The 144,179-nt window shown below is 35.6% G+C and overlaps 9 protein-coding genes and 1 pseudogene across 10 annotated transcripts; 6 read left to right on the forward strand and 4 right to left on the reverse strand.

The window, feature by feature from the left end:
* Positions 1-843: 843 nt before the first annotated feature.
* Positions 844-2,925, forward strand: LOC132544577 (acetylcholinesterase-like). Its single transcript, XM_060208195.1, has 2 exons — positions 844-2,390; positions 2,748-2,925. Exons 1-2 carry the CDS (start codon positions 844-846, stop codon positions 2,923-2,925), a joined length of 1,725 nt encoding a protein of 574 aa, XP_060064178.1.
* A 2,970-nt stretch (positions 2,926-5,895) lies between these two features.
* On the reverse strand, positions 5,896-10,996 carry LOC132544610 (interferon-induced protein 44-like). Its single transcript, XM_060208232.1, has 6 exons — positions 10,465-10,996; positions 9,592-9,689; positions 8,949-9,146; positions 7,069-7,215; positions 6,396-6,567; positions 5,896-6,206 (listed from the first exon to the last, which is right to left on the reverse strand). Exons 1-6 carry the CDS (start codon positions 10,994-10,996, stop codon positions 5,896-5,898), a joined length of 1,458 nt encoding a protein of 485 aa, XP_060064215.1.
* Positions 10,997-20,274: 9,278 nt separating this feature from the next.
* Positions 20,275-21,808, reverse strand: LOC132544578 (uncharacterized; annotated as a pseudogene).
* Positions 21,809-27,687: 5,879 nt separating this feature from the next.
* On the forward strand, positions 27,688-32,483 carry LOC132544579 (uncharacterized). Its single transcript, XM_060208197.1, has 6 exons — positions 27,688-27,861; positions 30,465-30,575; positions 30,811-30,910; positions 31,444-31,532; positions 31,834-31,944; positions 32,307-32,483. Exons 1-6 carry the CDS (start codon positions 27,688-27,690, stop codon positions 32,481-32,483), a joined length of 762 nt encoding a protein of 253 aa, XP_060064180.1.
* A 3,450-nt stretch (positions 32,484-35,933) lies between these two features.
* Positions 35,934-65,764, forward strand: LOC132544551 (transmembrane channel-like protein 7). Of its 2 annotated transcripts, none has more exons than XM_060208163.1 (18): positions 35,934-36,257; positions 45,061-45,175; positions 45,815-46,153; positions 50,915-50,966; positions 51,962-52,043; positions 52,956-53,221; positions 53,457-53,608; positions 54,565-54,709; positions 58,900-59,061; positions 59,497-59,657; positions 60,149-60,299; positions 60,585-60,682; positions 61,103-61,216; positions 61,534-61,609; positions 61,907-62,034; positions 62,807-62,974; positions 63,375-63,453; positions 63,878-65,764. In XM_060208163.1, exons 2-18 carry the CDS (start codon positions 45,087-45,089, stop codon positions 63,995-63,997), a joined length of 2,382 nt encoding a protein of 793 aa, XP_060064146.1. In that variant the 5' UTR covers positions 35,934-36,257; positions 45,061-45,086; the 3' UTR covers positions 63,998-65,764. The 2 variants fall into 2 exon arrangements, with proteins under 2 accessions (XP_060064146.1, XP_060064145.1); XM_060208162.1 differs by lacking the exon at positions 35,934-36,257 and adding an exon at positions 42,694-42,769.
* Positions 65,765-66,796: 1,032 nt separating this feature from the next.
* LOC132544580 (carboxylesterase 3B-like) lies at positions 66,797-69,309 on the reverse strand. Its single transcript, XM_060208198.1, has 2 exons — positions 67,748-69,309; positions 66,797-67,037 (listed from the first exon to the last, which is right to left on the reverse strand). The coding sequence occupies exons 1-2, from the start codon at positions 69,307-69,309 to the stop codon at positions 66,797-66,799; spliced, it is 1,803 nt and encodes a 600-aa protein (XP_060064181.1).
* A 6,114-nt stretch (positions 69,310-75,423) lies between these two features.
* LOC132544581 (putative nuclease HARBI1) lies at positions 75,424-78,656 on the forward strand. Its single transcript, XM_060208199.1, has 4 exons — positions 75,424-75,823; positions 77,361-77,473; positions 77,710-77,821; positions 78,280-78,656. Exons 1-4 carry the CDS (start codon positions 75,424-75,426, stop codon positions 78,654-78,656), a joined length of 1,002 nt encoding a protein of 333 aa, XP_060064182.1.
* Positions 78,657-79,588: 932 nt separating this feature from the next.
* Positions 79,589-95,687, reverse strand: LOC132544582 (uncharacterized). Its single transcript, XM_060208200.1, has 6 exons — positions 95,649-95,687; positions 94,406-94,620; positions 93,223-93,704; positions 92,074-92,750; positions 91,782-91,785; positions 79,589-79,830 (listed from the first exon to the last, which is right to left on the reverse strand). Exons 1-6 carry the CDS (start codon positions 95,685-95,687, stop codon positions 79,589-79,591), a joined length of 1,659 nt encoding a protein of 552 aa, XP_060064183.1.
* LOC132544613 (phosphatidylinositol N-acetylglucosaminyltransferase subunit Q-like) lies at positions 94,565-105,036 on the forward strand. Its single transcript, XM_060208236.1, has 10 exons — positions 94,565-94,635; positions 96,333-96,879; positions 97,484-97,612; positions 98,542-98,662; positions 100,339-100,465; positions 101,095-101,248; positions 101,668-101,860; positions 102,527-102,641; positions 103,576-103,640; positions 104,162-105,036. The coding sequence occupies exons 2-10, from the start codon at positions 96,344-96,346 to the stop codon at positions 104,327-104,329; spliced, it is 1,608 nt and encodes a 535-aa protein (XP_060064219.1). The 5' UTR covers positions 94,565-94,635; positions 96,333-96,343; the 3' UTR covers positions 104,330-105,036.
* A 12,644-nt stretch (positions 105,037-117,680) lies between these two features.
* On the forward strand, positions 117,681-140,381 carry LOC132544611 (activating transcription factor 7-interacting protein 1-like). The gene is made up of 11 exons (XM_060208233.1): positions 117,681-117,751; positions 124,215-124,289; positions 126,113-126,781; positions 127,645-128,873; positions 130,098-130,310; positions 130,461-130,505; positions 131,337-131,573; positions 131,808-132,662; positions 134,134-134,251; positions 134,748-134,866; positions 137,245-140,381. The coding sequence occupies exons 2-11, from the start codon at positions 124,232-124,234 to the stop codon at positions 137,404-137,406; spliced, it is 3,705 nt and encodes a 1,234-aa protein (XP_060064216.1). The 5' UTR covers positions 117,681-117,751; positions 124,215-124,231; the 3' UTR covers positions 137,407-140,381.
* The last annotated feature ends 3,798 nt before the right edge of the window (positions 140,382-144,179 follow it).

Below are 144,179 nucleotides of genomic sequence, written 5' to 3' on the forward strand. Positions count from 1 at the left end.
GAATTGGGATAAGTTAGCTTATCGCATTTATAAAAATCATTTTAATGAATTAGAGGGCTAGTGAACTTCCCCATCCAGATTTTGATATTTTTATTACTTATTATATTTAGAAGGACAAAATTAATTTTGGCGCCTTTGTAGCTTATTCTAGATTTGTATTGAAAAGTGTCATTTCCTTGTAAAGAGTTCTATCTATATTAATAGAGATATCTATATTTCTTCTTTCTCTCTCAGATGAAAGAATTTGTTTAATATCTTCTGTATACATCGAAAGCATCTTTTTAGGAAAATATCTGTACCTAAACCACAACCAATTAACATATTTTTAGCTAGTGTCAACGAAAAATAAGCAACTGCTAACCTTTCCATATACACTCATTCATTTTCCCTTGCTTTTTTGACGAGATCAAAGTTCGTCGTTCAACTTGAAAATTGGGCAATTCAAAGAAAATATGTACTTGAAAGTATCTGTATTTATTAGTTCTGCTTTTCAATTTTATCCCTTCTTTTTAGTTAATTATACCTCAAATACTTACTATTTACGTCTCTGTTTCAATGTTAAATCTATTTGAAGGTGGTTGATCTTACTTCAAGTATTTCTGGAAATTCTCAAATGTATTAAATGCGCCCCTATACGATTAATTTAAACATCCACTTAACCAGATTTTCCTTAATGAAAGTAACAAACAAAAATTCAACTTAGGAAGAATTTATAATATGCGATGCCGTATATGAATGTTACTGGGAAAAGCCATTCCGTTTGGTGCATACAGAATAACGACTATTTCGACTTTAACAAGTCTGTTATACAAGTAACTAAGACTTTGCATTTCAGTTGGTGAAATGGAGTGGTGTGCGTTAATTCTGTCGCTTCTGCTGGCATCCTGTTGCTCTTTGATCAACTGCCAGAGATATAGAATAATTAATTCTGCATCTGGACCAGTCCGTGGGATTGCTGCGCAGAATCGAGGTGAGGTGGTTTATCAGTTCCGAAAAATTCCTTTTGCAAAACCTCCTGTTGGTACTCTGAGATTACGGAAACCTGTTCCATTCGGCAGATGGACCAATGTTTTAGATGGCACTTCCTTTGGACCGTCCTGCTATCAGAAGGCTGAGTCTATTTCACCTTCTTTACCGAATACGGAAATGTCGGAGGATTGTCTGCATTTGAATATATACACACCAATCAACGCCTCTCCGAATAATACCAAAAGTGTAATGATCTGGATACACGGTGGGGGTTATTTAGAAGGCCAGTCATTTTATTATGACGCATTCAACCTTGTAACTAAAGGGGATGTTATAGTGGTTACTGTTAACTACAGATTAGGTTTACTTGGATTCTTCAGTACAATGGATGACGCTTCGCGCGGTAACTATGGATTGTGGGATCAAAGGCTCGCAATGCAATGGGTTAAGGCCAATATCGAAGCTTTTGGTGGAAATCCCAATTCTATCACAATCTTTGGTGAATCTGCCGGCGCGTTTAGTGTGGGATTACATGCTCTTTTACCACAAAACCAAGGTCTATTCCAACGGGTAATTGCCGAGAGTGGAACAGGCAATTCACCTTTTGCATTAAACATAGAGCCGGAAGTACATGCAAGGAGATATGGCATCGGTCTCAATTGTCTGAATGAAAACGATATTAATTTTGATTCTGAAATGTTACTTAAATGCATCAGAGGAAAAAGTGCACAAGAAATCATACAAACTCAAAACAGCCTCGACATTATTAACTACGCTAACGCTACCCTTACCATACCCAACGCCCCTGTAGTTGATGGAGAATTGATCATACACCATCCCAGCGCCATAATAGCCAATACCTCGTCGACAGAATCAAGTTTCTTCCGCTCTCTTGATGTTATTATCGGTACTACTGATTCGGAAGGGTCCCTTATTAACGATGAATTCATGAATTACCTTGAAAAACAGTACAATTTTAATTATTCGCGTTCAATACCTACGATCGTGTTGTGTAATTCCTATGCGCGGATGATTGCAAAGGATTTCTTTAATAACAATACCGACGTTTCCGAGGCTATATGTAAGAAATATAGCAGCACAGATGAAATTGAGCAGAGCAGAAATATCGTCAACATGTACTCCGATTTTTCTATGATTGCTCCGGCATTAAGATCTCTAGACTGCCATTCTGCTCCTGGACTAACAATGGGTCGAAACACTTATCAGTATTTGTTCACCAGGCAATATCCATTTAAATTGTACCCCCAACCCACCTGGTTCAAAGGGGCTTGGCATGCTGCAGAACTTCCATATCTTTTCGGGCCGTCAATTATATGGTCAGTATCGAATCCCATCTCTTTTTCCGATGAAATGTTGTCAGAGAAGATGATTAGATACTGGACAAATTTTGCCAAAAATGGGTATGTATTATGCAATTTCTGCATCTGTAATTTATACATTACATTTTTAGTTTATCGCTTTAACAATGCAATATACAATATCACTTTTAAGTATATTTGATTTAACATTAAAACAATTATCTGGTGTAGAAATCGAGAGAAACACAATAAACAGTGAAATGTATCTATATATCTTATTTAGATTTAGATTTTTTATTCCCTTACTTGTACCAATAATATGGTCTTTTCCACATGAAGTCTATCAAACTTAAAATACCTAAAAGTTGCTTGTAGTAGTTCATGTCACATTGTCTTTGTCATTAGCCATCGTTTCAAATGTGTATTATCTACTGTTCCTCTCTCGTTTTTCTTTGTTAGCTCACCAAACGGCCCGCATGTCCCCTACTGGCCTAGATACGACTCAGTGGGCAGACTTTATCAGTACCTGAATTTCAACATAGCTCCGGCATACAATTTGAACCCGGAGAGAATACAGTTTTGGAACCAGTATCTGCCATCACTGGACAGGACAAGAGCAAACGTAGTGTTAGGATAACGCGAATCGTTTTCACAGATATTAAGATACGGATCTTGTTACTGCTTTGCTGTGTACGTAGAAATGAATTGGAAAATATGTATGCTGTAAACATCCAAACGTAAAGAATTTTTATCCTCATCAATGAATTAGGTATCCGATAACACTGAGTAAAAAATTTTATCTTATCCGAAGGGGAAAATCCAGTAATTCAAATAGCCGATTCATCGAACGATCAAAAAAGAACATTGTAACGTTATTGTAGAGGGCAATGTAAATGTATCGTTTCGTAAGATATTGGCAATGGTGAATTAACGATTGATAAAGTATTTGCTATATAAATCAATGTACAGATATTTAAATGTAAAATTATGATTTTTAAATATAATGTGTCATTTGAGAATGTGACATCATCTACATGGATTGACAAGATAAAGATAAAGGCGCTCACTCTTCTGGTACAACTTGTCTAATTTTCCGTTTCGGTTTTTTGTAAGGTTTTCATCTATTTTTCCTTTTGCTCAGTTTTTCATCGTCTCAACGTTTTGCTCTTCCTGCGAAGAAGTTTCTAATCACTGCGGAAAACATCACTATTCGTTAAGATCTATCCACATGGAATTATTTACCTCAATGAATTCATTTACCTGTTTATGGAAATTTAAACATAATTGTGACACAGACTCATCAAACGGCTTGTTATCTATCCACCATCTCTTTTAAATGTATTGTTTATATTGTTAGGATTCTTACAAAATACATTTAAAGTAATTGAAAATCATTTAGCTATGTTAAATAAGGACTGTAACAATACCTCCGTGAAAATAGTTACACTTACTAATATTTCCTGGAGCGATGTGATTGTTAACATCTTTATACTCGTGTAAAAGGAATGTTGTGTTTTCACTTTCACTGAAGCAGATATATAAAAAAAAAACACAGAGTTTGGCATTAGTCCTAACTGTGCTTTTATTGCATGGCAAAACTAAATTGCATTCAAGTGCTAATGTATTGAATATAATAGAAGATATCTATTGTAATCTCTTAAAGATATGCTAGTAACAAAAATAATTCTGCATATCTAATTTGAGAATCCAGTGCTTCTCAAGAAATAGCAAACTTCTATTGTCAAAATCAAAGATTACACCCTGCCTGCCATTCCGTTTTTCTGATCAATTCCAAAATTAAGAGGGCACAAATAGGCGCAATGGAAAGCCTACAATAGCATTTGAAAAATATCCATCCATTATAAAACCGGACATAAGTTTCCGTTTAATATGTAATTTTATGAAAATCAGTCATGTGATAAAAAAGATCTAAAATTCATTTCAATTAATCAAATTCTCTCTTAAAAGTTTCTTAGACTCGTTATATGAATTATGCGTCAAATGGAAACGATTAAAGATCGTTTTTATCACAAGATTTTTCAGGCAATTAGGAGATCTTCGTCAAACTTGAAGTCTTTACTTATGGTCTCCATACCTACTGACCTTCTGGAAATTTGTGACGCCATCTAATTGTCTAAAGCATTTCAAATATACATGGAATGCGCAAAAATATGACAGGAATATTCACTGAATAACAAGTAAATCATACGATGCTTGAAAGTAGAAATGAAGATAAGGATTTGTTCTGTTAGTTATGCAGATAAGCCAAACACTGAACATCTCTTCCTGAAAATATGGACCTCGTTTGTATTAATATAGAACGCTTTTATTTTCTTAATAAAACTATGATAAAGTGAAGTGCACTGAGCCAGCTAATTTCCTTTCTGTGAATCTATTTCACTGTCTTCCGACATTGAGCAGGGTTCACTCTATATTTTTATCAAAAATTGGATATGAATAATACAAATACTGTTTCAAGTATGTGATATATTTATATATATATATTCGCCAAGCTTGGATGTGGTCAAATATCACAAAAAGATATATTTTTCCACTGAAAGGTGTTCTAAAATCAATTGAAATCCAGAAATGTGCAACTATAATAAGCTGCTTTATGTAGATTCACGAAGGGGAGGTTTACCTTTAGAGCAGAATGTTATGTTCAATAAAACAAGAGTTTCTGTATTATATAAGTGAATAAGAATATATATGGGTTGAATGCTCTTTCTAGAGGAAAATCTCTTTCAGTGCACAAGCATTTTATTCGTAAAAGTACGCTAAATGTGTAATGAACTAAGGCATATTTTTATTAACATATGGGCGTGGCTTTATCAACTTCAAAACAGTGAAGGGGCTTTGTGAAAAAGATGAAAAATCTCCAACTAAAGACACTGGAGAGCAAAACATGAATATCCTTAATATGTCATTTACTTGGTGCATTTTGTATAAGATGGTACACTACACATATTTCTGTTTGACGATGTCAAGTTTTAATGAAACGTGCTATTTTGAAACAGGACAGTCGACTTTGCTAGCTTTACATTGTTTTATTTTTTCTTCAAGCAAAACATAATCTAATCAGATACGAATTATGATTAAGCACATCATTCAAACAACCACCTTTTCTTTATTCTGTCTTAATGTTGATTCCTTGTAACTGTTTTATGAATCTTGGATCCGTGTCTATCTTCCTTCTTTGTCTGATGTTCTTATCTTGTGTGCGCTGCTTTTAATCTCAGCATGTAAATATGGGGCATGAATCTTGTCGTAAACATTATAGAGTTACCTCCCCTCTTAAAACAAAGTCATTCGTATGTGTCAGTCTTATTTGTTTATCAATTTTCATTAACATTTTAATACAACGTATCAATTTGTCCTCAATGATAATACTGTGTATCGATTAATACAATTACACCTGGCGTACATATAGAGGAGATTATATCAATAGTAACATCTTGGAAGTCATTAAAATAATAAACTCTGCATAGGATGGTAAACTTGTAACATATGGTAGTAAGCAGACATTTTTATTCAGTATTGACAATACATTTCCAATGGTTATAAGATCAGTATTGATACATGTCTGGCACTGATCGTTAGTAAAATCTCACTCAGCCATCCTTACTATTGAAGGCTTTTCAGCCTCGATTTCGTCCAATCTGTTATGAAGGGAATCGTCAACAAAGTTGAGAATTCGCCTGAGGCTACGGAGAGACAAGATGTTGATGTTTTGGTCGAGGTCTGCCTCACGATGGTAATTTTTGACAGGAAGAACTTGTGATTGGGGCAATCCCATCATCATTGAAACTCTTTCTACACATTCTTTCACTGCACTGCTGAAGAAAACTTTGCTGATGTCTTCAGATGTCTTCTGACAGATCCTGTCAATGTTAGTCAACAAAACAGCCTGTGGTACCACTGTAAAGAACAAAACCTTCAATTTCACATCGTATCAGATTCAGTTTGTGGCTATGCTTGTTGCTTATATTTTATTCATGTTGACAAAATACAGCTACTGAAAAAGTATATGATGCAGATGTGTGAGGTATATGCATCTGTGATACATATTGATAAAGGAAAAGAATAAAATAAAAATCAATTGTTTACATCTCTGATTCATCGATGTCTGCATTGCTTTTATTTGCTCAATCACTTTCTCCGACATGACGTCAACCGTGCTAGAGTCCAGGACAAACGCCACACAGTGGATTTTATTTGACAGCGTAGGATTCTTCACGAACCCGATGCTGTCGGGAGATAGTGGAACGGCAGAGTTGAACTGTAAATTGTCAAAGTACATTACTATGAACATATGTATTAAGTCATTTATATAATCATATGTTATTGGTGAACCGTTCGCAAGTTGCGAAAATATACTACAGTTCATATCTGTTTAATGCAATTAAGATTTTACATGTAAGTGTACAGTCACAGTTAAACGTAGTCTACGAGAAACAATCATTGTATAAATTAGATTTAAAGATTGTTTACGATATTTGTCATGCATATATTTGCAAGTACAGATATGTATATTTTTGTGAACTTGTCTTAACCGTGCTATAAAGTTTGGATATATTCTAACTCATTTAACCAAAGCTGACGTCATGAATATACGCATGACAGCAAGAGGTCAACAAAGTTTGCATGACTTCGAATAACCTCGTTAAGTTAAAAAAAACACCTAAATGAATATTTGAAAAATACCAAGAGAAATTGAATCCCCTCTTCTGTTATTTCCTGACCAATTAAGATATGTATTGAAAAATGCATTGTCATTTACCTTATACTTTTCAGGCACATGGCCATCCAGTAAAAAGCCAATCTCTTGGTCAGTAAGGCCTTGATCCTCTTCTAACCCTCGTGTGTCACATAAACGGAAGTTAAGGGGTTTACCACCAGGCCCGTCCCTGACTTGGTACAACCGGAACTTTAATATAGCCAAGTTCTATCAATTACATTCCATACATAGATACATTTGTATCAAAGATGATCCTACAATGGATATATAGACCGCAGAAATCAATTTGCGAAGTCGTCATCATCTTTATGTAGCACAGACCTTTTTTTTCGAATGCCATATCAATATATTGAAAAGTTCAATAAGTTAATTATGGCAAGAATGCTGATGTGAGATTTTATTCCTCACTGAATTTTTGTCCGAAATATATCTCGAATCTGTTTCCTGATAAAGAAGGTTGATTTCGCGCCGAACTAGATATTTAAATGCTGGTTATCAAGTCAAATAGAGCTAATAGCTCCATTTTAACATAAGCATATAACATTGCACAATATTCAAGTGATTAAATTGTAGGCTATGCAAAAGGCAAATTTTGTATAAAGACCATAAATTGATCAAATAAGCTACATTCCTCAAAATTTCTATGTATTATGAAATGAACTTGTATGCCGTCAACGGACAAGATATTTTAATGGGTAATGAATCAAGATACCACCAATAAAATTTCACACACTTGCTTTTCCGCATCCCAATACGTGTGCATATACATAAAGTTTCATTAATTGATTTCGAATTACTATGTATTTACGACAACAATTCAGGGATTTAATCTACGAAGATTGATTAACTACTTTACATTGTGGTTAGATAATGTACATCTATTATCAGTCACCATGCTATCTAACAACAACAAAATATTCATACTAGAAATACACAATCACTCACAAATATGTTATATCTACATGTATATTAAGTTACATTATCCCCAATTGGTAAATTTTTGTCTTTTGGTGAAAGAGAAATCATGAACAGGTGGCGGTAGTGTCAGTATAACGTGATGAAATGTAATGTTAAATTACAATTTCAAGACTTGCCAGATGGTAGTGTCGTGTAATCACATTTAATGTCCATGTTCAGGTCAATAGTGTTACCCGTTAGTCTTGGTCTCATCTGTGTTTGTAATTGTTAATATGTATGTCAAGCGTCTGGCTGAATAGAATGTTGTTGTTACTAGACATGGTGTTTTTTTGTATGTGACAGGTAGTACAATGAACTCATACAACCACTTAAATAATCTTAACTTTCATGAACCTCGTCTTCATATATAATAGTGCATGTTGCGAGGACACACCATTACGCCAACTCTACCACAAAAATGCAAAGCAAAATGGACTGTGTACTTCCCTACAATCCATTTTTATCAATGTGTAATGTTGCAATAAGCTTTTCATGGCCAGATGCATGTATTGTGCAATGGTGACTTAATACTGTTCTGGCGAATTTTGCCATTATATGTTGGACCGTGTTCGCACCGTTTTTTTACACTTAGATCTGAATGAGAAACAAAGGAATGTCACATTTAATATGTCCCATTCTATGATATACGACAGTGTTATTGGAATTTAGAACTCTGCAATATGTCGAGTGAGGAATATGGATAATAACTTTTTCCTATTCGGAGTTTCGCCAATGTAAATAAAGAGCGGCAACTTTGTTACAATATCTTGAGCTGACGTTATTGAGACGTTTTAGAACCGTTAATCGGATTTGTAACACAAAAAAAATTGACTATACTTTAAGATATGAAATTTGGTGAAAGTAACGAGCACAAGGCTCTACCGATGGAAGTTTGGAAAGTTATGTGTAGAAAAGGAGGACGGAATCAGTCAAGATCAAAGATTTCAATCATACTTTATACTCACGGAAGTTGTCAAACTGTGTTCTGCACTTCCAGCGTTAGCTTGAACACTTATGTGTCCACGGTATATGGAGTTAATGGTGTTGAAGAAGCTGGACTTTCCAGCCCCAACCTGCCCGACCAAGAGAATGTTTGCCTGCTTGAGGTTCAATCCGGCTAATGGTTTATAAGTGGCCACTTTTTCTTTTAACATCTCCTCGTGCTAGATATGATATAATCAAAAGCGTTTTACTGCTGAAAGGTTTTTAACGTCAAAATAATAAAGACGATCCAGTCCATCTTTTCGACAATTTTGTTAAAATTTCATATTGAATAAGAGCCACATAGGTCTAATTGGTCGCCTTAACTGAGATGTCACTATTTCCGTTTGTCTTAAGTAAAAAGGAGTAGGTAAACCAAATAACTTTATTATATTAAAATTTCGGAAATAGAAATAAAAAAAACATTTTGAATGTGCGAGTACTAACTACTAAACAGATAATTGATTTATAATGTTTTCGATTTCGTCTGAGACAAATTGCCATGAAATGTTCCTGTATAATTTTATTTAACCAGTTTAACGGATAAAACACTATCGTAATTGCTTCCCAAAACTACATCTACTGTTTCCAATTGTCTTATTTTGGATTATCTACAACTATACCTACTTTAGAACTCCAGTCGATGTTTGGTATCCACGGCCTTTCCATCACCCGATTTGACTCTAGTAGCAAGTCCTCTTGTCGTTGTTCCTCCAAGGTTTTCTCTGTAGATAATGCAATGGATGGAAAGAAGCATAAGTGTTTACCATATTTAAACATGCAAATAAAATGTACGTCAAAATAGGGAATTTTGAATTGATGTGGTGAAAAAGGAATTATATGGATATCAGAGACCAGTAAGTTATTTTCAGGAGCCATTACAAAATAAATTAAAAGCAAAACGTTGTTATAAGAAAACGAAAACAAATTGGTGACCAGATGGTGTTTGCAAATACTATTCCACCTCGGGTCACATGCCTTTCCAATATGGTCCAATTAGAGTGATCAACAAAAGCGAATAATACTTCCACAAAATTGAAACATAAGCAAGCAAAGTATTACTGAAGATGGCAAAATCTTCGAGCAATAACGATGAATTAATAAAACAGCATCCGTCTGGTTTATGATTATAAATGTCCTGTCAACAGCGATGGTCTTTTCAGGACGGTTTCCTGGTATATGCAAGGTGACTTCATGTATTGAGTGCGTGTGGTTTGAGGAGGCTGCAATATCATCATGTAAGCCTCCTTTTAATAGTTCGGAAGTGAACCACAGTGAAGCATACTTAATTTTTTGACAGAAATATTATTAAAAGTGTTTCTTCCATTCCCATCTCACCGAAAATCTTTTTGTCTGTAAATACGCAAGAATTAATACACTCATCTGATGCAGTAATTTTCAGTAAATCGTGACAATTGATTTGCAGTAGCGCTAGTATCACAAATTAGAAATAAAACTTACATAAAAGAAAACATTTGTAAAATTATAGAAAAAGTCTACCTTGAACACTGTACACCTTCAGTTCCAGGACATTTTGATGACCATTCATTACAGTGTTGTAATCTTGTCCCAGCATGTCGTATGTGTTACCAAGATTTACTTTTCCATTCAACGGGAAATAATTACCGGATTTGTCCACATTTCCATCGAAGCAATGTAAGTCATGTCCATTTCCAAAAGTTGGCCCACAAGATTCTTTATTATACATGGCATTTGTTCCATTATTTTTGGTTGGAAACTTCATTGGATTTTCTTTACCATTGTACTCCAGTTTAAAGAGAAATGCATGAGCATCGTCGACATATGTGATATTGGAAGTCCAGTTTTCAGCGGTATACCCCCCGTACACCGATTTGTCAGTATTGTACAGGACGGTGACAGTTGGCCCTTTATTATTACAGTAATTATGAAATGTGTTGGCATTACATCCGTCTCTACTGATCTTGTACAGTAGTATGAACTTGTGTCTTTTCGTTGGGTCGATCCATTTGGATAGTTGATTCCTGTGGGTCTGTGTTAACTTCGTCGCCATTTACTTAACTACCAACAAATAAATCAAACAATACAATTCATGATAACTGAGACTTTTGTAAAACAAATTATTGTGTCCTTGTATTACATGTTTGTCTCTTCCTCAAAATACGTATACTGACGAATAAAACTAAGGAACTAGCAGAATCAATTATGAACATTGTTTCAATATTGGCCTAATGTTCATTAATCGAATACAAACTACGCAAATCCGTACCCTGGTAATTGTCCGGTATTTTTGAAAACTAATATAAAAGCATGCATGCTTATAATACTATTAGTAACATTGTATGCACATAAAACCATCTTATATGGAAGGGTTCTATATTTCTATTGTTATCTCAGTATTTTTCTTATCTTAAACTTTCTGTTTACAAATGTTTGAAAATATTATTTTAAATTATCTCTATTTCATTCTTCAATTTCATATCTCAAACATTTTTTCAACTTTCACGTTTCAATTTTCTATTCCAAACTTACAACCTTTTTGCAAGGACATAACTATAAAACACTTCAAGTAAATACCAACACGTCAACATAATCATAATCCAAACACAAATTCCATAAAACTACGGCAAGATATGAACAAAAGAAAGTCTCCTGGAAAAGGACAAATCTGGCATCGCATATATTGTTATTGTAAAATTGTCATTTTTTAAAATTGCCAAAAACACAATAACGGTTCATTCTATAGCATTCGTGCAAATTATATCATTTGTAGGTAACCTACAGGGCTAACTTTTTACCCAAGCAGTTAATACAAAATCTGTCTTATACAAAGTTTGCTGTGGGATGTAGGTGAGAGAGAGAGGGAGAGAGAGAGAGGGAGAGAGAGTGGACAATTTTGTCCCCAAGAGCACTTCAAATCTTGTAGTTTTTTAAGCATGGATATAGAAATAACTGATAACTTAATGGAGGAGTCCTCGCCTAGTATAATAATGACTTCCTTAGTAGGTTCCAAGGGTACAGGGCCTATTAATGAGATACAGAGTGTCCCTCGGATTGTCCTCATGGATGTCACTAATTTTACAAAAAAAAAACCGCTGAGCTGACAGCACTTTAAAAATTAGGACACTGCAGCAAAATTACAGCGGTAAAAACTAACCTATAAAACTGGTTGTTGCAGAAAGTAGCGCAACCTTGATTGTTTAACTATCACAGGAAGAACATAATCCGACAGTTAACCAGGTGAATTGGATAGGCATTTAGATATCTGTTCAGAGTGTATAAATACATGTTTTTTCTTCTCAATTTTGTCGATCTTACAAACGACAAGTTTGTTCAAAGCCATTGTTTAAGCCAGTCTATCATACAAATAAACTTCGTGACCTATAGTTACAAGCCAATCACACTAAGCATGATGATACCAATGAAAAAATACTTAATTCAGTTCTTGGCTGTTCTTTTATTGATCAGTTTTCTTTCATACATAACCGAAAGTACAACACAGGAATTTCCACTGTGTTACAAAGAACTTAACCTCGTTATCATATGTTTACTCGAGACATGCGCACAACTAAACTAAGTTAGATTACAAAGGCGACATGGAATGTGCATCTGTTTTTTACCTCCTAAGTAACCAATGTCAACAAGAATCACAACAACAAAGATCGCGCTGGTAAGACAGTTCCTGAGTAAATATTTCAGTGTTTTCCTCAAGCGAGAGTGGCGATTAGAAATTAACAAAGCACGGATCAAGTCCAGAGGAATTACCAAATCAGAATTAAAACAGCACACCCCTCAGATTTATGCCTATCTACATAACCAATTGAACCAACCAGTCGTACAAATTCCGTAAGATTACGAATACATCTTGTGACAAGATCTGTATAATTGTATGAAACCTTGCTCAAAAAGAAACGCATGGGTGTTGATGTTGCACTATACAAAACAATTAAAAACAATAAACACAACAAAAACTAAGATTCTATTTGTCATCGCCTCCAATAAATGTCCTCCGCGTGTACCTCACCTTGATACCTGGTTATTATAAGCCTATTGACAATAGTTCTGCAGAACGCGGTTACCGTACCTTATGATGGGCCACGACGTGACCTAGAAATAGAACGGCATTAACATGTTCAAAAATAATCCGACAGTTTACCAGGTAGATTGGATAGGCATTAAGATATCTGTTCAGAGTGTATAAATACATGTTTTCTTCTTCTCAATTTTGTCGATCTTACAGACGACATATTTGTTCAAAGCCATTGCTTATGCCAATCTATCATACCAATTAGTTTGATGACATACGGTTACAAGCCAATCACACTAAGCATGATGATACCAATAAAAAATACTTAATTCAGTATAATTACCTTCTAAATCTTCTTGGCTGTTCTTTTATTAATCAGCTTTCTTTGTTACATAACCGAAAGTACAACACAGGAATTTCCACTGTGTTACAAAGACCTTAGCCTCGTTATCATATGTTTACTCGAGACATGCGCATAACTAAACTAAGGTAGATTACAAAGACGACATTGAATGTGCATCTGGTTTTTCCTAATAAGTATTCAATGTCAACAAGAATGACACCAACAAAGATCGTGCTGGTAAGACAGTTCCTGAGTAAATATATCAGTGTTTTCCTCAAGCGAGAGTGGCGATTAGAAATTAACAAAGCACGGATCAAGTCCAGAGGAATTACCAAATCAGAATTAAAACAGCACACCCCTCAGATTTATGCCTATCTACATAACCAATTGAACCAACCAGTCGTACAAATTCCGTAAGATTACGAATACATCTTGTGACAAGATCTGTATAATTGTATGAAACCTTGCTCAAAAAGAAACGCATGGGTGTTGATGTTGCACTATACAAAACAATTAAAAACAATAAACACAACAAAAACTAAGATTCTATTTGTCATCGCCTCCAATAAATGTCCTCCGCGTGTACCTCACCTTGATACCTGGTTATTATAAGCCTATTGACAATAGTTCTGCAGAACGCAGTTACCGTACCTTATGATGGGCCACGACGTGACCTAGAAATAGAACGGCATTAACATGTTCAAAAATAATCCGACAGTTTACCAGGTAGATTGGATAGGCATTAAGATATCTGTTCAGAGTGTATAAATACATGTTTTCTTCTTCTCAATTTTGTCGATCTTACAGACGACATGTTTGTTCAAAGCCATTGCTTATGCCAATCTATCATACCAATTAGTTTGATGACATACGGTTACAAGCCAATCACACTAAGCATGATGATACCAATGAAAAAATACTTAATTCAGTATAATTACCTTCTAAATCTTCTTGGCTGTTCTTTTATTAATCAGCTTTCTTTGTTACATAACCGAAAGTACAACACAGGAATTTCCACTGTGTTACAAAGACCTTAGCCTCGTTATCATATGTTTACTCGAGACATGCGCATAACTAAACTAAGGTAGATTACAAAGACGACATTGAATGTGCATCTGGTTTTTCCTAATAAGTATTCAATGTCAACAAGAATGACACCAACAAAGATCGTGCTGGTAAGACAGTTCCTGAGTAAATATATCAGTGTTTTCCTCAAGCGAGAGTGGCGATTAGAAATTAACAAAGCACGGATCAAGTCCAGAGGAATTACCAAATCAGAATTAAAACAGCACACCCCTCAGATTTATGCCTATCTACATAACCAATTGAACCAACCAGTCGTACAAATTCCGTAAGATTACGAATACATCTTGTGACAAGATCTGTATAATTGTATGAAACCTTGCTCAAAAAGAAACGCATGGGTGTTGATGTTGCACTATACAAAACAATTAAAAACAATAAACACAACAAAAACTAAGATTCTATTTGTCATCGCCTCCAATAAATGTCCTCCGCGTGTACCTCACCTTGATACCTGGTTATTATAAGCCTATTGACAATAGTTCTGCAGAACGCAGTTACCGTACCTTATGATGGGCCACGACGTGACCTAGAAATAGAACGGCATTAACATGTTCAAAAATAATCCGACAGTTTACCAGGTAGATTGGATAGGCATTAAGATATCTGTTCAGAGTGTATAAATACATGTTTTCTTCTTCTCAATTTTGTCGATCTTACAGACGACATGTTTGTTCAAAGCCATTGCTTATGCCAATCTATCATACCAATTAGTTTGATGACATACGGTTACAAGCCAATCACACTAAGCATGATGATACCAATGAAAAAATACTTAATTCAGTATAATTACCTTCTAAATCTTCTTGGCTGTTCTTTTATTAATCAGCTTTCTTTGTTACATAACCGAAAGTACAACACAGGAATTTCCACTGTGTTACAAAGAACTTAACCTCGTTATCATATGTTTACTCGAGACATGCGCATAACTAAACTAAGGTAGATTACAAAGACGACATTGAATGTGCATCTGGTTTTTCCTAATAAGTATTCAATGTCAACAAGAATGACACCAACAAAGATCGTGCTGGTAAGACAGTTCCTGAGTAAATATATCAGTGTTTTCCTCAAGCGAGAGTGGCGATTAGAAATTAACAAAGCACGGATCAAGTCCAGAGGAATTACCAAATCAGAATTAAAACAGCACACCCCTCAGATTTATGCCTATCTACATAACCAATTGAACCAACCAGTCGTACAAATTCCGTAAGATTTCAAATACATCTTGTGACAAGACCCATATGACTTGTATGAAACCTTCAGAAACGTTCGGAAATTTTCGCCTTTTTCTCACCCAACCTGTTTCTTTTTTACCTTGTGAAATTATTATCCATATCTTCGTCGAGTTTGGTAGTAAGATCTTAAACCAGACTAGTAGCACACCTATGGGAACTTTGTCCCATTGTTAGGTGGTTTGTTTTTGTTTTCAAACCAGGCTGAATTGATAGAAGAGCTTATCAAAACAGGCGAGAAAAAAGTTTCAATGTCGTTTAATTTCATTTTCATATATTGAATATATTATATATTGATGATGACTTTTTAAATACCAAGAAATGTATTGACCACGTCCTTATATACTAGATAAGTAGGCCGATACTATTTTCAGATAACTTTATTATCCAAAATGATGGAGGTCTGAAACATACAAAAAGTAACATTGTAAATAAAATCAACTATCTGTTGGTAAGACATAAGTAATAGACTAACAAGTAAATACATAATCCTCTATATACCAATCGGAACTTCAACATCAGTCGCATATCTTTCACTTCAACGAAACCAATACAGACCTTTTTTAAAATAGCTATTTAAGTGCGATTATTTCAATTTCCCTATCGTGACTTTTCCATTTCTGGATAGAAACAACCCTGCACCACCAATCTTTGTTTTTTACATATCGAAGTTGATTAGATATTCAAGGGCCTTGATCCTGTTATGACGATTTTCGTGCTAGAATTAATCATCAACTGAATGACCATTCTCAGCTCACATCTGCTGTCAAGCTTATCGCTATACCATCATGACAGAGAGTGACGAAGTACAGTAACTTTTGGAAATCAAAATGCTGACGGAAAAACTCGTGACACAGGTTTTTTTTTTACAATTTTCACAGTGGTGAACGCTGAACTAAATGTCGAGAGTGAAAAGGTGTCAAGAGGTACTCAGAGGAAAGATCAGACCTCCAAATTTAGTATATATTTATTAACTATTCTGTCAATAAATCTGTTTGTATTTTATTCATTCATAGGTCCTGCGATAATGTCGACCGATAGTGGGAGATATCTTATGAATTTCAACAGCAGTCGATGTTCTGTCTGTTATTTATTTTTCCCAACAATTTTTTCAACCAGTTCAACTGACACAACATTTAACATTTCATTATCTAGAGTTAAGTTGGATAACTTCAAATAGAGTTTTGGAATGAAGGAGGCTTTGAATCTAAATAGCATAACTGGAAGACCCTGTGTTTTTATCTTTCATCAATCAATATGCCAGCTTTGCTTTAGTTGAAACTCACCTCAGCTAAGTCACTGTTATTGTTAAAATAATGGAGTTTTAATTCTTATTGCAGTAGCATACAAAACACTATATTTTAGAGGGTTTGCTGTATTATGTAAAAACTCTACATAAAGGCAAAATTATTTCAATTGAGAATACCGAAACTCAGTGGGTTAGTTTTGTTATCGTCATAAAACCTGTTCTTGTTTATATGTCTTACTTAAATTCCCCAATTAACCTGATTTACACACGTTCGTCAGATTATGACATCTTACAAAGATAGAGACCATATCATCAATGGTGATGTGATAAACTGCGGTAAGTTAAACGCTCGTACCAAGCAGAGTAGGATTTTATTGTAGATGATGATTCTACATATATCCCTCGAGATAGATACTTTAAAATTACATGTAGATGGCGGAGAGATCCAGGTGTTAGTTTTAGAGTCAGAGACATCTTAGATATATGTATCAGCAACTAAAAAATTGCTGAGAACTAGGTGATATATTAAGTAATCACAGAGGCTACAATCCAAACGCAGTAAGTTTTTTGATTCATTATTGTTCCGAGAGGGTCTGAATCATATATTTCATCTTATTATTGTTATTTGTATTCTTTATAATGTTTAATCCTAAAGACAACACACACGAACCCATTATTAATTTGAAAATAGATACATATGAGAAGTGGATTCTGCTTTTTCAAAATGCCTAACTCTCCTGATATTACAAATCTATTATTTGCATTCGGTGTACTACATATAAACTCTTGTGATTCAATTCAAGATGCATCAAATGATCTTGTCAATATTATTCAACGTGTAGTAAAGGCATGATTAAAAACTAAAACAAAAATATAACTAATGAAAAAAGTATTTATATAATATCAATACTATGTATATGTGATGACTTTGGCGACTAACCAACAGCTTAACCGTGTACATATTGACTAAAATAGGTGAGCTGACAACAGGAGGTTTACTTGCCGAAATATGTGCTATCAAATTCCAGTGTTCTCTGTTCGTTAAGACCGCCGTTTTGCTTAAAATACTACAACATGCACTAGATCATATGTGCGTTTGAAAGAGTCGGTATTGCAAAATAAACGACTTGGAATTACTCGAAGAATTTATCGACTACTTTTTCCTAGAGTAGCAAGTGAAAAAAAATAACACTTTTGTAGACTTGCGCAAATGAAAAGAGAGAACACAAATCATCTGATAAAACTGACAAATCATAAAGCCCGGTGTCATATCATAGTTGTATCCCCGATCAGAAAAGGACCCGGGGATCGTTTTTCACCCATAAGAAAAGGATCCCCTCTATAGCATTTTGATCCCCCTTGTGAATTTTATTTTAAACTTTATAGATTTATGAATAAAATGAGATATGATAGGTAACTGTGTTTGGGACTTGGTCACTGATACCTGGGTTACCTGTACAGGTGTGGTTACATAACACCTGTTGATTCAAGGCTGAAGAGGTCAAGCTCCAGATTACCCTGTACAGGTAGTGATTGACAGCGGCTTAAATGATGACTGCATACATAATTACTCTATATATAACCTGTTCCAAATATACTTCATGGAAAATAAGTTTATGGATTCAATGGAGAATTTTTATATACATGTATGCATGTAGACTTTTGCATATATATGTGTAAAGGGGAAAAAACTGTTGACCTAAAAGGATATAATTTGATGAAAGAGAGATTTTAGGGTCAATAATGATAAACAGAAAGAGACGTACAATAAGAAAGTAGTATTTTGAAATTGAAAAGGAGAAAATTAGTTACAATTAATTTCGAAGTTATAAATACAAAGTTTTCAAACAATATACAATTCTGAACATGTATGCAGAGTGGGAAATTTACACTTAGTGATGCATATATAATTAGTTTACTCTAACATATTTATAAAACTTTGAGGTGAATATATATTTATATATAAGAAACCATTGTATAACTTCTGAGGTAAAAAGGAAATAATTATACAAAAATATAATAATGTACACTAAGACCCTTTTTTAATAATCAAGTCACTTACGGGAAAGAAAAAATGATACCAAATAGAGGGGTGGGAGGTGTAGTGGAGAGGAGGGTCATTGTTACAGATAAAATAACAATCAGAGATATATAGGGGAGTATGATGAGATATAAAGGGGGATCAATATATGATAGCCATCAGAATAGTATCTAGTGGGGTATGATGAGATATAAAGGGCGACCAATATAAAAGATATGAACATTAGACAAGGGTCAGTCAGTTATAGATAAACCTACATTAGAAAGGTGTCAAAGAGATGTCAGTCATTTATCGAGATATCTACATTAGACTGGTGTCGGTCACTTATCGAGATGTCTACATTAGAAAGGTGTTAATAAAAGAGATGTCCACATTAGACAGGTGTCAGTCAGTTATAGATATGTCAAGATTAGACAGGTGTCAGTCAGTTATAGATATGTCAAGATTAGACAGGTGTCAGTCACGTATGGAGATGTGCACATTAGACAGGTGTCAGTCACTTATGGAGATGTCCACATAAGAAAGGTCTCAGTCACTTATGAAGATGTCCACATTAGACAGGTGTCAGTCATATTAAATCATTTTAAGTCAGATAATGTGATTTGGTCCAGAAAACAAAAACAAATCTCTATCCCCAAACACAACCAATGAATGTGGCATGTAAAAATAATTTGAATTAATCTTAATACATGTGGCATTCTCAATACTGTTAAATTCTGATGGTCAATATCACTGTCTTGTAACACTGGGTCAATAAAACTGGTTCCAATAAGCACCCCTCCTTACTTTTCAAATTTCTAACTGCCCTAGGCGAACATTAGGTCGAATACAGTACATTTACAGTATTCATGGCTAGGTTAGGGAATAGAGAAAACAAAACAAAAAATGTCATTTGAATTACTGTTTTATTTCATTCTTTTAAATTAATAAATAATAAATATTTCTTTATTGTTGAATGTGACAGAGAAAAAATGAGGGGATCAAACAGAGTGATATATACAACTGCGTTGCCATTAGATTTACTTTAAACATACATGATTTGCAGTAATCACTTTTTAACCATTTTGCAACTGAAAGCATAGCACTAAATAATGATTATTAATTTTTCTATGTATTACTTTAATAGCAATTATTTTGCATGCGCTAATTAGAATGCATTAGAATATGTACGTACGGTATTTCGCCCATTCATTCAGTATCATCAGCATAATATAATACAAAAAGGAAGTTTATATATAGATATTTGGAAAATGTTATCAATGTGTTCTATTAATAACAAGAACTGTCATTTGAATTTGGAATCCACTTGTTTGGTTCATTTTCACACACATAAGATGCAACTGCATGTGAGAGAAGTTACTCGATTGCAAGTCTTCTGTAGGTAGATACAGGAGATTGGCGCATGACGGTGGGTGGTTTCTCTTTGACAATGGCATCTGCATTCTATGGGAAAAAAGACATTAAGGATCATATTCCTCCTTTTTAAAACCTGAAGTTAGTGAAAGAAGTTCTTTCTAATATCAAGGAAATTACAGGTTAATGTATCTGAACTTAGAAGTTTTAACCATCATCTATTTACCATTATCTAATGGGTTTGTGTAAATTTTATTCATGCGATCATTATTTTATCCTATTTTATGCATAGATTACAACATAATGACTACAGATGTATTATAAGTTCGCCAAAATCTGAAATGTACCCTGAAATTTTTCTTAAATGAGGCATAAATCCATGAAAAGTTTCCCATTTCCCACTGTACAGAGAGGAAACTTGGCAATACATAGGTCTGGTCACTGGTGAGCAATCCCAGATAAGCATGGATAACCTATCAGGTTATCAGGCTGATAAAAAAAGCTTAAGAGGCACCAATACAATTGTAAACTGTTAACCTATCATTTTCTTCTTCAGTACTGCATAACAGAACTCTTAGTTACACAATAAATATGCAAAAAAGTTTTGAGAAATATTAGTTTAAAAACCTGACAAATGACTAATTCAGATCAATCGCTTATCAAGTCGTTTGTTTTCTCACGTATTTTCATAATGTCATAGCATTAAGGAAGGGAGTGGGAACATCTTTGTTTTGAGGACACAAGTCATATTTGATCAATCGATTCTGCCACTTTCAGTGATGAATTTTGCAATACACATATTTTGTACTGTATTAATATTGTTCTAAAATATGAATGACCAAATGACAATCAACTGCATTAATTATTATTAATTTGATCAGATTCACATTACTACCGAATCATCCTGTAGAACGTTTTAAGAAGCTTCACAGAAAATTAAAATAAAGTTACCTGCTCATTCAACCGATTTTTTATGCAGCAGGGTTTTTACATCTCCAGGGTGCAATGTCACACTTCCAACGGATACTTTCTGTCTAGGAATGGTCAGAGTCCCATTGGGCTGACATGAGAAAGGAACTTCCTTCAGTGTTTCAAATAGTGACTCACAGTCAATTCCCTCTCTATACATCACTGTCAATAGAGCAGATGCAAGCATGGTGTCATTGGAAGAGTGAGAATCCTTAAACTGCGTTGATGATTGCATTTCAGACAAATACCAGTTCCGTAGAAGGTCACCACATTCTTTTAAGTCATCTTCATAGTCTCGCTGGGCTTTTAAGAAGAACGATAATGTTGGTGAATCTCGTACAGCTTAAGTCATACATCTTGGATTCCTTGGTAGAGGCATTTCAAGTTCCTTGCATCGTGAAATGATGTCATTAAGTCCTTCTTTAGGCATTTCCTCAAAGAATTTTTGAAGCTTGATGCTACCTTCTTGGACTTTTTGTCGCTGTGTGTAGCTGTGTTGATGGAAATTTTCTTTGATGTCGTGTTGCTGTTTCGGACCATTGATGTTCTTGTCTTTGTCGATTTGCATCGTATTAGGCTTGAATTTCCTAGGTTGTAATGAGTTGCTTCTGCAAGTCTCTGTTGTTTTGTTCTTTTCTTCATCTTTCTGTGCTTCTTTTTCTTTGTGTACTGTTAGTGGAAAGTACTTTTTTCAATAATTTGATGTTAACCTTTGTTATCTTGCCTTGAAGACAAAAATACCCTTTGTCAACACTCTGAGTAACCCTGTATGGGCCAGTCCAATGATATTGTGCCCACATAACATTGTATTTGCATATATGCGAAGTCACTTATTTGACAATATTTGATTACTTTCATGGTGTATCAATCACCCCGGCTGCAGATAATACCATTACTGCCTAATATAGCTAAATGATCTTGAGTTAATCCATTCATAACTGTTTTTTTATTCTACCCGGTCTTGTCCTTCAAGCTCTGTTTTACTATATAAATTTGTATCACCTCTCCAAGAATGCACTATATTGAATGCAACGTGCACACTACACTGCAATGAACATCTTTTTTCTCTTATGGCGCATTCAGCACGCTTCACACGCAACATTAGAATTGACAGTAATGCTGAGATAGTTGTTTGGAGACTCATGTGCCGATTTAAGATTTATACGAAACCTGATATTGGCAAAAATAAAGTCATCGTAGTACCCTTTGGTTTATTTTTCTCAATTTCTTTCAATGACAGGATCATGTATATTGTCAGACAAATAAAACCATGGCTTGCATTTCATCTATCATTTGTGCGAGATATCGGGCATTTGTCATAATGTTTAGAATTCAACCCTTGTATACTTTCAATAGTGTAATGTACTTTGGAGGTAAGGTATTCAAACATACTATTGGCATCTTGTGAGAGCAACTTATAAGCTTTTCTTGGCGTATTTGTTGCTATACTTCTATAATTAATCAAAGATCTTTGTACAACAGGTAACTAAGAATCTGTGAAGTCCTTAAGTGTCACTTTTAGGTATACTGATTGTGTTTTTGTTTATTTGGAAAAGCCATATATTTGGTTTATACCCAGCAAAATCGGAAATTAAGGGCTCTACAGACTCTTCTTCACTAGCCGCTTATCTCAACCCTTTCTTACAACGAGGCCAATAAAGAAAGACTTGCCAGCTAATAGATAAACTCAACACGGTGTTTCGAGTGATGCAGGTTGACGGAAAATATGGATATACCATAAAACATTATATCTCATTGTATAAATTGATGGACGTGTTTGATGCTCATTAGTATACCCGGCTGTTCCGTTGAAGCTTGTTCTTCTTTACATTACTTACTTGTATTGACCAGAATCAACATAGTGAATGGCGTCGATGATGCACAAGACTTTTTCAGAACACACGGTCTTTTTGTATCTTTTCAGAATTCTTCGTGTAAATCTTTCTTTTGTTCGTATTTCACCCTTGTTTCTTCTATTTCAAGCTTATTTGTTCTCACGGTAAGGAGTACTTCTAATTAATAAACTCTGGAATAGCTCTTTGACATATCATTTCTCCATAATAGACGGTTCATCCTTTATATCAGTACCTGAAATCTCTTGACTCGTCATGGATATAATTCTTCTCTGTGAGACGTTATCCATTATTTCAATAAGGCTGTTTTGATTGGTCGAGAGTGGATGGAGGATTTTTCCTGCATTCGCTACGATGTTACGGTGCACACTAGCATCACTACAGGTTAGCAACCCACCCTGTACGTCTCTGACGCCTGTCCAGATTTTGATTTGTGGAAATATGAATCCCGAAATGCGTATAGACCTGTTCTGAACTTTTAACTTTCATTTAACAATGCTAGCTTGGGGTACTTCTTAACGGTATTAGCGTAGCACGATGGGTAAAAACGTATTCGTTAGAGGCGAAAAGCGACGTGACTGTTAGAAATGGTTATTGATGTAACGAAAAGTTTTTGTCATTGAAAAAAACATATTGTCCTCGGCGTAACATCAACAACCGCAATACTTAACTAGATGGTTGAAGTATGTTTAACAAATGGAAGAGTTCGCAGTAACATAGACATGATCAATAAAAAATTTTGGTTCTCCGGCAAAATTTCCCGTCAAACATTTTCTACTGCGGTTACGAATCGATTGCGCAAGTGTATCAATCGTATACGACGGTCATCCCTGGCGGTCGTTTTACGGGGTCGGCCGCTTCGGGGACGATCGGATGTTGACCCAGTTTGGTTTAAACGACTTACCAACTGGCAAATTGTCTTAACACTGCAAAAAAATGCCGTGTAACTCCCCAGCCTGGATCATGCCTACAGCCCTTTCTCGCTGTACTTGTGACAGCCGGGGCGTAATGATAAAGTTGATAGATAGCAAGATTCGGTGATTTCTAAGTCCTAAGGATCTAAGGAACAGTTGTCAGTTTGAATGTTTATGAAATTCAAGCGAAGATACAAGTTAGTCGCAGAAAACCTCGTGCAGCTCTTTTGCTAATACAGACTTTCACGCTTGAATGATTTTGGTAACCCCCTTGGATTTTGTAATGTAAAACATTGCCATTTTCTAATATTGTACAAACGTCATTTTGTTTTCACTCATTTACAGGTATTCGCCAAGGAAACATGTTAACCTTTCTTTTTTTGTTGAGTATATATACAAACTTAATTCGTGGAGTTACCCTCTTAGCAAGTGCTTGTTCAAACAGGTCTAGGTTTCAAGGTTGTCAGACAGGAATGTCTTTATCTGCTCCCTTCTTTACCTTTCTCACAAGATCACCCGATCACTCTCATACAATTTCTTATCACATTCGTTCTCACAAAAAGTTCCTTTACCTCGCCCTGTACAAAATAAATAGTCACAATTATTAAAATGATATCCTCTTCTTGTCCTTATCCATATCTTTATATTTAAAAGTAATCCGGGTAATGATGACAAGTTGACATATAAAACTCGTTAGAAGTATTTTCAGATAGTAAATGCTAACATCATGCAAGCTTTACATGACATTTCAATCCGTATCTCGTACAATAAAACAAGCTTGGTCCATACGTAAGTTAAAGTTATACTTAAATATTTCAAGCATTACTCTATTTAGCATTGTTCCTGTGACTATATTTAAATGGAAAACACGGTAAAAGGAATTTGGCACAGCACAACAGTGACGCAACTGACACAATTGTGACTTACTTGTGTGTCCATTACAGTACCACCGCTCAACATTTCAGTGTGCGCAAATGCTTAGTGGCCAATTTTAGTTATCATCAATATCGCCAGATTCGTCTGTTCTATGTTGTCGCGTCTTGTTTTTATTGTATTATAGTATCGATGTCAAGTCTTCCGATGCATTCGTGAGCAAATCATGTCTTAAAGAACTGGCATTTTTCAATTCTGGTATCTATTGTACAGCAATTGAGCTTTCATTGCACTAGAATAAAAGAGAATGACGCATGTAATGTGAAAGATCCTCTCCCAACTGAAAGAACCAGGGTACAGCTTGCAAAGACTACGCAATACTAATCGACTACATATACCTGTTTTGGGGTGAGACAACTATATCACATACAGGTAACACCAGGGGTCGCTGGTTTACTCCTTTGCTCTCGAAATAGTGCATATATAGATAAAGGATAAAGAAACGCAGAAGTAGAATTTGATGTCGTGATTCGGTGGTAAAACTCATCTGTCTAGTTCTTTGTTGCATGCTGAAAATTTGGTAAAGCTGAAGGTAGGTAATAACCTGATTTAAAATCCTAATATTCATAAAATATTTTTCTAAATAATGATAGACTGTATATGTTGCAAAATATTCCCCTTAAAGATAATTTCAAGCTATATCCACTCCTGTATATAATTGATGACCTTTTCTTAATAAAATTATGAATATTTAGTCGTCAGATCTGTATTAATGCAACACTACCAAATAAAGATGACAACATTCTCAGTAATTATTGATGTAAATTTAAGTGTCTGAACAAATTTTGACAATTCTCAATAAAACTTCGTCGCATATCTTTCATTTTCATGAAATGATTTTAACAAAGAATTATAATAAGATTTTCTAAGAAGCAATTAGCATTCAAAACTGTTATCATAAAGTCATTTATGAGCCATTTTAGCATAGACCAGCTTTCAGTTTGCGTTCATGGGAAGCATGAATGCCAACTGAATAAAAATAAATGTAATTAGACTCCATTGAAAATATCGTCATTGAAAGCATTATTAGACCCTACTGTATATTATATTACATTAAATACTAAATTGAAAGGTTACAAAGATGTCTTTAACGTTGTATTCAAGTTTTTGGTGGGTTTTTTTTATAAAGTAACCCTCACTCTTTTTTTTTCATTTTATTGTAATTGTTAACAAAAGGATACACACACACACACATATATATATATATATTTATACAATTGGCATTCTAATAATGGTCTTTTTCAACTATACGTGTGCTTGTTGTTTAATTAGCACAAAGGATAGCAGAGCAATTTGTGGACATTGGTTCAGTTATAGAGTGCTAAGCACGATGACATCCAGTAAAGATATGATTACAATATAAGCAGACTTCATTACACTTACTGCACACTACAGAGATAGTTTGCCTAAACATACGCGTACAAATGCAAATGTGAACTCAACACATCCATCAAATCGAGAACCGTACATGACACCAGGTGTCAATATCTGAACACCTCAAGTACAAATGACTTCCGGCATCTAACGTGTTTTACTAACGCCAACCTCTTCAGTGTGACCTGACTATACAATCATCAGAGACATCAAATTGGAGACTCTCATCCGATATGTATTGTCATGAGAACACTAAGGACCTGCAGTGTTGATACAACAAAACACGGACAGCTAATGTAAATGTTGCTTGTTTTTAAGGGGGGTGTATGTTGATATATTTTCGAGTATAAAATAAAATCACAAAATTTTGAAAACTACGTTAATAAGGAAAACGTGGTATCCGGGTGATATTTCGATAAACGTTATTTTAAATGGAGACGTAAGGCTAAGTTCAGCTGAAAACTCGCTTTTAGCTAGAGCTGTTCAAAAATTTATTTATTCATCTGAACGATTTGGCTAGTTATCCCCACATTTTTTTTCTTTGTACTATATACCCCTTTCTTCCCTCCTTACCTACACTCCTTCCTTCTCTTCAGTCCTTCCCTTATGTTTCAATCAAAAATTATTATTATATATATATTGTTACATTGCTTGTTGTTTAAGTATTGTTGTATAAACTATGTAATGGAGAGGGCTTTATAAGTTGGTAAAACTTGTGTCCAATCCTATTGTACGAACTTTCTGCAATAAAATAATTATTAAATCATTAAGGAAAACGTCTGAGAAACAATACGTTTTTTTGTAAAAACCACAATAACTATAGTCACCTTAGAAAATATTTTATCACTGAACATCCAGGTTTCAACAGAATGCTGAAATTACAAATTTGATACAGAACAATAAATCGGCTTCTTCTCCTGTTAACTCCAGTTTCAGTCGAAGATCAAATACATATTAATGCTGATATGTTTTATAAAGCATTTAGAACATATAATTATACATATAACTAGTTTCATGAAAGTAACTCCGAAATTAAAGCGAGTCATTTTCATGTCTCAGAGCTTTTGAAAAAGGATTATATACATAACTGGTTTCATGTACGTAAGATTTGTATTTATCACATCAACTGCACAAAAAGTTGGTCAGTTTCAATTCATGCTATGTGACGCCTTTTATTTTGTATCAAAAATATTACATACACATATAATACATTCAGGATGTGACAGCTCGGGGATTTTTTTATGTTTGTTTTACCAACGTGTTTTACTAATTTATATTCTCTCTTTGTATTTGTCCAAATGTGTTCACACTGACGTATGCCATGATTTACATAAAGTTACCAAATAATACCCAACAGAATTTCTCCTGTTGTCATGGCAAACACGACTGAAGTCCCTGTTGTGGACATGACAGGGTACGGACTTGACGTGGTAAACGAGGACGAGGTGGACACAGAAACTGTCCGTTCTGTAGCCGACGCCATATGTGGAGCATTGAGGGACGTCGGATTTTGCTATATAAAAAATCATGGCATTCCCCAATCCCTGGTACTTGTTGTGGGTATTATCATATAGAATACACTCCGAGTTGTTGTGGGTATTATCATATAGAATAATAGGTACTCCGAGTTGTTAAAACAGTAACATTTAATATTGTTATATTGTTCAGTTTTAACCATATCGTTGGCAATTCAAGGTATAATAATAAGAAACTTAAAACCATAGCCGAGTTGTTGTGGGTATTATCATATAGAATAGGGTATTATCATATAGAATAGGCTCCGAGTTGTTGTGGGTATTATCATATAGAATACACTCCGAGTTGTTGTGGGTATTATCATATAGAATAGGCTCCGAGTTGTTGTGGGTATTATCATATAGAATAGGCTCCGAGTTGTTGTGGGTATTATCATATAGAATAGGCTCCGAGTTGTTGTGGGTATTATCATATAGAATAGGCTCCGAGTTGTTGTGGGTATTATCATATAGAATAGGCTCCGAGTTGTTGTGGGTATTATCGTTTAGAATATGCTCCGAGTTGTTGTGGGTATTATCGTATAGAATAGGCTCCGAGTTGTTGTGGGTATTATCATATAGAATAGGCTCCGAGTTGTTGTGGGTATTATCATATAGAATAGGCTCCGAGTTGTTGTGGGTATTATCATATAGAATACACTCCGAGTTGTTGTGGGTATTATCATATAGAATAGGCTCCGAGTTGTTGTGGGTATTATCATATAGAATACACTCCGAGTTGTTGTGGGTATTATCATATAGAATACACTCCGAGTTGTTGTGGGTAGAATAAACTCCGAGTTGTGGGTATTATCATATAGAATACACTCCGAGTTGTTGTGGGTATTATCATATATTATCATATAGAATAGGCTCCGAGTTGTTGTGGGTATTATCATATAGAATAGGCTCCGAGTTGTTGTGGGTATTATCATATAGAATAGGCTCCGAGTTGTTGTGGGTATTATCATATAGAATACACTCCGAGTTGTTGTGGGTATTATCATATAGAATAGGCTCCGAGTTGTTGTGGGTATTATCATATAGAATACACTCCGAGTTGTTGTGGGTATTATCATATAGAATAGGCTCCGAGTTGTTGTGGGTATTATCATATAGAATAGGCTCCGAGTTGTTGTGGGTATTATCATATAGAGTTGTTGTGGGTATTATCATATAGAATAGGCTCCGAGTTGTTGTGGGTATTATCATATAGAATAGGCTCCGAGTTGTTGTGGGTATTATCATATAGAATAGGCTCCGAGTTGTTGTGGGTATTATCATATAGAATACACTCCGAGTTGTTGTGGGTATTATCATATAGAATACACTCCGAGTTGTTGTGGGTATTATCGTATAGAATAGGCTCCGAGTTGTTGTGGGTATTATCATATAGAATAGGCTCCGAGTTGTTGTGGGTATTATCATATAGAATAGGCTCCGAGTTGTTGTGGGTATTATCGTATAGAATAGGCTCCGAGTTGTTGTGGGTATTATCATATAGAATACACTCCGAGTTGTTGTGGGTATTATCATATAGAATACACTCCGAGTTGTTGTGGGTATTATCATATAGAATAGGCTCCGAGTTGTTGTGGGTATTATCATATAGAATACACTCCGAGTTGTTGTGGGTATTATCGTATAGAATAGGCTCCGAGTTGTTGTGGGTATAATCTTGTAGAATAAACTCCGAGTTGTGGGTATTATCATATAGAATATGTTCCGAGTTGTTGTGAGTATTATCATATAGAATAGGCTCCGAGTTGTTGTGGGTATTATCATATAGAATATGCTCCGAGTTGTTGTGGGTATTATCATATAGAATACTCTCCGAGTTGTTGTGGGTATTATCATATAGAATAGGCTCCGAGTTGTTGTGGGTATTATCATATAGAACAATAAGGAAGGATTTAACACCATGCCAGCAGAAAACGTTACGGTCAGTATGATTTGCGATTTGCGAATTAAATGTGAAAGGAACATGTTATATACGGATTTTGCAAGAATTTTGAATACAGAGTCTTACATTCTAAATTTTATCAATCATAAATTACTTGTTCTTCCGTGTGTCACAAAATAACCTAATACGTGCGGTTAAGTTTTGCTTTTCGGGCGACAAAACAACTGTCGCCAGCTTAACCCGGTTAAACGTTGATGTCATACAGCGTGTAACAAGATAAACTAATTAAAGGAAAGTACAGTCTGTGGTTTCAGTGAACCTTTATTTCATATATACTGCCTCAGTGATACAAAACTTAATCATTTCAAGAAAAAATGACAATGCCGCCTTTTGTTTAAACCATGTGACATTACATATTCACGGCCTGATTTCCCAAACTCAGTGACTGTAGCAGACTCTCACCAATATAAAAAAAATACTAATTCAATATTGACCAAAAAGATGATTTATCTGAAATGTGTGAAAACGAATTAAAACCAAATAACTGCCAGCTATCGGTTTAACATCGACAGACGAGTGTTTACATTTTTTTTCTTTAATGACCGAACGAGGTGTAGATAAATTGGAGCCATATCATATTATAACACTAAGAAACGTCACTAGTAATAAAAGGTATGTAGAAAATTCATGAAAACAAATATTTCAAATTCCGTTTTATTCATTTTTAATATAGCTGTGGCCTGACGTTGAGAACTTTGAATCAAGCGTGAAAGAGGTGTACACGCAATCTCATAAGCTGGCTTTAAGGATACTGGACCTGATGTCAATTGGATTAAAGTTAGATGTGAGTAAAAAACAATATGAAATGTAGTCTGTTATAACTTGATCTAAAACTTCATAACAGACGTGTAAATTTCTTGGAAATATTACTAAACTGAATACTTTTCAACATTCGATTAGCAGTATTTTTACTGAGAAATTAAACACGAAGTCATCAAAATGGGTGCGTCTTACATAATATACCGCAATATTAACATAAATAGCACTTTATTGGTTAACAATAGTATTTCTTCTTGCAGGATAAACGATTCCTCAGAAATTGTCACAAACTGATAAGCAAAAAGGGAAATAGCACACTTATGAGGAACAACTTTTACCCACCAATAACGTTAGATAAGGGTAAGTAGGGGAATCCGCGTTGAATAACTCACCGAAACCGCTAGATAGAGGTAAGTTGAGGGTCCGAGTTTAGTTACACACCATTACTGTTACATAAAGATAAGTTGAAGTCCCAGATTAAATTACCCAACAATATTGTTAAATAGAAGATAAGTCCATGTTAAATATCCGACCTATACTGGTAGGTAAAGGGTAATTATAAATTACCCGTCATACCGTTAGATAAAAGGTCATGTTAGATGACCCCCTATACCGGTAGGTGAAGGTAATTATGAATTACCCGTCATACCGTTCAATAAAAAGTCATGTTAGATGACCCTCTATACTGGTAGGTGAAGGTAATTATAAATTACCCGTCATACCGTTAGATAAAAGGTCATGTTAGAACAAAGCACGTCTTTATTAAATATCGTATTATTTCCCATGTATTGGTATATATAGAAATATCTTGCTTTAAGGCTTAAATATCCTTAAGTTTTCTATTGCGAAATTTTTTAATTAATCTACCACAGGATATTCTTTTGAATTTACAGAGGTTAAACCAAAACAGGCACGGTTTGGAGAACACTCTGACTATGGCTCCTTAACCCTTCTTTATCAGGATGGTGTAGGTGGTCTAGAGGTAAGATTTCAACAATGTCTGTTATAATTATTCATGAAACTTTGTCGTGGAGAAAGAATTATCGCTTCTTAACAACAATATTTAATCACTATAAGGCTCCTGTTGGTATTGCACGATTTTTATTCCCACTTAAATCAGTGCAATCAGACCTATTGCAAAATTTTTATAAAGATAAACTTCAATCAGATTTTCTTTCATTATGTTCAATTATATATACGTAATCTATTTTTTCCAAATTCAACTTTTTTAAAAATTGGATTCCTTTGAAAACGCCGTTATCAGGTTAACATGCTATCTCCAGATCAGAACTCTTCAGGGTGAGTACGTTCCAGTTGTCCCTATTCCCGACACAGTGCTCATCAATATTGGGGACCTAATGCAGAGATGGACTTCTGACACACTAATGGCCACAGTAAGTTCTGACCATTTTATACTTCATATCCATACTATACCAACAGTACAGTGATCATACCATGCATTTCTGATAATCACATATCATCTTAGTGAATAATGAAAATGTGCATTTTATTGACACAAGTCTTATTTCAGTAACTTGAAATTAAAACATATACGTGACTTTTCACAACAGATAAGTAGCATGTCCGATATGTTATGCTTGTCTCGTTTGAAGATCCAAACAGCAAAACAAGTTAATTACTTTTAGCATATATTAACTTAACGCCAAGGAACATAGAAGAAAAACTAAAAACATGTTATCTACTTACCACACCATTAAACTCTCTCATTATTTCGAAAATATATTGAATGTTACAGAAACATCGAGTGTTAATTCCAGATGACGAGACGAAAAGGAGAGAATTTCGTCAATCCACAGCATTCTTTATTCTGCCAGATGAGGAAGTGATGATTGATTGTCTCGACAAATCCAATAAATACGATCCCGTCTCGAGCAAAGACTATCTCGCAATGATGCTAAAGCCAATATACTAAAAAATGTCGCGACAACTTCAAGAGACAAGATTCTTCCCCGTGTGAAGAACATCTCTAATCTGGTCGTCCCAAAAAATCACTGATTTTGTTAATTTAGATCAGTTCCAGTTTGAAAACGGAAACGTTGACGCGAGCACTTGACCACTTTTGAAATGTAGCTAGTGTACAAGATATTTCATGGACCTTAAGACCATAGTTTGCGCAAAAAGTGAATATCGCCTTAATTCAGTCTCTCAGTATCATCTGTGTGGTAGAGTGTAATTCATTTGGCACTAATGCCACTAACAAGTGTTTTATGTTCTAAACTACTCTTTCATCCTAACGTCTCACCATTAATAATGCCTCACTTTCTTCCTATCGTAGATCTCTCCCTTGATAATGTCTCATTTTATTCCTAACGTCTCTCCCTTGATAATGCCCCACTTTCTTTCTAACGTCTCTCCCTTGATAATGCCTCACTTTCTTCCTAATGTCTCCTCCTTGATAGTGCCTCACTTTCTTTCTAACGTCTCTCCCTTGATTATGCCTAACTTTCTTTCTAACGTCTCTCCCTTGATAATGCCTCACTTTCTTTCTAACGTCTCTCCCTTGATAATGCCCCACTTTCTTTCTAACGTCTCTCCCTTGATAATGCCTCACTTTCTTCCTAACGTCTCACCCTTGATAATGCCTCACTTTCTCCCTAACGTCTCACCCTTGATAATGCCTCGCTTTCTTTCTATCTCCCTTGATAATGCCTCACTTTCTCCCTAACGTCTCTCCCTTGATAATGCCTCACTTTCTTCCTAACGTCTCCTCCTTGATAGTGCCTCACTTTCTTTCTAACGTCTCTCCCTTGATAATGCCTCACTTTCTTTCTAACGACTCTCTAGGGCGTAAGAATGGTACTCTTTGTCCCCATTGCGTGATCGTAAGAGGCGAGCTTCTCCATACTTAAGCTTGTACTCTTCTGAGGTTTGACATCAGTAGGGCATAAGTCAATATTAAATTAATCCCAATGTAATAACTTGGACTTTAGCGTTTTTTTTTATATACTTTGTTATCTGAAAAAGATACGCTTTGAAAATAACAAGAAAAAAAGTTCCATAAACCTGATCATGATCTTATTGGATCGTGCATTGGATGACGAATACAATGCTCATATGAAATATGTACCGCCTATAAGTGAGCTCTAGTTGATAAACAAGAGGCACATCTTTAATTGCCTAATTCATAGCTTCACTGAAGCGTGTCTGTTTTAGCTTAAATTTTGCAAGATTTTAACAAGACACATGCCGGTATTAAGATATTGTCGAATAATTTGCTTATAACTCAACTACTGTCAGAAAGGAAGTAATACTTCCAATTTTCTACTCATTAAAATTGGTTTTCAGTCATGCTCGTGTATGTGAGTGTAGTTACACAGTATGCGTACAAAAAGCCCACCAGTACGGAGGAGGAAATTCTGTTTTCACCTTCTGACATCACGGCAATTTATTACATAACATCCTGTTTCAGGTATAACATATACTACTACTGAAGTGTGATTTTAGGTGTGAAAATGGCACTGAGTGCGTGACCATTATGACGTCATCATTGCCGGCTCACCGTCAAAATAGAAGTTTCGTGGCTACTCGAAGTAAGTACGCTGTCGATAATGCAAAATTCATTAGTTTCAATAGGCCAGCTGTTATCGGCATCAGACTGACAAATCCATACACAATGTAAATATAAGCACCGAACTGTCGTGGTACGGCATTTATGATAAAGACATGGTTTGCTTGTGTTTAGCTAAAAGCAGTGTCATTTATAACGACTATAAATGCGACATCACGACAATTTAATACTTACTCAAATATTTGTGTCTTTTTCAGCTGCGACTCTTCATTCAAGGGAGAAAATTACATTATATTTAATGCAAATTACCTCCCCTCCACCATGCTTACAAACCTTCATACATCATCTCGGAGTCTATTAAAAGAAATTAAGTAAAGATATATATACTTTGCACTTTTTGAAAGTCGAATAAAATGGCATCGATGAGAAGACCGGTACTTTAAAATAAGAGTTCCTAAAGATATGGAGCGAATATCAGCTGGATTGTAAACAGGAACTAAACAATTAGGGGTTGATTACATGTACGAAAGGTTTGTAATGTTCATCCAGAGATATCAAAATTATTATAATTACTGTTATTTTCGCAAGAATGTTTGATAATGGTTAAACAATTCAGCTAACGGAAATTACAAAAATAATAATAACCAACAGTGTTACATAATTACTCATTAATCAACATTCATTACACCAGGATTTCTACTGTTCCATGTGTAATATGACCTAGCAGAACCTGATTGGCTAAACGTTCCCATTTTTTCACTGCAACGTCACATATTAAGTAATGTCTTAGCGTCCCATGCTTTGTGACGTCACCAAAGAAGGGGGTATCGGATGAGAATATCGTCTATTTGGTTTCATTTCATGACATTTAAACTCGCCAAGAATTTTATTAGAGCTATAGGTCTTAGATACTTATGTATAACTGGAGGAAATAAAGGAAGTAATGATAGGACGCTAGCAGCTTCGGTGTGTAACCCCGGTTCCCTTTTCGAGAACGAGCTATTACTTGGGTTCCGGAACGCGTTGATCTGCATGTATTCCCTTTATGTCATTTCAAGATTCTCCGTTTAAAACTAGAAAGGAATGTTGACGGAGGATAGGTTCATGTATGATGTCCCTGTACACACGTTACATTGAAGTCCATGAACGGGTCGCTTATATGATTTCGGCATCCAACGCTAGCAAAAGTACACGACACAGGACCGGAGCCTTGTTACGTAAATCAAATTTGCTGTCGTCAGAAATGTTGCCCATGTAACTGTACATTACAACTATACCAGTCAGTCTCTCTGAAAATAAATTGTGACCAGTACATGTAGGTCTGTTAGTCGAGTACTGGAAAACAAACTGAATTTTGTTTCTAGATCTGCTGTTTGGTTATTAAATGGTCTTTGGTTATGTTGATAAAACATACCGACTGCAAGAGAATTTTCATTTTGAATACATGATGTAGGCTCGAAGCTAATCTGCGCTTTTGATATGACAACCAATACTGTTTTTTCGCTTTTGACATCGTGTCTTCAGCTCAATAGCCACACGCTATAAATGATGTTCGTATGTCTTATTACACGGACTTGTATTTCTCAACTTATGTGTACTTAATGGTTATTTAGAGGTTTTCATGCTAGAAATGTGACCACATAATCTGTCAAATCTACGGCTCTGGTTGAAATACAAGAAGTCTGTGTTTGTTAAGTGTAACACTAGTCAAGTTCATCATGCCAAGTGTCTAAAAATAGAACTTTTCTCAGTTTTTCAATGACTGGTTTGAATATGATAACAATAGACCCACCCAGGCCTTTATAAAAAGACGCATACCCACTCCTTCTGAAAGTAGCTAGGTACACACATATACATGTAAACAGGGTTTGTGTCTGAGGCGTACAGGGTTCTCCACCAGGTAGAAACCCATTGAGAACTCATTAGGACCGGGTGTGTTAAAAGCAGCTCACATGTGCATAGTGTACACACATACGTGTACAGCATATATACAGTACTTCTACATATTGACACGCCAGTGTACAACACAGGCCTTTGGCTCTAGACCTATTACTTGTGAGATGTTCTCATTCGGTGGGACTTATTCATCATACTGTTTGAAAATTAATTTTATGAATCAGGATATGGTGGTTCCCGAATAAATTACCTGTGGAGTTTTTCCTGTTAAAATATTCACAGGTGAGTGGTATACCATTAAACTGTATAATGTACTCGGTAAGTTTAGTTGATATATACATGTAGTTAAACTTAAAATATATCAAGGTAAAAATGATATGATGGAAAGTGTACTATTCAAACATATGTATCTATATTATAATCTAAATGTATATATATATATAGCTTCAGATGTATACATGTAATTGACACATTCCAACAAGCAGCGAATGTGATTATATGACAGTCTAAGTAGAATTCTGATCATCACATAGGATTACATATTTATATTTTGAATCAGAGTACTCATTAGGAACTTGAAATCATTAGATGTTCAGTATTTCACTGGGTTTTTTTATAAATATTATCCAACATGGTGTCAAACATTGATTAACATGCTGCTTTAGAGGGCTGGGTGAACAGTGAGTATTGATAATTATTATGCAAACAGCTGTACAGAGGAGACAAATTTGTGACAATGAAACTTGATATGTGATGAAATATATCACCATATATATCCTTTATAGAGTATAGAAGGGACTTCAGGTTATCATACTACATAAAATATACATTAGAAATTATTATCGAGGTATCCTTCTGGGCCCTAGAAGATGAACTTCTCCTTATCTACACTGAATGGACCTTGGTTCTTGTTTTAATTATTTAATTAGAAATTATTGTTAAAATAGACCATATAAATCCATGATTGTCGCAATCAGGTGAAAACAGTCAAATTCACACCTGTATAGTATTGTCAACCTTTGTATTTAGATATCCAATGGGTATTCAATTTCATATCTAGACTGCCTCAGTATTTTTGTCATTATCTATATCACACCATACAGTAACCAGTTTTCAGCCAATGATTTCCACCCACAATGCGAAAAGATCAATCTCTGACATCCAAATTTTCTTTAATGTATTAACATGTACCATATAATTGAGTCTGTGTTGTGAATGTGTACAAATGGAATATTCCTTTATTTGAACCCAATGTCATGCATCACAGTTAGTCAACTTCACAAATATAAATTGACGCCTAAGATTTTTAAATTCTTTCATTGCAGAACAAGTCGACATTCATTCAGGAAAGAATATCCAGTTTTTAAGAAAACTGTATGTTTAATATATATATATACACATATAGTATATCTTACATGGGAATGTCTGAAATACATTATTTATCCTATAGTTAAGATAAGATATTTAGTAAAGGTTTAGATATACATGTATTTAAAGAAATGCCATATTTTTAATGAGATATCTTATGTGTTTAAAAGATATGTATAAAATATTTTAAATATCCTGAAATATACCTCATTAAATATGAGGCTATCTTGTATAATTTCAACATTTTTCTTTAAAATTATAAATGACAACTTCATAAAGCTGCAATTCTCAGTACTATTTACTGTTTGTGTTTGGCAGCTCTCAGGATTCAGAGTGTCATGAAAAAGGAAGGGTAGTTTAAGCTAATTGCATATACATGCGTTGAGTTAAACAATTACTACCTAATTATCGTTCATTCTGTTAAACATGCAGTTCAACATGTTAGATATTGAAAACAAACAAACTTTAACTCTCAGAAATTGAGCTGTAGATTTAGTTGTTCTCTGGGTTAAGATTTTTTCATAACTTTTTAAGACACAGACAACAACTAGAACACTATTTACCTGAACTAATAGCTTTGCACATTGAAAGTCATTAAAGTATAAAGCAATTTAGTAGCAATTTACTTGAAGAAAAAACTTAGAACCTGTCTAACCACTATGCCATCAAGGACAGGTTTCTGTATGTGTTTGTATAGTCTAAGATTATAAAGGCCAGTTTCTTTTTTAACTTTTGTAGTCTTGGACCTGTCTAACCACTGGATATAAGTACAGGACTGGACCAATCAGTGTGTAGTCTGGAACCTATCTAATATTGTGAAGTACAGGACCTGTCTGATTTTTATACAGTCTAGGACCTGTCTAACCATTGTGTTGTTTGGGACCTGTTTAACCGTTGTGTTGTTTGGGACCTACCTTACCATTGTATACTACAGGACCTGTCTGATTTTTATACAGTCTAGGACCTGTCTAAATGTTGTGTTGTTTGGGACCTACCTTACCATTGTTACCATTGTATAGGACCTGTCTAACAGGACCTGTCTGATTTTTTATACCTCTCTAACTGTTGTGTTGTTTGGGACCTACCTTACCATTGTATACTACAGGACCTGTCTGATTTTTATACAGTCTAGGACCTGTCTAACCATTGTGTTGTTTGGGACCTACCTTACCATTGTATACTACAGGACCTGTCTGATTTTTATACAGTCTAGGACCTGTCTAACTATTGTGTTGTTTGGGACCTACCTTACCATTGTATCCTACAGAACGTGTCTGATTTTTATACAGTCTAGGACCTCTCTAACTGTTGTGTTGTTTGGGACCTACCTTACCATTGTATACTACAGGACCTGTCTGATTTTTATACTGTCTAGGACCTGTCTAACCATTGTGTTGTTTGGGACCTACCTTACCATTGTATACTACAGAACGTGTCTGATTTTTATACAGTCTGGGACCTGTCTAACTGTTGTGTTGTTTGGGACCTACCTTACCATTGTATACTACAGGACCTGTCTGATTTTTATATGGTCTAGGACCTGTCTAACCATTGTGTTGTTTGGGACCTATCTCAGAACTGTATAATTTGTAGCTGCAGATTAATATAGAAGGTGAGTGGCTGGCAGTGTGATGGATTATTGATTGGTAGAAATACACTGCAGCACTCTGTACCTATATAGTGTACCCAGTGTATTTGTTCATAGGATCTCTAATCTATAATGAACTGAAGAGATATTGTTTCAACATATCTCAAGGAAGTTGGTGGGATGTGGGGTTGTGGGTTTTGTTTGGGGGGTGTCTCTTGTCTCGCCATCATCAGCATGCATGATCAGGCTAACAGCATTTCATATAACAGTCAATGTCAGTGTAGATCATTTTTAGAAATCAATGTTAGCTGCATCTTTGATTTTTTTAAAGATTTAAACATATACATGATATATACAATATACAAGTATCACTGTACAAAAAAGTACATACCTGGTACATATATTTCCATACATTATCTTTCAATATGTAAGAAAGTAAAAAAAAGGAATATTGGAATCAATTAAAAAAAAAAATTGCCAGTGCAATACTGAATGTATGCTTTATGACTTGTTGACATCTGAATTCTTGTTGTGACATCTGACCTTAATGGTAGTCATTTTGTCGCCTATCTGACCTTAATGGTAGTCATTTAATTGCCTATCTGACCTTAATGGTAGTCATTTGGTTGCCTATCTGACCTTAAGGGTAGTCATTTTGTTGCCTATCTAACCTTAAGGGTAGTCATTTTGTTGCCTATCTGACCTTAAGGGTAGTCATTTTGTTGGGTAGTCATTTTGTTGCCTATCTGACCTTAAGGGTAGTCATTTTGTTGCCTATCTAACCTTAATGGTAGTCATTTTGTTGCCTATCTGACCTTAAGGGTAGTCATTTGGTTGCCTATCTGACCTCAATGGTAGTCATTTTGTTGCCTATCTGACCTTAAGGGTAGTCATTTTGTTGCCTATCTAACCTTAATGGTAGTCATTTTGTTGCCTATCTGACCTTAAGGGTAGTCATTTGGTTGCCTATCTGACCTCAATGGTAGTCATTTTGTTGCCTATCTAACCTTAAGGGTAGTCATTTTGTTGCCTATCTGACCTTAATGGTAGTCATTTTGTTGCCTATATGACCTTAATGGTAGTCATTTTGTTGCCTATCTGACCTTAATGGTAGTCATTTTGTTGCCTATCTGACCATAAGGGTAGTCATTTGGTTGCCTATCTGACCTTAATGGTAGTCATTTTGTTGCCTATCTAACCTTAAGGGTAGTCATTTTGTTGCCTATCTGACCTTAATGGTAGTCATTTTGTTGCCTATATGACCTTAATGGTAGTCATTTTGTTGCCTAGGTTAAATTAGTTTGAATTTATCAAATGAATGAAATAACTCAACTGCATGTTGATTGATGAAGTACAGAATTATGTACTTCTCAATCCTGTTTGTAATTTACTGATACTGTATGGTAGAGACATGTAACCTCTGGTTTATTTGACTGTCTATGGTAGAGACATATAAGCTCTGGTTTATTTGACTGTCTATGGTAGAGACATATAAGCTCTGGTTTATTTGACAGTGTATGGTAGAGACATGTAACCTTTGGTTTATTTGACTGTCTATGGTAGAGACATATAAGCTCTGGTTTATTTGACTGTCTATGGTAGAGACATATAAGCTCTGGTTTATTTGACTGTCTATGGTAGAGACATATAAGCTCTGGTTTATTTGACTGTCTATGGTAGAGACATATAAGCTCTGGTTTATTTGACTGTCTATGGTAGAGACATATAAGCTCTGGTTTATTTGACTGTCTATGGTAGAGACATATAAGCTCTGGTTTATTTGACTGTCTATGGTAGAGACATATAAGCTTTGGTTTATTTGACTGTCTATGGTAGAGACATATAAGCTCTGGTTTATTTGACTGTCTATGGTAGAGACATATAAGCTCTGGTTTATTTGACTGTCTATGGTAGAGACATATAAGCTCTGGTTTATTTGACTGTCTATGGTAGAGACATGTAACCTCTGGTTTATTTGACTGTCTATGGTAGAGACATGTAACCTCTGGTTTATTTGACTGTCTATGGTAGAGACATATAAGCTCTTGCATCAATGGATTTATGTTAAAAAGTTACAATTTTTAGTTGCTCTGACAGATATGACTGGTTTTTCATTCACATGAATGTGAGAATACACAGATTTTATTTAATACTTGTGTATTTTTATATATTAGAGGGAACTGATGGCGAGTTGATGGTGTCACAGGTGGGGAAGTAATCAATATTTGTATATAAAATCTCCAAAACAGCATGCACTGGTTGTCTAGGGAACTTTGGTGAAGGCCTACGATGTTTGTAAACAAGTGACTTGGCAGCTATGGGTGAGTTTCTAGTCTAGACTAGGTGTAGTTTGAATATAGATAAACTATAAGTACCATTTACAAGTAAAGAACAAAAAGTGTATAAGGTATTGTACAATTGGTGTTACAGTATAACTGATACAGAGATGCATATCACTGACTTTTAAGATGTTACTTTGAATTCATTTCAAAGGAGTTAAAAAAAAAAAAAAAAGTGTTTTCATGTCATTTGAAACAGTTTTTTGTATGTTATCGAATATACCAATCTGAATTTCAGAATGTTTAAGAAGTGAGCAGAGTTAGTCGGTATCGTTTGCCTGTATCAATTAAATGAAATGACATATCATATACTGGACATAAAATTGTAGATTAGAGCATTTTCCAAGATTTTTGAAATGCTAAGTTTAAAGATGATTAGGAAAACACTAATACCTGTCAAGGAATGATAGACCACTTGACCAATAACCATTTGATTGAATACATCAGACTATAATGAGTGATGATAAGGAACTGCCTGTAGTATCATAGCTACAGAGAAAAAAACCTACTTTGAGGAATCACAAATAACACAGTAAGAGAAACTATAAAATAAATTGTTACAATTGACCACATACATGTACAACCTGCAAAGGCAAACCACATATAGCCTTAAATTCTTAGATGGGCAAAAGATTGGCAAAACTATAAGAAAACTTGGATGGGGAAAACATTCAACCATCCACAGGTACTGGCCTTGTCTGCCAATACATCCATTATAAGTACCTTAAACCACATACATGTACAATCTCTCAAGAGGAACCACAAATAACCTGCTGAGAAGAACTACACACAACTTGCCTAATGGAACCACTGCAACCTGGTAGAGGGACAACACACAACATGCCAAGAAGAAACACATACAACCTGCATAGAGAACCACATATATTTTGTCTAGAGTACCACATAACCTGTCAGGAGGTTCAAATACAATTTATACACAGGAACCACATCCAACCTGTAAACATGAACTACATATATCCTCTATGGAGGAACCACATCCAACCTGTAAACATGAACTACATATATCCTCTATGGAGGAACCACATATAACCTGTCCAGAATAACCATATACAGCCTGTATTTAGAACAATAATACAAACTGTATGAAGGACTAGTCATACAACCTGTCTAGAGACCATTACAAATAATTAATGTACAAAGTATGTACCAGTCTAAAGAGTCAAACCACACATAAATAAAACAAATAAGAGAATAATAGAATTGGATACTTTCATCTCAGTCTGAAATGGGGCTGTGGTCATGTAATAGTCAGGGTTTATATACATACTGTCAAATTATGTTTAATAGTGTAATAAGATGCATTTAAGTACATTAATGTAGCTTTAACTACTTGAAAATCTGTTCACTTGATCGGCCAGCCATAGCTTGTGTGTATTAACAGTGTGTGTATATATAGGTCATGAAATAGTAAACAATGGCTGACAGAGGAACTTGGGAGCCGGGAGAGAAATGTCCCTTGATACTTGATTCCAGTCCAGGTTGTATAGACACTATTATATCTGGTTGATATGACACATGGATACGTATGATTCAACTTTTATGATAAATTAGCGATTTATATATATACACTTATGTACTGCTGACATAAGACTATGATATAGTAGTACACCTGTCAACATGCACCTGTACCATCCAGTCCACTATAACATCAGTACGTATTGATGATATACTAGACTGTATTTTTGCTTGTGTTGTTTATGTTCCAGATACAGGTGCCTGTGGCTTGTCCCAGTGGTCAAACTAGTAAACGTAGTTAATAAAAGCCTTTAGACTGACAGATTAGGGTTATTTTCTATATGACACCAAAATATTTATATTTACAGCAATTCATAGGTACAAGGTACATATAGATCCATCGATAAACCGTGGTTTATTGCCCATAATATTTGAATTTATGGCCAAAGATCTGGGATGACTTTAATTGAGTAAATATAATACATAACCATAGGCCTGTCATTACTCATCATATATATATATATATGTATCGTTCTTCAATGATCACCCCTACCACACCTGTAATGTTGTATAACATTGATGATCACCCCTACCACACCTGTAATGTTGTATAACATTGATGATCACCCCTACCACACCTGTAATGATGTATAACATTGATGATCACCCCTACCACACCTGAAATGTTGTATAACATTGATGATCACCCCTATCACACCTGTAATGATGTATAACATTGATGATCACCCCTACCACACCTGTAATGTTGTATAACATTGATGATCACCCCTACCACACCTGTAATGATGTATAGAATTGATGATCACCCCTACCACACCTGTAATGATGTATAACATTGATGATCACCCCTACCACACCTGTAATGTTGTATAACATTGATGATCACCCCTACCACACCTGTAATGATGTATAGAATTGATGATCACCCCTACCACACCTGTAATGTTGTATAACATTGATGATCACTCCTACCACACCTGTAATGATGTATAGAATTGATGATCACCCCTACAACACCTGTAATGTTGTATAACATTGATGATCACCCCTACCACACCTGTAATGATGTATAACATTGATGATCACCCCTACCACACCTGTAATGATGTATAACATTGATGATCACCCCTACCACACCTGAAATGTTGTATAACATTGATGATCACCCCTACCACACCTGTAATGTTGTATAACATTGATGATCACTCCTACCACACCTGTAATGTTGTATAACATTGATGATCACCCCTACCACACCTGTAATGATGTATAACATTGATGATCACTCCTACCACACCTGTAATGTTGTATAACATTGATGATCACCCCTACAACACCTGTAATGTTGTATAACATTGATGATCACCCCTACAACACCTGTAATGTTGTATAACATTGATGATCACCCCTACCACACCTGAAATGTTGTATAACATTGATGATCACCCCTACCACACCTGAAATGTTGTATAACATTGATGATCACCCCTACCACACCTGTAATGTTGTATAACATTGATGATCACCCCTACAACACCTGTAATGTTGTATAACATTGATGATCACCCCTACAACACCTGTAATGTTGTATAACATTGATGATTACCCCTACCACACCTGTAATGTTGTATAACATTGATGATCACCCCTACCACACCTGTAATAATGTATAGAATTGATGATCACCCCTACCACACCTGTAATGTTGTATAACATTGATGATCACCCCTACCACACCTGTAATGTTGTATAACATTGATGATCACCCCTACCACACCTGAAATGTTGTATAACATTGATGATCACCCCTACCACACCTGTAATGTTGTATAACATTGATGATCACCCCTACCACACCTGTAATGTTGTATAACATTGATGATCACCCCTACCACACCTGTAATGTTGTATAACACCCCTACCACACCTGTAATGTTGTATAACATTGATGATCACCCCTACCACACCTGTAATAATGTATAGAATTGATGATCACCCCTACCACACCTGAAATGTTGTATAACATTGATGATCACCCCTACCACACCTGTAATAATGTATAGAATTGATGATCACCCCTACCACACCTGAAATGTTGTATAACATTGATGATCACCCCTACCACACCTGAAATGTTGTATAACATTGATGATCACCCCTACCACACCTGTAATGATGTACTACATTAACATCACATATTCCACACCAGTAATGATATTTCATTATGATTACCCAAATTAGCTCTGCCTTGTTTGAATTTGTTTGATGTATGTTTTTGTTTCAATGATTTTAGAATCTCCTGGTCACACACAGGGAAACATGGAGAGGGGACAAGACTTTACAGGAGTAGCTATGGAACCTGTCTTTAATATTAATCTTGAACATGATGCAGGTGGCAGTCAATACAGGTAATCATTAGTGTGGTGAAAGTTTCTTGTAGGCATAGGATAGCAGGTTATATGGAACCTGAGCAATTTCAAAAGTGAACTGCTGAGATTGAATGAGAATTTAGTAATCTGAGTTTAGAACAACTACAGGGCAGATGGTGGTTAATGAAAAGTTAAAACAAGCAATGTATTTTGGTTTAGAAACTGTACAATTAGTCTGATCAGGAACTCTGATTAGCAGAATACAGAAGGGATAACTAATAGAACAAAAGTCATGAGTGCATGACCAATAGAACTTGGTGACATTGAAAAAGGTAAATTACTGATATGACATGAAATTTTGAATAAGAACCAATTTTTCCTTGCTACATTGTCTAGTGGAAGGAACTGATTCCATCTTCAAAAGTAGTGCAAGGGTTATATATTAAGAATAAGTAAAATAACAAAAGCATTGTTCTTCCTTATTATTCTATACAAAAATTTTGTAAATTCATGTGAAATAGCTATTTGGTCTCCCTATGGACTGACAAATAATTAGGACAGCCTAACTCGTGTAGGAAAGGTTAAGTTTAGCTCTGTGTTTGATAATTATGAAACACTGCTTCATTGTTCAAATGATAACCACATTAGTATTTAAAAGTGGCATTGCTACCATTTTAGGTCGGACCATGGAGAATTTGGCAATGAAATGAGGCATCAAAAAACACGTAACTCTAGTAGTGATGGAGGAGCTACATTGGTTCGGAGAAGACGAAAATCTTCGCGTCTTCGAGGAGAAGATGGTCAATATGAAGATTGGGATGAGGAGGAATCAGACTTGTTGCCAAGCTTACGATACCAACAGCGTTCTCGTACAAAATCCTTGAAACAACGACATAAAGAACTGCAAAATGAGCATGAACAATTTCATAATAATAGACCACAGACACTACGAGAACGCTACACCGAGATGAAGGAACGAGAAGAAGTGACAGCTGGCAACTTGGCCAGCTTGATGAGGTAACTTTTTATAATTGCAATATGTCTAGCTTGATGAGACCCTGTTAACATGTGGTCTAAATGTAGAAGTAAGAGTAAATATCAATAAAAATATGTCTGTTAACTAGATCTGAAGAAAGGGGTTTTAAACCTAAGACGCGATGGAGCATTCTTTAGGCACATGGGTTGGGATATAACCTAGTTATATAGGTTAACTTAAATGAAATTTTTTGAACTGGCTGTCTTGTTTAGAGATGATACACATCATTAGATGTTAACTAGATCTGAAGAAAGGGGTTTTAAACCTAAGACGCGATATTCTTTAGGCACATGGGTTGGGATATAACCTAGTTATATAGGTTAACTTAAATGAAATTTTTTGAACTGGCTGTCTTGTTTAGAGATGATACACATCATTAGATGTTAACTAGATCTGAAGAAAGGGGTTTTAAACCTAAGACGCGATGGAGCATTCTTTAGGCACATGGGTTGGGATATAACCTAGTTATATAGGTTAACTTAAATGAAATTTTTTGAACTGGCTGTCTTGTTTAGAGATGATACACATCATTAGAGTGTTAAGATAAGGAAACAGTTAACATGAATAAATTAAATTCCTAGCTAGAAAATTTGTTAAATTGTGTTAAAATGGCAAACACTATGTTAATCAATGGTTAACCTGATATTTTGTGTAGTTTATGAGATCACATATACAATAGAGCACCAGGTAAAATGTGTACTTCCTGCTCCAATGGATTGATGATCTCAAACGAAACAAAATGTAAAGTTAATGGTTATATTAACAATATCTTCAACATTCAAAAAGTCAGATATAGTATTTTTTAATGTGACATTAATCTATGCAAAACAGCCATTCATAAAAGCCATTGACTGATAGCTAAACAAATCCCATCCATTTTCTCCTTGACAACAAAAGTAAAAAGTTCCTGCAATAATTTTGTTCACCTAAAATATTCATAGTTATTAGAATATTTTCATAATTGATTTAGTAGGTAATAGGGTAAATCAATTAATATTTATATGAAATTGTGGTATTTACATGAGACAAAACACTTTAGATTAGTAAAATATATTGATGACTGAGGACATTTCAAAATGGTACACCCAATGGTGGGAAATACAGATTTGGTGAACTGGGTCACATTCTACACTCAAGTTAATGGAAAATAAACAGAATTTCTGACACCTAGGTTATAAATATAGAAACAGGAGCAATTCTAATTATATGATGATTGAAAACTTAAGCTATCACTGCTGAAGAAATTGTCAGTTAGGCACGGTAACCTTACCCTTGTACATTAAAGTATAGCCAGCTGATGTACACAGTAAAACTGTTACATTGTTTTACTAGCATCATTTGTCTGACTAGCCCAATAAGTTATTAACCCATTACAAAGCAATGCTCCATCTAATTTTATTTTCAGGTAGTTGATATCAGCACCCTGTTTCAGTCTCTGTGCAGACTTAGATAGATATTAGATGTACCCATTTAAAGATCGGTATCCATGCTACTGTAATATCACTGCTGTTACAGATAGTAGGATGAGAAGCTAATATCTATAGATTTTGTTGTATTTGTGCATGCTGCCTGTCACATTACAGAAAAACTAACATGTGTATGATTTGATTGCATTTTTTGCCCTAACAGAGAAAGAAACCAGTAAGTAGTTTCCATGTTAAAAGGACAAGTACTTTTAAAGATTAATTATTATACAGAATAATAACTTTGTTGGCAACAGTAAGACTCTGGGATCTATGTTTAGCTAACATATAACCCTGTCTTTGGAATTCATGTCTGCTAACACTATTTATATAACAGTACTGTCAGTTAGTCTGTGGAATCCATGTCTGATAATAATGTGTATAATGTGAGCTAAAGAGTCTGGAATTCTTATATATCTAGACTGCTAGCATGCTTAACTAAAATATTCCTGAACTCACATTAAATCTTAATTGCCAATATAAAACCACCATATTTCCTGAATTTATATTAAAGAAACACATTTGGTACAAATCCCTTCAAAATTAACCAACATAATCTAAGGTATTTTCATTTCTCTGTTTCTTTTGTTTCAACATTATCATTATGTATAATCATTGATTTAGAATAGATTGATGTCTAAGTCCATGATTTTTTTCCTTGTTAATTTGGAAAATTAAAATTATCAGTTAAAACCTAATATTGGTACTCTTCACAATTTGATTGGACAAGGCTTACTATACTGCTTGTATTTATCATTGATCATGTCATGTCTAACTTCATTTAACTTTATGAAGGAGATTTTAATGAAATAAGGACTCTAACCTTAATTAATTAACTCGGTAGACTATTACATGTGTTTTCTTCTGTTCCTGCCTAGAGACTAATTCTATATATAGATTATATGTCATTTGCAAACATTCCCTTGAATATTTGAAGAATATTGAAAATTTCATCTCAGATCTGTTTGACAACAGTTTTTAGGCTAAACGTACTCAGTACGCATATCCTATTGCTACAGCCTTTCAGACAAAATTTATTATCTCTTGGTAACCTAGTAAGCATCTCAGTATATGGTATTTACACATTGATGTTTGACTTCAGAGCCAGACGAGGTACAGAATTATTGAGGTAAACCTGCACAAACCAGACTATAATGGGTTTTATGTATACTGTACATTTCTACTTCCTTGTTATCAGTAGGTTTACATCATATAACAAATCTACGGAGCAATAATACACATTTTAGTGATTATTGGTGCCACATGATCATTTCTATAAACCATGACTCCAGAGACATTATCTTAGAAACTGCCATTCTGTCATATCTGTAAACTAGAAAGTGTTTGGCAGTCTGCCACCTGATCACTTCAATAAATCATACAACACTTGGCCAGAAACCTCCTCTTCATATCTTCAAACCATAAGACATTTGAATCCATATCTTGACTTCATTTCTGTACACCAAAAGTCATTTGAATAAATGTCTTTTCATTTCTGTACACCATAAGATATTTGAATACATGCCTTGTCTTCATTTTTTTTAACCTTAAGACATTTGAATAGATGTCTTGTCTTCATTTCTCTTAACCTTAAGACATTTGAATAAATGTCTTTTCATTTCTGTACACCATAAGACATTTGAATAGATGTCTTTTCATTTCTCTTAACCTTAAGACATTTGAATAGATGTCTTGTCTTCATTTCTCTTAACCTTAAGACATTTATTATTTCTAAATTATGCTAGTCTTTATGATGGACAGTTGTTATGAATGGTTGATAATACCAGAACAGTTAATACAGACGATATACTGAGACACTAGTGTTACTTCCTGATACATGTAGATCATGAACTTTATAAACAAACAAGTCTGGACCAACTGGTCAAACCAGTAAACAAAATTAGCCCAGACGTTTACATCCTAAGTTTGTAAATATTCTTTCCTCAATTATCATTTTTACATATTACTTACAAGATTAAACACTTAAAATTATACTTATTTATCTGTTGGAGATGCATGGCTTTTGTATGATATCTGCTCCGCAGTAATTATAATCAGCAATTTACTGGATGGAGAGAGTTTAGTACAGCAGATTAGGGTTGTAATTGTAAAATACATCATTGTAGCATAAACATCCTGGATTGTAGTTATATACTCTGTACATTGTGGGGATTTGAATTTGTTTTTTATGCAGCTACTGAATATGTTTCAATGTCATTCTGATGTGAAATAATCATTCTTTGATCTCATTCTTAAAAGGGTTCAGAGTTCAGACAATGATGAAATTACATATAATCTCAACCAAATTTGTCACCTATTTAGATATCAAAGTTAAAGTCAAAATTACACTTACTTTCAAAGCACTGACAATGTTTTAGCAAAAGTCCTTCAATATGTCCTGAAGCATTTTCATGAATGCCTTACATTTTGTAGAGATCATACCAAAGCCATGAAGGATCAACATTTATTGAAAATAAAAATCAAAGTGTATTTGATTGACTATATATGTAAACAATGACAATAAGATGAAAAAAAAACAGATTAAATGGTCATCACTCTTTAATGTAAATTAGAGTTCATTTGTCAATTAACCTAAATAGCATGCATTTAAATCTTCCTCCAGTCACATTACACTCAGTATGGTTTTTTGGTTGCATTGAGTAGTTTGATCAAATTTTAAAAAGTGAAAGTCCTGTTTCAGAATGTTAATGACTTGGCAGAGGAGTTCAATTGAGTAAAAGAAGTTAGATATACAAATGTATCTCAAAGTCACCATTTATGATATATCATGTATGTGCACATACAATGTAGTTAATAACATATTAAGGTAAATAGTAGGGTACAGGTTCCTTTACAGGGGAGAATTGTAAGTATTGATGGTAACTAACTTTTTGCCAGTTAAATATTGTAAAATCATATATTTTCATGGGGCTTAAATTTTGTATTTTTTTTTTTGTAAAAACATAATTTTGTTGACAATTGATTTCTAATGTCGTATTTAAGTTGTACTCACAAAATTGTCTTAAGTGGTAAAATAATAAGCATTCTTAATTGTTGATAATTTTAGGGACATATGATTTTCATGGATTCAGATTTACCCACAAAATCAACAAAAACAAAACCCCTCAAAAGGTAATGGTTTTACAGTATGCTTGATGTAACAGATAAAAAAATGAACATGTGGGCCTGTTGGATATATAACAGATTTGTGTCAGTAATTTTGCTGATAGGTGTATCTCAATAAAAATATTAATTAAGTTTCATCTTTTTGTCTCCCAGAGACTCCACGCTTACCAGAATGAATCGGTTACACGTGGGCACAGAATCCAAGGTAGATATATACTCAACCCTCACAAGGACAAACCACTAATACCTTATGCAGATCTCTAAAATCTTGCACATACCCGCGAATGCAGTGTCTAGAAATAGTATTCCTTTGATTTCTATGTAAATATTTCAACAAAGTTTGCTCATGCATGCAGTTGTAGGATCTGATTTGTGGTTCACACAGTGCTTGAAACACTTGAGTCTATATTTGTCCTGAAGTGGAAGGTTAAAATTTCAGCTCAAACTTTTTATACCTCATCACGTGTAGAGGAAAAGTATTTATTTATGTCTGCCAGTCTATTTGACAATCTGAATGACTTGTTGAATTTTATCTCAAGTTACATCATGTAGTTTAAACATTGTATAGTAAATATTCTAATACATTTATGTTAGAAATGCAGGCCATCACACTGATTTTGACGACACATCTTCTAAAGCAATTTACCTATAATGAAATAATGAAACTTTCTATTTGATATGCAATGATCAATCTACATGTAAGTCCCGAGTCTTGTACTCCAAGAATTTTGTTGGCACTCAATGTTTTTTCTGGAAATACTTCAGTTTTACATTGCGAGACCCATTCTTTTTAGCAATAAAGTTGAAAAGGACTCGTTTAATGAATTGTAAATTTGTCACTGGATATGTACATTTTTGTTCAGTGGATTTGGTAAAAATTTACCTGAGCTTTTAGCACCATTTATTTTTTCTAAAATTACAAGTGAGGATGATATGTTTGTTAAATAATTTACGTTAATTGACTGGCAATGTGATAGTAAATCTTTCATTGTGGTGATATTAATTTTGTATATAACTTTCTCTTTGAAAAAACATTAATATATATGTATATATATATATATATATGTAAGTTTTGGGTTTGAAGGTTAAGGCAAAGCAATTACTGAAAATCTGCATGTAAGTAATTTGTATAGCAAATCTGTGTGTAAGTGTCTGGTGATTTTATATTATATGCTATTGAATATCAATACTTTGTTGTAGACATGGTTTAGATTGAAACAGAGAAGTAAAGATGTCATGCAGTACTTCACTATATGGCTGAGTGTATTCAAAGAAATTGAAGGTCTGTGTTGACTTCTTATCTAAATATGCAAATATCAATATTTAGAAGTCTGTTAATGTTGTATTCAATAACCAAGAGATATTTGTGATTACATAATAAATTTACTTGTAAACCTGTACCTGTATAAGTGCTGTCAACAACATCAGCGTTATGATTTATTATAATGTACTGAGTAAGTTCAAGTTGTTTTGTCAGATATTTTTACAACTCTACATGGCATCACAAATGAAGCCATATCAGTTATTTCTTTTTTTTATCATTCAGTGTAAGTTTTTTTTTTAATGTTTTGTTAATAGGCTAATTATAGCATTTGTATACCCTACAAACTTGTCTTCTGTTGATTGATAAGGTACTATTTAACAATTAATAAAAAAAGAATTAGCATGGCTATGATTAATATAGAACTCTCCTGGAATGGAGGTTTGTATTGTAGTAAGCTAGCATTCATCCATGAGAAGTTATTATAGAGATTAACTATCAGAGATCATATTATTACATAAGACATCAGCATCATTGGAAAAAAAGCATTAGACTTGTATTTCAAATAACATTAAATTTGCGTATCCAAAATTACTCTGGCTTAATTATTCAAGAATATTTTGCATTTAAATTTCAGTTTTATAAAGATAACGAGATATCTAGAAGTCCTCAATCAATATTGGTTACTTTGAAAATGGGGTTGTTTGCTAATTTTTCTTGGAGCAATCTTGGGCCATGGGTTCTTAATTAAAAAGATATACAGCTCTCATAGATACCAACAGTTGGACACAGTTGGAAATTTTGAATTTGCAAAAATGGATAAAATTTGCTTGGGAATACTATAATAGAAGGTATGTCATTCCAGGGAAGGGTCAACAGCTATTATAAATATCAGCATATGACAGAAATAACAGATACTTTTCTTATTTTCAGGCTCATATGGGACAGCAATCATGACATACTTTCGATTCATAAAGTGGCTGATGTTTCTCAACTTTTACATCATGATTATAATGTTTGGAGTGATCACGGTGCCATACTTAGCCCTGGGGCCTTACGAGTTTCAGGAATCTGTGAGTTCCGATGTGGGCGGATACCTGGAATCTGTTAACTGTACATTGGATTACATTGACTATAATATCAACTACACAGAGTCAGAATCCACATTTGAGAAAGTTCTTGACGTTCTACAGGGAACAGTAAGTTTTCACAATTTATTCATATATATATAGGCAACAGTAAGTTTACATCTAAATCTGATGTATGTTTGGTTGTTTTAGTTTTATTTTGATATTGTTGATCAAATTAAGATATTACAATCAAAGTTTATAGATGATATTTTGTCTTAAGCTGAAAGTGGCAGCTGAAATTTGTAGCCTTTGTGGTAATACACACTTGCTGTGTCTCTAACTTGTGCTCGTTTTCGCTGTGTAGGGTTGGATGGAGAGGAAGCTGTTGTTTTATGGGGTGTACTTCAACAAGACTTACACTTCTGGGGAGGATACACATGTTTACAACATGAGCCTTGCCTATCTACTGGCTGTGGGGGCCAGCTTTGTCATCAGTTTCATCTTACTTGTCAAAAAGTGAGTATGATCATCTGGTAAATATGTTATATTAAGGTCAGATGCTTTTTTGTTGCCTATGAATACATCACTCATGTCTATCACCATGACAACCAAGATTCAATTTCCTGATCAAACATAAAATCTTATATGATCTTCTTCACTTAAGTTTCAAGTGTAAAACATGAAATCATATCCCCCCCCCAACCCCTAATTTGCCCTTTCAACACTTTTATTTGGGAGCACTAAGAATGTTTCTGTAAAGTAAATAATTGTAATAGGCAAATATGTATATTTATCAGCTGTCTGTTATTTTGATTGCACTGCAATACCTCAGTTGGTAGCTTGTTGGCTCACATAACATCAGGTGAAGACCTGAGTTGCGTGGTTTGATGCCCCTGACAGGAAAATGAGAGCTAGACCAGTCTGTGCTGTCTCTGTCATGTCCATAGGCATGACATTTTACCCACACGTTCTTGATGGCAGGCCTCCCATAACTTGTTCAGTTAGGTAGTCACCAACTACATTATGAAGACCCCCATCTCCGATAACACTGGCTGTTTATAGGGCAATACATTGAACAAAAATTCGAAGGATTAAAGTTGAAATTGTCAATTTCACAGAATCACATAATTTCTTAACATTTCTCAAATTCTTGAATTCATTTGCAGGTTGTTTTTTTCTTCAGATATCACATTTAAATTCAAACAACATATGGAGGCAAAATAGAAAAAAAATCATTCAAAAACCTTTTGAGAGGAAATGCACAACTGGTTACATATATCATGCCTTAGTGATTTATATTCTTAAAGTAAAGAAGTACTTTGACACTGGAACATGGAAAATTATTTCAACATTATTTTGCTTTGTCAAAATCTTAGTTTAAGTTTTCTATACTAATTGTAAATGTCTGTCTATTGTATGATAATGGTAGATATGTGCATAACCTATCACTGATCGTTGTGTTTCTATGATAGTTCTGCAAAAAATGTAAAGGTGACCCTTGGGATAGAGAAGACTGTGGCTCAGTACAGTAACAAAGTATTTGCTGGTTGGGATTATTGTATAAAGGAAGACCGCGGCGCCAACACCAAACGAGCCAACATTAAAACTGATTTAAAGGTAGAAGTTTATTGCTAATGGTCAAAACAGGCCATTTTTTTAGTTGGTTTAGATTATACATGATAATCAATAAGCGAAAAGATGTAAAATAAGTGGTTTGATGTATACAACTTAGATATCACAATGTTTCGTCTCTGCGTATTTCAAACCTGATATTACACTTCATAACAAGTGAATGACTTGAAATTGAGGCTAGACTGTCAAATAGCGTCTTACGTGTACTGAATATGAAATGCATTTACAAGCCCTCTACTTACACTACCTGCATGTCTACATCCAATGCTACCACACTACCTGCATGTCTACATCCAATGCTACCACACTACCTGCATGTCTACATTCAATACTACCACACTACCTGCATGTCTACATCCAATGCTACCACACTACCTGCATGTCTACATCCAATGCTACCACACTACCTCCATGTCTACATCCAATGCTACCACACTACCTCCATGTCTACATCCAATGCTACCACACTACCTGCATGTCTACATCCAATGCTACCACACTACCTGCATGTCTACATCCAATGCTACCACACTACCTGCATGTCTACATCCAATGCTACCACACTACCTGCATGTCTACATCCAATGCTACCACACTACCTGCATGTCTACATCCAATGTTACCACACTACCTGCATGTCTACATCCAATGCTACCACACTACCTGCATGTCTACATCCAATGCTACCACACTACCTGCATGTCTACATCCAATGCTACCACACTACCTGCATGTCTACATCCAATGCTACCACACTACCTGCATGTCTACATCCAATGCTACCACACTACCTGCATGTCTACATTCAATGCTACCACACTACCTGCATGTCTACATCCAATGCTACCACACTACCTGCATCGCTACAGCCAATGCTACCACACTACCTGCATGTCTACATCCAATGCTACCACACTACCTGCATGTCTGCATCCAATGCTACCACACTACCTGCATGTCTGCATCCAATGTTACCACACTACCTGCATGTCTACATCCAATGCTACCACACTACCTGCATGTCTACATCCAATGCTACCACACTACCTGCATGTCTACATCCAATGCTACCACACTACCTGCATGTCTACATCCAATGCTACCACACTACCTGCATGTCTACATCCAATGCTACCACACTACCTGCATGTCTACATCCAATGCTACCACACTACCACACAATGCTACCACACTGCATGTCTACATCCAATGCTACCACACTACCTGCATGTCTACATCCAATGCTACCACACTACCTGCATGTCTACATCCAATGCTACCACACTACCTGCATGTCTACATCCAATGCTACCACACTACCTGCATGTCTACATCCAATGCTACCACACTACCTGCATGTCTACATCCAATGCTACCACACTACCTGCATGTCTACATCCAATGCTACCACACTACCTGCATGTCTACATCCAATGCTACCACACTACCTGCATGTCTACATCCAATGCTACCACACTACCTGCATGTCTACATCCAATGCTACCACACTACCTGCATGTCTACATCCAATGCTACCACACTACCTGCATGTCTACATCCAATGCTACCACACTACCTGCATGTCTACATCCAATGCTACCACACTACCTGCATGTCTACATCCAATGCTACCACACTACCTGCATGTCTACATCCAATGCTACCACACTACCTGCATGTCTACATCCAATGCTACCACACTACCTGCATGTCTACATCCAATGCTACCACACTACCTGCATGTCTACATCCAATGCTACCACACTACCTGCATGTCTACATCCAATGCTACCACACTACCTGCATGTCTACATCCAATGCTACCACACTACCTGCATGTCTACATCCAATGCTACCACACTACCTGCATGTCTACATCCAATGCTACCACACTACCTGCATGTCTACATCCAATGCTACCACACTACCTGCATGTCTACATCCAATGCTACCACACTACCTGCATGTCTACATCCAATGCTACCACACTACCTGCATGTCTACATCCAATGCTACCACACTACCTCCATGTCTACATCCAATGCTACCACACTACCTGCATGTCTACATCCAATGCTACCACACTACCTGCATGTCTACATCGAATGCTACCACACTACCTGCATGTCTACATCCAATGCTACCACACTACCTGCATGTCTACATTACCACACTACCTGCATGTTACCACACTACCTCCATGTCTACATCCAATGCTACCACACTACCTGCATGTCTACATCCAATGCTACCACACTACCTGCATGTCTACATCCAATGCTACCACACTACCTGCATGTCTACATCCAATGCTACCACACTACCTGCATGTCTACATCCAATGCTACCACACTACCTGCATGTCTACATCCAATGCTACCACACTACCTGCATGTCTACATCCAATGCTACCACACTACCTCCATGTCTACATTCAATGCTACCACACTACCTCCATGTCTACATCCAATGCTACCACACTACCTGCATGTCTACATTCAATGCTACCACACTACCTGCATGTCTACATCCAATGCTACCACACTACCTGCATGTCTACATCCAATGCTACCACACTACCTGCATGTCTACATCCAATGCTACCACACTACCTCCATGTCTACATTCAATGCTACCACACTACCTCCATGTCTACATCCAATGCTACCACACTACCTCCATGTCTACATTCAATGTTACCACACTACCTGCATGTCTACATCCAATGCTACCACACTACCTGCATGTCTACATTCAATGCTACCACACTACCTGCATGTCTACATCCAATGCTACCACACTACCTGCATGTCTATATCCAATGCTACCACACTACCTCCATGTCTACATCCAATGCTACCACACTACCTCCATGTCTACATCCAATGCTACCACACTACCTGCATGTCTATATCCAATGCTACCACACTAGCTCCATGTCTACATCCAATGCTACCACACTACCTCCATGTCTGCATTCAATGCTACCACACTAGCTCCATCTCTACATCCAATGATACCACACTAGCTCCATGTCTACATTCAATGTTACCACACTACCTCCATGTCTACATCCAATGCTACCACACTACCTGCATCTCTACATTCAATGCTACCACACTACCTGCTGTCTACATCAATGTTCTACATCCAATGCTACCACACTACCTGCATGTCTACATTCAATGTTACCACACTACCTGCATGTCTACATCCAATGCTACCACACTACCTGCATGTCTACATCCAATGCTACCACACTACCTGCATGTCTACATCGAATGCTACCACACTACCTGCATGTCTACATCCAATGCTACCACACTACCTGCATGTCTACATCCAATGCTACCACACTACCTGCATGTCTACCACACATCCAATGCTACCACACTACCTGCATGTGTCTACATCCATGCTACCACACTACCTCTACATCCAATGCTACCACACTACCTGCATGTCTACATCCAATGCTACCACACTACCTGCATGTCTACATCCAATGCTACCACACTACCTCCATGTCTACATCCAATGCTACCACACTACCTCCATGTCTGCATTCAATGCTACCACACTAGCTCCATCTCTACATCCAATGATACCACACTAGCTCCATGTCTACATCCAATGCTACCACACTACCTGCATGTCTACATCCAATGCTACCACACTACCTCCATGTCTACATCCAATGCTACCACACTACCTCCATGTCTACATCCAATGCTACCCACACATGCTACCACACCTGCATGTCTACATCCTGCATGTCTACATCCAATGCTATCTCTACATCCAATGATACCACACTAGCTCCATGTCTACATCCAATGCTACCACACATTAGTAAATCAATCTCTGTATTCCTAGTAATTACCTGTACATAAGCAGTTGTTTTGTTTTATAACTCTAATCTTCATGCCAATGTGTTTCTTTACCTATAAATACCACTTCGTACTAAGAAATGTACCACACATGAACATACACAGGTAAATATTGTTTGTGTACTCAGAAATACCACTTTCATACCCAGAAATATACTTTACATAAACATTCACAGGTAAAGATTGTTCATCCTTAGTGAATTTTGACAGTATAGAGTTGATTTACGATATCAGCTTTTACCATTGCATAATATTTATTATATTTTGAGTATTTTGTCCTTAAAGGCTGACCTCCTGGAGCAGAGACTTAAACTTAAGCTATCCAAGCAGACAATGAAGGATAAGTGTCAACTATATACCATTCGTGTGGCGATCAACATCCTCGTGCTTGCTCTCCTAGGGGGTGCCTGCTACCTCATTGCCTTCACCACAGAGAAGATGTTGGATGTAAGTATCATACAACACCCTCTAATTATGTTTCCTCACAAGTATAACACCTGTATGACTTTTATACAAATCACTTTCTATTTAAGCAACCCATATTGTTTTGTATCCTGAACAACCCATATCTCCTATAATTCCTCAGTCCAACCCAACCTTTCTATATTTCCTTAGACAATCACCAATTTCAAGGTTTTGTTACAGAAATGAACCTCACCTTCTAGTGTTCCCCAAGGTGAACCCACCCTCCTATGCTTCCTGGGATGATTCCCATCTGCCTTTGTTTTCAGAAAGGAAACCATCAACACCTATCTCTCCTGTTGTTTTATCAGTCATTGACCACAAATGATAATTTTTGTGATATATTGCTATTTATGAAGGGAATATAATGAATATCATTGTGACAAGGTAAGATTGAATTCGTTAATTTATGTGTTTCAGTTGTTGAAGAATGACCTGTCGGACATCCTTGCTCTCTTTGTACAATATGTGCCTTATATTACCATCACAGCACTCAACCTCCTCCTGCCACTTGTCTTTCAAAAACTAGCTCAGTTTGAACGTTATTTCCACGAAAATGAGATTAAAATTACTTTGACAAGGTGAGATATTGCTACAAGGACATCCTACCTTAATGATTTAGAATGTGTATGCTCCTGTCGACAATGATAAAAAGATGTTTTGATTAATATACATTGAATTGATGATGCATTTGAAAAAAGAAATCGTTTACATGAAAAGATGTCACTCTTGTTATTCTGGCTTAAGTTTACTTACTGATATAGCAGTTAATATACACATAGCATACATCTTACCACTGTACTTGTAAAAGCCTAGTGCTTGATTCAAGATAAAAATGAACAAGAATGTAAGTGAAATGGATCAAGAGCTTAATCCAGGTGTTTTTCAAAATGTTTCTAGTGGCATTAGAGTTTCTGAACTTGATGTGGTTGCCTTCTGAGGACTAAATTAGAGTGTTGGTTGTCTGATTTTGCTTTTTGCTTCATATTACATAATTTCTCTAGACCCTAGATAAGGGAGATAACTGAAATTACGTGAAATGAGATATGTATACCGAAGAAAAACATTTCAGATCAATATTACTACGACTGGCATCCCCAATTGTTCTGATAGCAATTCTGTACCAGCAGCTTATTGGGGAGGGAGAGGAGGAGGATCTTGGACGTTGTGGTAATACTCGATGGTCGAGTACATCAGGGGGGACCGTCAAAGGCAACGTCAAGGTAAATGACTTCAGATCAGCACTATTAACAAGGAAAACTGCTGGGTTCTTGCTTTTGAAAAGACATTTTTTTATGGCTGAAGTCTTTTGATGATATCTCATACAGATTTATGTTTAGGCATTATTCCTAATATAGCTATAGTTATCCAAGAAAATGATGAATGTTTCTAAGTAACATCCATTTTATGTAATACTACACAATAAAGAAAATTTCTCCAAAAGGTTTGTAGGGACACACTTGACTGATATACATTTATAAGTGAATTATGTTTACTTGTGTTTGAAGTGCTGGGAGACATACGTCGGACAACAGATCTACAAACTGGTATTGTTGGATCTGATCGTGGAGACAGGCATTGTACTGTTTGTACACCTGCCACGCAGGTGAGAATTTACTGATATGATAACCTTCCTTACACACAATCACTGCAACAAAATGCCCACTTTGGCAAAATCTGAATCTAAACTCAAAACTAATAAATTGGGGCAAAATGTATCAGGTTTACAACCAGAATGAATCTTGTAGGTAAACTGTTAACTGTCAGAAAATTTAAGAAGTAAGAGTGATCTGTGGTTAGGTGATCTCCACGGAATAAACCAAATTATTTATAGCATAACACTTTGCAGTTATTTCAAAAACTAGAAATTGCTGTAAGCTCCAATGCAAAGTTCTATTGTTGAAATTTTTGAAGTCATTTTGAAATTAAAACTGTATCTAACAGATTATCACATGTATATTTTTTTAATCAAAACATTGTTGTATATTGCCCCATATTGTATGGTCTTTATTTATCTACTTTCCAGATTGGTATTCAATCGATTTAGTTCAAGAAGCAAGCTTATCAAACTGATTGGAGCTCAAGAGTTCAGTGTACCTATCAATGTAGTAGATATCATTTATAGTCAAATTCTCTGCTGGTGAGTAAGTGTATCACCTGTACACCTAGTGTAAATGTTGTTATTTTCTACGGTTTCAATTTTTTGCTATTGTTGAAGATTGAATATGATCACAAAAAATGATACCTTGAAATATGGAATTATTGGAGTCTTTTTCACATTTCCATTAAACAGATTATTGTCTATTTGACAATTGTGTGGCCTTCAATCATATGTGGACACTCCCTTCAGATAACCACTAACCTGTTGCAATTAAGACAACATTTTTTCAAAAATTATTACTCATTTATAGACTGTACTTAGTCAAGATATTGTATCGTGTGAGCACTCTGTTACAGGCTGGGTTTGTTCTTCAGTCCCATCATTCCGTTTATGACATTTGTCAAGTGCTTCCTTTTCTTCTATGTCAGAAAGGTATGACACCTTGCAGATTTATTAATTGTAAAACAATTACTGATGTATACTCTTAAGACTCTCTCATTCGTTAACTGTTTACATGTATTTTTACCTGATCAGAAGGGTATATCTATATGCAGATATATGATAAAAGATATAATCACTTAGCTGTTATGAAAATGAAAAGTAATGGATTGATTAAATATTATTTATTATTGTTTCATTGTAACAGTTTAAGCAATATTTGAATGTAAAACATTAAGAATGCAGCAGCAAAATGTCCTGGTTTAGATTAAATGTTTGTTTCTGTTACAGTTTTCCTTGTCAAACAGTCGTATAGAAGACCGTCCATTTAGGACGTCACGCTCCAACTCTCTGTTTATGACTGTATTGCTGCTGTCATTTATACTGGCTGCACTTCCCATCGGCTACATGATTGGAACGTAAGTAGTTTTTCCCTAAACAGGACAGATTGTCTTGCATGGGGAAACAGTATTACCTGTTGATTAATATTTGTATAATACAGATACCTTATTCGCATGGTGCCAATTGCAACTGAGCATATAGTATTGTACAGCATCCATCATTTATTGTTCGTCCATTATAATTTTACATACAACAACTTTTTTTAGGAACCTTGAAGCACCTGGGTCCTGATATTTGACTAGTAGGTACCTGAAATAGAGTGCTATAAAGATATTTCTTATATGAATAACCTTAATCTTCTTTCAAGTTCAGAGTCAACCAAAATAATAATTCTTAAGATGTCTTCTGAATATATTAACCAACAATCCCACATGATCATATTTGGCAAGTAAGATACCAGGTGATAGGTTATCAAATTCATTCAAATAAATTAGCTGTACCAACTGTCAAGTTCAAAGTTCAGGCTTTTACACATATACTTCTAAAGAATTCAGAGGCCAAGGTTCATGGATCGTTATATGATGGAAAGAGGAGGTTTTGCCTCCAGTTGCTTTAAGTAACTTTTTCAACTATATGTTTTTAAATATAAAGCTGCTGAACATGTGACCAGTAAAAACCCAATGAGCCTTGTTGAAAATTATTGTTATCTTTGATAAAAATAGGTATAGTTATTAAAGTAGGTCGATATCCTACAAACTTAGATAACAGACAAAGCATGCAAGAAACTCCTGCTATATAGAATTATCAATAAAACACTGCTTTATCTGGGTAATGATTTTCTTCCTATAGCATCTCTCCAAGTCAGAGTTGTGGGCCTTTCCGTGTGTATAACTCCACAGAGAGTGTCATGTTTGATACTATTTCAAACACTGTACAACAATGGCCACCAGTAGCCAAGGAGATTTTCTACTTTGTGGGTACAGCAGGTTTCCTGGTCCCTGTGATCATTGTTATGTGGTAAGTAGCAAAATTTGCTGACAGAGTGGTTTATGAAAAGGGGGAGTTTTGTAATGGACAAATATTCTCATGATACCTGTATATGATTTGATTTTGCTTTCCATTGGAGACAACTATATTTTATCAAATATTTAGTCTTAAATAGATCAGTTGAATTCTCATAGATTCTTTTAATTTGTCCATCACACCCAGGTGTTGTGTCACTGTTATGTACTGCTTTGTAAACTATACACACATACTATATATGTATCAGTTTGCTCTGCCTGTATCTTAACAAATAAGAAATGCAATGAAATATCAAATAGCTTTATATGATGGATATTATGCTTGTCTTACTTTCAACATTTCATCTCCAAATTGTTTCTCTAGATAATTTAATATTTTCTTTTTTTTAAACTAGTCTACTAATGTATTACTACTGGCTTCTTGGGTCAGGCTACAAAAGGACAGAAAAACTACTTCAACAACAATTAGTACTGGTAAGTTGTCTCCACATCTAACACAAAAAATATATATCATGAGCTGTGAAATAATGTGTGTTACATGACTGATGTATATATGGGGGACATTTACAGATCTTAATGGTTTCATTTTCGTTGTTCCAACATAGCAATTTCAGTACCATGTCTGATGCAAACAAAACAGGTGATTGCAGTTTTCATAAATTATCATTAAATGATAAACTTCCCTGATAGGAACTGAAATATTAAATGTCACACACCATTTCATTGTCTATGATCAGTTGCTACAACAGTGTTAAGTAACTATGTTTATGTATTTTTGGCTAGATGCATCAGAAGTATTTCATCATTAGATTTTGTGTATTGATAAATTTGATCTTTATTATCATAGGAAAGTTTTGCGGAAAGCTTATGAATATTCATACAAGATCTTTGTTTGCAGGAGGGTCGAGATAAAAACTACCTCCTGGGACGAGTGAAGGAGTACAAATTGCTGCGACCGAGAGAAGACTCAGAGGATGTGTTTGATTTTAGGCAGGCTGATGTTCTAGCAGGCACATAATAATTATAATCCCTACTTACTCTAGGGATCTCAAATATACTCAGGGTGGGGTCAAGTCTACAATTTGTTATACCTAAAAGTGATCATTCCTGCCTTGCTGTAATGTTGGAGGATCCGTCTAAAGGTTTAGAGTTGCAGCACAGGTATTTCATGTGGTTTTTATATCGTTACATGTAGACTTTACATAAGGAGACATTTATTTCTTTATACAAACATGTTAAGTTATGTTCTCAGTGAAGATTCAATTTTTAATACTGCATGCATTTATAGAAAAAAGATTAGCTGAAGGAAGATTTATGTTATAACCAAACAAAAAGGTATCCAGATAGTGTATTATACTTTTAACTGTACATAATAGTAGTTGTAAAGACCAATAAATTATTGAATTTGATGTTATCAACGAATCTTCATCAGCTGATTTTGTCATGTCTGCCTGATGTCATAATCTGCGTGAATTATGAAAACTGCCAGATATTTGTGTACTGTTGATCAGTATTTATGAAATAAAAAAAATTAGTTTTGGATCTAGTAAAGATAATGTTTAAATGTAAATACATATAACAGTACAACAGACTTGACTGTATGGTCAGTATCAATGAGGATCCTTTAAAACACTACTGTTGATTTGTGAAGGGCTATGGCTAGATAAGATAGTTAGAGGTTGGCAAGACCAGATATCTATTTCAATCTATCACCTGAAAAGTTTATTATTTGTGATATCACTTTTATTGACCTGGAAAGGCTAATTGTATAAAACAACATATATACCTGATTACTTTGATCATGCTCCTGATGAAATTAGGATAATATCATATCAGAAAGTGTTTGTATGTCTAGTTTTACTGTCTGTTGTACCTGTTTGACACAATTTTGTATGGTATTACTTTAACATTTCTTGTTATTTCAACAGAATTTATGTTTTCATTATAAAGGTATTTTAATCATGTATTGTAATTTTACTATAATCTGGATATGCTTGCTTTTCTGTTGATTTTTGTTTTTTCCAAAGAACTATTTTTCAATCAAAGAACTAAGTGTTCAGTGCTGCTGACAATTTCAATAACAATCTATAATGTAATAAAAATCAAATTATGCACAATTTACTTGATTATATATAAGACTACATTATGTATATGTAATAAAAATAATTAATTTGTGTAGATCTGTTGGACTTCCCATTCTGTATGTATTGTTATATATATCTATAGAATTATATATGAAATTGAAGCATCTGACACATCAATCTTTAAACGGAATATCATCAGATTTTGAGTTTGAAGCATCTGACTCATCAATCTTTATACAGAATATCATCAGATTTTGAATTCTTTAAGATATATCTTCATGTGCTGTTTATTGTTGCTTGTTTTTTCATTGTGTTGGACCTTTTGTTCACAAGTACAACTTACTTACAATTTTCTACAAAGCATAAATACTATCATGTCTTCCTCTCCATAGAATAAATGTCTTTCAATTTTATACCTGAGTTCTGGAATTTGTTTCCCCAGAACAGAATTGTTCAGATAAAAATGTCTTTTAATGTTGTTATGTTATTTTATTACAATTACACATGGATTTGATGTACTGTACCTATCTCTTTTGTACTATTGGCATCACTCAACAATCCTGCTGTCAAGACATTTGGTATCATCATAAATTAGTGATCTACGACAACACTAATTGATAACTATTAATTAATTACAGTCCAGTGCATCAAATGATTAGTAGTAATAAGGATATATTAAAGATATCAATAAAATTATTTTTATAAAAGTGATATTATGTTCTTGATTAAATTTTGGGTTTGTTTTCATTTATTACACAAATGACAATCACATGTGTAGAAACTCATGGTATCACTGCATTACAGCAATGGTAATTCTGATGTAATACAGTTGTATACATACATTGAAATACACCTGTATAGACCTCTCAGTGTAGTACACCTGTATAGACCTCTCAGTGTAGTTCACCTGTATAGAAACTCTCAGTGTAGTACACCTGTATAGAAACACTCAGTGTAGTACACCTGTACAGAAACTCTCAGTGTAGTACACCTGTATAGACCTCTCAGTGTAGTACACCTGTATAGACCTCTCAGTGTAGTACACCTGTATAGACCTCTCAGTGTAGTACACCTGTATAGAAACTCTCAGTGTAGTACACCTGTATAGAAACTCTCAGTGTAGTACACCTGTATAGAAACTCTCAGTGTAGTACACCTGTATAGACCTCTCAGTGTAGTACACCTGTATAGAAACTCTCAGTGTAGTACACCTGTATAGAAACTCTCAAGTGTAGTACACCTGTATAGAAACTCTCAGTGTAGTACACCTGTATAGAAACTCTCAGTGTAGTACACCTGTATAGAAACTCTCTCACTGTAGTACACCTGTATAGAAACTCTCAGTGTAGTACACCTGTATAGAAACTCTCAGTGTAGTACACCTGTATAGAAACTCTCCGTGTAGTACACCTGTATAGAAACTCTGTGTAGTACACCTGTATAGAAACTCTCAGTGTAGTACACCTGTATAGACCTCTCAGTGTAGTACACCTGTATAGAAACTCTCAATGTAGTACACCTGTATAGACCTCTCAGTGTAGTACACCTGTATAGAAACTCTCAATGTAGTACACCTGAAAATAATATCTCATTGTAATATCACTTGGTTAAAATTTCCAACGGAGTACACCTGTACTGAATTTCTTGTATGATGTGGTAAAATACATACTTTCAAGTTCATCGTTCGCATACAGCGGATGTGAAGACAAGCTACAGAATGTTGAGCCAGTTCCCTATAATGATAAAGTGATTAAAACGATCCACACCCAATAGTGTACAGAAATGAATGGATGTGGAGCAGAGTTAGTTTCGTCAGAAGCACTTTTTATTTTGTTGGGAATCTCCTCCAGTAGGAATTTCATCCGGTCCTGGAACAGGTTTTCTCCTTGTGTCGTTTCATACTTGATGTCTATATATTTACGGTCGTTATAACTGTATTCAGGCCAAAACACCAAGTCGGCTTCATTTGGGTTCCTAAACAAAAACGGAACATTGAGAAATACGAAATGTAGTTATCATACAACAAATTATATTGAAAATCGTGTATATATTCTTATGCAATATAAATATGCTTAAATAAAATTACAGCAGGTGCACACAGGTGAGCAGACTTCCGAGGTTACAAAATATACAGAAACAGAAAGAGGCTAATTAATTAAAGGTGGCGTACAAAAGAAACGGGAACAGTCCTTCCTACCCATGAAATTGATTATCGGATCGGATCTATCAAGGTATCTAGGGATCATATTGAAAAGAGAAGTGAAATGAGTCTTTTGTTGCTGTAATATATATCCCGTTTTCTGTACTATTTGACCTTCCCTCGTGGTATAGTCATTATAATTTGTCATGATCTAGTTGTTTGATCACCATTCACATCTTTTTGATATAGTAACATATCCCGTCTAAGTTTTCAAGCAAGAATTACAGAATATCCAAAGATCTACTGCGACTGAGTTTCCAATGCTCCAGGCCAACTGAGTTTTTAATTATATACTCTGATTTTAAAATGATCTACCTCTTCTGAGCTTCCAATGATCTTAGCCTCTATGTACCTATGAGCTTTCCCCCAATGATCTAGTCTGTTATAGGTTTTTTAAATATCTACCTCGTCTTATTTTCCGATGGTCTACCAAGTTTTACGCTTTGATTACTATATCTGTTCTATTCAATCTCATATTACCTACCCTGTTTTAGCAAAGTTGACGAAGTACGAGTTGAATGTGTCTGTTAAGGCCCTGGCCTGGGCCGTTGCTCTACAGGCAGGCTTTTGGTTTGAGGGACCGAACTGGTACCCGGTTTCCTCTGCGTGGCCAGCGCCCAACATCCAATAAGGTTTACCAAACAGGGTTGGTGAATCTGTCACTTGAGAAAAAACATATTGATATGTTTTGCCTAATCCTTGTCCTTGACTGTGGAAATTGAGAATTTGGACTGTCGGGGCCACAAAGCAGGAGTCTCCATATAGATTGAGAATGTTCCTGCTCCGCTGAGCTATATCATTGGTACTGTATCTCTGACAGACCATGTCCGATATGTCGGAGCCTGCCTGGAACACGTCTCTAGCTACAGCTGGAGCCATCACATCACAGAGTAATGCTGATGGATACCCGTCACTCGTGTTAAACTGCATGCTCTCTTCGTACGAGTAAAATGTGAATGTTCCAACTGACCCTTCATTGTCCGTGTTACCTGCTATCAAGTCAATCGATGTGAAAAAGGCAGATTCAGCGGAGTTGGGGTCGCTTAAACTGTCCATGGGTTTCAAGCGGAAGAGCTGCCCGTCCACGACTGGATAGAGTTGCGAACCTATTGAGAAGTAGCCGTAGTATTGAACATTCATAGTTGAGTAGAGGGAGGCCTGCAACAACAGATCAGCCGAAATATGTTGAAGGCAGTCTGTCACAACATTACTGTTTATGGTGGAATTTAAGGTCGGTATACATCCAACATCTGACATGATCTGTCTCGCAATTCGGATGGGATCCAGCGATATCGATATGAGGCTTGTTGCAGATCCACTTTGAGCAATAACTCTGTGGAATAAACCCCGATTACTTGGGACACTTGCCAGTAAAGAGACAGATATTGCACCTGCGGACCCTCCAAATATAGTGACGTTGTCAGGATCCCCGCCAAAAGCCGCGATGTTTGCCTGTACCCACTTCAAAGCCTCAATCATATCCCATATTCCGTAGTTACCAGGTAGGATACGGTCCCCCGTGCTCAGGAAGCCGAAGACACCCAAACGGTAATTGATGTTTACCCCAATGACGTCTTTCATTGCGAAGTAGGAGGAGTCATATGCAGTCCCTTGTCCTCTTATGTAAGAGCCTCCGTGAATCATAAACATGACAGGCTTCTTATCTGCTGAAGAGATTGGATAGGTCGTATAGATGTTCAGCTGCAAACAATCTTCTGACATCATCTTGTTTTCCAACCCCTCCCACAAAAATGCACCTCCTAACGACTTTTCTTGCACACATGACGGTCCGAATGCCGTACCATTGAGAACGCCTTGCCACGGCTCTATGGGAACCGGCTTCTTAAACCTCAACTTCCCGGTTGGAGGTTTGGCGTACGGAATGTTGCGGAATTGCGCAATGTCTTGACCGAGAACGGTATTAACCAACCCCATTATGGAACCGGAAGGAGTGTTGATGACAGTGGTAGACTGGCTTGATACACACAGAACTATTTCCATGACAACAGTCAGTCGTGTCGAGACGTAGAAGTGCGTGGCCCTCATTATGATTCCTAAAATATAGAAACAGTACAAAAGAATTTGATATTGTTTTGCGTCAGATTCTTGAAATGTCGACGAAATTATGACAACGAAAATATAATCTGACAAACACGAAGCGGTAGTTGAAAATTATATCTTTTACGTGCACAGTCAAAAAACTATTATGTGTTTTTATAAAAAGGTTCGTTTATTGACCAAGTTTCACTGTTCTCCAATCACTGAAATGACTCCTTCCCACAGATCTCGTCCCGCATACTGACTTAGTGATTTTTCAAGATTTCTTAAAACTTTGGACCATTGGGCCCATCAGAACGATACCTTCAGTATTAGTTTAATACAGGGCGTAGGTCAACTTGTCATTTTCATTTAAGAAAGGTTAATGACAGGTACACATTGTATTTCCAGTGGACCGGTTGTTTCATGTCAATTTGCTGACAGATCCAACACCTTTTAATTTGTGGAATGTGAAATAGTCATTTAAAGCACCTAAATATTTAGGCTCCGCCGCTTACCCCTCTAGAAATGAGTGATATATTCTGTCGCTCGTTTGAACAAGGCGATTTATATATTCATTGAACCCGTTATTAAAGAACAGTGTAAATATAATAATACATCGACATGCACAAGTAGGGTAGGCACAAATCACAAACGCACATAGTGTTTTCTTTATCTTTAAGAAATGCCAACTTTCATCGAATACATGTTAAAACATTTAGTCCCTAAATAAATCGCCCACAGATGAGAGAAGACAGGATCGTTAGATAGTTCGTTATATTCAGATTTTGTTTTATAAACAACTTTTATCAGTGCGTAAAACTAAATTAAATTCATCAATAATTTATCATATTGATATTGAAATGAGAATGCATGAAAAGAATCTCTATCTAGGAATGGACATACCTATCTCTGTTCAGTACTATTAACTGTATCCTCTTCACGTCTTATAGGTGTTGATCATATCGCGGCCATATTGATTTACAGTTCCTCATAACTTAAGATATACAAACCGGTTTACCTGCACGGTTAAGCGAGTCAAGAGAACCGCCTTCAATCTCAATATTGAATTACTTGAACAAACGTTTGAACTTTTCGTAAGGGGATTATTCGTCACAAATTCAGGGTGTCTGATTCTGTCCGTACGATAAGTGTGGTTTCATATTAAGGCAACGGATTCAGTTTATGTGAATAATAGTGTATTTTTACAATAAAAATAAAACGTTACATAGGATCCATGTAATTTGACTATACGGTTAATTATATAGACATAATAACAGAATCGTCGCCGCTGTAATACAAAATGTATCTTTTTTAAATTAGCATTTCTCTCGCATGAACCATCAATAACCTATTTCACTGTAGCGTACCCATTGAAAATTTAATAAAATTTCTCTCACATTAACCACCACCCATAACCTATTTCACTGTAGAATACCCATTGAAAATTTAACAGTAATTCTCTCACATGAACCATCCATAACTTATTTCACTGTAGCGTACCAGTTGAAAATAAATGTAAGTGGTACTTGAGTGTTTTGTGACATTGTACACTGTTTGCATTAAATGAGGAATCAGGCCTCTGTGTGTAATGACAATTAGATAACATGGTATCGCTTTGTATAACTCCATATGCCATGTCTAGGTTTATGTCGCTTACAATGTTATGTAAGGTATGATATAACTTCACTTGTCATAGATAAGTGACATTCGACACAATACAAATTTAAATGTCATGTATTATTTTTTAAATGAAATATATTATTCATGTAATATACAAGTTTTACACGGCATGACGTGTCATAGATAATTTTAAATCACCATAAGTGTCATTTTGTGCATTTAATTGATATTAATCGTTTGTTACAAAAACTGACGTCATGTGATCTGATACAATCTCGTATGTCATGTAACGTTTACATATCTACAACCAACAAGCCTTAAATGTAAGATACAACTCTATATGTTGTATACAGTGTCATACAACTGAACCTTCAATTTGATTTTATTTAATCACATGGCTTCCAACTGATTCATGCTCTCTTGTGTCACACACGGAGCTTTATTTGGATATCAGTCACCACTTACCTGATACTTTGTCTACAGGAGGGTCGGTCACGTCTCCATCTAAAAGTTGATAATACCCCTGAGGTAAACAGTGTTATACTAACATACTGGGTGATTGATAGTTGTGTACATAAATGTTGTATAGACCTGTTCACCACAGCCCAGCTGTATATGTAACACACACGGAAAAGTGTGTTACTTGAGGAACACTTGGACTTTTCATTCGTATTAAATGGTACTAATGCGCCTTCTAGGCTTAAAAATTTGGTCCTTAGAGTTTAACAAGGACAGTTGTTTGATGCAGTTTAGTTCAAGGTTTGACTCTACTGTGTCTTACTTCAAATTGTATTAAATGTGCTAGTCACTTGTGTGTCTTTTGTACAATCCTCTAACAGCCGGAATGCGTACAAATGATACACATGGAATAGTTCTAACAGCCGAGATTCGTAAAGATAACACACATGGAATAGTTCTAACAGTCGAGATTCGTAAAGATAACACACATGGAATAGTTCTAACAACCTAATTCGTACAGATGACACACATGGAACAGTTCTAACAGCCGAGATTGGTACAAATGGCTCACATGGAACAGTTCAAACAACATAATTCGTACAGATGACACACATGGAACAGTTCTAACAGCCGAGATTCGTACAGATGACAAACATGGAACAGTTCTAACAACCTAATTCGTACAGATGACACACATGGAACAGTTCTAACAGCCGAATTCGTACAGATGACACACATGGAACAGTTCTAACAGCCAGAATGCATACAGATGACACACATGGAACAGTTCAAATAACCTAATTCGTACAGATAACACACATGGAACAGTTCAAACAACCTAATTCGTACAGATGACACACATGGAACAGTTCTAACAGCCGAGATTCGTACAGATGACACACATGGAACAGTTCTAACAGCCGAGATTGGTACAAATGGCTCACATGGAACAGTTCAAACAACCTAATTCGTACAGATGACACACATGGAACAGTTCAAACAACCTAATTCGTACAGATGACACACATGGAACAGTTCAAACAGCCGAGATTCGTACAGATGACACACATGGAATAGTTCAAACAGCCGAATTCGTACAGATGACACACATGGAACAGTTCTAACAGCCGAGATTCGTACAGATGGCATACATGGAACAGTTCAAACAACATAATTCGTACAGATGACACACATGGAATAGTTCTAACAACCTAATTCGTACAGATGACACACATGGAACAGTTCTAACAGTCGAGATTCCTACAAATGGCATACATGGAATAGTTCAAACAGCCGAGATTCGTACAGATGACACACATGGAACAGTTCTAACAACATAATTCGTACAGATGACACACATGGAACAGTTCAAACAACCTAATTCGTACAGATGGCACACATGGAACAGTTCAAACAACCGAGATTCGTACAGATGACATACATGGAACAGTTCAAACAACATAATTCGTACAGATGACACACATGGAATAGTTCAAACAGCCGAGATTCGTACAGATGACACACATGGAACAGTTCTAACAGCCGAGATTCGTACAGATGACACACATGGAACAGTTCAAACAGCCGAGATTCGTCGCATACATGGAATAGACACACATGGAACACATGGAACAGTTCAAACAACCTAATTCATACAGCCTAATTCGTACAGATGACACACATGGAACAGTTCTAACAACCTAATTCGTACAGATGGCACACATGGAACAGTTCTAACAACCTAATTCGTACAGATGACACACATGGAACAGTTCTAACAGCCGAGATTCGTACAGATGACACACATGGAACAGTTCTAACAGCCAGAATGCATACAGATGACACACATGGAATAGTTCAAACAACATAATTCATACAGATGACACACATGGAACAGTTCAAACAACCTAATTCGTACAGATGACACACATGGAACAGTTCAAACAGCCGAGATTCGTACAGATGACACACATGGAACAGTTCAAACAACCTAATTCGTACAGATGACACACATGGAACAGTTCAAACAACCTAATTCGTACAGATGACACACATGGAACAGTTCTAACAGCCGAGATTCGTACAGATGACACACATGGAACAGTTCAAACAACGTAATTCAAACAGATGACACACATGGAACAGTTCAAACAACCTAATTCATACAGATGACACAAATGGAACAGTTCTAGCATTAGATGCATGAAAATGTACGTGCAGTACACATGGAACAGATGACTACAGTTCTAACAGGCGAGATACGTATATGTGGCACAAATGGAACGATACACTTCTAACAACTGAGGCACGTATATGTGGTACACAATGAACAGTAAAGTCAACCAGTAAATGTATGTACATGTAGCACACCAGTGCCATTACTGTTCTCCCTCATACCTTGCACACAGGGAACAGAATAGGAAATGTAGTATCCTTAACGAGGCCTGACAGAGGCGTGAATAACGGTATCCTCTTAAAAAGTACTTCCAAAATGTCTTCTGCGTCTATTTTTTTATCTCATATTTTACTGCTCCGACAAAATAATTCAACAGATAGGTTTCGGGAAAAACATGTTGTGTTCCGATATGATCAGGGTCACTACTGTTTGTATCCTTACATGACAGTTTTACTTCAACTATAGAAATGACAGATTGGCAAACATTCTGGGTGATTATGGAAGAAGCCTTGTGACCTGGGCTTTGTAGGTGATCTTGCACCGTTTTCTTCACAAACTCAACTGATATAAGAGAGGACTACTACACAAGCAGGTACTCTATTGCAAAGACAGGCCAGGGGTGTCATGACAGCTGACTACAGATCGTAAAGTATCCTCAAAACCTAGGAAGCACCGCCGTAATTCGGACAGATGTGTATGAAGTACATGTGAAGATTACCCGTACTGAGAATAAGTACTAAAATTCAAAATTGATTCAATGTTTCGTGTGGAATAGATGTATTATCATGGTAAAGATGTTAATTTACGACTGTCAGAGTAACCCGATACTGATTGGCCACCAACAACAGGGCTAGAAGTCACAGCAAGACCAGACTCTAAGATACAATGGATTAAGGTGTGTGGAAGAGGGCCACATGTTTGGTTCCATAAACAGCAAAAGGATGCTTACAATTGAAATAATGTAATGGGACCCTGTAATATGTTGTTGTTTCAACGCCAGTCGTCTATTTGCATACCCTACAATACCAGCATTGACAATAGTTGGAAATTTAGAAAGCAGCTCACTTAGAAAACTCATCCTCCAACCACCCCGTCTTGTATCGATTGCATATACTCAATTTAAGACAACACTCATTATATCTTTACTTTGTTTAGTCTTAAAGTTGTGGTCATATTGTGTCTATTCCATTTTGCTTTATTCTCTCCAGTTTGATGTCAATCATGCACAATGATAGGCACGTGCTCAATAAATTTCTGATCAACAGATCTATGTAGACCTTAAAAGTTTCCATCTTCCAGATGTCAACTTGTGAAAATTTCCTTTATCTATCATGTCTTTCCAAGACGCTTTGACCAACAGAATGACATACTTTTCTAGGTTTTTCGTCAGTTGCCTTAATCTGAACTGTAACATCTACTGCCAATGTCCATGATATATAGCGGTTAAGTTAGTCATCTACGTTTGCCGACACAAGCTAATTTTCATCCCCATATTAGATTAGCCCTCCCTGCTCATGGACGAAATGTGTGAAAATTAAATGGGCAAAATTTTCCCAGTATACATTATATACATCTTAGCAACTCCTTAACTAATGCCCTATTAATGGATCTGGCCCCGCTTGTATAAAACTACTTAAGTACTGAGATTTCCTTAACTTTGAGGATTTCCTCAAATAAATTGAGATTCCTCAAAATTGCTTGCTGAAACCTTCCTCAACTCAAACAATCTGAGTTTTCCTCAAATCCTGAGATTTTCCTTAAGTTCACTTGTATAAAACCGAAAGCTGTAGTTTTCCTCAAATAAATTTGAGATTTTCCTCAATTTTTTGAGGGAGCCACATAGCAACCTCAAAGTTAACTTTAAAATGGCTACCATTTCAAGACTGAGACGCAGAAGACGAAAACGGATATTCCTACCGCGTGTAAGCATTGAAGATCTGTCCGATGAAGATATATTTTCGAGGTATCGTTTTTCGTACGATACGTTTTTATATATCGTCGATCTTATAAAGGCAAAAATTTCAAGACCAACGAACAGAAACTATTCACTATCTCCTTTAGAACAGGTGCTTTTAACACTCCGGTTTCTGTCAACTGGTGCTTTTTTCCGGCTCATTGGGGACTCTGTTGGAATTTCGGAAAGCCAGGTATCCAGAACAGTATTCTCCGTCTGCTCGGCAATTTCCAGTTTGGCCAGACAATTCATTCACATGCCAGTGGGACAAGAAGCAATAAGGATAAAATCTGAGTTTTTCAGGATCGCAGGTAAACAATTTACGTCTGTTCACAATTTTGGTGACGACAACATCCGGTAGTGTGTAAAACAGGACTCGGAAGTCCGGCTACGATCATGCGGAATGAAGTAAGCATAATATTTTCCATAGCGACTGATACAGTAATATCACATTAACACACTTCTAAACGGTTTAGAGTTTTATTTTCAAATCTCTTTGAAGATTTTATGAAAGAACAGTTATAATAAAACTCGCACAACAATACATTTCCTTGTTCTATTTATTCTATTATTCATTTTAAATCATTACTTCTGAGTAACTTACAGGATATATTTGATGAAAATACACTGTTTAATTCTCCAGAAATCAACTGAAAAACTGAAACATAATTTTTTATTAGTATTATTTACTTTTGTTTTTAGGAAATTATGACTAGAATTAAAGAGAAATCTACAGTTCCAGGAGCAAAATTGTTACAATGTCACTCACAATATATATACGGAAGAGTGGTTGAGGGATACTGCCATTCATCACTGTAGCCCTCCACCTCTAGGTCACGTGTTCAAGGCTCACATGGGGCAGTTAAAACAATGATAGACTAATTAATGTTGAAAGGTTTTGAATAATGGCACAATACATTTTTTTAGTATTTACCGATGTATTATGCAATGAAGTTTTTATTGTGAAAAACAAGATTAGGTTAATGTCTCATTTACTTAAAATTTTACTTTTGAATACACCCTTACACTGGGTATTAAAGTGTTACAAACTTTACAATATATATTAAATACAGTACAATACCAGAAATTATAGAACTGTATTGTAATACACCTTAAATACCTAAACAGACAGGTACATGTACAATAACCATTGTATGACAATGCTTACTTAACATTACTAACATCAGTTGTGTATTACCAGCTTATGACCTGCCAACAGCATATGATATTGCAAGTACTGTACAGAAACTGAGTATGTCTTCCCTTATGAAAATTGAAAAGGTATAAATATAAGCACTGAAATATAAGTATTGAAATATGCACATATATATAAGCATTGGACTGCCCCCGGTCGGCATTCATGGGATATGAATGCCAACCGGACACAGACAAACTCAACACGAGGCGCTAAATGCACTTTATTGAACCCACCCCTATCCTGCAGGCACCCACATAACCACAAACACCAACCAACCACAGCCCAATGTATGTATATACACTCATCATAATATATATTTAGATTATAATTATTACTCCGACGTTTATTTGCCAGAAATAAATAAAAATAAATACTGATACATTATTTAAGAACACTGTACACAATATCTGTATCATGACAAGTTCAGAGTGCCATTTTGAGTTTGTAAATCAAGGCATACATGTATTTTGCACACATGATACCCTATACGGTACATTCAAGAACTACACATTTATGTAAACAATAAATCATAATATACACTTTATACATTTTGTATGTCATCATTTATGCACACTGTATAGAAATATTGTCAATATTTCATTTTCTCTTTATATACATATACATTGATTTATTATTATCAAATATTTCAGGATTCCCTAATGTACTCAGCTGTATAGATGGCACTTTTATAAAGATCCAAGCACCACATCAGAACGAAGCTGATTTTGTAAACAGGAAAGGCTACCACTCACTAAATGTTCAGGTACAGGTGGATAACAAATTTCAAATTAACACTATTCTTTGAAAGAAAATATGCTATAAGAAAGTATCGTATAAAATAAAAGGCCTTTAAGCCAAATGTTCATCTTAGTACAACCATCTAAAATCATAACTAGGGAAAGAGAATGATTCTGTTTTTCTATTTGATTGGGTCCCATATGTGTTTTCAATGCTTTTTCAATGCAGATTATTAATCAAAACAATGCCAATGCTTTTCAGATGGCATGCGACTCCAAATACAGGATCACAAATGTTGTGGCAAACTGGCCAGGATCAGTTCATGATGCTAGAATCTTCAGAGGGTCAAATATCTGTTTTAAATTTGAAAATGGTAAGTAAATAGAAATGCACAAACAATTCTACAATTCTTATAGATTATATATTTTGACTGAAAAACCATCCTTGATGTCCACATATTTCAGACCGAGTTTATCAAGAACTTGGTTTGCGAGTGCTAGGCAGTTTAATCTTGGCCTTAGTGTTGGAGTACATATCTGTGCTCTTTACACAACATGATTTGAATTATAGAATTTTGCGCTCCAGCATGGTCATTCAGAATCTTTACTGTTGATACTGTGATGTCATTCTATTCCCCTTTTTCCTACTGGTAATAACCTTGTTTAGACCCATCAGATATTTTACATTTTTCTGTACTGGCATAAATTAACAGGTAAGATGACAGAATATTTAACTCAGCCATTTTTAAACATGTTCATAGTACCTCAATTAACATGTTAGGATCTCAATTCAAGTTTATTTAGAGATACATAATTATGTTTTGCATTACAGGCAATTACGATGGAATTTTACTTGGAGACTCTGGATACCCTTGCATGACATTTTTAATGACCCCTTACAGCCATCCATCTACACCATCACACACAAAATATAATGATGCTTTGTGCAAGACCAGGGTAAAAATTGAACAGACATTTGGAATCTTGAAAAGGAAGTTTGCTTGTCTGTCACTTGGCTTACGAGTTGAGCCTATAAAGGCTGCCACAATAACATTAGCTGTTTTGCACAATATTGGGATTGCCAGGAATGATATTGTAGGTCTTCTTGAAAATTATGAGGAAAGTGACAGTAATGGCTTAGACAGTACTACCACTGATGGCAATGGTAATGCTATGCGAGACCATATCAGGATAACATTTTCCCAGTGAATTTGTACTTTCAGATGTATTTTAGTATTATGAGTGTATACATGTCATTATAGTTGTGTATAGAAGAAACATCTAGGATAACTAGAGTACGAACACTCATTATGTTCAGCTCTTAAATTAAGCCCAGCTGGAAGGTTAATACTGATAAGTTATCATACACTTACTTGTTTCATTTTGATAGTTTTGATTCATACCATGATAAAGTATTCACAAGGAAAAGCATTTCACTTTAAATGAAGTGATTTCATATCACCAATTTTTGTTTCAAAAAGTTACTGAGAATTATGTCGCTGTTAAGAGACAGAAAATGTGACCTTGCTTTTGAACCCACCGAGTCTGATCTTGTGACCTTGACCTGCAGTCAGGTGTCTTCTGTTTTTATTCTATTCAATTTTGCTTCAAATTTCTTACAAAAAAATTACCTGGGACCAAATGTACATTCCAAAGATTCAAGAGCAATCTTAGTGCCCCACATTGTTTGGTATTCATTTGATCTTTTAAAGTTGGAGCCCTTCCTTTCTTTTCTCTTTATAATGTAAAATTTGAAAAATTCCTCTTAAGAAATAGTAATACTGGCAATAATCAAATTAAAAGAGCAAGCCAGAGAAATGTGGTAACTTATATCAAATCTGAGAATGATCGACCATGAACGTCTCAAGAGATAGCAATCGATAACAAATTTTTATTAGTCAAATCCAAGATGACTGCCTGTCAGCCACTTCTTTTTTCAGATAAGCCTCAAAATCAAAGGGGCACAACTAGGCAACAATAGGACCCTACATATAAAATATCTGAATATGAACCATCAAGTAAATCTGAAGAAACAGAGATGACAAAAATGTTTAGGAGCACATAGACAAACAATAAATACCAGACCACAGACGAAGGGCAATTTGAATGAAAATAGAACCGGTTGCCATGAAGAAAAAGATTTAAGACTCTTGATGAAGATCATACAGTTGAATGGTCTCAAACTGGCTTTTAATAATAGCTTGCTGTTCTTTGGCATTTTCTATCTTTATTCTAGTTTTCTCTTTCTTCATGGCAAGCAGTTCTATCTCCATTTTCACTCTTTTTATTTCCAATTGTAACAATTCTTCCTCAAGGTCATCTTGTCTTGCTCTCTTCATCCTCTTCAAACTTGAAAATTTGGCTGTCGTAGGAGTAGAGGAACCTGTGAAGTTATCAATTGATATATTATATCTGTTATTACCAAAAAAGACATCCCAGAATGACACTGGACAATTTGATGATGGCGGGCTTATTAAATCAGATCTTACATTGTTATTATAATCTATTACTTTTGTATAAGATTCAATGAACTTATAAAACTCTAGACTAGACATTTGTCTATTTGAGAAAAATGACTTACTGACATTGTGATCTATTGAAACCTGGTCTGGCTTGTGTTATCCAGTATGCTCTTATTGGTAATATTTTACTAAAAACAACACAATATTGAAAATAAAAACATTTCAAACACACGTGTGTACTTGTTTTAATTTGCAACAAACACAAATTTCACCATAAAAGATCACAGATCATTTTGACATTGTAAATAGAATAACAGAAAAGAAATGTAAGTTGACAAATTGTTAAAAGTCAAACAATCAAAACAGTTGAATTCTATCAACAATGTATCTTTATAGTAAAGATAATTGTGAATATGATAATAATTTTGACAAATTGTTAAAAGTCAAACAATCAAAACAGTTGAATTCTATCAACAATGTATCTTTATAGTAAAGATAATTGTGAATATGATAATAATTTTGACAAATTGTTAAAAGTCAAACAATCAAAACAGTTGAATTCTATCAACAATGCATCTTTATAGCAAAGATAATTGTGAATATGATAATTTTTTAAAAAAGAGCGGCCAATTATATGCATATTTCAATATTTTCAAAGTTACAGTATTCCCATCAACTAAGCAATGACCCACTTATTGAAATAGCAAAATACACTTATATCTAACAATATATTATGCACAAACACCATATGTTGAAAGTTAATGTAAAAAAAAAGGAATGAATGAAAAAAACAATTTATAAAATTGTATACCACTACAAAATGTAATAATGGAATTCTATTGAAGGGAATGTTTATCTACATAAACCCATTTGATTGTTAATAACATTATATATATCAAACAAACACCGATAACGATACAAGTACATCATATTAATCTATCCCCTGGCACCCCACAAAAAAAAAATCTGTTGTTTACATGTTTACTACATTATTGATCTATGGACCCTTAATTTTTTCATTAATAAATTCAATATTGTGCATAATAAAGATGCCATTTGGCAATAATATTCATTCTTATGGTAATTCTATGTAAATGAAGTATTTTACATTAAAGTTACTATCACAAAGAAGCATTCTCTTTCTATGAGTACTGAATAACACTGATAATGTAATTTATATCAAGAAGCCTATCCAACCTTAACCAATAATCAATTATGGATTTTAACCAATAACCTATCACTAATGTTTATATAGTTGCATAAATATAGGTGAAGAAGTAAAGTATCTATACTTTTTGATTAAATTTATAAATTTCTATTCAGACAAGAATTATGTGAACAATTGTAATTGTGCGTTACACCTGCCCATTTAGTGTGGTAATATTTAAGCAAAATGCAAACAATACAAAACTTAATGCCCACCAAACCCACTAACCTTACTCCCCTCACACAAAAAGTAGAAAAAAGCAAAATCCAATGCTGATTCCAATTAATTATATGTAAGCACCATCAAAATGTTAACATTGTCTTTCAATAATGATTCATTATAAAACATGAAATGAATTATTTGTAAATTCTTCATTTTGTCAAAACTCACCCAGATACAACATTTTACCCAAAACATTTCACTCTTCCTAAGGTGGGAGAGGAAACCTTGTCTAATTTTCAAAGTACTTGTTGTGAAATAACTAAAAACTAAATCTGAAGTAAAAAGAACAAGCCATAAAGAATGTGCAGACATCTCTCAAAATCTTAAGTTTTTGTCCCCCAAAAATTCATCTAATCTATTTTGTGAATCCAGATGTTTTGTGACTGTATCACAGATTTGATTGGAAAAGCACTTGTACCTTATGAGAAAACAGAACTAAACACAAATCTGTATGATTTAGCTTCTAAGCATCCTGATGACTGTAAAACCTGGCAGGTATTTTGTAAATGATGGATGTGTGGAGGTTTAGCTATTTACCAACTTTGGTTTTAGCTGGCTTAGTTCATGAGCAACCAGTTTTAATGCTAAACTTTAAAGTGAAATGTTGACGCTGCCTCTGTGGCCATTGTCACCAATAGAGTAGTAATATCATACCCTCACTTTGGTAACTTTTCACTGCAAACTAGACAAGAGTGTGGGAAATAGCTGAAATCAGAACTAAATCACTAAATCACCAACTCATACCCTCTAAAGTTACTGACCATGTGTACCAATGTTTTATTAATACCAGTCAAGAAGATGTCTTTAAGGACATCATTGGACTTGATTAAATCACGATCAAAATAATAACTTTGTGAGATGTTGTCAGACAATGATTCTTTCACCCGGGGAATTATCTAATATATAATAAACAATTTCAATTAATTAGACAAAACTATGCTGTCATAAATAAATATTGCTATATGTACTTGAAGAATGAATTTTTCATTAAAGGGGCATAACTCAGAAATATCCCACCTGCATTTGGAATGAGTTCTGTCTTTGTGGCAGAACTACACATATATATATACATCTAATATATATATACATCTAACACAAATTATGATTGATGCTATATAAAGCTTTGTTTACACCCCAACTTGATCTCGTAACAAGTGTCACAACATTAAGAAAGATACTATAATATATGCCTGCGTACAGAATCTATGAAGAATAAGGTCACATGGTCATCTTCATTTCATAGAGAACCTACCATATATAGTTATTTTAAATTTTTAAATCAAGATCACTAAATGTTTTATTTGTTGAAATGCAATTCAATTGTTTTGAAAGTAAATAGTGAAAATATAGTCGTTTTAAAATAACAAGCTTTTTAATAAATAGTGAACAACACCATGTAGTAAAAAATATTGAAAACAAATACCATATTCAACACTTAATAAACAGTGAAAGGGATTTCATCAGAATCAGGAGAGTAAGATTAATGTAAATAGGTACAGAAACCTATAAATTGAAAAACAAGACATACACAGGCATTATAACTAAATAGATTAGATGGGTTGAAATAAGAAAAAAATCAAGATCAGAAGGGTCTTAAAGACATTTACCTCAAATATGTTTCTTGAAAATCAAATTTTATAGAATATTAACCACATGTAATTCCAAAATCTTTCTGCATTGTTGACAGGGTTCATCTCTTTTCTTTCAGACCTCTAATAAAGACTAATCTTAAATGTTATAAGAACATCAATCAATGCAAAACTAAAACCCATGTAAAACCTTGTATAAGGTAGCATTAACAGTAACAGCATCAGTTGTACATGTATACTAAATACAAAAATAATCTATGTATATTCTTAAATAGCAAAATAAATCAAATATAATCAACATTTCTTAATTTGCAATCACTAAAAGTACATTTTTTATGAAAGCCTCATTACAAATGTCTTCAATACGGCCTAACAAGTAGTTTCTGTTTTTTTCTAATTGGCATCTTACAGTAAGAAAACTCGTTGGCTATTACTTGACAGGTGCCTCACTTTTAGAAAATTTTTGATTTGTTTCCTCCATTAGAAGTCTTATTCTACAATGAATGCCTCATCCTGAGAAGACTTCCATTATAACAGATCACACTGTTATTTTATATAAGATGCCTTCCCTGTAAGTGAAGCTAGACCTTAAGAGCATGGTGCCTCACAGTGAGAAGACTTTCCCAATATCTGATACCTTAAAAGAACTCTTTTCCAAAAATTGATTAGAACACTACTGCCTTTTCACACATCAGAAATGATAAATATTATTCCTCACACAGTTCTAATATGTATTTCCTCGTATATAGAAGAGTTTCCAAATAACTGTTGCCTCAACCACAGAAGATTTTCCTGATAACTGTTGCCTCACCTCACCCATAGACAATTATCCTGATAACAGTTGCCTCACCCATAGACAATTATCCTGATAACTGTTGCCTCACCTTACCCATAGACAATTATCCTGATAACTGTTGCCTCACCTCACCCATAGACAATTATCCTGATAAAAGTTGCCTCACCCATAGACAATTATCCTGATAACTGTTGCCTCACCCATAGACAATTATCCTGATAACTGTTGCCTCACCTCACCCATAGACAATTATCCTGATAACTGTTGCCTCACCTCACCCATAGACAATTATCCTGATAACTGTTGCATCACTCATAGACAATTATCCTGATAACTGTTGTCTCACCCATAGACAATTATCCTGATAACTGTTGCCTCACCCATAGACAATTATCTTGATAACAGTTGTCTCACTCATAGACAATTGTCCTGATAACTGTAGCCTCATCTCACCCATAGACAATTATCCTGATAACAGTTGTCTCACTCATAGACAATTGTCCTGATAACTGTAGCCTCATCTCACCCATAGACAATTATCCTGATAACTGTTGCCTCACCTCACCCATAGACAATTATCCTGATAACTGATGCCTCACCCATAGACAATTATCCTGATAACTGATGCCTCACCCATAGACAATTATCCTGATAACTGTTGCCTAACCCATAAACAAATTTCCTGGTAACTGTTGCCTCACTCATAGACAATTGTCCTGATAAATGTAGCCTCATCTCACCCATAGACAATTATCCTGATAACAGTTGCCTCACTCATAGACAATATTGTCCTGATAACTGTAGCCTCATTTCACCCATAGACAATTATCCTGATAACAGTTGCCTCACTCATAGACAATTGTCCTGATAAATGTAGCCTCATTTCACCCATAGACAATTATCCTGATAACAGTTGTCTCACTCATAGACAATTGTCCTGATAACTGTTGCCTCATCTCACCCATAGACAATTATCCTGATAACAGTTGTCTCACCCATAGACAATTATCCTGATAACTGTTGCCTCATCTCACCCATAGACAATTATCCTGATAACTGATGCCTCACCCGTAGACAATTATCCTGATAACTGATGCCTCACCCGTAGACAATTATCCTGATAACTGATGCCTAACCCATAGACAATTATCCTGATAACTGATGCCTCACCCATAGACAATTATCCTGATAACTGTTGCCTCACCCATAGACAATTATCCAGATAACTGTTGCCTCACCCATAGACAATTATCTTGATAAGTTGCCTCACTCATAGACAATTTATACTGGTAACTGTCGCCTCATCTATAGAAGATTTTCCAGATAACTGTTGCCTCACCAATAGACAATTATCCTGATAACTGATGACTCACCCATAGACAATTATCCTGATTACTGTTGCCTCACCTCTCCCATAGACAATCATTCTGATAACTGTTGCCTAACCTCTCCCATAGAGAATCATTCTGATAACTGTTGCCTCATCCATTGACAATTATCCTGATAACTGTTGCCTCACCTCTCCCATAGAGAATTTTCGTGATAACTGTTGCCTCACCTCATCCATAGTCAATTATCCTGATAACTGTTGCCTCACCCATAGACAATTATCTTGATAACTGTTGCCTCACCTAACCCATAAACAAATTTCTTGATAACTGTTGCCTCACCCATAAACAAATTTCTTGATAACTGTTGCCTCACCTCACCCATAAACAAATTTCTTGATAACTGTTGCCTCACCTCACCCATAGACAATTATCCTGATAACTGTTGTCTCACCCATAGACAATTATCCAGATAACTGTTGCCTCACCCATAGACAATTATCCTGATAACTGTTGTCTCACCCATAGACAATTATCCAGATAACTGTTGCCTCACCCATAGACAATTATCTTGATAACAGTTGCCTCACTCATAGACAATTTATCCTGGTAACTGTTGCCTCATCTATTGAAGATTTTCCAGATAACTGTTGCCTCACCCATAGACAATTATCCTGATAACTGTTGCCTCACCAATAGACAATTATCCTGATAACTGTAGCCTCACCAATAGACAATTATCCTGATAACTGATGACTCACCCATAGACAATTATCCTGATAACTGTTGCCTCACCTCTCCCATAGACAATCATTCTGATAACTGTTGCCTCACCCATAGACAATTATCCTGATAACCGTTGCCTCACCCATAGACAATTATCCTGATAACCGTTGCCTCACCCATAGACAATTATCCTGATAACTGATGACTCATCCATAGACAATTATCCTGATTACTATTGCCTCACCTCTCCCATAGAGAATCATTCTGATAACTGTTGCCTAACCTCTCCCATAGAGAATCATTCTGATAACTGTTGCCTCACCCATTGACAATTATCCTGATAACTGTTGCCTCACCTCTCCCATAGACAATCATCCTGATAACTGTTGACTCACCTCTCCCATAGAGAATTTTCGTGATAACTGTTGCCTCACCTCACCCATAGTCAATTATCCTGATAACTGTTGCCTCACCTCTCCCATAGACAATCATTCTGATAACTGTTGCCTAACCTCTCCCATAGAGAATCATTCTGATAACGTAATATAAATCATACACCTGACCTTAAAATGTAACCATGTCCATTGTTGTGATCTAAGATCCCATGCACAGAAGCTAAGATCAAATGATTTTTCAGACACACACTTCATACATTAAGTTTCAAATTTGACCTCAGTATATCATCAAGACGATGCTTGCCTTCATACCATAATATTAGTAATAAAGTCAGTAGAACATTATATCACCGAGCTGAGTGAAAGTATTTAACAACAGTCACACAAACCAATTAATTTACATTAATGTTCATTAATTCTATCTTTGCATTTACACATTCAATATAATGTGTAACTATGCAATATGAAAACGAACAACTACATCACACAAACACACCTGAGATTCAAAAAATTATTGAAATTAAAATAGTAACATAACACATGTAAATCCCATATTATTAAAAAACTGTAACAGTTTTACTGTTAGTACAGAGATAAAGTGTTTGTGTTGCAGCGTGACAAAGTAGATAAAGTGCTTGTGTTGTCTGGTGAGGATAGAGCATTTGTGTTGTCAGTTAACTGTAGGCACAGTGTTTATGTTGTCTGGTGACAATATAGATAGTGTTTGTGTTGTCAGTTAACTGTAGGCACAGTGTGTATGTTGTCTGGTGACTGTAGGCACAGTGTTTATGTTGTCTGGTGACTGTAGGCACAGTGTTTATGTTGTCAGGTGACTGTAGGCACAGTGTTTATGTTGTCTGGTGACTGTAGGCACAGTGTTTATGTTGTCAGGTGACTGTAGGCACAGTGTTTATGTTGTCAGGTGACTGTAGGCACAGTGTTTATGTTGTCAGGTGACTGTAGGCACAGTGTTTATGTTGTCAGTTGACTGTAGGCACAGTGTTTATGTTGTCAGGTGACTGTAGGCACAGTGTTAATGTTGTCAGTTGACTGTAGGCCCAGTGTTTATGTTGTCAGTTGACTGTAGACACAGTGTTTATGTTGTCAGATGAGTGTAGGCCCAGTGTTTATGTTGTCAGTTGACTGTAGACACAGTGTTTATGTTGTCAGGTGACTGTAGACCCAGTGTTTATGTTGTCAGTTGACTGTAGACACAGTGTTTATGTTGTCAGGTGACTGTAGACACAGTGTTTATGTTGTCAGGTGACTGTAGGCACGGTGCTTATGTTGTCAGGTGACAATATAGATAGTGTTTGTGTTGTCAGGTGACTGTAGGCCCAGTGTTTATGTTGTCAGTTGACTGTAGACACAGTGTTTATGTTGTCAGGTGACTGAAGGCCCAGTGTTTATGTTGTCAGTTGACTGTAGACACAGTGTTTATGTTGTCAGGTGACTGAGGCACAGTGTTTATGTTTTCAGGTGACTGTAGGCACAGTGTTTGTGTTGTCTGGTGACAATATAGATAATGTTTGTGTTGTCAGTTGACTGTAGACACAGTGTTTATGTTGTCAGGTGACTGTAGACACAGTGTTTATGTTGTCAGGTGACTGTAGGCCCAGTGTTTATGTTGTCAGTTGACTGTAGACACAGTGTTTATGTTGTCAGGTGACTGTAGACACAGTGTTTATGTTGTCAGGTGACTGTAGGCCCAGTGTTTATGTTGTCAGGTGACTGTAGACACAGTGTTTATGTTGTCAGTTGACTGTAGACACAGTATTTATGTTGTCAGGTCACCATATAGATAGTGTTTGTGTTGTCAGTTAACTGTAGGCACAGTGTGTATGTTGTCTAGTGACTGTAGGCACAGTGTTTATGTTGTCTGGTGACTGTAGGCACAGTGTTTATGTTGTCAGGTGACTGTAGGCACAGTGTTTATGTTGTCAGGTGACTGTAGGCACAGTGTTTATGTTGTCAGGTGACTGTAGGCACAGTGTTTATGTTGTCAGTTGACTGTAGGCACAGTGTTTATGTTGTCAGGTGACTGTAGGCACAGTGTTAATGTTGTCAGTTGAATGTAGGCCCAGTGTTTATGTTGTCAGTTGACTGTAGACACAGTGTTTATGTTGTCAGGTGACTGTAGGCCCAGTGTTTATGTTGTCAGTTGACTGTAGACACAGTGTTTATGTTGTCAGGTGACTGTAGGCACAGTGTTTATGTTGTCAGGTGACTGTAGGCACAGTGTTTATGTTGTCAGGTGACTGTAGGCACAGTGTTTATGTTGTCAGTTGACTGTAGGCACAGTGTTTATGTAGTCAGGTGACTGTAGGCACAGTGTTTATGTTGTCAGTTGACTGTAGGCCCAGTGTTGATGTTGTCAGTTGACTGTAGACACAGTGTTTATGTTGTCAGGTGACTGTAGACACAGTGTTTATGTTGTCAGTTGACTGTAGACACAGTATTTATGTTGTCAGGTCACCATATAGATAGTGTTTGTGTTGTCAGTTAACTGTAGGCACAGTGTGTATGTTGTTTGGTGACTGTAGGCACAGTGTTTATGTTGTCTGGTGACTGTAGGCACAGTGTTTATGTTGTCAGGTGACTGTAGGCACAGTGTTTATGTTGTCAGGTGACTGTAGGCACAGTGTTTATGTTGTCAGGTGACTGTAGGCACAGTGTTTATGTTGTCAGTTGACTGTAGGCACAGTGTTTATGTTGTCAGGTGACTGTAGGCACAGTGTTAATGTTGTCAGTTGAATGTAGGCCCAGTGTTTATGTTGTCAGTTGACTGTAGACACAGTGTTTATGTTGTCAGGTGACTGTAGGCCCAGTGTTTATGTTGTCAGTTGACTGTAGACACAGTGTTTATGTTGTCAGGTGACTGTAGACCCAGTGTTTATGTTGTCAGTTGACTGTAGACACAGTGTTTATGTTGTCAGGTGACTGTAGACACAGTGTTTATGTTGTCAGGTGACTGTAGGCACGGTGTTTATGTTGTCAGGTGACAATATAGATAGTGTTTGTGTTGTCAGGTGACTGTAGGCCCAGTGTTTATGTTGTCAGTTGACTGTAGACACAGTGTTTATGTTGTCAGGTGACTGTAGGCCCAGTGTTTATGTTGACAGTTGACTGTAGACACAGTGTATATGTTGTCAGGTGACTGAGGCACAGTGTTTATGTTTTCAGGTGACTGTAGGCACAGTGTTTGTGTTGTCTGGTGACAATATAGATAGTGTTTGTGTTGTCAGGTGACTGTAGGCACGGTGTTTATGTTGTCAGTTGACTGTAGACACAGTGTTTATGTTGTCAGGTGACGATATAGATAGTGTTTATGTTGTCAGTTGACTGTAGACACAGTGTTTATGTTGTCAGGTGACTGTAGACACAGTGTTTATGTTGTCAGGTGACTGTAGGCCCAGTGTTTATGTTGTCAGGTGACTGTAGACACAGTGTTTATGTTGTCAGTTGACTGTAGACACAGTGTTTATGTTGTCAGGTGACTGTAGGCCCAGTGTTTATGTTGTCAGGTGACTGTAGACACAGTGTTTATGTTATCAGTTGACTGTAGACACAGTATTTATGTTGTCAGGTCACCATATAGATAGCGTTTGTGTTGTCAGTTGACAACATAGATACAGTGTTTGTGTTGTCAGGTGACAATATCAAGACAGTGTTTATGTTGTCAGGTCACCGTATAGATAGGGTGTTCTTTTTGTGTATAAATATGGACAAATGAAGTTCCAAATCAATAGTGTTTTCAGGCCTAGTAGCCATCTTCAGGTTACATAGCCATTTTGAACTTCATTTGGCATGTTAATGTTTTGTAGTTTTATATAAATTATAGACAAAGTGTTTCTATTTTGGAATTATATACATGTTTATATAGGGATACAATTTGTATGGTAATGTGAATATATCAATACATTGTTCATACAGACATACCTCAATTTACGATTTAAGTTAAAGAAAAAAATCCCTTTTACATCCTTAAGATATATATATAACAACAAAAAGATACATGTGATATGTATATGTTGACTTTTACATATATATTTTTAAAAGAAGAAATACAATTACACATATATAAATATATATATATAGAAGGTAGTATGATGACCAAAAATTGGTAAGCTCCATTCTCAGTCCAAAGCAACATTTTACCATATAGTAAAGAAGTAAGAGAATAACAAGAGATCCTGGTACCCACCATTAGTCTGTCTTCTTCCTTCTTTTCTCTACTTTCTTATTTCCTCTTTATGATATGAAATTTGTGAGTTCTTCTTAAGAAATAGCAATAATAATCTTTTACTGGCAAAGTAAAGATGGCCATTGGTTAGCCATTTTGTTTTGCTGACAAGTCCCAAAATATAAAACAAACAACTAGGGACCATGGGAAACCAACATATGAAATCCGAGAAAGATTCATCCAGTATTTTTTTTTTTTTTAAATGATGAGTAGGAAATTGTGATAACTCACTTTCCTTACTAAAATCCAAGAATTGGTGATATTGCAAAATGTTTAAAGAAGAAGGGTGGACTGATGATGGAAATACACAGAAAATAGATACACAGTGATTCACACAGCCCACAATCATCAAACATTGGGCTATACCTAACAACTCTTAACAATGAAACACCAAGTAAATTAAGTATGACTGTGTTAATCAGTAAATTTTCAAAGTGGTATTGACATATACTCATTGGTAACTCATAAGAACCACATAAAGTTCCTCTATTTTTGAACAAAAAAAAACAAAAAAGGGGACCTGATTTGGTTTCACCATACAGCATGACTATTTAAAACAATACCTGAATGACTATGATGTTATGTCTAATACATATAAGCAGCATATATAACTACAACTTGCATATCATATCTGAATAATATACTCTTGAGCATGTTTTGTTGGCAATGCCCCTTATAATTGAATGTGATGTCATAATACAGGCAATGATGTTACATCATGAACTGAATTGTTGACAACAAAATGGCTGTCCATATTATAACATCACATCCTGTCTAAATGTAACCTATCCGTGCTATGTGAAAAGAAGTTTTTTTATATGATTTTATGAAACTCGTCACAGAAGTTTTTATTTTTGTGAGCCTTGTGGTGGATTATAAAAGGATCTAAAATTGAGACTACATAGAAATTTTGTAAAACTGTTGCCATATAGGCCTCACCTACAGATTGTCAGTGGAGGATGAAACATAGACTCACTGAAATTATTCCTGCTAAATAGTGGTATTCATATAGAAATGTAATTGTATGTCTGTGCACCAATCACAGCATTGTCAAACTGAACACTCGAATGTTCCTGTGAGAGGGTTAACATTTGCAATAGGAAGAAAATTGGGAAAGTTAATTTTTGGAGTACAAATCACAGCCTGGTTTTCCACAAAATAATTTTGTCAATATAACATTAAAATATATCAATTATTCATATCTCCAAGTCCATGCATGTCTGTCATTCAACAGAAACACAACTTGATCGCATTAAACGTTTTGTAAAGGTTAGTGATACACTGGAATGGACAGAAAAATCTAGCCCACTGTCTCTGGATATGAAGTGTGTGTGATTTTTCAATCTCCTGAGATGCAGTCATATACCTAACTGAAATATCCAAGATATATTCATCTATGCAATACAATAACGAAAGAGGAGGGATGAAAAAAAATATGACCAAATTCCATAAAAACAGTTTTAGAGTTAAAACAAGGTAATGTTGCTTCAATAAAATAAGGATATGTAACTTCAATGAAAACATTACCATGAAAATGTTCATTATTACTAAAAGGTCAGCACCAATAGATGTAGAAATGAAATGTTTTCTTTTCAGTTTTTTACACATTGATGCCATACCCAGTTGTATTTCTGATGCATGACTAGTTGTCAGCTTACTGAAGAAGGCCTTGAAGAATCTGTTGTTGAACCATGGTCAGAGTATTCCTCTTTTATAGGATGCAGTTTAGGGCTTAGTGCTTCTTTTAAATATTGAATGTTTCCATTCCCATTGATTTTTCCATTAGCAAGTTCTTTGAAATCTTCAGCAGTTGATACACTGATGACTTTGTGTAGTGCTCCGCCCATACTTACTCGTTGTTTGCCTTCCCTGTATTTAGTATACAGATACATTATACTTCCCATGGTGTTGATTGTGATTCCAATGTATGTTGACATGTTGTGACTGATACCGCCAAATGTAAACATCCCAAACACTGTCTGCGTCAGAGCTTTCACCCCACCAACAACACTTGTAGTTAATGCTGACGTTAAACTTGTACATAAAAACAGCGAGTAGTTTAGCATACACCCTATACTTATAGTCACAAAAAACAGCATCATGAAGGATATGTTCTTGGCTTGGTCATATTGCATCACCTCATTAAACTCACCACTGAAAACACTGTATGCAGCAAGGAAAGGTAGAGTGTTGAAGCTGTTGAGCTGTAGGGTTTCAACAGTACTCAAGTCCTTTTCTGTGACTTTCTGAACAAGCAGCAGGTACAGTGAGTGGGTCAAATTACTTAAGGCACCACAAGTGTATGCATACACAGTAAACTTCAGGTCACCATAGCCTACAAAATCAACTTCAGTGTTAGTCATGATAAATATGTCAGTTCTGAATACATATTAAATGTGTTACCAAGCCTAATTCCATGAAGGTTATGTAAACTAAAATATCTGTCACATATAAATGACCCATACCTATGCAAATGATAATCTGTTCTGGTGCAAATCTAGATGTTATATTACTAATGGGTAAATATGAACCAGATCTACTGAGAGATTCTCAAAATATAAAACAGGACAAACAGACTTCACATACATTTAACACTAAACCCTGCCCATAAAATAGCATGGGCATAAAAATGTTGAGAGCACATGTACACATTTATATAACATTCATATTATGAACATAAGTACACAGGTGGATGTAAGTAGACATGTGGTAAAAAAAAAACAAAACTAGTGCATCATAGATTTTTCCAATTCTAAATATGAAATACATTGAATGCCAGTTTAAACTGCAATGCTTAAGTCACTTACTTGCTATAACACATCCTCCAGTGATGAGGAGTACTGCAGCAATGGTAGGTCTGGAAGGGAAGCCCTTTTTCAAAATCAGCACAGAAAGAAACATTGTTGCCAATGGTACACATCGTTTTAACACTCCATACATTGCAACATTCATATAACCCAGAGCATTGAGTCCCAAAATGGAATTCACACCATAAAACAAAGCTGGAAGAGAAAACATCTTACCACGTTGCAGTGTGTATTTAGGTAATTGTATCAGGTTTAAAATGCTGAGAAGTTCTAAGACACAGATTGTGAAAAGCATTTGCATGACCATGATGAAGACAGGAAAGTCAAATTCAAATGTGGTCATTAATGTTTTATTTATGAATGCCATAGAGACGGAGCAAGTGCCATATAAGAATGCTGCAGCGGTGCCTTTGAATGTAGAGCTTAGATCTTGATAGTTTGACAGTTCTGTAGGACATGACATCTTGGTAGAGTTTAGATGTCTGAAATAGAAATAAGAGAGAATTAAAAATTGAATGGTTGTCCATGGTAACACTTTTTTTTTTAAATTGGACTATGCTCACTCTCAATTCATGTATTAAGTGTTGAAAGTCAGGTGAGGTCTCTGACTTTAGCTGTACTGATTAATCATAAATATGAACATACTATCTGCTAATAACCTGTCATTAACAGAGTATACATCTCTATCATACATAAAATGATAATCAAAATCTACAAACATGCCCGCTATTGAGGCCAATGATTCTGATAATCAATTAACTAATAGTTAATCATTCAAACATGAGCCATAAATGTATGCAGACGGAAATAAAATAAAATTTCAGACGGTATATAACAATTATTGTGAAGTATTGCTTTGTAGAGTGGAGAATGAATGAATAACTTAGTGTCACTAAGTAAGTATGTACATATATCGTCAACATATATACAATGTAAATGTGATGTATCGATCCCAATGTATAGACAGTGATCGATACAATGCACCTGTCAGTCTGATTTGCCTGTCGGTGTTTAAGTTGTTCAGAGAAGAACGATTCCTCGCAGAGAACAAATTACGTAGTAATGATTTGTGAAACAAGTACAAACTTTGATGAACATACTGTACTCAAACAACACGAATTAAGACAGCTATTCGTCTGAACACCGCTTAAACTAACATCTTTAGTGATCATATTGTTTTTACCTGGAAACGTGGATATTACTCGCGATCGTCTCACTTCTTTCAAACGCTTTATAAATATGGAACGCTTTCAAACGCAAGTACACGGAGTACAAAACACTTTTAGGACTACGACTTTGATTTTTCGGAATACCTTTTATGCGTAACTCCTCGGGCTGTACCCGGTAATTCAGGCGTGGGATACGAGATGAGTTGTCAGAAGAGCTTGGAAATATAGTCTAATGCATGTAGATGTAAGACATTACTTTGAAATAATGCAGTGAACACATATAACGTAATTTGCTCCAATGCTCTGTTACTTTTCAGAGTTGAATACCGAAGAGTATTTTACCCACACAAGTCGAAAAATTGGGTATTCGAAAGATTACTACGTGTAGTTCGAGTCCCAGTTGGGAATGACATTTTCATTACTCCTTTCCATTACATCTATACTGGCTGTAAAGTAGGAAATTATCACTTTGGAATGCCGCTGAGACTCATAGAAATCAGCAAAAATGAGACCGTGTATTTTTCATGTACTGAGTAAATAGACAAAATAGTATCATGAAATTTAATTACCAATTAGATACTTTAACAGAACAACCTGTCACGACAGGCCACAATCTAGATCCAATTTCTGTAGATATGAGTGTAGCCATATGATTTTGCCATGTTGGCTTGATCTTGGCCAAATCAGAACTAGCTTGCATCAGGGACGTGTATAACATATATATGTCCCTGCTTACATCAAGGGAAATGCTAAAGTTTCCAGATATTTCTTACTTCATGATCAGTATTTAAAAAGCAGTTTTGGGATCTATTAATATAATCAAAATAATGTTCAACATATAACATAAACAATAAGCTGAATACATTAATGTAGATTAAAATGTATCATGTATTTTTCTTTGATGATCCTTTGAAACACCTATTAACTCTTGACTTTAAAGGGCTGTTATTAGATATTTAGATGAATACTGAGGTTGGCGACAGTGAAGTAAAATGTACATATAATGAAACTGATCTGTTACAGATATTTTTTATTGTGAAAACTGGCAATGTTTTCATTTCATAATACGACCTCTTTATTTATGGAATGTAAGTTCTTATAACACAACCAGCAGAAGATAAGCAAAATGACCATTGTGGATACGTCACAGTGAGTCAGTACTAAACAAGGATGAGGGGGTCACAGACTCTCGCACATCTATGGCTACATGTTAAACAGAGTGTATTCGTAGCTGAATTGACTATTGTACATCGTTACCTTCTTGTGTATTTTTATGCCTCGCAAGATTGGGGGCATATTGTTTGTGTGCTGGTTGTCTGTTGTCAACAGTAACTTGGCCCATAACTATTGCACCGTAAGAAGCAGGGCTTTCATATTTGGCATGTGTGTTCCTTGTGACAAGACCTTTGACCTGCATTTGAAAGTTAAAAGTCATTACCATAATGAGGACATAAGTGTTTCACAATGTGTGCACGTAATTAACACATGCTTTACACAGTACAGTTTTAATGTCGCGTCTAAGAATTTTATTGCAACTAATGGCATAGTGTTTCATAAACTCATCTTGTTTGGTCTATAATCTGTCTATGATCATACAGATTTTTTTTTTTATCTTGGTGTACATAGGATTATAGTACAGCTGAAAAAGTTGGTTGATTCCTTACTATCTTGTGCACTACGTACGTCAGTGCTAGTATGCTCCATACTGGTCATTTGTCTGATGAAGGTGACTATGTAGTCATTGAAATTTTATGCTCTAATCTTCTGCTGGTTGTGTTAGAAGATCTTCTTTTTGATTGACATTACCAACCTGAAGAAAATGTTTTAAAAAAGGACCTATTTATTTGGACCAAAATTTCTCAGGATTACTGATATATAGTAAGTATGGTAACCTGTTTATTCATAACCAACGATATTGAATTTCTTCATTTTTTTTGACAGGAAAATCAAACATGACAGACCAGAAGGACATTTGGAAAGTCTTTGTTCCATACCAGATTCTTATGTCTCCCAAAGGTCAGCTTTGTGGGAAGCTTAATGAACAGTTGAAACTTGTTTATATATCAGGGATATGGGAAGCATCAGAATCAACCAATGCAGATATCATTGGTCGATGGGAACCATCATATACATCAGCAAATGATCAAAAGAAGACCAAAGAGTATGTTGTGTATTTAAACAAGTCCTTGTCTGGACAGCTGCAATGTGATGTTGTGATTGGAAAGAGTCCAGTGGTTTGTAGTTGCATCATCTATAGTCCTGAGGACCTTGTAAAATCCTATTTTATAACAAGTAGAGAGATCATTGCAGACCGAGGAACATTAAGGACAGGCACAATACAAACTCTTATAAATTACATACAGGAATTTCCACAGAACATGAAATCAGCCTGCAAAGAAAATTGGATATCACTAACCAATGTATTGATCAGAGGTCTAATATGGATTTTTGGACTATTCCGTTTTGTTAAGCTAGTCTTTGATAACAGGTACTTGTATATTTTTTTCTGGTACTTGTATAACCTTATTTCTTATCTAGATCTATTAAGTTACCTGTTACATTCTGTAAATATGACAAATGTAAAAATCAATATCTGTTTATTGCAACAAGTTGTGCTTTTTCTCGTCTATCGATGTGTGCAGTATGATATAATGTTTTAAAACACATATGAAGAACACATATATTTTACATCTGTATTACATGACAAAATTTATGACATCAAAATGGAACAAAAGTGTGATGATATAAAAATATTGGCATTATGATGGCCTTTGGTTTGGTCAAAAACCTAGCAAAATATCTTATAAATCAATGATGATATCAGATGATGCTAAAGAACACTCCATCTATAGGGTTGTGAAATTTGAACTTTGTAGACCCTCATTGGCCTTTATCAAAATAAAATCTTACTAAATGTAGTCGTGTTGTAAGTCCTGATACTGTATCATGGTAGCTATATATGTAAAAGTATGCATGAATGATACAAGGTTTAGGAATGATGGTGACAGTGCTCAATGTTAAATTTTTGACCACTATTATCTGTTACTTGTAACCATGTATTTTATTTGTATGTGTTGATATTGGCTTTGTAGGATTATTCAACGGTATGGCATTGTGCAGCAAGTCCTGAACACACCAGCCTTTGTTCACCATCTGTCTATTCGCTGTAAACTGAATGAACAGGTGACACAAGAGAAATCCACTAGACTTCAACACTTCAGGTACACAAATAGTGCAAATAAAGTATGAACTATAAACAGTACTGCATAAATTCACGTTACAATACAAACTACCAAGTCTATTACTTCATACAACACAAGAATAACATCCATACCACAACACCTCAGGAACATGCAAACAGTAGGAAATTTTGACCTAAGTTAGTCAGAAGTATCCTTGGAGGAATCAAAATCAGTTTTGTATGAAAGTGGGTCTGAACCCTGGGGCCTGAGGGAAGGAAACGTGATGTAGAATTGGAGAAATAGAGGTAACACTTTAAAATCCTGCCTTTGTAGGAATGAAGGGATTGTAATCAAATTTTATCTTAACATCATTCAGTGGAGGAGTTTCAATTTTGTTTAAAAAAATCAGAAATGATGGTATAACTGCATGGTGTTGAAGGATAGGGCCCAATAGGAGAAACTGGGGTAAAATCTTCAAAATTCTCCTTCTGTAGTCCTGTAGTCAAAAGGGGAAATACAGATAAGCATTTAAAATCCTATTCCTTCAGCCTGGATGTTACAATTCAATTGTGACCTAACCAAGTGAGCAACGCAGGCTCTATGGCCGTCATCTATAGTCATTGAGCTTAAAAACATTCTTGGTTTATTGTCATATAACATCATTTCTGGTGCTGCTTTATGTATAAAGGTTTTCTGATTGTTGATGGCTTTGAATTTTGATCAATTTGGATGTTCCTGCGATGGAGTATCAGTATTTGAAAATCAAATAGATGTTGCTATTGTAAAAGAAAGGTTGAAAGAATAGACCGGTAACACATGCTAATCAGCATTTAGTAACTGAAGTAACTCTTGTATTTAGCATGATTAAATTTAAAGCACAAAATTCATGGGAAGCATAGTTCTGTAATAGGTTTCTTCCCTACAATGATTTATACAAATCAATAATGTGTTATACTGTTTTGCTACAGGTGTATGGATGCTCTCAGTAGGCAGATGGTTGACACTGTGCTTGGTGTAGCTGTGATGTATTTTCTGATGCAAAGTAATATCACTGATATCATGGCGGCATCAGTGTCATCATGGGCAGATGTAGGTACATGATCTAAGTGACATTACATGATTGTAATAAACTGTAATACTGTATCCCCTAATAGAATTGTAGATGTTTTCACTTGTAAGACTGTATCCTGCTGTGTATAGTAAACTATCCTGCTGTGTATAGTAAACTGTATCCTGCTGTGTATAGTAAACTGTATCCTGCTGTGTATAGTAACCTGTAAACTGTATCCTACTGTGTGTAGTAAACTGTAACTGTATCCTGCTGTGTATAGTAACCTGTAAACTGTATCCTGCTGTGTATAGTAACCTGTAAACTGTATCCTGCTGTGTATAGTTACCTGTAAACTGTATCCTACTGTGTGTAGTAAACTGTAACTGTATCCTGCTGTGTATAGTAACCTGTAAACTGTATCCTGCTGTGTATAGTAACCTGTAAACTGTATCCTGCTGTGTATAGTTACCTGTAAACTGTATCCTACTGTGTGTAGTAAACTGTAACTGTATCCTGCTGTGTATAGAAACCAGTAACTGTATCCTGCTGTGTATAGTAACCTGTAAACTGTATCCTGCTGTGTATAGTTACCTGTAAACTGTATCCTGCTGTGTATAGTAAACTGTATCCTGCTGTGTATAGTAAACTGTAACTGTATCCTGCTGTGTATAGTAACCTGTAAACTGTATCCTGCTGTGTATAGTTACCTGTAAACTGTATCCTGCTGTTTATAGTAACCTGTAAACTGTATCCTGCTGTGTATAGTAACCTGTAAACTGTATCCTGCTGTGTATAGTAACCTGTAAACTGTATCCTGCTGTGTATAGTTACCTGTAAACTGTATCCTGCTGTGTATAGTTACCTGTAAACTGTATCCTGCTGTGTATAGTTACCTGTAAACTGTATCCTGCTGTGTATAGTAACCTGTAAACTGTATCCTGCTGTGTATAGTAACCTGTAAACTGTATCCTGCTGTGTATAGTAACCTGTAAACTGTATCCTGCTGTGTATAGTTACCTGTAAACTGTATCCTGCTGTGTATAGTTACCTGTAAACTGTATCCTGCTGTGTATAGTTACCTGTAAACTGTATCCTGCTGTGTATAGTAACCTGTAAACTGTATCCTGCTGTGTATAGTAACCTGTAAACTGTATCCTGCTGTGTATAGTAACATGTAAACTGTATCCTGCTGTGTATAGTAACCTGTAAACTGTATCCTGCTGTGTATAGTTACCTGTAAACTGTATCCTGCTGTTTATAGTAACCTGTAAACTGTATCTGCTGTGTATAGTAACCTGTATCCTCCTGCATTGAAAACATCAACTGTAAAAGGTATCCTCCAGAGTAGACATAGTCACCTGTACTTCTGTATCATCTGTGTAGATACAATAATTTGTAATATCCTATCATCTGTGTAGATACAATCATTTGTAATACTGTATCATCTGTGTAGATACAATCATTTGTAATACCCTATCATCTGTGTAGATACAATCATTTGTAATACTGTATATTCCGATGTAGACATATTCACTGGTAATACTGTATGCCTCTGCTTCTTTGCATATACAACTTGACTACAGCATAATTTATACTTGAACACTTATCATCCAGCGACGTCTTTACCAATCCTGTGGAGTATTACTGTTCTCTTAGTCCTGATTATACAAGTTTTTCTAAAACCCTTCGAAACAGTATGATTTTACATTGACAGCAAACAGCTGACAGCCTGTCCTTGCTGCTGGAGTGGTTGATGGGAGTTCCTGCCGGACTCAAATTAAACAGTCAGCTCACTCAGTACCTTGGTCATTTCTTCCTATATCACATCTACCTGTGGAAAGGTGAGTTTCAGTGGTGGGAATCTTGATGTTACACCTTCCTGTGGGGAAGTTTGTTGCAATGGTGAAATTTCACTTATATTAATCCTACCTGTGGAAAGTTACACTGCAACAATATAAATTCACATGCACTTATATCACATCTACGTGCTGAAAATGGATATCCAGTGTAGGAATCTACTTACCTAAGTTGTGAAGGTGGCGTTTCAGGATTTTAACTCTTTTGTATTCCATCTCCTCTTGTAAATATGAGTGTGAATACATCCTAAATACTTAGGGGTTATGCTCACTATTGCCCTTTATACTCCCTGGAATAATTCATGGCAAAATTGAGGGTTCTGTGTGTGACACTTTGTGGGTAAAACAAGAAGATTAGTTTGATCCTTTGATATATATTAAACACATCTCAGAGTCTCATTTTTCATGTTTAAGATGACCATGCATAAGTGTTTCTGTGTTTTAGTTGACCAGAAGTGGGTCTGTGTTCTTGGCTATCAAAGTGTATTCATGTTGTAGATTACCATACAGAAGTGTTTTGTGTTTTAGATGACCAGAACTTTGTCTGTGTTTCAGGTGACCAGAAATGTGTCTGTGTTTTTGTGTTAGAGTACTATTTGAAACCTGTGTTTTAGGTTACCTGTACTTGTTGAAGCCTGTCCTCAGCGGGGTACTGTGGTACTTGATGTGTGTGGGAGTACTTGGTGTGACATCCCAGCTGTGTGTACTTCAGGATGTTTTCTCCATGATGACACTGCATGTCTACTGCTTCTATGTTTATGCTGCAAGGTGAGTAATAATAAAACAAAACCTGTTAGCACTAGAATTTCTTACATAGTGTATACTGGTAGGAATTGATATGAAGAGAATATTAATACCTCATATATGTTGGAGAAAGCAATTGATGACTTTTTTTTTTATTTATTTGCTCACTTGCTTGAAGGGCAAGTAAGCTGATTCCTATCCTTGAAATTCCTGGGTTTCTTGTCCAGAATGTGATGCATAGGTATGAAGACTGTCATTGTCAGCTTGTTTATAATTTCAACAACTTCTCATTTACAAAGAGGCCTTAAATTAAACCAGAATTGAATCAACACTTTGAATTGATTATTTTCATTAGCATTCATAGTTTTATGAATACTATATCTATTTCCTCTCTCATATTCGCAATAACTGAAAGATTTCCAATACTACTTTTTTGTTGTCAGGCTTTACCGCTTGCAAGTATACACATTATCAGCCCTTTGGAGACTGTTCCGTGGTAAAAAGTGGAACACACTGCGACAGCGTGTTGATTCCAGCTCCTTTGATGTAGACCAGCTGTTTATTGGAACATTGCTATTCACTATCCTTCTGTTCATGCTGCCAACCACAATGTTGTACTATACTGTATTCACCTTGGTAAGTAACTAATGTTGTTAACCAGTATTGAACAAAGTTTAGGCTGTATGCCTATCGTTCACAGATCAAGATTGAGCCTCAATTACAATGTTCATCTGCAGCTTTTGATTCAGTTTATAGGAATAGCCTCTCTGGTCAATTATATATTTTCTGTCACAGTTTCAAATATATCAGTTTTACAAAATCAATGACTTATAATATTAATTTGGTAAATTTGAAAGAAACATGCTTATCAGATTTGTTCGATAAATTCTCATATGATATGTAAGCTCATGCCAATTTCAATTTCCTAGGAAAACTGATTTAAGAGTTCATTTTCACTTACTGAAGATATAAATGAAAAATTTAGAATTTTTTCAAAAATTACCTGATATGAAATGGAAATAAAATTTTTTTAAATTAAATTCTCAAAACTTTTTAAAAATTGAGGGTAAAGTTGTTTTTTTTCTGTCATTCTTGCCATCATCATGGGTCTGTATCTTTTGTCTTCATTGCAAAATCATAATGAAATCTTCGTGTAAGTGACATAACATTCTTTCTTTTGATAAACGAAAATATATGACAGGTGTTATCACCAATAACATACCATTTTTGTGATGAACTGATGTAAATTGACTTTGATGTTATGCTGTAATGGTAAAGACTGCTTCACTTTTGAATTCACAGCTGCGATTACTTACACTTTTGGTCCATGGCTTGTTGACCAGTATTGTCCACTTTCTCAATCATTTCCCAGTCCATACAGTCTTTCTGTGGCTCCTACATCCTAAAAGTGTAACAGGTATGTTTTCTTTCACACATAGGACTGAGGTTATGGATTTATAATTCACCAGTTGTTTATGAGGCACTGTATGCTTACCTCTTACGGGTTTTTACTACTTTCTCAGTTTCAAAATCGAGGTCAATTTCTTACCTGAATTCTTACAAATTTCAGTAATGAAATGACTAACCCCTTCAGTAATTCTGTCATTGGATTTTGTATGATTGTTATATTCGTACTTCTTGTAGCTGTCTGTTTATTTACCTTACAGTATCTGATCTGATCTGCTCTCAGTGTTACACCTTCACAACATTGTGTATATTAGTGTTACACCTTCACAACATTGTGTATATTAGTGTTACACCTTCACAACATTGTGTATATTAGTGTTCTCAGTGTTAAGTTTGGCTTCACACTGTGTGTAGTTAGGTCTCTTAGTGTTAAGTTTGTCTTCACACTGTGTGTAGTTAGGTCTCTCAGTGTTAAGTTGGTCTTCACACTGTGTGTAGTTAGGTCTCTCAGTGTTAAGTTTGTCTTCACACTGTGTGTAGTTAGGTCTCTCAGTGTTAAGTTGGTCTTCACACTGTGTGTAGTTAGGTCTCTCAGTGTTAAGTTGGTCTTCACACTGTGTGTAGTTAGGTCTCTCAGTGTAAAGTTTGTCTTCACACTGTGTGAAGTTAGCTCTCTCAGTGTTAAGTTGGTCTTCACAGTATTGTGTAATACATTCATAGTGCTAACAGGACTAAATTTATCTTCACAATGATTTGTATAGTAATCTTATTGAATATTCTCTATAATGAATAATACCCATTTTACTGAGTGAGATCAACTTACACTAAAATGAACAGTAGTTTCTGATAATTAAGGGAATCATAATTCCTACTTAGGTTAAAATTTTATTCTGTCATATTGTATTACTGATCTGCTATCATGGTCCTGTGTTTGTTAATTTCAGACAATATCGTGTTCAATGCATTGCCATCAGATCTGAAGAATGGAGGCTGTATTTTTTCCATGCGAGTAAGTTTGTTTCTTGTGCTTGTCATAAACTTGATCATAATTGATTGTCAAAATTTAAATGAACATCATTTATGATCTCTGAAATTTCAAAGGCTATAATAAATTACAACATCAAGTGATCATAAGCACTGGAATTTTAAATGGTCATACATTTTGCTATGATGTCATAATTTCTTTTGGAAAATTCTATTAAAGCATAAAAACTTATTTGTGGCAGATGGAACAGGGCCACTAATTAATACCAATAGTGATTTTGTGACCATTTCATCATGGTGTATGGTACATCCTGTTGATTGATACAGTATTACTGATGCCTTCAGTACTTAATTACTATTTACTTAAGATATTTCTGGCACTGGTACCCCCTGTTTTTATAAGAATTTGTGGAAGTTATAATAGGCACTGGTGCTTGTGTAAATTGATGAGGATTTGTGGCAGTTGCCATGGCAACTGGTGGCTCCTGTAAATTATTCCACTCTTACTACCATAAATAATCACATCTTATGATAATTTATTCGCAGGTAACACCGCCATCCATTTTAAAGCTATTGGACATCAGTCGTAAACTCTGTAATAGGAGGACAGAAAGTGGTGAAAATTGGGGATCATTTGTTACAAGCCTTTTAAAGGGCCACCTGGTGTGTCCTTGGATAGACATTAATGGTTTCAACAGAGACAAAGCCACTTAATAGCAGCTCCCTTTGTAGGTTAATAGATGTCCTATGATTCTGCAGAGAAAATGTCTATAGAAAGAGCATCTCAGTTGTCTATAGATGGAAGAGCTTTTATTATGACAGTGTTTCTAGACCAAAATATGACCAATGACTGTGTTTATGTTGAAGTTTTCTTGAATAGAAGAGATGATGCATGTGTTCATGGACAAAAGTAACACTTCATGTGTTCAAAGTTAAAAGAAACAGTTCATGTGTTCATAGCTGGGAGAAACATTTCTTGTGTCCATGGATGGAAGAAACACTTTGTATGTCTAACTGGAAGAAATACATACTGTGGCCATGCATTGAAGAATCATCTGGTATGTCCACAGATGAAAGAAATACCTCCCGTGTCCACAGATAAAAGTGCTGTGTCCAGGGATAAAAACAGTTTGTGTCCTCGCAAGAAGAAACATTGTGTCCAAAGGTGGAAGAAACACTGTATGTATCAACAGATTGAAGAAACACTTGGTGTGTCTGTGGAAAACTGAAACATGTTGGAAGTTCATAGATATTGCTCAGTGTCTATTGAAGAAACATAATGTGTATACAAACATTAGTCAAACATAGCCTTTGGATGAGGCACCTTCTGTGATTAACTCATAATTGTCTGTATGTGAGTACAGATGCCATTGTGTATAAAGCGGACTTTCTAGTAAAGGAACCATTCATCAACCGCAACATTTCCTTTTGTTTTCTCGATTATTTGTGGGTCCACTCATCATAGTGTATTGATTAACATTATCCAAAGATTCTTGTCTGCTTTTACTAAATTTCATCCTTTTGATAAGAGCATTGAAATCCTGTTAGAGGAAGAACATTTATGATAACTCCTGGGTCTAATATCAGTAACTTAAAATAAGTGAACAACTCATTTCTTTGTCCTCTATTTACACTGAGACCTTTACTAGTCAAAGTCTTAACACCAACAAATGTTTTACATCAGGTTGGTATGTCCCCATCGTAATGCTTTTTTGTCACCCAACCTATGCTATAGTGATGGTGAGTAGTTATTGGGAATGGTTGGGATCATCAGGATGATAAACTAGTATTTAATTTCGTGTATTTTGATTTACAAGTCAATGTTATTTGTATGCAGTGCAGATATTCTTACAGATGACACCAATGTTTATGCACTAGTTGTACCAAATGAGATTAATGTCCATTTACTACACATACATTAAAGCTGGTGTTTTCGCCTTGTTGTCACACCTGAATCCAAACTAGCTGATCTGATGCCTAAAAACCATTCACATCTTGTCACCGACTGAAAAGTTATACATTGACTTTGTCCAATTTCGTTGTTGGACTACATTGGAAACTTGTTGAAAATTATTCTTGCTCTTCAGGCATTTAAAACCATTTGTACTAAACTGAAGGACATATTAGTGATAGTGGCATAAGAGTCGTGCATTCATTTTAATATTTACTGATAAGGAGAGGAACTCCATCTTATTTTGTTAAGACCTGTCCAACTCCCTACTTAACAGTGTTTAAAAGCTAAATGATTTGTCAAGTCAATGATTTGGGATTTGCTTCCAAAGAACATTCTTATCAAAAACCCTGATTGATTGCAACTCTAGTTTGTCACAGATACTTATTATATGGCCCCATCTATGGCATCGTTTAAATACAATTGGATTGTCCATGGCTTCAAGAATCTTGCTTTCAAAGGATTATGTCAAGTATATATTAATGACACACCATACATGAACATTTAAAGCTCTATATCTCCTTTACACAACATTATGACAAGCACAATACAGAGGTTAAATAGGGTAGTTATACAAATTTCCTCCTCCATCTGACTGATAATGGTTTAAACAATTGATATTAAAGACAATCAGATTTCAAAGGAACGTTATTTTATGTGTGGTTATAAAAAATCCTAAATTTCATTGGCGATAAATTGAATATTAAACCAAAGCACATAAGACAAAGAATGGAGTAATATCTGACACTATGATATTAGTATGTAATTTTCTTACGTTTATATGTTATGAGCACTCCACAACACTTTCCCAGTATTAACTTCCAATATATTTTCTCAACGTCTGAAACTCAAATCAAATTATCAAGTTACAAATATTTTAATAACGTAAGATTTCCTTGTTTAATGCTCCAATTTTCTACATGTAATTTACATGTACCAACTGTCGTGTACCCTCACTGCTGCTCTGTAAAGATAATGTTTTGGAATATTTAAATTGGCCTCTATCACGTGCATAATATCAATTGGTAAATAGCACCAGGTACATGACTCTTTCAGCAGCCAGGTTCAAGCGGGATTTGGGTAGTGCTGTGCGGGCTTGGCAGAATTCCCAACCCACGGTCCATTTGACATAATTCCCCTTTCCAATGAAACTGGGACTTAAATTTGCCAGATGCTGCAGTAAAGCACCATTCCCCTGTGTTGTACGTCCAAGGTATTTATAGACTGGTGACTGAAAACATCCAAATGGTAAAGATAATTATTTTGCCAGGACACCAAACATGTACGGTTTATCTCCCTTGGGTAAGGTGGGTAAAACATAGCCAATAACACGACGGCCAGTTTGCGAGCTCATGTGTCTTCCATGGACAGGAAACGTTTGTTTGATTAACCAAAGCAAACGTGTGTGTATATGTACATGCCTAGCAATGCAGCTAGTTTTAAAATGTACATAGTTCAGATGTATTTACAAACATTTCCAAAATTCCAGAAGAACAGATTTCTAACCTTTGGAAACCAGCCGAAGTATAGAAGCAGAATCTTTGTGTCTATCACGAGCAGCAGATTACTAGCACAAGTCTAAGAGAAATGTGTCTGAAAAAAAGTCACTCCAGTGGACTAAAGGTCAATATTACTGTGTCCAGAGACGATCAGCCACTTAAGCGCCAGTAAAGCAGTTACACTGAAGCGGCATCATTTGGACACAAGCTATTTCAATTACATTCCAGGGGTATATGAGTGTTTGTGACATTTCTTAAACATTAACAATTTCTCTATGTGCATTCATATGTGTATTTTTAATGAGAACTTATCGCGTATAAAAAAAACTATAAAATAACCATTAATTACCACTGTTCTTTCTAAAATCTTTTCTGTAGAGTAGTTATGCAAGCTTTAAACATTCCTTTCTATCATAAGTTAGTTGGATATATAAAATTCAGCGCGTATTTTCTCAGCATGTATTTACAATGAAAACCATTCATGATTATACATTGTTTTCTCTGAATAAGCCTGTCTGATAATCGACGTGTTCTGGTTCGACGGAAGCATATGCCACTCTTGGTCATAACTTTTCCTTAATTGTTAATCCATGTAGTTCTAGAAACAAGACATGGAATGGCGGATAAATAGTCGGAACATAGGACTTTAGGGGGCTGTGTTGATAAAAATGTTTGTGGGATATTTAGAGACCACATAAAACGTTCCACACCGTGACAGATGTTGTTCCAAACCGTGACAGATGTTGTGACGCTTCGTATCAAGCTATTAGTACTGGAGTTAGCCCCGCCGAATTAAAATTGCTACACTATCACGTGTATTGTATCCGTGATTCACTAAAACCCCGTCATTACGTCTTAGTAAAGTATGATTACATAAGTAAAAACGGAAATAACCAATGACAAGAAAGTTCAATTAGACTCATCATCCAAATATGCCTATTTACGTGAGTATCTCAGCATATCTGGAAACATGGGTTGGTCACACCCAAATTTCGTTATAAAGCCTATGAAAAGATTAACGGACGTATGAACAGAAGATATTTTTCTTCATAAAGCCTCTGACAAAAATAACGGACGTATGGACAGTCGATATTGTTCTTCATAAAGCCTCTGAAATAATAACGGGCGTGTGGACAGACGATATCGTTCTTCATAAAGCCTCTGACCAAAAATAACGGACGTATGGACAGACGATATTGTTCTTCATAAAGCCTCTGAAAATAATAACGGACGTGTGGACAGACGATATTGTTCTTCATAAAGCCCCTGACCAAAAATAACGGACGTATGGACAGACGATATTGTTCTTCATAAAGCCTCTGACAAAAATAACGGACGTATGGACAGACGATATTGTTCTTCATAAAGCCTCTGAAAATAATAACGGACGTGTGGACAGACGATATTGTTCTTCATAAAGCCCCTGACCAAAAATAACGGACGTATGGACAGACGATATTGTTCTTCATAAAGCCTCTGACAAAAATAACGGACGTATGGACAGACGATATTGTTCTTCATAAAGCCTCTGAAAATAATAACGGACATATGGACAGGCTATATTTTTTCATAAAGCCTCTGAAAATAATAACGGACGTATGGACAGACGATATTGTTCTTCATAAAGCCTCTGACCAAAAATAACGGACGTGTGGACAGACGATATTGTTCTTCATAAAGCCTCTGACCAAAAATAACGGACGTATGGACAGACGATATTGTTCTTCATATAGCCTCTGAAAATAATAACGGACATATGGACAGGCTATATTTTTTTCATAAAGCCTCTGAAAATAATAACGGACGTATGGACAGACGATATAGTCATACTAACATGCGTTTTATCGAGATTGTTGTTTAAAACTTATGTTATTAAGGTGTTGCTATGATTCATTGTGTAAGGCACAACCCTTAATGAAATATTTGCTGATTAATAAAGGAGTGTTGCGTTCAATACAGTTCAAATCAAAGTTCTGAAAGTTCTGTCAGTCTCAGATCGAGTCTATATATCTAATAATGAGATAATAGTTAAGGTTAATGTTCCACTTGATGCAATATTTCACGCGCGTGCACACACACTCTCACACGAATTGGAATTTGTTTTGTCCACTATAAAGGGCCTTCGGCGTCCATCGGCCGAAGGGATGATCGAGACACTTAAATTTACACCACTGCTCTCGATTTAGATTTATAACTTTGTATTGGTTTTATCTTCTATGTGTGTGATGTTATTTATGTAATATTTGTGTCATGATTAAGGGTCAGGTTGCCTCGAAAATTTGACAATTCGCTTGTCCGTACTGTTGCTATTACTTTTGCTATTGTTGCTGTTGCTATTGCTATAAGTTGAAGACCATACTCAGAACGATATTTGTTCTATCCTTGCATACTCCAATCTGTACAACTGTACCTGTCAGCGAGATTTGAGCTGATAAAGTACAATAGCTGCTTATCAAGATAGCCATATCTACATCTTCGTTAACCCTACCTACTTCTGGCCTACAGTATCAATGGAATTCCTTAACACCGCGTTCATGATCGAGATAATATGTCTCAAACACATTATCCTTTTATTCTATATAACCACATTAAAATCATTCTGAGGTATGATAACCGTGTTACATAGTTTTTTTGGCGGAATCTTGGAGAATGATTCATCCAGGAAATCCTGAAAAAGTACAAAGAAATAAAGCATGCGTTTCGGAAGGTATGCGTCTTCTGATTCATCCACGGCACCACCATGTAAAGCCTGGTCAATTCATTTCGGTGATATCACGTTCCTAAATGAGAGAAAAACAGGTAAACAATGCAACTACCACGCATACTAACGAGCATCGACTGGTATTGAAGGGAACTTCCGTGCTGAATCTACTAAACAGTAACTCGAAGAGCCAATTAAGATTTCTTGATGATATACAGTACGTGTATATATAGAACTGGGAAGATTATCTCGAGTGTATTCGTCATTTACAGACATACATTCTCGTAGTTCAAACAGTTATCTGGTAATTGTTGATGTTATTTCCTTAGATTGGCGAGAAGGGAATAATTATACAGCAAACACAAAATTGTCTCACACAATGTAAATCTGACAACCACATAACGAAATTGTCCTTTTGAAAGTATAACAGGAAAGCAGTCTGAATGGTTACAGTAAAATCCTTCATTTTAGCGGGGCTAACTATATAGATGAGAAATACAGCTCAGTCTACTTACACTAATTATGATAGATGTGGACATGAGAATCGGTTGATTAAGAGTATTAAAAAAATAATCAAAAATTAAACTCTCCAGAAAAAATAAGGATTTCACAGTACTTGAAAAATCTGATATAATAAATTAGTATATAGTATTGTAGATATAGTATTGTAGATATAGTATTGTAGATATAGTATTGTAGATATAGTATTGTAGATATAGTATTGTAGATATAGTATTGTAAATAGCATATCGTAGCATTACGACGTCCTGAGTAGAAGTTCTTATTACATTTTTTGTCAGAGAATAATGATAACTTATCAATTTGATAAAACTAATGTCATCAGTGCTGTTAAACGCATATGCACTACTGTCTACGGGAAAAACCGTACATATGTACACATAAATACGGAAGCTGACAAATACAAGTGCTAAAAAGACCGTTTTTATACAGAAACAATTCTATAATCGGATATTGACCAATCTCTTAACTTAAAACTTAGCTCTTAACAGGATAGATATAGGGTTGTGCTGATTTAACGTTCCAGAGGAAAATATGTCTGCAGCAAAGGCTGAAGAGGGTCGACTTGAAAATGAAAAAGACATTCGTCAACAGCTGCTACGCTTTTTCGCCAATCCATATAAATAATGTCACGATTCCAAATGAGAGAACAATGTAAACAACAATGGTACCGCCATGCATGTTAACGAGCATCAAACACGCCCATCTTCATATCGCACTAAGAAATACCCCGCCCCTGAGATCATTATGACGGCCCAAAATTTACCCCTTGATCTTCACCAACCTGCATCTCGCGAAACCCTGATTTTCAGTGTTTTTTTTTTCTTTTTTTTTTTTTTTGTTAGTTGTCAACATCTTGAACAAAATTAATGATGTTGGAAACAAGTCATTGAATGTCGAATCAATTGCCACATGTTAAAACCATAGATTGGGGAAGCAAGAGATTAAATTTCCTATTGGAAAAAATTGCAATAAAGAATTTATCATACAGTTTTGTTCCCTTATACGTCCCTGCTCTAACATAGTTAAAAAAAACCCAACTCCACTTACAATGAACATTGTCGTGTACGTGGTCCGGAGGGTACACAAGATAGCTCCGATGAAGGACAGTGTACGGTAGCGCCAACAGTCTGGTTTTAATCCTTACAAAAACCATTTTCATGACATATGTTAAGCATCATCATCTTGTGAAAGTAACCTAGTAATCTACCTTCTGTACTGGTTTTCTTGTTCTAATCTGCACACTTCATATTGACTGTTTTACTCTTTTGTTATAACAATGTTAAACATTCAAGTGTATGTTAAATCCTATTTATGAAATAAGCATTAAGACATCGGTTCTGAACTGAACGCACCGAGGGGACATTTCAACGGTAGTTCAAAATATTGACAGGCTGTTAATGTCCCCTCAGTCGAAAAATGGGTTTCATTTCAGTACAGATTATATAAATATTGGCATTAAAATGTATAAATAACTAGTATTCAATTTGCATAAGACTATGTCAATGTCTGTCTCAATATATATATTTGAAAGTTAAAATTCGCAGTATTCTGTACATATATAGAATAACAAAAATATAATATAATAGCGTTTCCAATTCTATCATTTATATATAACGCATCAGAATTTTCGGGAAAATCACCGCTTGGCTGTCGGATTTCGATGAAGCTCGGCTTCAGTTTAATGAATATTCACTCTTCAGTATAATTACTTTCCTATACTTAAGGGCTGGCGGCGACCAACGCTTATGCTAAACGTGTGTGTATCGAGTCGTTAAAAGCTTTTACAAAAACACCGGATGAATGTATTGAAATCCAGGCCATCTTGATATGTCCCCTCCGGACCACTTACTCGACAGTGCTGATATGAAATACTGTTCAAAGTCAAGGGTTTCTTTTCGAAAATAAAGAGGCAAAAAATTTATCAAATTCCTTTTTGTTATAAGTCTTAACAAAGATTACTTGAACTACATTTTATTTATAACGCAAACCACGCTGGAATTAGCAGGAATTACACTAAAAATGTAATTTTTCTATGTAAACTTGTCCATTTATGAACAGTTCCTGCAACACCCGGGTATTGAGATCTTTGAAAAATATGCGTCAATTTGACAGTTTTTGGCCCTGTCCATCAGCCCCCTCGAGTCAGCCAAGATCAATATAGCTAACGGTAGTTTTATACTAATACTTCTAACTTTGAACTATTTTCAATAGAAATCAACTAAAAAAAATTCCCTACATACATTAGTGTTAAACTTACTCCCATCCCAGGGGAAAATGTGAGACTCCGAGTACATGATTTTTTTGGTAAAGACATCTGAAGACCCTTCCATCTATAAAGAGAACTTGTATCTTATTCTACCGTACTTAGGTATTGAGAAGAAGATTTTTGAAAATTCTGTTACTTTGACCCTTTTAGCCCCGCCGATTAACCCCTGGGGTCAGTCATGGTCAATATGTGCATATCATCCAACTATCATCCTATATTTGCAATTCTAACCGAGTCTGAACTATTTCCAATAGAAAATTGACAAATTATGCTCAAAAATATACACTGTAGTAAATGTTACCCCCTCTCCATGGAGAAATGTGAGAATCAGAGGTTATGAAATTTACAATTTTGTTGTAGCACCTTATGACACTTCCATCCATGAGGAGTATTTGAATCTACCTTATCGGGGTATTGAGAAGAAGAATTTTGAAATTTCAGTCCTTTGACCCTTCCCATCAGCATATGGTCAATATGTGCATACCATCAAAATGGCATCCTATAATAATGATTCTAACCAGTTTCAACTACTGTTTTTCCAATAAAAAATCAACAAATCATGTTCCAAAATATAATTTCTCTGTATTAACTATAGTAAATATTACCTCCTCTCTACGTGGAAACGCGAGACCCAATGGCAGTGAAATTTACAAAGCACCTGAAGACACTTAAATCCAAGAAATGCATTTGATTTTACCGTGTTTGGGTATTGGGAAGATTTTTTAAATTTTAATTACTGTGACCATTTTTGGCCTCGCCCCTCAGGCCCGTGCAATTTTGATTCACCTTTGGCTCAGAAATTTTTCTTAACAAATTTCATTGCATTCGGATGAAGGGTTCTCCAGAAGAAGTCGAAGATGTTAAATTAGTGACGCTCATCGGTGGACAAACGGCAATCTAAGAAGTACTTTGTAAGTGATTTTTGGGAAATGTCGCAAAGTTCACTAATTCATTCCATCCCTGTAGAACGGGAAAATAAAGTTAAACGGGCGACTAAGTTGGAAATCCTGGAAAATATAGTACAACTGAAAATTTCCATGGCCTTCGCTTCGGAACACCATTCTGGGCCACATTGCCTGTCAAGCTTATCGCTATGCCATCGTACTGACGGAGTGAATCGAAGGGAGATTTGAATGCCGAACACAGACATGTACAAAACTACCTGGTAAATGTTTCAGTCATTTTCTGCTTTCTGGTGTACAGATTATATGTTTTGGATTACTGTATGTGTACCTGCACCCAGGGTAATTTTGGTGTATACATTTTCTCTCTGATATCTGTGTGCACCAATTGAAACTTTTGGTAAATATGTTGTATCGTTGGTGTATAGACTTTCTCTGTCGTCTTGCATTCGTTGTAATTTTTTGGGTTGATATTGTCTCCTTCTTTTGCACCTATTGTAAATTTAGGTAGATATAATTTATCTCTATCTTGCACCCAAGGTAACTTGTAGTGTACTGAACTTTTCTGTCATCGATCACACCCGTGGTAACTTTGTATAATATTTCTTGTGCTTACTTGCACCCGTTGAAACTTTTTGTGAGTATATTTTATCCCTGATTTCTGCTTGTATTTATTATAACATTTGGTTTAAATAATTCATTTCTACTCTATCTTGAACCCAAACTACGTTTTGGTGCGTGTTTTACTCTTTGTTGCATCCATAATAACTTTTTGTGTGTATATTTTGTCACTCCACTTCGCTTGTACCTATTGTAACACTTGATTTATAAAATTTATCCCTTATCTAACTTACATCCACTGTATATTTTGATATATAGAAGTTCTCTGCTTTCGAACAACTCTTCCTTGCTTTTGGCCATAGTGCTGGATGTCCAACCATGCTATATATGAAGGTAGGTTGTGCATGTGAATTTCGCATTTTCTGCGCAGTCGTCCGCTGAAAGACCGAGAGGTCGTAATAGTGGACGTAAAACCAGTCAAATAAAATAAACAGTGCTTTCTGTCGTTTGGTGTTCAGATTTCTAAGTAAGTGGCAAGGGGTGGATTTTATTGCGAGTGCTGGGAATTTAATTGACCGATGACCATCTGTCACCACTTCAAAATGTGATATCAATAATTCAAAATAATATCTCTTAATTCATTTATCTTTTTCATTTCTAATAAATACTGAGATTAGTAATTAACTGTTTTAATGATATCAATTTCCGCTTTTATTGATAATTCGAATAAGTAATGTCACATTTTGTAGGCAATTACTAAAGGTTAACCTGTTCGTTTGACTACAGTTAATGATGTAATATTTTGTAGATATTATATTTCCTTTAGGATCCTAATAGCATTCAAGCAAGCCCAAACATTTTAAAGACTTGTCCATTTTTGTTGAAATATTTATTATCTATTCATATGTTTCGTGTGAAATAGAACATATGTTATTCATTAATAGTCATTTCCGCTTCACTTCATTCCGTTTGCAATGACATTCTGAGAAGCGTTAAAGTTTCCCCGTTTTAAAAAGATCTTCGACATGAACTTGCATTTAAAGTGCATGGACACACAAAATAATGATTTTAACAGTAGGATAAATAAACTATAATTTTGAATTACAACCTAGTTTTGAACATTAAATGTAGGTGTCCCTAAATGAGCCTCAAGTTCATTGTGTAGCTATAGAAACGACGTCGTTGCATATGCCTATCTTGGTGCGCCACATCTATGGTCAAGGTCACAAGTCCACGAGCAGACGACGTGATATGTTGCATCTGCATTTAAAAGCTGTAATTCATAATGGCGTGTTAACATGACTTATAAATTTTCGATATTTTGTTTAACCTGTTTTGTTTCACCTTTTAATCTAACCAGGGACGAATACTACTGTATTATACGTCCCTGATCTAACTGAACACACGAATAATCATTCTTGATGGAAGTAAACTCATTTTGGTAGTAACCCTATTGGTGCCCCTCTCTCCCACAACTTCGATCGATACATTTTGTCGGCGGGGGTCGTGTCAAAATGAATTTGTGCAGTAGCTTGTCGGGCCAGCAAGTTGGCAGGTCTTGGTTCTTAATTTCGCGGTAACATTGTGTTTTAAAATTTGTTGATGTGCATTTGAACGAATGAATCTTTAAATGAAAAAACACATATGATCTCCTTATTATTTTGCATTATTATTAATTTTTTTTTTGCAAATGTCGCACTGGTGTTTTATAAATATAGTGTGTAGTTTCGGGCTGTCGTAGGTAATGTTCATTCTATTAACTGAGCTTTCGTATTCCCATTTGGTAGAAAATAAAATTATCAATGATAAATCCAGGTCTTATCCTCCAGGATATTGCTTACTTCCTTTATCTGTGACGTAGGCAAGCAAGTTGACGAGAACAATTTCAGTTAACATTCTCCAATATTGTTGTCATGGTTAATATAATTATTTATGATACAGTACATAGTACTGACAATAGTTAACAATCTGAAATGAATACCATCGGAACAAACAAAATACATGACCACTGAATGGAAAGGCAACGAAATCACACAATGGGAAAACAAACATGGCGGACGATGTCATACATGGTGCATTGTATGACCAAGCATTCTAGCAGTCATTATCATAACGTTGGCCTGTTGACTGTATTGGATTAAATGTCATTTAAGCCCACGACCTTACATGCGACAAGTTTATAACAACAACAACAGTTTTGTGTTATTTTTTTAAAGATATCAATTAGCAATATTTGCTGTGAATAAAGATCCACAGGAAGTGTTTTTGGCATTTTAGCTATTCAGAGATCTCTGGATACTTACAGTATCTGAGGACTGTAACACATGACTAATTTGAAGTGGTACATGTACACCTGCCATACTTTCTCATGTACGTACGTATAAACAAAATGTATGTAAAGAACAAAGTGTCACATCAACGAGTCATCGATCAACCAATCAAATGAAAGGTAGCCGACTGGGTATCCAACAGTCACGTGACTAAATGTGAACACCTAATCAGACAACATAGCACCATATATATGTGTGTGTGTTCATTTAATATAATATTTAATTGTTATCAGCTCGCGTTAAAGCTAAAAAAAATCACAAATTCTTTGCATTATATCGCCGGGCTTTTTCGTTTCCTTTCCGACCGTAAACAAAGATCTATTAAGCTTATCCTATAATTATCAACAGTTGGGTCACGGTCTTCGATATCAAAGTCCACAGTTACGTTCGCATTGGGTTAACACGATATCCCATTGTGTATGTTTGATCGTTTCCCATACAACCCACACATATATGTACAGCACAGATAGGGTATACAAGCGACAGGTAACACACAATAGCAGTCGTATTTATGCGTGACGTGGATTCCCACACATGAACATTTCGTTGTGCATGTGTGTACATGGTTCAGTGACGTCATTAAATACACATATGTGAGAGGTCAAATAACGCCCGATTTACTAGCCTTTTCTTACAATGCAATGTAATATTGTTAGAACTGATACGCCATGGCAGAAACCGCGATAATGAAACTAGAATAACACTTCTTCTTTACAATAATATTTATTAGCAATGTACAGATCAGGGTAAAGGTGCAGCCCATATTTGCATTGATAAGACGCTACTATGTGTATTCTTCGAACGGTCCAAAATGTTTTTGCAAATTAATGTCGGTATGAAAGTCGTGTTTATCATCTTTTAATCATGGCATTTTTCAAGTGTTAGGAAACTGCTAAAATCAAAATTGCATCGAAGAATGATAGCTAGCTGACCTCTTGACTGATAAAACCAGTCACAATTTGATTTATACTTAACAAACATGCAAGTCTGAACAATGGTCCAATTTATTGAAGTTAATCAACACTAAGACATAGTTACCATTCACTTTTTCAAACCTTTTTTCTCGTTATTTGTTTATAATCATCTTTAATTTTTTAAAAAAAATTTTTGTCATTTTTTTTTTGTTTTGTTTTTTTCTTCCAATGAATTCAATCAAAGAGTGACGGGGTTAAAATTGTCTCCCCTGTACGTCAGAATAAAAAGGCTCCGAACTAAAAGGGTCAATAGATGGCGCTTACGTACCTCAATTTTATTGGTTGCTCAGAGAGCAATGTTAATTTTCTTCTATATAACAAGCATGCGCATTGACACATGGCGCGGGATGCCATCTTGAATTTTCATAAATGAAAATATCCTCGACCAAAGACGTTGCAAATGCTGTAACAGAATAATCCTTGGTATACCGTAAGTATACACAGCAAACGAATAATCCGCAGTAGGTTATATTTTCAAACAACAGTCACATTACTCTATATTTCATATGAATAACAAACGATGTGTTATTGTTATGTGATCCAGTCGGCGTTGGTGATGTCCGGTGTGATGATAACACGTCTGTCTGTTACGTACCGTGTGCTGGATCCACAATTGTTCATGGAGATATTGGTCATGTGGTACTCTATAATTGATCCAGCCATATTTATCAAAGATTTATGTGGTGTCCTGGACAATTCAATGATAGCGTCTTCTACCTCCATCTTTGTTTGTTGTTCGGCGTAAACACATTTTGAACCAATCCCTGGTACTATCACCACGTGACTTTGTTTTTCGTGATGGGGCTCTCAAGGGGTTGTCATTTTAGAATTCAGATATTGATAAAACTTTACGTCGAATAAGTGTAATTTTAGATAACCATGTAGAAACACAAAAATGGTCTCTAAAGTATTGGTTAAAAATTGATGAAAAATTGAAATTAAACGAAAAAAGGATATGAAACAGTTGGTCATTCTCCCAACCGACAAAAGGTGAATGGAATTCGCTTCATTTAACATTTTCATCGTATTCCTTACATTGTTTTCGAATAGCATACTGGATATTTACTTTTTAGTTTAAAATTTATTTCGACGCCTCTTTATCGTCAATAGCCTGACAGTGCGACATCAGGTTTTTGCTGTTCTTTGCACGCTTATCTCCCCTTGTTCATGTGAACTTATAAACATCTGTACTTAAATATATATCAATACTATGTTACGAATTATGTAAATCAAATCATTTTAATTTCTGGTGCAAGAAATGTGTGTTTGAAAATAACTAGCTTCTGATGCCCTTAGCAATGCTAGCCTAATATTAATTTGTGTTGTGTTATTGATTCTGCATCAGGTTAAGATACCTTGTATTTCTTAATTTGAGCATGGTTGTGTTACTATTATGTTATTTATTGAACTGACGTGCCAAATGGAAAAAAAATAAGATTTTTTATATTACCACACAAAATTTATGCTTGTTTAGTCATGTTGGCACTTCTATTATCTACAATTTTCAATGCATTGTCATGCTTTTGACAAATCATTGGAAATTGATCCATAATTGATTATCAGTTTTGATGTAATTAATGAGTTGTGTAATTAGCTGTGTGTTCAATATTTAGAATGCATTCTCTGTAGCTTTACTAGTTATATTGTTATTTTTAGCAACTTACACCAAAAATTCACCAAGAACCAACCCGAGAATTAATTAATTTTTGGAAATTGGCATCTTTATTATGCATAATTTGAAATTTAGTTTTTGCTTAGGAAAATTTTTTGTGCCAGTGATCGATTATGAAAAATTACAATCTATCATTGCATTAGGTAAGGTTGAACAATAAGATAATTGACTATATTTTAGAATTGTTCCAACACTACAAATTACTTGAGTGTGGCAATTTCATTTCCCTCACCTGATATGTCACAATAGGTCAAAATTATATGGCTTGATATCATAAATATGAAATATCGGTGTCTCAAAGAGATGGCAAAAGGTACCCATTTGTTGACATGTCTCAGTCTTGTGTTGGTTTTTGGTGAGAAAATCCACCAGTCATTCTTTAAGACTTTGTCAGTGACATAACTTGCTATAATGTAATTTTAGGATTATTTGTAATGTATATATGATAATTTTCAGTTATTGATTGTGTGTAGTTGGTATATTGTCATTACTCTAATTGCATGCACAATGTTAATCAACATTAGTGGATAGGGTAGTTAGCTTAGTTCACAGAGAATTGGATCAAATCGGTCAGATAATTGCTAAAAATTGAAGAGGTTAAAATTTATTGCATTTTGCCTCTCCTGTTTCTTTGGATGTCTAACAAAATTACCCGTTGAGGAAATCTACAGTGTCCTGCATTTTCATAGGGCTGAAAACTTTTCAATGGCTAAGATTTTTTTTGATGAATTTAGTTGAAAAACTTATTGAAGTCAAGGGAGGAATGTAGCTGGCTAGCTTATGGAAGAATCACAGAAATGAATGAAGCAGGATTGTACAGGAATCATATACAGAGCCAATTGTCGATGAGCAGGAAGCTCAAATAATTACAGCAGTTGCTCACAAGTTTTATCATTTGGTGAATAGTCGAGAAAATATGAAGAGTAATATGGTCTGTTATTGATAAATAAACATGATGTATTTGTATTTGAAAGAAATAAGATCAAGTGTCTCCAAAGTGGCGCATGCAAATGTTTTTCTTTCTGAATCCATCTACCATTTCAGGAAAAAATATGCGTCAAATGTTATTTGCCTTAAGGAGTTCCATAATTTCAAATAAAGTGTGGGTTAGTAGATTGGAATGTTTGAATTTTTGTTTAAATCAATGTTGTTTTTGCTATAATAAGCCTACCATTGTACTAATTATCCTTGATTCTATTAAATTGATTTAAATTATTTTGAATATGCTTTTTTTCTAGATCATGTTGTAATTAATGCATAACTTATGTGATCCTAGAGCTTGGCTACTTTTGAATGAATTCTAGAAACAGATGTCACTTGGGCTTCAGCAAAAAGAGATCAATTGGTTTTGTACGATCATTTTCCCATTCCAAGTTAGTACAGAACACCTCGTGAACAGTGTCTTCTTGGCAGTGTCTCAAAATTTGAGCACGACTCGTAGAAAAAAGCTCAAGTCAATGAGTCTCCACATCACTGAAAGATGATTCTTGCTTGGTACGAGACAAAACATAGGATGAAAGGCAATTCAAATGCAGCTAGCTAAGTACATGTAATATCAGTCAATGTGGATACATCCGGATCAGACTATCATTCGTCGCAAACAACAATTTTGTTGACAGTACTTCGGTAGTTATGATTAATTGTTTCAAAAAGAAAGGTCCGACTTCTTAAAAGACGATAGATTTCAAGGTATTTCAAGTAACCTAGTTCATTTGAAAATAATATGCATTTTGAAGGAAAAAAAGAAATATACTGCTTTATTTTTCACTTTCGAGACGACCCCCAGCTGTCGAGGATAACCAGTTTTAACCGGTTTGATCCGGCTGCACAACTAGGCGCGAACTGGTTCTTTCTGCGCATGCGGTGTTCGTGTATTTTTGCTCAACTGCATTTGTCGTGCGCGTGCGTTTTGCTGGAGCTCAACATATTCGCAAGTTCGAAAACATCCGCGATAACGAAATATAAAAAAGTCTCAGTTGACAGCTTGAGAGTTCGTGATCACACAGTTTAGGAATCAAAATCGATTCAGTCTAGGCTATTTGAAGCATCTTGGAACATGTTTCAGTCTTGCAGTGCTGTACAAAATGTTGCTGTACGGGTCACCCGTACAGATTGTGTAACATTGCGTATATAGTGTACCATGTTGTGCCGGCGTATTTTAATAGTGTTTGACCTAGTTATTCAATTAGCGTAACATATCCGCTACCGAGTCGATGTAGACCTATGACTCATCGCAATACCAGGTACCATCAGGCCAGTGGTTTGCTCAGCCGATCGATCCTTTTCGATATCTTTCCTTACAATGAATTTGTTTTCGTTAATTTCATATAAATATTATTTGAATCGTTATTTATCATTAACTGTAAATAAAATCCGAACTTAGCCGTCAACTAACGTGTATACGTTCATCTGCACCTTAAAATGCTATCATTTTGGGCGACCGAACACATAAAAGTGTACGTATATAGCCTCCGAATAATGACCGTAGAAATCCTTGGAGGTATACAGTGATACAATGGCGTTAGCATCTATCAGGGGAACAAAATTGTCTCTGTCAATTAAATTGTAATGTATTACGAAAACTTTAAAATATCGTCCGGTATACATTTACAGATAACATCATACAAAAGAGCATCGGGACGCCATTTAAAACATAACTCGGGTTATCTACCACGACAACAAAACGATTTTTTATAGTAAACTTAACTAATTTCTGTTTGTTACACAGTTAAAAATGTCGGTACGTAAAAAGTTAGATTAATTCAAATAATTCATCCTAAAAGAAAACAAAATACGAAAAAATAGTTTAGGCAAAGTTTTACTATCGTCAATATATTGTGTCATTCAAGTACCAGTTGTAAGTCCTTGTTTCGAATTCAACCAGACTGAGCCAAATATATGTTAAAGAGATTAAATCCTTCTCAGTGCGATTTACAGTTGTTCTCGTTTTGAAAAAAAAAACTCTTCCTTCGTGCGTTCAACCAAATCAATGTCACATATTCATCACATGTAACATAGACATAGGTAAGAGCTTACCGAAAGTGTTGTTACCTTCAGCTGTTTTATATGTAATGAATGACATTGATATGGTGAAGAAAACAGAGCAGGCTTTTTGTCTGCTTCATTCACTTTTGTGAATGCTTCCCCCGCCCCCGTGTCTTCCAACAGTGAAACAGGACATTCCATACCCAGTCTACATTTTCAAGTAATAGATTTGAATGCAACAATATATCTTCAACGAAACAACAAATTAGGATGTTGACAAAATGTGGCAAGAGGGATGTATTTCTCCAGTGAACGGTGCTCCTAAATCCTAAATCAGTTGAAATCCTTAAGGGTGTTACTTTAATAAGCTCATTTACGCAGCTTCGCGAAAAGATGATTTTCCTATAGAACAGGATATGATATGCAAAGAAACAAAAGTTTCAGCCGTTGGAATATACCGATGTGTGTTGTGTATCGGATTAATACACTTTCTGATGGGAAATGTCTCGCCATACACACATTGGATTCGTAAAAAGTGCGCTAAATGTATATTAAACCAGTGTGTATTTAATTGATATCGGGAAGTAGCTCCGTCATCTCCAATACGGTGAAAGTGTTTAATGAAAAAGATGAAAAAGCGCCAGCTACAAACACCAGAGATCACAACATTAATGCTGAAAGTATGCCCTTTTCATGGAATTATCACCTCGTGAATAATATAAAAGTCTTTGTATACATGTTTACGATTTTCTAATTGCATTTTATATCAGTTGACAAACTACACATTTTTGTATTTGGAATAAATTGGATTTAACTTGTGTATGTTTCTCGTTTTGACCATGTCAAGTTTTAATCAAACCTGTCATTCTGAAAAAGTAGTGTCTGTTACATTGCCCTTTATGTATCCAGATTAGGACAAAAGTTGAGCTGTGTTATAAGTGACTCCAATAAGTGAGTCAAAAGCCAGCCACATGTAATATATAGAACAGTTGCGGGTAGTAACAAGCTCGGTTATAGTACAAAAAAGAACAATGGAGGACATCACCACCATCTTTAGTATACCAAAAAACTAATGAGATATCGAAAATAAACTGTAGTCGAAACATACAGTAACTAATATAAGGTCCGGTTATAACCAAATTAAAAATTATTTTGATTTTGGCTCTAAAACGCGATAAATTTTGGTTTGCAAAACAAGTTTCTTCCGGTTTCACTATCTAACGTTTGTTGTAGGAACTCGTGTTAAGGCTGTATGATATTCTGATCATGATAGATTGGTTTCCGAGTCACAGCTTACCTAAATTATTACTGAATTCCGACCAAATTATAGGATTCAAAGAAACTTTCGCTACTTTAATTTGTCATATTAACACCAAATCTGCGATGAATTGCTGCAGAAGATAAACATTTTTGTCTTAATGTCAAGGAGTATTCTATAACACAAGCACTAATAATGATTGCGTGGTAATTCTGCTTTGCTCCGTACTCCATTGCAACGATCCGCCGTCCTTCGGATACAGGCAGCAGGGGGCGGGGAGTGTTTTGGCGTGATATCATGAGGGCTTCCGTCCCATTCGATCTAGTAGCATGGAATACTAAATATTTTGATGTCAGCTTCTGATATTCGGGCAGATGAACCAGTATAGCGGCGACTGTAAATTCACTCAATGTTAAACTATACCAAGTCATTAATCGGACTGTATCCAAACAAATTTTCAGAAAACATGGAAAAAACTAGGAAGATAATTGTTCTCGTAGAATAGTCTGGGATACATGCAAATATTTGTGATCTTTATTTTGTCCCATTTTTACGACAGCTCAGACGTTTTGTCGTCTCCTTACATTTCGACCTGCATACATTTAATGTGACATTGATGATGGCGGAATGTAAATAATCAGAACTTCAAATATTTTACAATAGAAACGTGTGGGGGAGAATTAAACAATCACCTCTGTGTGAGGAGGACATTTATTTCAACCATCGGGATATTAATAAGGTTCAGACTCGGAAATCCTTGTGGTAATCTAAGGAGATATTACCCTTGGTCTGTGATATCTGTCCAAATCACAGTGCGGGAAAAAATTTTATTGACCTTTTCTCGGTAGTTTTCCATTCCCAATGCATATCTTGGCAATTCGTCGATTTTTACGTTTGTGTTGAGGTTTCAGTTCCCCTGTACGGCTCAATTTGTTGACTCGTTTTCTCGAGCTAAGAACACTGGTTATGTCTTTGCAGATCGAGAGGTGGGCGAGATGTCGGCCACAGAAAAGGCAGTTTGCAGTTTGACTATGCCGTATCCGTCCACTGTCGGTACGTACTGGAGCGAAATATATACGTATGCATTTTGGGTGGTATTTGTGCGTGAATGTAATGTGTCTGCTGTTACCCACAACAATCGTTGGTCAGTATTCTTTTTCCTCGCTTTCCGTTGTGTAAGCTCGAACTAACTCAAAAGTAGTTCTTATATGCATATGTTGGTACAGGCGTGCGAGCTGATGTTTCATATTATGTCTTTGTAGTGTTGACGGTGTAGGTGTTCCGCTGTCGACCACGGAATGTTTGATGTACAGTGCTACTCTATTTGTCATTACAGTCCTTCGTCTCTGTATTGTAGGAACGTTTGTGCAATACAATATATGCATGTATGGATACATAACTGTACGCACAGCGCCGTACGAGTTCGTTGCATTATGTACGTGGTGTTTAAACTGTACACGAATGCACGTTTCTGTCCAAGATATGCTGTTATCATTGTGGGCGCTGCAACGTTGTCGTTAGGTGGTTGAACATCAGCAAATGTCTGGACTGTATAACGTCTGTGAATGTCATAGTGTAAATAGGTTGTAACTCACGAAAACAAAAACGGTCACTCAGTGCGCAAGTGCGTCTATTTCTGTACACAAGTGTGTATAGAACGGTATATGCGCTATCTTAAATAACACTCCACTTATTGGGTGTGAGATATCCAGTGTCTCTTGTGTTCGTTGTGCCGCGGTGTGTACATGTATGCACCGTAACTTCCGATTAACACTGTCGGTACAGTGCCTGCCGTATCGTGGCCTCATTCTCTGCGGTCTCAAATGTCGTCGATATTACATAATTACCGTATACTGCGACGGGCAAGTTCATGATCAGTATTGTGGGTTGGTCGGTGTGAGGGGTGGCAGTCACATGCACACGTAGCTTCAGCAGAGACGTCAGCTAACAGGGCTAATCAATACGGTAGAATACAATATACACGGAGCTCCCTCGGGTGCACGAAAAAACACACAAACAAACGCACCAACTTTTGAACCGGGTATTAGAATTCGATGTGTAACGTCATAGTGAAAAACATAGTTTATCTCATGAACTTTACAACTGGTGTAAAAATAAACAAAATCAGCACCATGCTTAGAATTCGGTGTTCATTGGGTCATAGGTCAAGCTCCACCACTTTTAAAATAAGAGTTGATTAAAAGATGTTTCATGCTGCTGTCAACACATTCAGTTCATAATTAAATCATAATTATTATGGTTATACAGATCATACTATGGAAGTTAATCGATAATGTTATTGGATGAAAGGTTGTTCTTGACATTGGCACTTGTATCTGGAATGAAAGAACAAGAATCTTCAGTATTCTTTGCGCCAGTGCTCTTCACCACTACTTTTAAGAAGTGATGATAGGTAGCTACATTTTGCCTGATAAGGAAATAGGGTATATCAGTGAGCTCCACCATTTGTCTCTATTTATATGATGTGAAAAATGTTTGTCAACATTGAAAATTTTAGTAGTGATGGACTGATAGTCAAAAGCACATGTAATGAAAAGGAAATCGCTCAAAGGAATGAAACAAATTAAAATTTATGTTAAAATTGCACAGACCATTAATTAATGGAGCTCAGGAATTATTTAGGAACTCAGAAATGCAGAGGTCATGTGTAAGCCTGTATATGAAAATAGTTCATTTAGAGGTACTTTACAAGTAGCATCTGTGAAATGCATTTATCAGTAATACTTGTGGTATCCAGAGCTTTTAAAATCATTGTTATCAAAATTCATTTTCAATCTATTTCAAGAATTCTGTTATTGACCTGGGATTATGGTATATAACATTGTCTGAATTTATAGCAACTTTTTTCCTTGCAGGAAAGAATACAAATTGTGTGACTAGCGCTATGCCAGTGTCTGAGGACATGGATTCCTCCAATCCAACTAGTACCACCGGACACTCCAATGACTGTAATGGTGGAACTAATGGGGTCAGCAAAGACATCAGTCTCAACTTTACACAGACATTTCTTAATCTCAAGGCTCTCAATGGACAGGCAAAAATTGGCAATGAAGACAAGAAAACTGCAACTAAAGAGGAGGATATTGTCATTCTGGACCACAGTCCATCATCGGATGCTAACCCAAAACCAGCTGTGTCTAGCACTTCTTCCTCATCAAGTCTTTTGCCTGCATCACTGATGCCAAAGCCTCCTGTCTCTTTGGCCGACGGTGTTAGGCAAACAACCAGTAGTGTATATGAACACCCCAAAGCTAGTAAATTTGAAATTAATGACAGAGTGCGAAGTTCTTTCAAAGATATTATGTCCAAAATTCAGGAAAATACTCCAAGTTTACAGAATCTTCTAGCTAAAACCAAAGATTTAGACACGCGTGAAAGGAAAGAGGAGAGAGAAAGACTTGAGCGTGAACAGGCTGCGAAAGCCATGTCAACAATGGGAAAGGGGAGTGGTGATAATGTATTTGAGAACTTGAAAGGATTAAACTGTGATACTGACCTTATAGAGAAACCTGTCCCAAAAAGTGGTAAGTGTTATGAAAAAGAATGGAACTTGGAAAAAAAAAACATCTATCTTTCAAATTCTTGACATGTGTTGATGTAAATGTCCCACAAATTGACAAAGTAATGCTATTGACATTCCTGTTGACAAAACCGGTAAGCAGTTAACATTATAGGATTTAGGGACATTTGTCAGGAGCATGTTCCAAAATCTCCACTCCATGATTCAAGGAAACATTTCCAAACTGATAATTCAGATCATGATGTGAAGTTCAGGGATTCATGAGAAGAACAGAACAAATCAGAAACAACTTTATTATAAATGTAAAATTATTACCCTTTTTAAGGCATTTGTTCTTTGTTTATAAGATCTCTCATTTTCTTGATAGCCTTCCTTGGTACACTTAGGTAGCATATTGTATACCTTAATGACATCGCAAAACTTTTTGGAAAAAGTTTTGCTGCACACTCATGAACACATTTACCTCCCCTGTGACATCCCCCTTTGTCTTTTTGAAAGAATTTGAATCTTGTGTTGAAATTTTATCACTCAGTTTTCATATGATTTTTGTGATCTTGTAAGATTCTGATTATGACAATAAGTTGTGTTTTTATATCAAAGTGACATCATGTTTTGATTGGTTATCTATTATTGTTATATTCTAATTTTTATTTGATTTTGCCTACTGAAAAAAGTACATTGTGCTCCACCATGATGGCACTTGTTCCAGAAGGTTATTTGCAAAACTTGAGAGAGGATGTTATGACTTCTTTTGATAACTACTGTTGTTTAAAGAAGGAATCATACTTACTTACAGGGAAGTAGTTGTTGTGTGGAACCTGTACTTTATCATTAACACTAATGTATAATATGCATTGCATGTTTCAGTTGAACTTGTTGCTGGTTCCACTGCACTAAGTATAAAACCGTCTACATCTAGTAGTAAAAAGGATCAAGATGTGATTTTATTGGATGATTTGGAGGAAGACTCAAAAAAAGAAAGTGTGGAAAGCTCTAATATGATAGCGGAGGAGCAGAAGGAAGAGGTAAAACCAGATGTATCTGAGGAGACTGAAGCCACACAAGCCTGTGATAATTCTAACAATGTGCAATCAACAATCAGGGATTCTTCTAAGTCTCCAATTTGTATTGATATAGACAATATGTGTGAAAATGAAAATGCTAAAAAGTCTGACAGCAGTAGCACACTGAAGGCAGAGGAGGAGCTACTCAAAATAGACAAGGAGGAAGAAATTGCAGATAAAAAAGAAGAGGAAGAAATGGGTATCAATGAAGAAGAGGAACGACTTCTTGCTTCTGATTCTGATGATGACAAAGTCACAAACACTGCTGATGGAGACAAAGAGGCAAATAGAAATCAGGAAACACCTGAAAAAGAAACCCAAAAGATGGAGATGGACGGAAAGGATGAAAAGGGTGACAGTTCAATGATAGCAATAAAGCAAGAGGGAAAAGATAATGAATCTGGTGATATGAAAGTAAGGGACAATGATGTAGAAATAGATGTCAAAGGAAAAAATGTAACATCACAAATTATGAAAGAAAAAGATATAAAAACGGTTGATTCCAAGGGAAAAGAAGATGGTATTAGTGTCAATGAGGAGGTAGAAGGTGAGGTGAAAAAGGAGATGGAGGAAGAGTTGGAGGTGAAAATGGATGTAGATGGGGATGAAAATAGCCAGTCTAGTTCATCCAGTAGTAACTCTAGTACTTCAAAAAGCAGTCAACGGGATGTAGAAGGCCAGAAGGATGTGAAGATTGAAGTTAAATCTGAGGAGAGTGGTACTTTAGCTGCTGAATCTACAGAACGTAAACGGCCAGCAGACAGCTCAAGTTTATCAGCCCAACCAAAGCGTTCTCGCCTTGACATGGTCATTGGCAAACTAGGTTCAGCAATAGGCATCCAGCCAGATAGTCTAAAGGATGAACCTGACGAGGAGATGTCTGACATTGAAGAGTCACATGAGAGTGAAGTGACAGAATCTGTCAAGTCTGAGGACACCACCTCCACTGTCAGTGAGGATGAAGATGACAGCCAAGACTCTCCAAAAAAGAAGGCAAGAGTGAAAAGACGCAGGATACGGCTGACAGAATTTGTAAGTCACTAGTTTCAAAGATTATCAGTATTAGAAGGATATCAAATGAACATGTAGGTAACTAGGATCCAGCATCAGTCTTTCTCACAAGTATTGGCTGCTTGTAATAAGATCATGGTTTATAAGACGTTAATAGCAAAATTTAAACAAAATCATATAATGAATCTAAGCCCAGAATTCAGAACTTAGACATGGAGATTGGACTGATAGTAAATAATGTTCAAGATACTGAGAAACATATAGAAAGACTCATTGTTTTCATTATTATTATTCAGCTTGGGTAATAGTGAATATATAGTTATACATTTTATTTGTTTAATAAGGGCATATCTGATCTCCTGCTTGTAGGATTTTTACATTTTAGGAGGAGTGTACCTTGAATAACAGAATAAGAATTAGCACACTGGCCAGATGTGGTGTGCATGTTATAGTCTGCTGTATTATTGCACATCAAATCTATAAGATTATTGTGTTAATAGACTCGATACATTGTGGGAAGATGGGGTGTTATGCAATCAGTACTTGCCAGGAGTAGGTCACCGTGACTGTTATATTATGTCATCTGACCTTCATTAGAAGTGGTTCCACTTTATTTTGCTTTATAAGAAAACATTCATCTTCAATTGTGAAGGTAAAATTTGTGCTGATACATCCCATAAAAACAGCATGTCATGAACCAGAAGACGATCACTGTGACTGACATTGTGACATTTATGATGACCTTTGACCTTCATAATTAAAAGGCAGGATATTAAAGATGTGGTTTAACAGTTACATACAAACCTGAAGAAGGACAAGTAAACTAATAGAAAAAGCAAAAAAGAGAGAGAAACATGATTTGCTTAAACTATTGTATAAAGCATTAAAAACAAGGTGTTGATAGCAGTTATTGACAATACTAAGGAGTTACATTCCATATTCGAAGTTTGTGCACTTGAGTCAAAAAGAGTTGTGTACATCAATACAGGCAATGAACAAATTCTTCCACCCCAGTATCATATGCCATAGATTCACATTCTATTGGACAGTCACAGTCAAATTAATAAATTAATTATTGGTCTTAGAATATACAACGGTGGATATTGGGATGTTACTCCCCCTAAGGTGAAGTGAAAGTTAACATGAAACATGACGGATTGTTTTGGTATTCCATACGAAAAATATGTTTGATAGTTGGAATTAAACCCTTTTGAGTGTAATTGTTGAAACACTTTGATATTTCAGGAGTTAGAACAGATTGTACGTACAAAAGTAAAGATGTACATGAAAGTAGAGAGAGATGAAAAATACAAGGAATTACAGGAAAAAGTTGAGGAGCTTACACAGAATGTGGATTTTTGGAAATCCAACTATCGTGAACTGGAACGCCAAGTCCTGAATGTCACTATTTTGCAACAAAAACATGAGAAGAGAAAAGCCAAGACGGCAGCTCTCAGGGTAAGTAAGTCACCCTCTAGACTACTTTAAGATGGTAAAGATAGTTAGCAGATAAATGTTCTTGAAGGAAAGTTCATAAAGGGAGAGAATCAAATTTTCAGTTATCTCCCTTCTTTACTGAACTGGTTTAGACTCTGCTTTCTGTTTTAGGAATTGAGTACAAAAAATGTTGCGGTTCAAGTTGATGAAAACAAGGTAAGGTACAAATGTTAATTATTTTAATAAATCATCCACATCAGAGGAAGTAGATTTTTTCACTTCCTGATGAACTAATGAAAAGTATTTTATATTGTTACTAATACTTCAAACAATAAAATGGCAGTAATATTACATTTCTAGTTTGAGTGAATACTGCTATAATAGATTTTGAAACTAGTTGGAACAATTTTTCGAAGTAAAATTTCAGTTTACATCTGTAGTGTCTTTGTCCCATCATGAAGAGCATACTCCCGATACATCTATTCTCATTGACATTAATAATTATAACAGAAGACTATTGTAGTAGGTTATAACATAGAATTAGAATACAGTATATGGATTCATGTAAGTAGCAAATATACAAGCGCATATATTTTTCCAGCATTGGACAACATACCCATATGAAAAGCCTGATTGCATTTGTTTTTTTATTTTGATTAGAATAATGAGGACAAATTTATTTTAATTTATCCATTGTATATCATGATCCAGTAATCTTTTAGCAAAATTCCACATTTTCTAGTTATCATATTCTGTATTTTGAATGGTTATGAACTTAATCCACCAATTTCTCTATAAAAGTAAATGTATGTTTTCCATTTGCCAATTGTAGGGATTCCCCTCTTTAATTTACATATAGCTGTATAGTATTATTATACATTTAGATGAAACACAGCAACCTAGCAATTAGGTAGGTTATTTTTCTTATTTTAACTCCACTAGGGCTCTGAGAATATGTACATTCTTTTTGTCTATGGGTCTTCAATAGAGATTTATTATCGTAAAGCTGAGAATGTATGTGGTAAGAGTTGTACTGTATACTTATAGGCAAACCATATGAACCAGCTTGGCCAACAAACAACACCAACCAAGGGTAGCCAGACAGCATCCAAGACTCCTACCAAGACTAACTCTGTTGGAGCATTCCAGCCCATCCTTGTGAAGAGCTCAACATCTGGGGTAACCACTGGGGCAACTACTCCCATCCTGGCCCCACCCCACACCAGTGTCGTACTCTCTACCAACACTGTGCCTCCTAAACTTACGCCTATGACAGTCACTAAGGTAACTTTCTGATTTACATAAAACATTTGACTTCTTATGTGTATTAACATATACATTAATATTTCAATGTATAGTTAATAGAGAAAATTACAATAGACATGTCGTAAGATATTTGATTTTAAATATTCTTTGACAAAAAGGAGAGTATTTGGACTCTCCTTGATATAGTATCTAGGTCTCCTGCATACCGTTGTCTATGATATGTTTTTTTTTTTTCTGTTTATCAAAATACAGATATCTCAGAGTCCAGTGACCTCTGGTTCTCCCTGTCTCCTCCAGAGCCTTACTACAACTGCTAATGTTGCTAACAATGCCCTTCCAAAGACAGTGATGGCAGGACCTATGGATCGCTCTGTAAAAACCCTTTTAGATAATAAGCGTATGGTAATGCCAGCCACTAAATTAATAGGGACCAATACTCCTGGTTCTGGTCTTATACCAGTCCTGGTAACCACCAGTCAGCCAAATGTGCTGACACGTCCCCCTCTACTGGCCAAGCCCAGCAACACCTTGACCATTTCTGCACCAGGTCAAAGTCGACCTGGTGATGTGGTTGACTTGACTGGAGAGGAGGATACAGGTATGAAACGATATACAACTCCTGCTGCCCCCACAAGCCTAGTCACAGGTGTTCCTCAAGGCATTCCAGTAACCACCGTCCAGCCAGGGGGACTTGTTCCTCAGCCGATTCTCCGCCCGACTATTCCCAGTCAAGCTCATGGAGTTGCCAATAATTCAGGAATCCTTCTCAGTACTCCAACTGGCACACAAATAATGCGCAACCCTCAACAAACCTTCCAGATAGTGTTCAACTCTACTTCACCTGCAATACGCCCAGGAAGTCTGCTCACTGTGATGCAGGGTCCTGGTGGAAGTAACCAAATAATTCGGCCAATCATGACTACAACTTCAGGTCAGCCGCCTCAACTCCGAGCTGCAGCTTCAACACAGCCTCCAATACAACGGGCTAACCTGTCCAAGAATGTGGCATCCTCAAATGTCAAGATAATGACCCGTCCTCCGCCACCTCTACAGGTTGCCCCTCCAACACTACAGGTCGTTCCACCGGTCAACTCTGCACCTCCACCGGTATGTACACAAAGTTTATCTCATTCTTATGTTGAATATCAGTGTCCAGGGTCAAGAATTAGACATGACATATTTCTTAATTCTATATACATACAGGATGTAATTCGTGAAACAGTAGTTGTTAGGGCCCAAAAATTGAGGGTGCCCAATAGTATTCAGATTGTCTGCCTTGCTATATGTTTTTAAGCTCTTGAATGTAATCCAATGCTTCTTTGTAGGAATTGCTTGCATAGGAGATTTTTGTGCCCTGTGGTTGAAGTTGAAGCCCACTTGCAACACACATTCTGTCTCAGCAAAATATCTTAATTTACTGTTTGGATGATCACAATAATCATTCACCATTTTTTTAAGGTCCTCTGACCTGAATCGTCAGGATGACCTATAGCCATTGTCATCATGAGCTGTCCACCATGCATAAACTTTTCATTCAAATGACTTCTCAATAGCCAGAAGACTCGGGCTTCAAAATATGTTTAAATTTTTAAACGACTTCTTCTCAATAACTGAAAGGCTTAGGCTGCTGATATTTGGCCTGTAGCATGCTAGAATGAAGGGCTACATTGTTTGTTGTTACAAATGACCTTGATGTGCCTTCAAGGTCACAGGGGTAAAATATCTTAAAATGTTTAAATGACCAAATAACCAAAATGCCCAGGAAGTAGTATTTCGGTAGTCATGGCATTTGTGTAGTGCATATATAAAGAATATGTTTAGAAGTTTGCAGAAACTGTCTTAGTGAAACAAAGTCAAAGATTTTATGTCATCTGATTTGAAGGGTAAAGATGACCTATAGCAATGCTGCTTCGTCCATTGTCATGCGCCATCCATCGTGCATCATGCATTGTGCCTAAACTTCTTCTTTAAAACTCTACTCCTCTTTCATACCTTAGCTGATACTGAATCAACTTTCAAGGTCACAGGAGTCAAGTGTGTTGAAATGCTTAAGCAACTTCCTATCATTAACCGAAAGGCCCAGGAAGATGATAATAGGCCTGTCAGATGCAAGGATGTAGGGCTACCAACTTTGTTATTATGAATGGCATTGGCCAACTTTCAAGGTCACAGGGGTCAGATATAATGAAATGCTGAAGCAACTTCTTCTCAAAAAATGAAAGGCCAAGGGTCTTGATATTGGGCTTGTAGCTTGCTTTTTCAACAAGCAATACATCCAAAGGAATGGCAGTTGTGTAGTGCATATATAAAGAATATGATTTCAAGTTTGTAGAAAATGTCATGATAACCATCTATGTCCTCTAAGTAAGCTGTAGAGTAGTTGAGCAATTTATTTAGGCTTATTTTCCACTTTCATTTATCGGTCTTTATTGTCAGATGTTATAGCCCATGGGCCTCTTGTTTTAAAAATTGTATGTTTCTGTTTACATTTCACATGCAAAATGTAACTTTACATATGTATATATTTAATGTTAATGTTTCAACTGTATAAAAACAGACAAACTGATTGTATTTTTAGAAAGTTCCAGAACATCACCATCCAGCTCCTCTCCCTGTAGCCTCTTCTGACCAAGTCAAACCTGGGCAGAAGCCTTTACCACCTAAACCCACTCTCAAGATCTCCAGGGTCAGTCAAGGTAAATATATATCTATGAATGACACTATGCAAACTCAAGTTAATGACTATCGGTCAGGTTGAACACAGTATCACTATACCCACAAGCAACTCGGTGAGTGTCAGTTAAGTCTGATATTATATCACTATATTCTTGCAGAAGAAAATGGGTTCTGAACCTAAACAAATTTTATTATTAGTCATGTTTAATACATTACCATTTTATCCTAACATGAGTTACTGAATGTCGGTGAAGACATTTTAAGACATCGTGAGTCATTCATATACTAATCACTAGACTCGCACACAATGGGAGTTAATTTCATGCTATACATTATTAACCCACAATCTAGATACTTATTGTCAGGCAGGTAATTTATCGACCACTTTACCATATATAATCTCCAGATTTAGTGAAGGCAGGTACTACCAAATCAATCCAAACTAGGATCACACATTAATATGTAAACCCAGGTAAACCCAGACATACTTATCAAATTATACATTGGTTGTTGTAGGTATTGTATTGTCATGGAACATGACACTGAATCAAACTCCCCATGCTGAGGTGGCCTCCTACCAACTGTTTGCCTACCAGGAAGGCAGCTCACAACCAACCACTGCACTATGGAAAAAGGTTTGTGTAAACTTTTGATATGTCTTGATTGCAATCCTACACATGACCTGAGTTCTTCTCGTGCTAATTAAAGCCACACCAATTTGAAATAATTTAAGTTGCATAGCCGCTGGAATTGCCAGGAAAATGAACACAAGTAAACATCTGTATGATGAAACATACTTTGGCAGATATGATTATGTCATACAGCACAGTGATGATTAGAAAGTGTTTATGGTATGCTAAAACATGTCTGGATGTTGAAATAGGATTAATTATTCCATGACACTATCATGTCGTATGTAAATGGAAAGTAATTTGGATATTCTGTTGTAACTTATTTCTTCTAGCAGACTTACAAAAGCATTGTCTTACCTGACCATTTATAATGGACAACTTATCTTTATATTAGTATAAACAGGAAGAAAATTCTTGAAATTTAACTGAGTGAATTCATGTTTTAAATAAATGCCTGTGATATTCGCAGCATTGGAATATGCAATAGTATTTTGAAAATTGATTGGTCTGTATGTGGCCTCTATGAGTTTGTTTCAGTGATATTTTAATTATATGCAAATAATGTATTTCACAGATATTTATCATTTTTATGCCCCCACCATTGAAAATAGGGAACATATAGTGTTACCCACGTCTGTCAATCCATCGGGAGTTGGTTTCTGCACCATAACTTTAGGATACCTCAATTGAACTAAATAATATTTTGCATGTATGTTGAAATATTAAAAATCTAGGCCAAGTTTGATTTTTTGCTAATTTCCAACAATTTCTACCTGAGTTAGGCCCTGTTTTGACTTGCAAACAGTGAAAAATTAGGTTTTTTCACCATAACTTTAGAATGCCTGATCAATAGAATTGAATTATATTTTGCATGTATATATTGAAATATTAAAGTTCTGATTCAAGTTCAATTTTCGATGATTTTTCTTCAATTTTTACCAGAGTTATGGCCCTTCTTTGATTTAGAATCCATTAACAATTTTGTTTTGCACCATAACATTAGAATGTCTTAATAAAATTAACGGATATTTTGCATGTATTTTGAAAGAACATGTCAAACTTTGTATCCTCTCACAGACCAGATATTGTGTGAGGAGATATGAACATAGACATTCATACAACTTTCCATGAATTATTAATACAAAGTTTACCAAATTATGCACAAAAAGTAAAATCACCAACTCACATCACTGGATCAACATAAGACCAAGTATTCTGTAACATAGACTATCCAGTGCCTGAAATTAAAGTCTTCCCAGCATACTTTACAGACCATTCCATAGCATATCTTCCATACCAACAGAGACAATTGGTGCATAGTTTTAAAGTAAGCATACATTTTTTAGTCACCACATTACACCGGACTTATGTTTTAAATTGCATATGTATCGTGTTTTTAAAAGACTGAAATCTCAGGTTTATTAGTTTTTTCTATTACTACCAGTGGTGTTTTCCTATACTATTCTGGTATAGAAATGATGTAAAATATTCCATATGGTGTGACATCCATGTCCAATGAACATGAATAAAAATGAGGTGAAAATTTGTAAATCAAGTTTCTCATTGCAGTCCTTGAAATAAGGCTTCATTGCATTAACTTCTGAAGTGTTTTTTACAATTGAATGAATTTTAATGTCAGTAATAAAAGCTGTATCAAGTTTAAACTTGCACTAATTTCATGATTATTCACTACAGGTTGAATTTATTTTGAGTTATTCCCCTTGCCCTTAGCAAATTTCATGCAATATATAACTTCTGCTCAGTATCTCAGTCAGACAATTTGAAATGAAATCTGGTATAAATAAGTGTCATGGAAAAACACAGGTCATGTTCTTGGTTTGGTTGGTTGAGATGATATTTAATAGAGTTATGCCACATGGACTTCAAACAGTTCACATTTTCAATTTTGTCCTTGCGTTGGCATTCATGTCATACTGACATATCTGGTCTTAGTTTTGTGTTATACAAAAATCGAAATAGAAAATAAAAGTTTGTGAATATAATGACAGTTTCTACATGTATTCTAGAGTTCGAGGTCATAGATCCTTCATGACAGATAAGAAAAATATCTCTTTGATGTTATTATATAAAATACTCAACAAAGGGTGTAAGTGATATACTGTGTTGGTGTGACCTGTTCCCCATAGGTCTGTCATAGATAGAAATTGAATTAAAAATCCCTCCCTTTCACTACTGTTTTTCCCCCAAAATTTACCAAAGAACCACCTTTCAATTTGTTCTGGCCTAAATTAAAAATTTTCGAAAGATCATAGTCTTGTCAAATGAAGATTTACTTGGGCTCATAGTCATATTTATGAAATTGAGTAACTATTTTCCCCAATAATGATGTAATTAATTGTGATTTATCTTTGTTCGTTTAGGTTGGTGATGTGAAAGCACTTCCCCTCCCTATGGCATGTACTCTGACACAGTTCCAGGAGGGCAACCGCTATCACTTTGCAGTAAGGGCAGTAGATGTCCACAGTCGAGTGGGACCATTCAGTGAACCAAACACAATTCACCTCACATCCAAAAAGGATTAATTCTATGCATCTCTGGTGTCAATAGTGGAAACAACACAAACGAAATATTGGAAAAAATGCCATTTTCAGATTATACAATTGTTAAAAAGCAAACAGAACATGTATTAGAAGCACAGCCTTAGATATATAGTCTACATTCTACAACAGACTAATTATCTATTTGATAATGACATCTTTCTCTAGGATTATTTCAGAAAGCACATCCACAAAGCCTCGTCACACATAACTATTGTAACAGTTAAAATGACTACTATTCCAATTGATTTTAATAATTCTACAACTGTCAGCTCAATACACAAATGTTACTCATGTTTGAGGAAAGCTGTACAAAGCAGACTTGACAACTATATAGTGAAGATTATTTGCATGGCAGCATAATTCAAAACTTTCATCATTTTTAAGGTAATGCTTGGAAAAATGAACCTGCTTTTGTAAATTGAAGGTCTGTTTTTGCTTGAGCAACAACACCAAATCTCAGGAGCTCCCACATTTTACCTCAGTTTTCTATCATGATATTTTAGAATGGAATCAGAGCATTTGTATCTGGTATGCTCAATATTGACAACAAAGATTTCAGGCGTACATATGAAAAGCCTACGTTCTACAGGTATAGACCTTAATCATCTAACGTACCATTTTGATATTGTTTGTCAAGAACAGGAAAGCTGGCTTCATTGTAATGGATATCATTTAGTGCTGTAAAAGACTAACTTCCTGTTCAAGGATGACAAAACTGGTCTAACCTGTAAAAGACTAGCTTCATATTCAGGGGTGACAAGACTGGTCTAACCTGTAAAAGATTAGCTACGTATTCAGGGATGACAAGACTGGTCTAACCTGTAAAAGACTAGCTTCGTATTCAGGGATGACAAGACTGGTCTAATCTGTAAAAGACTAGCTTCCTATTCAGGGATGACAGACTGGTCTAATCTGTAAAAGACTAGCTTCTTATTCAGGGATGACAGACTGGTATTAGACTAGTTACTGACTTTAGCAAATTTGACAGTCTTCTAGACTATTACTCCAACTTGGCCACCTACCTTAACTCAGGAGCCTGAACTGTTACACCTGGACCAGCAACAATCTGTAAATGGATGGCTAACTAGTACTATACCTTGATTTCCAACCTTTGTATGCATGGTAGAGGCTAGATCTAGACTACCTACCCTCACAAAAGTGGCAGGCTAGATCTTGGCTACTAACAAGTATATGGGTGACAGATTAGACCTTGACAGTCTACCTGTTCATGCATGACAGATTACACATTTACCATCTTCCTATATATTGGTGACAAAAAAGACATTGACCACCTACCAGTTCTTGCTAGACAGAATACACCTTGGCTACCATCCTGTACATGGGTAGCAGTCTAGACATTGACTACCTGTATATGGGTGACAGACCACACTTTGACTACCTGTATATGGGTGACATACTACACATTGATTACCTGTATATTGGTAACAGGCTACACATTGATTACCTGTATATTGGTAACAGACTACACATTGACTACCTGTATATGGGTGACAGACTATACATTGACTACCAGTATATGGGTAACAGACTACACATTGACTACCAGTATATGGGTAACAGACTACACATTGACTACCAGTATATGGGTGACAGACTAGACATTGACTACCTGTATATGGGTAACAGACTACACTTTAACAACTTGTATATGGGTGACAGACAACACATTGACTACCAGTATATGGGTAACAGACTACACATTGACTACCTGTATATGGGTAACAGACTACACATTGACTACCAGTATATGCGTAACAGACTACACATTACCTGTATATGGGTGACAGACTACACATTGACTACCAGTATATGGGTGACAGACTACACATTGACTACCAGTATATGGGTAACAGACTACACATTACCTGTATATGGGTGACAGACTACACATTGACTACCAGTATATGGGTGACAGACAACACATTGACTACCAGTATATGGGTAACAGACTACACATTGACTACCTGTATATGGGTAACAGACTAGACATTGACTACCTGTATATGGGTGACAGACAACACATTGACTACCAGTATATGGGTAACAGACTACACATTGACTACCTGTATATAAGTAACAGACTACACATTGACTACCTGTATATGGGTAACAGACTACACATTGACTACCTGTATATGGGTAACAGACTACACATTGACTACCTGTATATGGGTAACAGACTACACATTACCTGTATATTGGTAACAGGCTACACATTGATTACCTGTATATTGGTAACAGACTACACATTGACTACCTGTATATAAGTAACAGACTACACATTGACTACCTGTATATGGGTAACAGACTACACATTACCTGTATATGGGTGACAGACTACACATTGACTACCAGTATATAGGTAACAGACTACAACTTGACTACCTACATTGACTGATTTAGTTATTTATTTTCTGTTTCAATATTGAAATGCCATTTAAACAGATTGAAGGTTGTCAATGATAAACTGTTCTTGTTAACTGAATTTATAGTTGCTCAAAGCCAGAGTGATGTTAGTGTGGGAGATTCTGATCAATTTGTATATGGCTGATTTTGACCATGTTACTGTGTATGTCTTACCAGCTTGACCACTTATATGGACATTGAGGTATATGTAAGCCATTTGTGTAGAGAAGATGGTGTATATGTATATAAGGCTGGTAGTATATTTATATACTGTATATACCTGTGAACTAGTTATCCCAACACATGTAAATGGACAGTGTGTGAGTAGCAGAGGAGTGCATCATGTCACTTCTTTTTAATAGAGTGTTTGGGCATTTTCTTGTTCATAAAAAATGTATATATATTATATTTTATTGTGTACAATTCTTCTCGATTTCATCGTATTTTAATATTGTGTCCTAAAATAGAATTTTTCCAGAAATGGCTGACATGTTATTTTACTGTTTGTACAGTAAAGACATTAAAATAAATATTTGGAGACTTGTTGTTTATTGTTTAAATATGTTTTCACGTGTTAATTTGTCCTGCTTCAGCTGTTAATTAAAGACACTTATTCATAAGCTCTAACCTCTTTGTGTACTTGTGTACAAAAGAACTGGCGATATTCAACTCAATAAATGAGAACCAGTAAGTTGAATATAGAAAACTACAGAAACAGTAGGAAATCTTACATAGATATCTACAACGATATGTATCAAAACCTACTTATATGTGGGTCTACAGTAATAGCAACACGAAAGTTGCATATGATATCAATAATAACATCCAAAAAGCCAGAAGGTTACGTTTGGTATCTGCAGTAATAACAAGAAAGCTGCATAGAGGTGTCTACAACAATAAATACCAGAAAGTTACCTATAGGTATATACATAGAGGTGTCTACAACAATAACTACCAGAAAGTTACCTATAGGTATATACATAGAGGTGTCTACAACAATAACTACCAGAAAGTTACCTATAGGTATATACATAGAGGTGTCTACAACAATAACTACCAGAAAGTTACCTATAGGTATATACATAGAGGTGTCTACAACAATAACTACCAGAAAGTTACCTATAGGTATATACATAGAGGTGTCTACAACAATAACTACCAGAAAGTTACCTATAGGTATATACATAGAGGTGTCTACAACAATAACTACCAGAAAGTTACCTATAGGTATATACATAGAGGTGTCTACAACAATAACTACCAGAAAGTTACCTATAGGTATATACATAGAGGTGTCTACAACAATAACTACCAGAAAGTTACCTATAGGTATATACATAGAGGTGTCTACAACAATAACTACCAGAAAGTTACCTATAGGTATATACATAGAGGTGTCTACAACAATAACTACCAGAAAGTTACCTATAGGTATATACATAGAGGTGTCTACAACAATAACTACCAGAAAGCCGTAGGTGAAGCAAGAGAGGAGTTTGTATTATCAAAATGGGAGTGGTCACAGAATTGACATATGATGATTGTAACCCCCTTCTTTTCGTTAGATGGTGAGCTGTTTAAATAATAGTTTATCCTTAGTTAACCTCCTTCCTTCTGTCTTAAAGATATTTTCGCTTTTGCTGGAGAATTCCTGGATGGGTATTTTTTAAATTTCACGTTGGTTCCCTTGGTCTATAGTTGTACACTGTTCCAACTTGAAGTTCAACCGAAAAACAAAATGGCCGACGGGCGAGCATCTTGAAATTTTACATTAAATAATGTGATATCGCTAAGTACTGGATGGATCATTTTCAAATTTCCATTGTATTTTAAACTTATATTTTGACTATGAAAGACTGTTGTTGCTATTTCTTAAGCTCTTGATGGATCGTCCTCTGATTTCATTTATTGGGTTCTCCTTTGCCCTAGCTGTGCCCTTTTGATTTTGGGACTGATCAGAAAAATAAAACGGCCAACGGGTGACCATCTTGGATTTGATAATTAAGTATTATTACCACCATGTTTTAGAGGAATTGGTTAAATTTCCTATAGTAAAGAAAACAAACTAAGAACTGAATGGAAAATATTCAACTTATAGACTCCAAACAAAGACCAAAGAAATGGTCGGTGCCAAGACCCCTCCAAGATCTCTCGTTCCTTTATACTTTCGCTGCTCTGCTCTTCTGTCTTTTTTCGCTCGTTAGATAAGACACAAAGACGTTCATGTGCTGTAGCGTCTATTTTCAGGTATATATGTCTCATTCCTTAAAAACAAGAAGTATTACAATCAGTTTTGAAATGTAACATTCCCTGGTTCCATTGTTCAATCAAGGATATGGCATTTTCAAATTCTTCACTTGGTTTAAATATATGTTTTCATTTAGAACGTCCTTGGTTGAAGGAGTTCAATGTTAACTAAAAAAATGATGTAGCAATTGAGGACAGAGAAAATCTACTTCAACACAAGTATGAAGATATAAACAAGATAATGGGTCTAGAACAAACAAACGGGCGTTACATTCCGCGAACAAAGATATGAACCAGAGAATGCTTAGTATAATATTTTCTCATGTACAGAAAGACGACAAAACGGAGATATTATTGTTATATTACTACTGATCACAGTATTTGACCGTGGTTAATCAACTATTTAGACAGGAAATGCTGGCTCTCCGAAATCCTCTCCACTTGTTCTGTGTGGACAACATGGTTTGTCGATTTCTCGTTATCAGGCACTAAGGGAAGAAGGAAATTTTTGTTTAGCAGAAACGCTTTGTTCTTTCCGCATGTATCACCAAAAGGACGGAAATATGTATCGAACAATATCTGTTTCGTCACGGATATGTCATACTTGAAAAATACTCGAGTCCCTTTCCGTAACGAAATTGAGGAAAGATGAAGCAACAGCTGGTCGTACGGGCACGTGTACACCTACATGTAGATCACGTTTGGACACATTCCCAGCCCACGAAATCATATTGTTCTATATATCTATATCAAAATGTTTAAATCTTGATTGGTTGCTTTCGGTCAAAGTTTCATCCTGATTGGTTGAAATTAAATATGTTTGTATGGACCGCGATAGAAAATGCACAAAATCCGTGGCATACACTGGCGCTAATGAAATGTGACGACGATGTGATCGTTTAGACTAGAAAATCAAGTGTAATTTAATTTCTTTGTTCCAACGTTATTTCTGTACATGTGAGTCAACGCCTTAGAACTCAAATTTCCATGTAAATGACGTGTATTTATTCTCACACTGCTTTGATTGGCCTCTAATAATTACCAGCCCACGTTTACCCGAGAACAAGGACTCCGCGTAAACAAATTATGCTATGCTTGACCGCCAACAGACATCCAACAGACATACTTAGTTCCATAACTAACCTTTCCCAATCATGACTAATTTTGATAATAAAAACATGCAGGTAGTCGCAAATCAAGATTAAATTATCATGAATTACACAGAGGAATAAAACCAGCGACAAAAATAGCATTGTTATCGGACCGTATTTCAACATAGTACATGCATAGACTCTGTGTCTGGTCAACAAATTGAAAATCCACAGTGTAACATGCGCTGGCCAGGTATTCAAAGCCAACAATGTATTGGTCGACTAAATGAAATGATACCAACCGTATTTGCAATCAACCTTCATTACATGCCAAAGGAAAGAGAGAAAAAATATTATGCCCCGGTCGTGAAGGTTAAAACCTAAATTACATCCAAGTAGTGTCCTCTGTCCAAGCTGTTATTTCGTTCGTTAAATATAGAGTTTCAAGGGGCATTCCATAACGGTACAATGATATGCCGACTTGAGACCCCAAAAGAACGAACAAATATGTCGCAGTGTTGATGACGATCCGGCCTGTTTTGATCCTCGAACAAACCTGCAATGAGTTAAAGTGGTGACCACGGTGACATATATATATATATCTGACGAGTTCCCGGAAATATCATATAACAAAGCTCGTATCATGATATATTCGGGGAATGAATATGTCCTGGTGTTATTTTTAGCTTATCGAAACTTTAAATTATCGTGATGTTCGTTGTGCATTAGTCAATGTTTTATAACCTGAACGGGTGTTTAGCTTGTTTATTGTATAAAGAGAGAATTTATGCTGTGACATACCTGTGTGCTGTTCGATGCTTGTGCTGGAGATTCGACTGAGCGTGTACTTGTGTATGGATTACCTATTCAGATATTTTGGTCTTTTTTTCCGCGAATTGCCCACGCTATGTAAGTTTGAAAGGGCCTGTTTTAGCACATTATGTAATTCGTACCCCTTCCCTTAGCGTCACTGACGTGGCAGAATGCCTT

Source organism: Ylistrum balloti, unplaced genomic scaffold (assembly GCF_031769215.1).
Source record: "Ylistrum balloti isolate Yb309-2 unplaced genomic scaffold, AGI_CSIRO_Ybal_v1 Utg369802, whole genome shotgun sequence".
In the NCBI taxonomy this organism is placed as follows: domain Eukaryota; kingdom Metazoa; phylum Mollusca; class Bivalvia; order Pectinida; family Pectinidae; genus Ylistrum; species Ylistrum balloti.

What these genes read in the sequence shown, in the direction of transcription:
- LOC132544577 (XM_060208195.1), top strand. Translation starts at nt 844, where the DNA reads ATGGAGTGGTGTGCGTTAATTCTGTCGCTTCTGCTGGCATCCTGTTGC. An exon ending in ACAAATTTTGCCAAAAATGG is followed by an intron (nt 2,391 to 2,747) that starts GTATGTATTATG and finishes TTTCTTTGTTAG; the next exon opens with CTCACCAAACGGCCCGCATG.
- LOC132544610 (XM_060208232.1), bottom strand. Translation starts at nt 10,996, where the DNA reads ATGGCGACGAAGTTAACACAGACCCACAGGAATCAACTATCCAAATGG. An exon ending in AACACAGTTTGACAACTTCC is followed by an intron (nt 7,216 to 8,948) that starts GTGAGTATAAAG and finishes GCTATATTAAAG; the next exon opens with TTCCGGTTGTACCAAGTCAG. An exon ending in GACATCGATGAATCAGAGAT is followed by an intron (nt 6,207 to 6,395) that starts GTAAACAATTGA and finishes TGTTCTTTACAG; the next exon opens with TGGTACCACAGGCTGTTTTG.
- LOC132544579 (XM_060208197.1), top strand. Translation starts at nt 27,688, where the DNA reads ATGGCAAACACGACTGAAGTCCCTGTTGTGGACATGACAGGGTACGGA. An exon ending in CAATTGGATTAAAGTTAGAT is followed by an intron (nt 30,576 to 30,810) that starts GTGAGTAAAAAA and finishes TTCTTCTTGCAG; the next exon opens with GATAAACGATTCCTCAGAAA. An exon ending in ATGGTGTAGGTGGTCTAGAG is followed by an intron (nt 31,533 to 31,833) that starts GTAAGATTTCAA and finishes TGCTATCTCCAG; the next exon opens with ATCAGAACTCTTCAGGGTGA.
- LOC132544551 (XM_060208162.1), top strand. Translation starts at nt 42,706, where the DNA reads ATGGCTGACAGAGGAACTTGGGAGCCGGGAGAGAAATGTCCCTTGATA. An exon ending in GCAGGTGGCAGTCAATACAG is followed by an intron (nt 45,176 to 45,814) that starts GTAATCATTAGT and finishes CTACCATTTTAG; the next exon opens with GTCGGACCATGGAGAATTTG. An exon ending in CCTGTGATCATTGTTATGTG is followed by an intron (nt 62,975 to 63,374) that starts GTAAGTAGCAAA and finishes TTTTTAAACTAG; the next exon opens with TCTACTAATGTATTACTACT.
- LOC132544580 (XM_060208198.1), bottom strand. Translation starts at nt 69,309, where the DNA reads ATGAGGGCCACGCACTTCTACGTCTCGACACGACTGACTGTTGTCATG. An exon ending in GTCAACTTTGCTAAAACAGG is followed by an intron (nt 67,038 to 67,747) that starts GTAGGTAATATG and finishes GTTTTTGTTTAG; the next exon opens with GAACCCAAATGAAGCCGACT.
- LOC132544581 (XM_060208199.1), top strand. Translation starts at nt 75,424, where the DNA reads ATGGCTACCATTTCAAGACTGAGACGCAGAAGACGAAAACGGATATTC. An exon ending in TGAGTTTTTCAGGATCGCAG is followed by an intron (nt 75,824 to 77,360) that starts GTAAACAATTTA and finishes CAAATATTTCAG; the next exon opens with GATTCCCTAATGTACTCAGC. An exon ending in ACCACTCACTAAATGTTCAG is followed by an intron (nt 77,474 to 77,709) that starts GTACAGGTGGAT and finishes AATGCTTTTCAG; the next exon opens with ATGGCATGCGACTCCAAATA.
- LOC132544582 (XM_060208200.1), bottom strand. Translation starts at nt 95,687, where the DNA reads ATGCCCCCAATCTTGCGAGGCATAAAAATACACAAGAAG. An exon ending in GCATAAAAATACACAAGAAG is followed by an intron (nt 94,621 to 95,648) that starts GTAACGATGTAC and finishes TACATGCATTAG; the next exon opens with ACTATATTTCCAAGCTCTTC. An exon ending in TGGAGGATGTGTTATAGCAA is followed by an intron (nt 92,751 to 93,222) that starts GTAAGTGACTTA and finishes TTGATTTTGTAG; the next exon opens with GCTATGGTGACCTGAAGTTT.
- LOC132544613 (XM_060208236.1), top strand. Translation starts at nt 96,344, where the DNA reads ATGACAGACCAGAAGGACATTTGGAAAGTCTTTGTTCCATACCAGATT. An exon ending in ACTATACTGTATTCACCTTG is followed by an intron (nt 101,861 to 102,526) that starts GTAAGTAACTAA and finishes TTGAATTCACAG; the next exon opens with CTGCGATTACTTACACTTTT. An exon ending in GCTGTATTTTTTCCATGCGA is followed by an intron (nt 103,641 to 104,161) that starts GTAAGTTTGTTT and finishes ATTTATTCGCAG; the next exon opens with GTAACACCGCCATCCATTTT.
- LOC132544611 (XM_060208233.1), top strand. Translation starts at nt 124,232, where the DNA reads ATGTCGGCCACAGAAAAGGCAGTTTGCAGTTTGACTATGCCGTATCCG. An exon ending in GCCGTATCCGTCCACTGTCG is followed by an intron (nt 124,290 to 126,112) that starts GTACGTACTGGA and finishes TTTTCCTTGCAG; the next exon opens with GAAAGAATACAAATTGTGTG. An exon ending in GATCTCCAGGGTCAGTCAAG is followed by an intron (nt 134,252 to 134,747) that starts GTAAATATATAT and finishes TGGTTGTTGTAG; the next exon opens with GTATTGTATTGTCATGGAAC.